The 112,500-nt window shown below is 43.3% G+C and overlaps 9 protein-coding genes across 12 annotated transcripts in view; 5 read left to right on the top strand and 4 right to left on the bottom strand.

The window, feature by feature from the left end:
• Positions 1–6,765: 6,765 nt before the first annotated feature.
• On the bottom strand, positions 6,766–15,217 carry commd8 (COMM domain containing 8). The gene is made up of 5 exons (XM_063184542.1): positions 15,110–15,217; positions 13,387–13,539; positions 12,318–12,464; positions 8,425–8,580; positions 6,766–7,842 (listed from the first exon to the last, which is right to left on the bottom strand). The coding sequence occupies exons 1-5, from the start codon at positions 15,158–15,160 to the stop codon at positions 7,822–7,824; spliced, it is 528 nt and encodes a 175-aa protein (XP_063040612.1). The 5' UTR covers positions 15,161–15,217; the 3' UTR covers positions 6,766–7,821.
• Positions 15,218–15,633: 416 nt separating this feature from the next.
• LOC134435516 (trichohyalin-like) lies at positions 15,634–20,479 on the top strand. Its single transcript, XM_063184540.1, has 3 exons — positions 15,634–15,721; positions 17,799–19,600; positions 20,219–20,479. The coding sequence occupies exons 2-3, from the start codon at positions 17,947–17,949 to the stop codon at positions 20,344–20,346; spliced, it is 1,782 nt and encodes a 593-aa protein (XP_063040610.1). The 5' UTR covers positions 15,634–15,721; positions 17,799–17,946; the 3' UTR covers positions 20,347–20,479.
• A 2,013-nt stretch (positions 20,480–22,492) lies between these two features.
• atp10d (ATPase phospholipid transporting 10D) lies at positions 22,493–70,222 on the top strand. Of its 3 annotated transcripts, none has more exons than XM_063184536.1 (24): positions 22,493–22,815; positions 26,144–26,554; positions 30,433–30,627; positions 37,586–37,790; positions 38,106–38,191; positions 38,654–38,760; positions 39,450–39,581; positions 41,396–41,508; positions 42,543–42,795; positions 44,812–45,056; positions 51,759–51,935; positions 53,491–54,243; positions 55,123–55,264; positions 56,448–56,557; positions 57,174–57,300; positions 59,417–59,601; positions 61,701–62,022; positions 63,120–63,196; positions 63,472–63,597; positions 64,368–64,568; positions 64,948–65,028; positions 65,894–65,998; positions 68,197–68,384; positions 68,698–70,222. In XM_063184536.1, exons 2-24 carry the CDS (start codon positions 26,268–26,270, stop codon positions 68,993–68,995), a joined length of 4,515 nt encoding a protein of 1,504 aa, XP_063040606.1. In that variant the 5' UTR covers positions 22,493–22,815; positions 26,144–26,267; the 3' UTR covers positions 68,996–70,222. The 3 variants fall into 3 exon arrangements, with proteins under 3 accessions (XP_063040606.1, XP_063040609.1, XP_063040608.1); XM_063184539.1 differs by having other exon boundaries at positions 22,493–22,804; XM_063184538.1 differs by lacking the exon at positions 22,493–22,815 and adding an exon at positions 24,914–25,046.
• On the top strand, positions 32,225–33,148 carry LOC134435519 (phospholipid-transporting ATPase VA-like). The gene has a single exon (XM_063184543.1). It carries the CDS (start codon positions 32,668–32,670, stop codon positions 33,061–33,063), a length of 396 nt encoding a protein of 131 aa, XP_063040613.1. The 5' UTR covers positions 32,225–32,667; the 3' UTR covers positions 33,064–33,148.
• On the bottom strand, positions 46,515–48,408 carry LOC134435517 (uncharacterized). Its single transcript, XM_063184541.1, has 3 exons — positions 47,731–48,408; positions 47,433–47,507; positions 46,515–46,737 (listed from the first exon to the last, which is right to left on the bottom strand). The coding sequence occupies exons 1-2, from the start codon at positions 48,287–48,289 to the stop codon at positions 47,440–47,442; spliced, it is 627 nt and encodes a 208-aa protein (XP_063040611.1). The 5' UTR covers positions 48,290–48,408; the 3' UTR covers positions 46,515–46,737; positions 47,433–47,439.
• A 665-nt stretch (positions 70,223–70,887) lies between the features above and the next one.
• dapp1 (dual adaptor of phosphotyrosine and 3-phosphoinositides) lies at positions 70,888–85,202 on the top strand. Its single transcript, XM_063184544.1, has 9 exons — positions 70,888–71,279; positions 73,071–73,193; positions 76,184–76,317; positions 77,468–77,598; positions 78,008–78,055; positions 79,979–80,041; positions 80,529–80,614; positions 81,558–81,645; positions 81,817–85,202. Exons 1-9 carry the CDS (start codon positions 71,179–71,181, stop codon positions 81,838–81,840), a joined length of 798 nt encoding a protein of 265 aa, XP_063040614.1. The 5' UTR covers positions 70,888–71,178; the 3' UTR covers positions 81,841–85,202.
• A 69-nt stretch (positions 85,203–85,271) lies between these two features.
• lamtor3 (late endosomal/lysosomal adaptor, MAPK and MTOR activator 3) lies at positions 85,272–88,308 on the bottom strand. 2 transcript variants are annotated; one of them, XM_063184545.1, is made up of 7 exons: positions 88,193–88,308; positions 87,927–87,974; positions 87,783–87,817; positions 87,534–87,592; positions 87,120–87,253; positions 86,130–86,193; positions 85,272–85,675 (listed from the first exon to the last, which is right to left on the bottom strand). In XM_063184545.1, the coding sequence occupies exons 2-7, from the start codon at positions 87,933–87,935 to the stop codon at positions 85,602–85,604; spliced, it is 375 nt and encodes a 124-aa protein (XP_063040615.1). In that variant the 5' UTR covers positions 87,936–87,974; positions 88,193–88,308; the 3' UTR covers positions 85,272–85,601. The 2 variants fall into 2 exon arrangements, with proteins under 2 accessions (XP_063040615.1, XP_063040616.1); XM_063184546.1 differs by having other exon boundaries at positions 88,089–88,204.
• A 6,959-nt stretch (positions 88,309–95,267) lies between these two features.
• On the top strand, positions 95,268–108,158 carry rrh (retinal pigment epithelium-derived rhodopsin homolog). Its single transcript, XM_063224245.1, has 8 exons — positions 95,268–95,388; positions 96,144–96,249; positions 99,410–99,600; positions 102,114–102,213; positions 102,619–102,772; positions 104,574–104,742; positions 106,369–106,547; positions 107,171–108,158. The coding sequence occupies exons 1-8, from the start codon at positions 95,302–95,304 to the stop codon at positions 107,277–107,279; spliced, it is 1,095 nt and encodes a 364-aa protein (XP_063080315.1). The 5' UTR covers positions 95,268–95,301; the 3' UTR covers positions 107,280–108,158.
• An 882-nt stretch (positions 108,159–109,040) lies between these two features.
• The window catches only part of enpep (glutamyl aminopeptidase), a 22,728-nt gene continuing 19,268 nt past the window's right edge, over positions 109,041–112,500 (bottom strand). The window contains exons 19-20 of the mRNA XM_063184547.1: positions 110,962–111,043; positions 109,041–110,080 (exon numbers count right to left, since the gene is read on the bottom strand). Of these exons, the coding sequence (XP_063040617.1) occupies positions 109,934–110,080; positions 110,962–111,043 (229 nt within the window). The 3' untranslated portion in view covers positions 109,041–109,933. The remainder of the gene's footprint in view (positions 110,081–110,961; positions 111,044–112,500) is intronic.

Here is a 112,500-nt window from a genome sequence, read left to right on the forward strand (position 1 = left end):
CTCAACGGGGGCGTTGAGAAGGATATCGCTGAGAGGGGGCAGTGCTTAATTGGTCCATTGGTCCATTTTATTTTTAATACTAAGGGGGGGGGGGGGGGGGGGGGGGGGGGGGGGGGGGGGGGGGGGGGGGGGGGGGGGTGCGAGGCTTTGGTAGGCTTATGATGAAGTCACGGGGCGTTGGGAAGGCCTATGATGAGATCCAGGGGGCGTTTATTCAAAAAAAGGTTGAGAACCACTGCTGTAGGTAAAGGCCTTGTGTGCCCATGCATGGAGTGAGGTTTGCTTGCTATGACAGGTGGTACTGCTGCTGGGAGAGACACTGTGGGATTATGGGTATTGAGCAACAGCAGCTACGATTTTCGGAAACAAAACATCTACAGTACATGATGACTGAGTTCATCGGTCCCAGGCATACCGTCTGTCAGCGCAATTCGATCAACTTTTACTCCAATTCCAAACCATTTCAAGCATTGTATAATGTTTCAACCAAAGTGCTGCAGAAAGTTTTCGTGTTATTCAATGTGAGAATAGATCATTCGCCTGCTCTGTCTTTTGGGGGGTAGGGGCTGGGGGAGCAGAGAGAGAGAGAGAGAGAGGCTGAGAAAAATCAATAACATTTAGTATCGTCCTACTTTGCAAAGTATTGTATCATATCACAAGTGCATTATCTATTTACTTTTTCTAATCATCAATTTGGTAAATGCACTCTAAACCTACTGGGAGTCTACAGGTATTGTATAACAGCTTTAACAGTCTACTCCCTGGCATTGGAAAGAGACCTGCAAGTTAACAGCATTATACTTTGGAGGAATCCAACAGGCACCTTTACCACCATCCACTACCTTTCCCCCCCCACCATACCACCAATTGGGGGGGAAAGGTAGCCTGTGATGCAACAAAGGGAAGTAAACAAGTAAAGGCCAAAACACCATGCAATATGGGAAGTTTTCAAAGGCTCCCTAACAAAGCTTTAATTACAGAGGTTTTATCATGTTAATAGCTACCTTTTTCCATTGTCCCTAATATACATTCTCCATTGTTTATTTGTAGTCTAAATGCACACATAATTGCCCACCACACATTTTCTGTACATTTGTAGGCCTACTTGCACTATACTGCTCATACAAGCTTAACCCACTCCTAGCTGTGTGGATCTTTCTTGCTCACATTTTCATGCACCTCTGTTTGCACGAGTTGTAAACTCCATTTACTGACCACTTCATATATAAGAAGATTGGTAGGCGGGCGTTTACATTTAAAGCGCCTTCCGGTTGGAATAGTCTAGATACTGTGTATCAGATAATTCGTTTCTTTTCATTCTTTCCAACTTCCACTTCTGAGCTACTTGCAAGAGAACTGTAAGTGCAAATGTTTTCCCCATGTGTCCTCAGACCTGTGACCTATGTACACTGTGTGCCTCTGTCACTGTGTATCTCTGTTTGGGATCCAAACAAGGAACTTTCTAAAAGGCCTTCTTTTGTCCAGTAGGGCAAAGGGCCAGTTGCGTAGCACCACCACATCTCTATCTGTGCATGCCTATGATGGTAAGATCAGGCTATACTGTCCTTCAGCGTGTAACAAAGTTTGGTAAAACTTTACTTGACCCCAACTTCATACGTATGACATAACAGTATCATAACAGGGTCGTACCACAGTCATGTATGTGTCATATACGTTATGTCAATGTCTTGAACATTTTATGACTTTTGTCCTTAAGTGACATTCCGTTATAGTAAAGACAGCCCAAACAATGTCAACTTTTCATGATCATAAAATGTTTATGACATTGACATCATGCTTGACTCATCCATGATTGTGTCATCATGACACTGTTTTTGACACTATTACGACACAGTCATGTCATGCCTATGATGCCGGCGTCAAGTAAAGTGCATAATACTTCACACTAAAGTCAACCTTTAGTGTATTAGTGATTCATGAAAGTGGTTCATTAGTGGTTCAGCCTATTTTATATCCTGAAAATAGAGGGCGATTCACCACACCAATGGGCGGTAATGTGGCCTCTGTATTCAGCATCTGGACATTGGCTGTGCATAGGAGCTTTATACTTTTGAGTACTAGCCTATATTATATCCTCTCATTTCTCAGGGTACATTGTTAGTTACGAGGGCAGCCATGACTGCAATGGTTAGGATGTTGGTCTTCAAACTAGAGGTTTGCAGGTTCAAATCCCACTCTTTCCTGGAGGAGGAGTGTGTGATCTCTTTCCATGCCTGAAGCACCCATGAGCATGAAACCCAATGCCACAGTGCTACAAGCCCCGTAACCAATACCCTTTGATAAAATGATGTTGTTGGATAAAATCGACAGCTAAGCGTAACAAATAGTGTATATAGAGATAACAAGAAAAAGGGGATCAGATCTACAGCAGGAGACCCAAATGCAAAGACACATTAAACACGTTTTCATAGCAGGTCTTTTTTGCATGATGTACGCTTCGCAAAGTGAAACTAGGTCTGTGACCAAGTGTGTTCTACCTGAGGACATGTGTATTGTCTCTGTATGCATGTTTCACCCACATAGCCTACAGTGAGTCAAGAGATCATGCTCAAGTTGCTCTCACCTCAGCTCATATGCAGCGCACCGCGCTAAATGTGCATAACCAGCAGGGCTCTAAATGAACACCATCGGCCAAATGATGTTGAGATTTCAGTTTGGCTGGTAGAACAGACCAACTTACTAGCCACTTTGACCCATTAGTGAGTGTGTGTTGGCTATAAAGATTTTTTTTTTTTAATTAAATTTAGAGCCCAGCGTACCAGACAACACTGCCCATGGGGACCCAAGTTCGAAATGGACCCAGATCACTCATGAACCCTTCCACCATCTCTCCCACTACTTTCATCTTTTGTATGACCACACTTGTTAGACTGGTGGGCTGCTTTGAGGAGTTACGAAACACAGACATTTCACAGAGATGGTAGTGCCTTGCATTTCTAAGGCCTTCGCCACAAGGTCGCCTCAGATGAGAAACAGGATACAAACTCAATCAATGTCAATTTAATGTAGTTATTGCCCATTTTCCTGGATGCAAGACATGAAACCACTAACTGGTTGAGTGTTCCATGGGACATCTTATTACAATGCATTCAAGTTATTTCCTTTCATTCAGTTCTGAAGTGTGAAAATCCTACAGCAGATGTTTTGCCATTGATGCATACTGATCCAATCACAGGACTTCTTCAGTTTCTCTGAGTATAGCGAGGCTTGACATTAACTTTTTGCTCACCGGCCACCACTGTCAAGTAGCCGTCAGTGGTTTTCCAGAGTCATAGCCATTGAGCCTTTCTACTAGCCACAGTTTTGTTGTCAGTATTTTCTTAGAAATATTTTCTTTACCATGATAGGCCTACACATCTAAACTCAGAATCAGAAAATGAAGCGATAAAACAGGATGATCAGTGCTATGTGTGTTTAATGAAACTACCTGTATCAGACAAATAGAATAATGTTTCTTGAACTCATATACAGCTCCAGGCCTTTTTATTAGAATACCATGAAAAAGTTGATTTATTTTCATAATTCCATCAATAATGTTAAACTGTCATGGATTGTAGATTCATGGCCCAGTTTTTTAACTATTCCAATCATTATTTTTTTTCTTTTTATATATGTTGGCCTTCCAGCTCAAAAAACCCATGAATTGGGGAATTCGCATTATTAGAATATTGTTATAAAATCACATTTTTCTTCATCAAAATTTGGGTCACATTAAATCAGTTGAAATTTGATACTTTCTACATAACATGCAATGGTCAATACTTGGTTAGGACATTCTCTGTCTTCATAATGGCCATGATGCGTTTAACATTGAAGTCAATGGCAAAAACAGTGCATGGGAGTTATGGAAGCCCAGATATCCTTGATGCTTTGCTGTCAGCTGTTCTTGTTTGTTGACCTGGTACCCCACACTTCACTCTTCAATATACCCTGTAGATTTCCATGCCACGTTTTGGCGCTAACTCAACAGTTTAATTCTAAATAACCAGAAATGAAACCCCATTGAAAATGAATGGGGTTTAATTTCTGTTGAGTTAGAATTAAACTGGTGAGTTAACACCAAAACGTGGCATGGAAATCTTCGGGTATATTGAAGAGGGAAGTGTGGGGCACCAGGTCAACAAACAAGAACAGCTGACAGCAAAGCATCAAGGATATCTGGGCTTCCATAACTCCCATGCACTGTTTTTGCCATTGACTTCAATGTTAAATGCATCATGGCCATTATGAAGACAGAGAATGTCCTAACCAAGTATTGACCATTGCACGTTATGTAGAAAGTACCAAATTTCAACTGATTTAATGTGACCCGAATTTTGATGAAGAAAAATGTGATTTTATAACAATATTCTAATAATGCGAATTCCCCAATTCATGGGTTTTTTGAGCTGGAAGGCCAACGCATATAAAAAGAAAAAAAATAATGATTGGAATAGTTAAAAAACTGGGCCATGCATCTACAATCCATGACAGATTAACATTATTGATGGAATTATGGAAATAAATCAACTTTTTCATGGTATTCTAATAAAAAGGCCTGGAGCTGTATAACAGGGATAAAAACAAGATACAGGCTACTGAGATATGCCATACCCAAGAATAAGTTACTTGCCAAATTGGCTAGTGAGAAATTATTATAAGCCACTGCCAAGTTTTACCCATTTTTGGCCGGTCTCTTTCGGTTTCAGACTAGGTTAAATGTTAGAGTTGATTAAATTCTGTGAGTCTGTGTTGATAGAAGTTACACAGCAACAGTTACTGTTTGTCTGCTAATTTAAATGTGATGTACTCGTTGTTATGCCTGTGCATTCTGTTTTCTCCCCACATAGTGCATTGTTTTTGATCATGTAGGTCTACTTTGCACTGAGTCACATCGGAGTGAAGTGTCTGCTAAATGCAATGCCAAGTCATGTCTCTAATCTAGACATCAGGCTTATCTTTCTGTTGCAAAACCTATTATTTGCGTAAGCAAACCTACCCATTTGAATAACAGCCAAGTTTTACACATGCTTGTTACAAACTTTTCCTACTATTCCTCCTATCCTGCTCCAACAGCTGATCATCTGCCCAAAGGACTTGCCACAAGCTGATTTCGAACTTCCCTGACCGGTGTCATTATTAAGACATAGTCTGAAAAAACTGTTTTATTTAACTCCTCTGCTCCGTCTACCCAATTATGCAGCATACAATCAAGATTTGACATCGAAAATGTGAGCCCTGATATGATTCATTTTTTTGGCCATCTTAATGTTAATGCTCGTTATAATTTTATAATCAACCTTAGATATCAAGCTCGGATATCACGCATTGGTGTGTGAGACACGTTCCCCTGCACATTTCCTCTCATCAGCTGTTTTAATGACTCCTCTCTTCCCCGTGGGCTTTCCTGACCTCTGTACAATGACGCCCCCCGGTGGCCATGCCCTGTAACTGCATGCCCTTACACACAGTCATATGCGCCGCACAATCACTGTTGTTACAAGATCATTACAGTGACATGGCTGAGTGTGCGACTTGTGTATCATAATTAATTCATTTGTGCATTATGCTCTGCGTCATCCGTTCGGTAATGCCTGAGTCACACAAAAGCATGCAAGATAACAAGGCTCGTGTTAGCCTTAAGGGAAGGCTACATGTTATGGAACCAAAGCCTTCATGAGTAGTTCTTCTAACATCCAACCTCTTATTTATTCATTCATTTAAGTATTTTGTGGCTTTTCAAGCCTTTAATGGTGTTTATAAGACAGGATAGTGAAACAGAGACAGGAAGCGAGTTAGGAGAGAGATATGGGGAAGGACCGGCCGGCAAAGGTCCGAGGCCAGGAATCGAACCCGGGTCAGCCACATAGTACTAGTAGACGAGTGCCCTACCGTTAGCACCACAGTAGGGCCTCTTATTTATTTATTCATCGCGTCCTAAGACAACTGTGAATCATCATCATCTCTTTGTAGTGCATTGCACAGGTAGCATGGTAACATCTTTTTATGTGTCTTTTCATAGGGTGCTATAAGACACCACTGAATAATTATCTCTTCCTAGTTCTAGTTGGGCCGCTACTCTGCACAGGTGGCATGGTTACATCTTGGTGGTGCGGTACGTCTCTGTCTAAGCAGTCTGTTATTTAACTTAATTCTGGTTGCTGTTGTTATGAAGCAGAAAGTGAACCTGGACCAGCTGTATTTTTTTTGTCAACTACCCACCCAGCTGGAGGGTGGCTGTGTGGCCCCAAGCTTCTCTCTCTCCGGCCATCTCTCTTTCTCGATTCGCTTTGGCAAGGACACAGCACCTCACGTAACCAGGAGACCAGAGCCATGCAGTTACCATAGTTACCATGTCCTCGCCGTCTGAGGATGCAGCCCGGCCCGCTGCATTGAGCGACGACGACGCATTGCGAGTGTGTGTGAGTGTGTGTAGCTGTGTGTGTGTGTGTAGCTGTGTGTGTGTGTGTAGCTGTGTGTGTGTGTAATTGTGTGTGTGTAAGTGTGTGTGTGTATGTGTGAGAGTGTGACCATGAGAGGTCCTTGTTGGGAGCCTCTCTCTCTCTCTCTCTCTCTCTCTCTCTCTCTCTCTCTCTCTCTCTCTCTCTCTCTCTCTCTCTCTCTCTCTCTCTCTCTCTCTCTCTCTCTCTCTCTCTCTCTCTCTCTCTCTCCGGTGTGAGAATATTCATCAGCTCTTTTTGAAATGCCAGTCGTGAGCGTTGACAACAACAGCACCAGCAGCAGCAGCAGAGAGAAGATTGGGGATGAGGGCACCTTTTGTTTATTGCAGACTTTACACAAAAACAATTCATACAATAAGTCAGACGTTACACAAGCAATGAAGAGGACGCACTTTGATGTGTCACACATACTTTTGCAAAGACTGCAGACATACCTCTCAATCAAACACTATGGTGTGCAGACAAACACACACACACACACACACACACGCACACAGGCATATGTTAATACCAAATAGGTATTGATTACCAAATATGATAAAACCAATTAGGAACAATTGAAGCAACTGACTGATGTCTGTGTAGATCCAAGGGTCATAGGGAGAACGGTATTAAGATGCTGGTTGCAAGTCAATCATTGTCTTCCTGTCCTCCCATCCTGACCTGTTCTGTGGCCATTGGCTTCTTGCCACAGTGCTGCCCCGCCTCCGCGGAGAAAACAGATGTTTTCCCACGGTCATCCAGTGGCAGAGCGATTTTTGTGGGGCCTTGATTGCAAATGAGAGAGTGAGCTTAAAATTATTTTCTGGCGAGATATTGAATAAAAACTCTGATCGTAAATGTTGTCCAGCCCTTGGGAGGCCACAGGGACGTATGGGAGGACAGAGATTGGCTTGCACCCGCTGGTTGCCTCACGCAGCCTGAAGATACTGAACCCAGGGGTGGATGCCAATTTGTGGACTCCTGTCCTCCCTTGTTCACTTTTCTCCTTGTGTCCTCATGAGGACGTCACCGACAACCGCAGTATACTTCAATATATCACAAAAGCTCAATTCTAATGTCATTTTCTCATTTGCAAACAGGATGGTGAATGAAGAATAGTCCCCCAAAAATTGTTGAGGCTCGGCTGTCACCGGGGAAACTTATTTGTTTTCTACACGGAGGCGGGGCGTCAGCAAGATGTGGGGCCACAAGCACAAGTGGAGGACAGTCCACATATTGGAATGCACGTAGGACTCAGAGCTACCTGCCCGGTGCTGCTAGCTCTCCGCTGGCTAGCGTCCCATGATGATGACGTCATCAGTCTGGCCACCCGTTGGGCTCGATGTCTCAACTGTCACCGTGAATCACTTCACCAAGCCTACTTCAGCTGCAGGACCACCTGTGAGTGTGAGAGAGCGTGAGATGAGATGAGGTGTGTGTGTGAGAGAGACACACAAAGAGAGAGAGACAGAGAGAGAGAGAGAGAGAGAGAGAGAGAGAGAGAGAGAGAGAGAGAGAGAGAGAGAGAGAGAGAGAGAGAGAGAGAGAGAGAGAAGTGTGTGAAGTTGAAGTGCCGCAGAGGGGAGCTGATGACACTTGGGTGCAACAGTAGCGTTTCATCTGTCTGAGGTTTTTTTTTCCACTCACCTGAGTGTGTGTGTGTGTGTGTGTGTGTGTGTGTGTGTGTGTGTGTGTGTGTGTGTGTGTGTGTGTGTGTGTGTGTGTGTGTGTGTGTGTGTGTACACATGGCGTGTTATGAAACCTGTGTGTATGGCCCCAAAAACTGAATAAGCATTTATAATGCATAGCAGCGCTTGTTGGTTTTTCCTCTGCTAAACAAACTTCATTTATTTCCTGACTCAAGTAGAAGCAATTGTAAGAAAAGTGTGTGTGTGTGTGAGTGTGAGTGAGTGAGAGAGAGAGAGAGAGAGAGAGAGAGAGAGAGAGAGAGAGAGAGAGAGAGAGAGAAAGTGTGACTGACCTTGTTAGCAGCCTCCATGGCACTAATGAGAGTTTGTAACTCTTCTCTGTTCATCTCTATGGTAACTGGACGAGGCTTTCCATTCTCCTTCACATCCAGCGTGAGAGAGAGCAGAGGCGTGTGCAGAAGGGACAACTTATCGCTCGACAGGGCCAGCTACACACACACCAGAGAGAGACAGAGAGAGAGACAGAGAGAGAGAGAGGGAGACCAAGAAACCACACCGTTATCAGAAGAACACAAATCACTATTTATCTATTGATGTCACCAACATCAAATCAAAGCCCTTCAAAACAAGTAGCTTCATCTAGCTTTTATATTCCAATCAGTCTCTTCTTGTGCAAGGAAGTAGCTGGTCAGGTACATGGGGTGAGTTCCTATGTGTAGAGGAGTGACTAAATGCAAAAAAAACTGTTGTATTCCTTTATTTTCTGTTGGCCTGTCCTAACTGAACGCGACGAAAACAGCATGACAAATAAGTTACATTCATGACTTTTCAAAAGTTTTTCTGTTGCACCGTCAGTTGCGTCGGGCCGGCATTGTCAGTTGATGGATTTGCCATTAGCATGCCTGACACAGCCGTAGATAGAAAAGAGTTAGAGCATTGCCATAGGATCCTACAGGAATTTCTGCTGACAAAACTGGCGGCGAAACTGATCATATATGGTCAAACCTTGTGAAAGTGAAAAAGTGAAAGCCCATTGGGAAACTCCAACTCCCATTGTCATTGTGACACAGCACTCCACAGCACACAAGTGCACACTGCACACAACGAAATTGCATTTATGCCTCACCCGTGCAAGGGGGCAGCCCTCAGTGGCGCCCCATGGGGAGCAGTGCTGTGGGACGGTACCATGCTCAGGGTACCTCAGTCATGGAGGAGGATGGGGGAGAGCACTGGTTGATTACTCCCCCCACCAACCTGGCGGGTCGGGAGTCGAACCGGCAACCTCTGGGATGCAAGTCTGATGCCCTAACCACTCACCCATGACTGACCTTGCGGTCCCACTCAGTTTTACACAGCCTTCACATTGTTCCAGGTGTAGCATTCGTTTCAGCGCCATTCCACGCTGAAGAAGGGCTCTGTCTGAAACCTTCATAGGCGAATGGGTGGTTGACGTTTAAGGGCGTAACGCAAAAAAAAAAAAAAAAGTTTTTCAAATTCCTAAAAAAAATGATGGATAAAAATTGGAAAAAAATTGAAAAAAATAAAGCACTCAGTGGTCTGTGGAATTTCACCTTATTTTTGCCATTTTTGGGAAAATGTGTCCTGCATCAACACATAGCATAGGCATGTCACACCGCAGGAAAATGGAGTCACACCACAGGGAATTCACTGCATTATGGCCATTTTAATCCTTTTGTATACATGACTGACATCTGAGCTCATGCTAACTTGATAATGATATCATGTTTAATCTTAATATGTGTTTTCATTAATAAAAAAAAAACGTTTTTTCCTCCTATAAGAGCAGTCACACCACAGGACACCATAAAATGAACCTAAGTATTGCGTGACAGAAAGATTGCAATATGAATACATATTAAGAGGTTAAGAGTCACCTTAAACTTCCACAGCACTCTCCAATAACTGAGGTACTGACTGGTTAGGAGCCAGTCTTTAAGACCCTTGTAGTTGGCCTTGCAGCTGCCCATTCACAAACATTGACATACATGTCACCCCACAGGACGCAATTTGTGTTACGAAATTGAACTTGTAGTTAATATTACTGTCTTGAGTTTTTTCCACATTCACATATCTTAATCTAAAGTTAAGATTTATGCAATCATGCCAAATGCTTCATACATTATTCAAAATGTTGTTGGTTAATTTATATATATATTATTATATATTGTTTCATTAATGTTACAGTCACACCGCAGGAAATTTGACATATAAACCTTTACATAAATCTTAACAAAAATGTTTCTTCTCATCTAAGACTAATATGAAACATAATGTACCACATCTTCTTTCATTGACATTTGTTTTTTAAAGGAAAATAACAGTTTTGTAGGTTTTTAACCAATGTTACGAAAAAACAAGGCGTCACGTCTCCCACCCGTATAAAGAAAGAAAAATCTGAAGAGTGCAGTCCTTTGCTTCATTCTCTTCGCACCTGTGCTCCCATGGCAGAGGGGGTTGTTAAGAGGTCGCGAGTGGCAGACTGTACAGGAAGACAGTGCATGTCTCTCTGCCTGTGCACATACTGCATGTATGCATGTCAAGATATTCCGATTATAAAAGTTTAAAGTCTAGGTAGGATTAAAAGTTAAATGAAACACTGTCCCGAGTCACCCGATGCTTATTTGAGACATCAGTAAGTGAACGAGGACTCGCGACATCAGTAAGTGAACGAGGACTCGCGACGACTTCCACGGTCCTCTTTCAGAAAACCCCAAATGCAACTTTTGACAGAGCAGTCTGCTACAATTGTCATGGGAGTCACTTCTCATACAAAAAAAAAAAAAAAATCGCTTTACCTACCGTTTTCAGATTTGTATCAAGTGCTGGCATTCTGTGATGAAAAACATCCCCACAGCGACTTTATTTAACCCATTGGCGCCTGAGCCAGTTTTTAGAAAAGGTCCCCAATGCCTGAGGGTTTTTTGAGATAAGAAAACTTGGTTGAAAACTCCTATGATAAATTCAATATCTCAGCCTCTGGAACACATAGGGACATGGGACAAATTGCATTTAAAAGGTAAAATCCTCTGCTTTCACGGGATTATGCTCATTCAGAATTAACACTAACACATATTCCTTAAAAAAATCATATCTCATAATCAAATGATTGAAAGAAAGTTTCATGTGCTTTCAGAATAGGCCTAATGCTTGATGCTGCTATTTATTATAGGCTATTAGGCTACTATTGCTACTGTTACAATAGCCGACTATAACTAAATCACAATAATCACTATTATTATAATTATTAGGCAGTCATTTCTGCCATAAATGGGGGACATTTGTCTGATACAGCCACTTGCTCTCCCACCGGCGAGTATGGCCGTTTTATTCCTCCAAACGTTATGCAGAGACCGATGAGCAATTTCATAATATCTTATTTTGAGACGGGGCTCCACTTTTAGCCGGATGTGTGGCCGCGCGTCTATAATTCGCATGTCTACCGTTGTCTGCCTCACCAATAGGTTATCACCATACCCGAGAGTTCCTCAGTGAAAATATTCTGCAATATATCTGAAGGACGTGCTTCCTCAGATATTGACGCCTTCGCCAATTGCCCCGAGTGTCGGAGAGAAGTTTTGGTTTTGGCGAAATCTAGCTGACTGTCTATTTGGAAGCCACTCGCCCACCTCTTCATGCGGCCGCGGCAAATCACACTCCTGCTCTCTATCTAAAGGGTCTTCAATCATATTTCCTTTCCTCGATTAAAATGTCTTCATTACCTTTCAACTGAACATCACGTTCGCTGTAACAGCGTGTCTTGCGAACCACAGCCTTCTTCTTCTTTTTTTTTTTTTTTTTACCTGTGTGAAATGGCTAAACAACCCACGTCTACAGAAGCAAGCATGGTTGATTGCGTTTGACATTTTTGTCGACGAATCAAACTTTTTTTTTGCTACATGATCTTTAAAAGAATCGAGAACATCCACCTCTTGTGTATTTGAACAAAACATTGTGCATTGCATCTCTCATGCGTCTTGAAAATATTGACAAATCAATAATGTTGCGTTTTGCAACAACCGGCGCCAGGGCCAATGTTGCGTAACGCAACAACCGGCGTCAATGGGTTAAAGGAGAAGTCCACTTTTTTGAACATTAAGGCCATTTTTTCATGAATGTTTAGATTTTGAGACAGGCATGCCACGGGCACCGTGCAAACATCCCACATTGTTACCCTTTAAAGGCTACGTTTGCATTCACTCCTTACTTTCATTTGCCAGTCAAAGTCCTGGAGCTGGGTGGTGGAGATGGCGTTGGTTCTCTCCACCAGGGCCTGGTGAATCTCCTCCTGCCGGGCCTTAACGCACTGCCACACGGCCGCCGCATGGGGCTCCTCCAGCCCTGTCAACAGCTCCTGAGTGGAGACATGTACACAGGCACACACAGGCGCGCGCGCACACAGGCACACACACACAGTTTAAGTTAGCACTTTGACTCGATGCATCAGTTCAGTACTCCTGTGTACAACAACAGAGACAAAACACACACACACACACACACACACACACACACACACACACACACACACACACACACACACACACACACACACACACACACACACACACACACACACACACAGTTTTCAGACATGTGCGCACACACACACCACACATCCCGTATCTACAAGACACACACACACACATTTCATCACGGATAAGTGGATGAATGCCTGTGCCTACTGCCATATCACATTTTCACATTTGTGCACAGTACTTTGTCTGTTTTAGCATTTACTGTGTGAAAATGGGTACCTTGGGACCATGTGGATTTAGACTTAAGGGGCTCTTTGTCTTGTTGTTCTTTGTGTCCATGTTCTTGGCTCAAATACAAGAGGTTATCGAGTGCAAGTGCAGGTTTTCCCATGGGGCCGTTAAAGTACATACAGCTATTGATCCAAATCTGTCCCCTGTATGACACGTTTCCCCATAGGAGTCATAATTCTATGTAAAAAAAAAAAAAAAACGTCCTCCGGTAGACACTGCCTTCACTCTACACTGCTGCTGGAGTAGGCTACTATACATACAGCACATAGTCGATTCTTGTTACATGGGAGCTATCCTTGTTACTGTCCACATTTTTACCTCCGCCAAGGAGGTTCTGTTTTTTGGGGAAATATTATACTAAGCGAATGGAATGCAGTCTGTTCTCGCTTGTTATTAGAAAATACCCAAGGACACTTTTTATTTACTTAAATGAATAGAAATCAGAACGAATAGGAAGAGCAAATCATGTAAATTACAATATCCCTCACTTAATGTGAGTAGTGTACATACCGTCTCTGTGCATTTCTTCCCAACGATGACCCTGAGGAGTGCAGAGAGGGCCTCCAGCAGCTCTGAGTACTGCGACAGGGTCCAGGTGTCGCCATAGTCCGTCCTCTTAGGGTAGCTCCGGCCACACACCCCGTTCACCACCCCATGCAGAAACTGATGAGGGAGGGGGAAAGGAGGGTTGGTGCATTAATGTTTCAGAGTCAGTTTGAAGGACGGTTATGTTGTATTTTACTGTAGTGTGTATATGTGACGGAGGTGTTCCCGCACGGTTCATCCCCATTGGGGACGCGAACCTGCCACCTCGTCAGCTACATTGATTCAGCAATGGGAGGTACAGTACGAGACCGCTGAGCTAAAGGGCCGGTCCGACAGCCCAACGCTACCGCACTGTATTGAGGCTTCGGGGGGGAACGTTCCATGCCACACTCTGCTAGTGGTCCTCCATTACAGTACTGTAGTGTTTTGTTTGGTGTCAGGGGTGTCTTTTCCAGGTTTCAGAGAGTTAAAGCCCTGCCACAAATTTCATCTAACCAGCACTGAATCTGCTGAGTGTAATGAGTGCTCAAGACAGGTAGAAGACCAGTTCTGCTTCCCTCAAGAAAGGCAGCCAGACCAGGGGCCTATACTAAGAAGGTTCATGAGTAAACCAGGTTATGTCAAGAGGTAAATCGCCTAATGGAAGAGCGCAGGAGTCCACATTTTCTTATTCCGTGTGTTCTAGCCCTCCGGCTAGCCTGGTCTGGCAGCCTTTCTAGAGAGAAACAGAACCAAGCTTACATCCGTAACCCACCGTTACTAAGTGAAGTCACCTGGGATGGAATAAACTGTGGCAGAGTTTTTACTTTTGAACCAAAGTCAAAAGTAAAGGGGATAACAAATAAACATAAATTTAATAAAAGGCTGTTCAGTTACACCGCAAAAAAACAGAGGTAACATATCGGTAGACCAGCTGTTAGCTAAGAATATTTTTCCTGCTTGGACACAGGTTTGAACCCAGAATCCATAACACACACACACACACACACACACACACACACACACACACACACACACACACACACACACACACACACACACACACACACACACACACACACACTTTTCATTAGGTTCAGGTCTGGGGGGTGCAGGGTTTTGTACAGGGGTGTACCCCTAACTACGTACGTTGCTAGTTCACATAGGCTACTGTACAACACATTAGGCCTAGCTGAAGAGTCTTGTGCAAGATCAGATTGGGAGCAGGCAGCATAGTTGCAATTGGCAGCAGTAGCCTATATTTGCAATAGGCCTACTACAACATAGGCTACTGCCACAATCCTACACACTGTAGTCTACCTTGAAAGTAGCCCTGGGTTTTATCCCCTGACACTTCAAGGCAACATGAAGACAGAACAAGACAGGAGAGCTCCTTTGGGGTTACCGAATACAAACATAAAATTCCACACCAACCTCATTAGAAGGTAGGATATTCGGTGCGTAATTTTCATTTACTGAGGCCATTTATTTTCGACTAAAATGTGTCCCTGGTACCGATAGCACAGTTGAGCACAGAGAGCTGCTCAGTTTATGCGTTCATGTTCATTGGCTATGCTGCAGAAGCATAGGATAATTTCGAATGGCTCGGTTGTTGTGATAATTGTCCATTTGCCTGACATTTTGCATGGTTGCATGTACAGTAGACACCGAGTAACATAAGCAGCGCATAAAGCGATTCGTTACTTACTTTCAAGCATTCTGCGGCAGGGATTTTGTTCAGCAACTGTATAGTAGACATCTCATCTCGTTCTCGTTCTGCACTTCCGTGTCAGCTGACCTGTCATATGACGGGAAAACCAAAGCTGTAGCAGCACAGCATTATAATTTCATGAATTAACAACAAACTAATGCTTAATGGTTTGATGAAATAAGTTTTCTTTTTCATAATCATCATCATCATCATCATCATCATCATCATTATTATTATTATTATTATTATTATGCAAGATATTATTATCGCATATTCTCTAGGCTATTTTAGAAATATAATCTGCCTAGGGCCTATAGCCTACAGTATTTCAATTATTGTATTCACATCGAGACTAAATGTAGCCTACATTTAAAAATAAGAAAGAAAATAAATTTAAATAATAAATCATAGATAAATTATTTTAATCATAGAATTGTATGCCACACTGATGTCATAAGTAAGTCAGTGTGACATCATAGATGTTCCAAAGTTGAGCAAGTTTAGCACATTATCACATTTTCATAGGAGCTACAAGTTGTCAAGTTGTATGACCTTTTGAAGAGCACATTTTCATATATCTTCTGAAATGAAGAGCCATTTCTCGGCAAGGTATGTTTTTTGTTTGCTTGTTTGTTGTTTTAAGATGATGATGATGATGATGACTATAGTAGGCCTACAATAGTAGTAGCAGCCTAGGTCTAATTCTAACTTTTAAAACAAATATTATCACTCATAGCTTCACATGAAGAACCCAAAGTGTACACTAGAGGGAGTAGCCTACCTTATCTGTTTTCTGCAGATAGGGACGGGGTGATGGTAGGACCTGCCATTTGCCCTACTGGACAAAAACTGAACTTTTTTTTCACTATAGGGTCCATGTTGGCACGATAATCTACAAATGCTTCACCCACACGATTTCAGCATGTTACAATAATGCCCCGATATAACCTACAGCTCCAGGCCTTTTTATTAGAATACCATGAAAAAGTTGATTTATTTCCATAATTCCATCAATAATGTTAAACTGTCATGGATTGTAGATTCATGGCCCAGTTTTTTAACTATTCCAATCATTAATTTTTTTCTTTTTATATACGTTGGCCTTCCAGCTCAAAAAAACCATGAATTGGGGAATTCGCATTATTAGAATATTGTTATAAAATCAAATTTTTCTTCATCAAAATTCGGGTCACATTAAATCAGTTGAAATTTGGTACTTTCTACATAACATGCAATGGTCAATACTTGGTTAGGACATTCTCTGTCTTCATAATGGCCATGATGCGTTTAACATTGAAGTCAATGGCAAAAACAGTGCATGGGAGTTATGGAAGCCCAGATATCCTTGACGCTTTGCTGTCAGCTGTTCTTGTTTGTTGACCTGGTGCCCCACACTTCACTCTTCAATATACCCTGTAAATTTCCATGCCACGTTTTGGCGCTAACTCACCAGTTTAATTCTAAATAACCAGAAATGAAACCCCATTGAAAATGAATGGGGTTTTATTTCTGTTGAGTTACAATTAAACTGGTGAGTTAACACCAAAACGTGGCATGGAAATCTTCGGGTATATTGAAGAGTGAAGTGTGGGGCACCAGGTCAACAAACAAGAACAGCTGACAACAAAGCATCAAGGATTTCTGGGCTTCCATAACTCCCATGCACTGTTTTTGCCATTGACTTCAATGTTAAACGCATCATGGCCATTATGAAGACAGAGAATGTCCTAACCAAGTATTGACCATTGCATGTTATGTAGAAAGTATCAAATTTCAACTGATTTAATGTGACCCGAATTTTGATGAAGAAAAATTAGATTTTATAACAATATTCTAATAATGCGAATTCCCCAATTCATGGGTTTTTTGAGCTGGAAGGCCAACGTATATAAAAAGACAAAAAATAATGATTGGAATTGTTAAAAAACTGGGCCATGAATCTACAATCCATGACAGTTTAACATTTTTGATGGAATTATGGAAATAAATTAACTTTTTCATGGTATTCTAATAAAAAGGCCTGGAGCTGTATATGCCACAGCCTTGCAGGACAGCACCTGCCACCCAAATTGTCTGTGCACGCCACTGACCAACCCTAATCTCCTGATCATATATTCAGGATACTGAAACGCTCCATGATATTGAGCAGCCTACTTGGACATGGCCAAAGCGTTACATTTTGGCCATATTTGAACACTATAGGCTACCCTGTGTTCAGCCTTTTGGCATGGCCAAACCATGGCTGCTGCCCTCTTGGTCCGGTAGGCTACTTTGATATTTTTTCCACATGTTAACGCCACCTACAGGATAATGCACATATCGCATTGTCACGATTGATGGCACGTTTGATTTTGTTCTTCAAAGGAGTGGTCAACATATAGTGTTCATGCATGCATTTTGGCTACCAGTCTCTGATGTCACAATGTATGTAGGTAGGCCTATTTCATCATAAAGACTGTACAGTTTTCAGACAATGAGATGATACGAGATCATTTTTCATTTACAGGAAGGAGAAAGGTGACATGAATTTTCTCATTATCATTTTATTTCCCCCTTAATCACCCTTAGATTTAAATTGAGAACATGAAGGCCTCTGCATCTTTCTTAAGTTCATTTCCTTTCCAGGTCTTAAAAATGGTTAGTGCAAACAAACTGAAACTTACAAAAACAAATTTCTGTCAAGCAGAGAGAGAAGAGACCTCAGCAGAGAGATGAACAAAGGAATCAGGAACAGGAGGATAGTCTGAGGAGGGGAAGTATGAGGACAAACATAGTGAACTTGAACGCAGCACTATAGAAGCAAAGATGGAGATGATGGGGACATTAAAATAAAAATGAGAAACAAGGTTAAACAAAAGGAGAAGGAATTGGCAACAGAAGCCCAGAAGATGGACGATGAGCAGAAACATGGACAACTGGAGGGAAGAAAAGAGGGAAAGGGAAAGAATAGCAAGGAGGTTGAAGAGGACAGGGAACCGTGTCTGAGGGACAATCAGATTCAATTGAGGAACCAAAAAGAGATCCTGGGTTTCCAAAAATGGCAGATGAAGGGGAACCAAACAGTGATAGAAAAGGGGAGTTTACACATGGAGAAAATGGAGAAAGCAAATAGGCAGATGGAGGTAGAGGAGAGAAAAGAAGTAGGGCAAAGATGGGTGGTGGAAGAAGCAAAGAGAAACGGAGATAAAGCACTACAGGCAGAGAGCGGAAATCATGAAATGCAATGTCAAATTGATGAAAACCAAAGCGGGGGGCAAAAACACATAGAGGCCCACAGAAAGAATAAAGAAAGGCAAAGACAAATGCGTGAAGAAGAGCCAGAGGTTGAAAGACAAGTAGGCCAAGAGAGAAAAGAGAAGGCAGAAAATACAGTGCAACAAGTACACATGGAAGTCGTCCGACATGAGAGAAAGAAAGAAGCAGAGGGATCAAAGGAAAAATGGATACCTATTGAGATAGTTGAAAAAGGAGCTGATCAGATGTATTCACAGAGACAGAAAGAAGTGAAAAAGGTCAGTTGTCCTAACAATATAGAAAGACTTGAGACAGAGATGGATAGAGGAGGTAAACGGCCTGAGAGGCATGGACATAAAGAAAAGATGCCAAAGCCTGATCAGGTCTGCTGCAAGGCACAAGACGCAGGGACTGTTAAGACAAAAGATGAACAAAAACAAGAGCTGGGACATCAGAGCAAAAAGGAAGCAAGGAGACTTGCAGAAATGTACAATGTAGATGGAGGGAAGCTGCCACCAGCTGGGCTAAAGCGCACAGAGAGCCCTCCTGGTGCTGGCCATGCTGGGGAACCTCCAGGATATATCTGCGAATGTTGCAAGCTTAAGGAAGAGCTGCAAATCAAAAGAGCTGTTGAAAGTCAGCAACAACTGGAGAAGAAATGGGAAGAGGCGACCAGGAAGAAGAATGAGGAGAGAGGCCTAGAGCCAGGTGAAGTTGACACACCAGATGAATCGCAAACTCAGGATGGCGATGACGGTGGTCCAGGTGCTGACAATGCTGGGGAACCTCACAAGTCAAAATGGCAAATAAGCTTACTTGTGGAGAAAAGGCAAGATGCTTTGAGAAATACAGAGAGGCAGATAAAAGCACTAGAAGGTTGGAAGGAGGAGCTTAAAAGTACAGAAGAGAAGGAGAAGAATGATGAGGAGGAGAAATACTGGAGTAGACTTCCAGGATATATCTGCAAAGGATGCAAGGAAGAGCTGCAAATCAAAAGAGCAGTCAAAAGACGGCTAGAACTGGAGAAGAAGAAAAGGGAAGAGGCAACCAGGAAGAATGAGGAGAGAGTTGACACATCAGATGAATCGCAATCTCAGGATGGCGATGATGGTGGTCCAGTGGGCAGAGACAGAAGGGGTGTCACAAGGAGATTCCTCACATGGGCCAATCAAACAATGAAAGAGAGACATGTAAGGAAAATGCAACGGTCTTTTGAAAGGGAAGAGATTGAGGTTGATGAACCTTACTGTCATGGTAAGTGACAAGTAGATGTACAGTATGTAGGATATGTCTTAAGCATGAGCCCATACTGATCCAGCACAAAATATTGCCCACAGTCTAGCCAAGTTGGCAATGTAATAATAAATACGGGCAGTCACGAAAGCCACTCTAGTGGGCCTATGTCTTTACGAACTGCTTTTAATTAAGTCCATGGAACAAAATCCGAAAAGACAGAATCATTAATTTATCCCCTTAAGACACGGCTTTATAAATTTGTTGTTACCAGTATGGTAATGACCAAGTCGTGGTGCATCACTAAAGGGCCTGTGTTGTGTCATAGTATTGTAGGACTATGGTAGTTACATTTCAATGACTATTACAGCGTGCCACTGGAGGTACGGCGCGCATTAAGGGGCTACACTAATGGTGACTGGTTAATACCATTACACCATTGTTTTTGAAAGTTGTGTGGACATGATTAGGCTCACTTTTCACATGTATTCTGTGATAGTGTGATAGAGGTTTTTAGTTCAATGGTCAAGAATTAACTAATTGGCTACCTCTGGTTCTAAATTCATCGTGTTTTGATACTACATTGCAATTAATATTACCCATGTGTACATGGCTGTCATATGTTGTTTTTCTCTCTAGTTTGGACGGGAAGGTACATGAGCCGGACCAAGCGAGAGCAGAACAAGCGCAAAGCACTACTAAGAGCAGAGGCGTTGCGCCAAAATCTGGAATCAGCCTTGCTTAAATGGGAAAAAAGGAAAGCATGAGAGAAAAGAAGAAAAGAGACGGACCAAAAGCAAAGCCCAACTCCAGCCCAACTCACAGAAGAATGTGGTAGCAAATACTAATATCCTGGATCGCCATGGTAATCAGATGTATTCCTCCAAGGAGAGATACCTGTTGAGAGAAAAGAAAAGATTGTGTGCAACAGAAATCGGACGAGATAGTCGCAGATGTCTCATCCAAAAAAAAAAAAGAAGGCATAGTCCTATATATTACCCTGTCAATTCTTATGTTTTACCAATAAATGCATTTAAAAGGAATTGTCGTTTCATTTCCTCTTTTATAATGTATTCAAATGACCATTTGTGCATTTTGTAGTTAATAGGTTTGAAGACCTCTGGAAAAAAAAACTCTTCAGTCTATTTGTCCTGGTTCTGGTGGGAAACAGGTTCAGCAGTTCAACGGAAAGTACATTGTTTAAGTGTGCGCATGTGAAAGTCACCCTCACAATTATGCTGTATCATTTAATTGTGTGTGTGACTTACATGCACATGTCTCCCCAAATGGTGTCACCCGTGTTCCCCAAAAAGGGTCAGACCCAAGGAACAGTAGTGACACCCATTGAAGACTTCATCCTTGCCAGTACATTCCCATCTACATTCTCTGGTTCAAAACCAGGGTTGGAGATGTCCCTAGTGATGTTCATGACTCTCCAAAGGTGTAGATGTCCATCAGGGAGGGGAACGTGCAGTTGACGTTCTTCTGTGCGGCCTTGAGCATCCTCTAGAGAATTTAACACAATAAAGTGTTGTTGTTTTTTTGGGGGGGGGGGGGGGGGGGGGGGGTGGGGGGGGGGGGGGGGGGGGGGTTGCTACTCTTCTCTGGGAAAATTGCTACTCTTTTCCATGTCCGCCATTTTGAATTTCCAGAAATTGACATTTTTAGCTGCAAAACTTAGTGTACTTTGATCATAATAATAAACTGGTCCTCCTTGTTGCTGTCACAGACATGGTCACTCTTTGTACTGATTGCCTTGTCGGAAAATCAGGGTTCCTGCACTTCTTTTTGGATGGTATTTTCGGACGATCACGGTTCCTGCACCTCTTTCTTTCCACTTCAAGCACTAATGATAAGTAAATAAAAAAATAAAACAAGAACCACCCTCTCTACAGACAATCGGGCAATTATCTGACGACAATCAGATGTCAGTATTAGCCACTGTTGTCTACGAGAGGGGCAACAAACAGAGTTACATTAAAGTAGAAATATTGTTAATGTAATTATAACACAGTATATTACATAGCTGCAACTATGTAACATCACACTAGTGGTGTAAATGACATCTGTATTATTCTACAACTCTGGCAATGAAAAATAGGCATAAGACAACTCTGCATAAGAACCGGAAATTGGCTTTTGGATCAGAGGGTTGCAGGTTCGAATCCCATCCCGGTGGTAAAACTTACGCCCTGGCGCAATTCTGCTTTCCCTCTCCCATTGAAATTGGTGGGCCTCCATATTTAAAACATAGGCCATGTTTACACAGGCAACACACATTTTGATGAACACTAAGAAGCAGTCAGGCCTCTGGTCATGTAGGCTCAGCCTCTGCTTGCAATGAGGAGTGTCTTGTCTTGCATTAGGCCTAGTTCTAAGTCGTCGTCCCCCAGTCCAGTAAGATAGCCTACCTAAGGCCTATCAGGCCGAGCATAGGCTAGCCTATTATTTTAGACAAGTCATCAGCTGGGAAAATTAGGCCTTTCGTCCTACCGCACTTTTCTCTGTGGATTACTGACCAGAAGGCCTATTGGAAGAAATTAAAACATGGGGCCACGTCAATTTTTGCTCAGAATTCAATATGGCCGCCATTTTCCAAAATGACTTGTTTTCATGCATTATGACATTGTACTATAAGGTGATGTTCATGAAAGACTAACTACTTTCAGCACTATTCTGTCATATTTCCTTATATAGCCTACATGTTTACAAAGGTTGACTAAACTAAAACAAATGAAAATAAAGTTGGCCACCTTGCAATATCCAAAGGAAAGTGCTGAAAATAATGATTGAAATGCACATAGGGATGGGAATGGCTGGGAAATGGCTGGGGAAATCATTAGGCCTCCTGTCAGGGTTTTCAGGATAGGCCTAATTTATATCCAGCCAGCGACTGTCAGCAGAAAACAAAAGAAAAGGCACAGGTGCCTAGGAGGTGTGTCAACTTACATCTCACACTCTAGATAGAGGGCCTTTTGTCTTTCTGCGCTGGCAACTGTCTCATGAGGGTGCTTCTCTGCTGCTGCCTTGATGCTTCCCTCATTGAACAGAAGCCCCGGATACAGCACACTACTAGCTACTGTTGTTAGTGCGAAGGACCGTTCGTTGTGCTGGTGGAACTAACTAACGTTGGCAGTGGCAGTGACCACCGAATCATGATTGTGGAAACGATATCACTTGTTGGACTTCGTTAAAATCGGTTGTGCAGAGCTGCCATCTCATACGGTGCGAAGAATGTAAGTTTGTTTTTTATTGACATTGGCTACTTAGCTCTATCTGGGCTATCTCTTGATGTAATGCTAGATAAGATTCAGGAGTCAGGTAAAGACTTGTACAATTGACAACACATCAGTGCCAAACGGTGCATTCTAGGATATTATTCGTGCTGGTTGTTACCTCATCCTCCTGGGTTTTCATCAGACTTCGACTGAATTCGCTTGGAAATGTCGCTATTACAATGTATTGACGTCGTATGTTAGCCTTGAAATCATGAAGACTACACAAAGCCACAGCTGTGAGTTTTTACCTATTGAGTTGAGTTGAGTTCCCACAATGATTAGCTAACTTGCTAGCCTGTTTGTTTGTTTGTTTGACGTTCGTCTTTTTGACCTAGAAAGGAATACAGCTTTGTTCTCAGCAGTTCGCAGTTGGCATCATGGTAAAGACATTATCAATAATTATTTCGATACATGACAGATGTGACGTCGTCTGGTCTGGTACGCCAAGTTGAGGATACAATGTAATGTTCAAATGAGGTGAAGTATCCAGCTTGTGTTTTTGATTGTCACTATTTAACTGCCTGTGGTTTTGAATAGGGTAGCTCTAGGCAAGTTCCTCGCCTCACATCCTGCGAATTAGTTGGGTCTCGTGATTTCAGTAAGAATCAGTCATCTACTGCATGTCTCAGCCTCTAAAAGGTACCTTTACTTAATCAAAAGAGACTGAGCACTAGCTAGAATGTGATACGCTGTTGTACTTCTGATCAATGACATGGGTCAGTGTCAGGAGTCGCCTGTCCTCAGCTGACATTGTAGCCTAGTTGCCCCTATAAGACATTGGCTGTCAATTGATTAAGGATGAGTAGCCATGTTTCACAGTATGAGGTGTAACTTTCTCAGTGACAGTGTTGGTCCAATTTTACTGTAGGATATCATTCAAAACGTTTCCTCAAGCAGAGTGAGCATTTTCAACCCCCCTTTTGAGATACAATTACCCTTAAACCAGTGCAGGCGTTGTTGACACATGAAACATGTTTCTCAACCTACCCACCAGGCTGTATTTAATGCTCTGGTAAAAATACAATGTGGGTTTCTGTTCTTGTCAATATTGTCCATTCAAAGGTGAGACCTATTGACACGTAAACAAAACTGGCATGCATTAAATGTAATAGAAGCTAGGAAGCCTATTGTACATTCATGCAATTTGGTATCCAAGATAGCCTGCCTTACGGGGGAGAAAGCCCGGGGGTGGTGTTCAGCTCAAGGCATTTCCCGGGTGAGTGTGGCTACGCACACGCACACTGTTGTTTTCTGCTGTGGATTGGGATTACTCTCTGCGATTTGAAAGAGACTATATCAAGTATGTGTCAGGGAGCACCAAGCTTTTTTCACTACAAGAAGAGGCATGCCCCCTGTCCGCTTCCTGCAGAAGTTAGCATTGCAACAGTCAGCACAGGACTTGACATCTATAGTTTGTCACATGAGGAGGTAGTCACATGCACTGGAGAAAGCAGACCAAGGCTAGTGTTTGTGGAAGGTGTGCAATGTGAGTGAGATTGTGTATGAACACATGGACACATGCTCTACTTTTCTTGGCAAAGCCCTGTTCCTCGTGTGGAGTTTCAGTTCCTGTAAAACACACACACACACACACACACACACACACACACACACACACACACACACACACACACACACACACACACACACACACACACACACACACACACACACACACACACACGTGCCTCATGGCTTCACATGAGTCTCTCCAGTGAATGATCAAGCACAAATCACAAGTGTGGTGGCCCTGGGAGGAGTGTGTGTGTGTCTGTGTCTGTGTCTCTGTGTGTGTGTGTGAAGGAGTGAATCCTACCCTAAAGCAGATCTGTCCTAACTAATAATTACAGTAGGCATATAAAACATTATCAAGGTTATGGTACCGTGATCTAAAATCACTTCCCTTGCCTTACATGCACTAGCTTGCATTTTTCACACCAACACGCCCATTCCCTTTTCAAACAGCACCCCCACCAGAGGTTTTATCTTTCAAGAATGCTTTTTAGAGTTGAGGAAACGCAACAGGGCTACCATTATGGTCAAACAGAGCTATTTATGAAAGCTGTTGTTTCGGTCAGTCAAACCTTTAGAGTAATTTTCCAAGATTGCAACATTAAGCTCTTGGAAGTGTATTTGTCGAGTCATGTACTGAAAGTCTGGAGGAAGTTGTCAAATAGCAGTGCAGAACTGTAAGTAAATATTTTCTAGTCCTTTGGTCACAGAGCCATTGCTAAGGAAGTGTATTTTGGTGCACCTTACAGTTTGGTGGCTGATTTTGAGAAGCAAGTTTGATTGATCGTGAGCTCAAAACTTTGATGGTGAGCTCACTAAAATGTTTTGGTTTTTTTTTTTTAAAATGCAGTTCATGATACAGCCTAGCATAGTTATGGTGTATCATTAACAGTTTTTAGTTGCAGACGTCAGAGGGGTGCAGCCACAGCTAATGCCACTACTGTATGAATTATGTTATTTTTTTGTCTATTGCACATCTATTGCACATCTATTATCTAAAAAGCATACTCAATATGTGTACATTAATCACCAATTATTACTTCATTCATTTAATATACAATAGTGGTAAGCTTATTAGCTGTGGTTGTACCACCTGACGCCTGTTGCTAAAAACTTCATTGACCCTGGCCTCTGGGGCAGTGTGTCTGGAATCAAATATGGAAACATGAAAAGCCGTTACACATTTGACATTCAAAACCCTGTGGTGTGACTTTGGCTAAGGGCTAATCGGTTTGTAGACAGGGTGGTGTTGAATGCAACGAGATAACATGACTAAGTAGCTGATAATCGGCTTTGATAAACAAACGCGAGCAATGATCTCTTGTGCAATTGTGCAAATCTGACTATTAGGGCTGTAACGATATTGTATCAAACTGAGAAATCACAATATGCAGAGTCACAATACTGTATCGCGATTGTTACCAATTGATGATTTCTTTTCCCTGTCATATTCTGCAGTCAAATTTAAAACTTAAAACAAGTGACCTCTTAGGCCTCATGTAAAACTGATGTAGATTGCCTACTGAATATTTCCGTATGTGATAATCTGAATATATGAAATATGCACCTAAAATGTAACTTTTATATCAGTCCATGCATAAACAGCTTTTCATTCTGCTTCATCTGGTAAATATCTGATTTCACATGAAATTTAGTACGCATGCACTTTTTCTTGTTAAGTCAGTAACTTACATCTGAATATTTGTGTGAAAAGTTACTTGCTTTATGTGTCTAGTAACCCAGTGTGTCTGTGTATGTGTGTTGTTGCCTGTAGGTGTACCTCAGCTGTATGACCCCCTCAAGACCCGTTTGGCTCTCCTCCCAGTGGCCTGGAGTGAGGGCCCTGCCGCCATCCCGCCACCGCAGCAGGGGCCTCCAGTTCAGCATCCAGCCCGCCGATGGAGCGCTTCCACTGGGTTCGCCACCGATGGCAGCACCTGGTGGGTCTAGACCCTGGGAGGGGCTGGTACGCTCCAGCCGCTCCCCTGTCCACCAAGAGTCCACTGGACACCCAAGACGCTCATCGTCTGACTGGGGGGAAGAGTCGGACTGTGGTGGCTCACTGTGGCCCCCACCTGTCTGTGCATCGCAGCACCTGCAAGGGTTACCATGGAAACCGCATCAGCACCACCAAGTACAGCCTGCTCAGCTTCATCCCCAAGAATTTGTTTGAGCAGTTTCACCGGTAGGTTTCCCACGGCCAGAGTTTAGCAGGCATGGGATGGGTGTTTTGCCTTAACTGTAATATTATCGATGGTCCTGTCATGGACCTGACATACTTTTTACTTCTATCTGCATGTGGGAAGATGGATTTGACCTGCCAGACTGGCTGGTACAAACTGGTGGAATTATTTCCTATAAATAAAATGTCATGATGAGGAAGGTTGTCAGTGGATATACAGTAGACTTGGTGTACTTCACTCTACATCATAATGGCCCATAGAACTCCTGCTCTTGTCTTATCAAAGTTTTGTTTCTTCATAATCATTTACAGTGTAGTCCTGTTGTGGAATCACTGTATATCACTGTGCTACTGTCACCACAGAGAGATAGGAGAGCTTGAGATATCAGCCACACACACACACACACACTTGCACACACACGCACACACATGCACACACACTTGCACAGGCACCAAGTATACTCTTTGCGCTGATGACTACATGCATATGATATTTGCAGACTAACTTCACACACTAACTAATGGATGCTAAGCAATCATAAATAATCTTAGGACACAGGATTACATCAGGATGGTTTATGAGTTGTTTGCCGAAACCAGGAAATAAAGTATATCCTCACAGGGTTAATACCTGAAACGGGGAGAAAGAAAGTCAAGAGCATAGGCTTGGCATGTTTTCTTTTTAAGTGTCAGTCTCTTGTCTCAACAGGTACTGTATAGCATTGTTCAAACCCAAGTTTATTTAAATAACGTGATTTTTCATGACAATATTTACACATGGATTAGAGGTCCATTGGGGTTGGACACATGTCAGAGAAGGAAACTACATGGACAAGACGGGAAAAACCTGTTTGGTATTCTGGTATTCTTGTAACTCGATCAATTAAGGCCATTCAACACCAGACTTCCCCTTTATTGTACTGAAGAGGGATCATTTCTGGGAAAACTGGAATGCACACACCGAGCCCTTTTAGTGTTTCTGAGTTGCTTAGTGTGTGTTCAAGTGACTCAGAACAATGTGCTGTCAGTGTTCTGTCAGTTTTTCCCCTTATCTTGTGGTTCAGCCGTTAAAACTAGGTTGACGGTAAGGTAATGCCATGCTATGTTAAAATTATGACAGAAATAAGCTTGGCCATCGATGGTTGCTACTTGCAAGAAACACAACTGTACTTTTATGTGCAGCATACGTACATACTTCCATGTTAAGTTCTGCTTAGATTATCTGATACATTTATACATTTTTATTGCTGATGTGGGCAAGACATCATGAATCTGTGTAGCCTGATAAACCAGCCTAAATGTGAGACCGGAGTAATTTAGTCTGGCCCCGATGAACGATACCTCCGAAGATTGTTGATGAGAATGACCTGTTGTTTTTTCAAACCGTGCCGGTGTTCTGTAAAATCCTCCTACATGTCATATAATCCTACAAAGCCCCATTGGGCATCCGCAGACCATAACGTCAACACCAGCTGATCCTAAGACTGTGGAATATTAGCGGAGGACAGATAAATAGAGTACTTTAATTTACAATTTACACTACAGGTGTGTGTTTATTATCATTATTTGTGTATGTGTGTCTTAGAAATTGAAGTGTGACCCTGGGAACTTAGCTAATTTACTCGTTATTACATTACATTACATTACATTGCATTTGGCAGACGCTTTATAACCAAAGCGACTTTCAAAAGAGGACATAATCAAGCCAACATCACAAGCAAATACAAAGTGCACAGGAAATATACAGAACAACAAGTGCAGTTGCAAAGAGGGGTTTGTTTTTTTATTTTTTTATAATTAATAAAGAGTACACACACACAAACACATGCACACACGCACACACACACTCAAACTAAACTAAACATCATGTCAAGAGTCTGCCCTGGGGCTAGGCCAGCTCAAGCATTATTTTAGTAGCTCCTCTCGAAAGAGGAAGGTCTGTACTTGTTTCTAGAAGGCTGCAAGAGATGTGCTTAGTCTTGCTGCCTCTGGGAGACCGTTCCACCACTTGGGTACAACAACAGAGAACAGTCTTGACTGGGAGTACCTAGAGCGACTGGATGGCAGAGCCAGACGGCTTGTGCTGGATGAGCGCAGTTCTCTTCCAGTAACATAAGGCGTTAGTAGGTCCTTCAGATAAGCTGGGGCCGTTCCTGTGATGGTTTAGTAGGCAAGGATCAAAGCCTTGTGCTTGATCCGGGCGGCAATCGGTAGCCAGTGCAACTCAATAAACAGAGGAGTAACATGGGTCCTTTTGGGTTGATTGAATATCAAGCGTGCCGCCGCATTCTGGATCATCTGCAGAGGTTTTAGCGCACGAGCAGGTAGACCTGTCATGAGTGAGTTGCAGTAGTCAACGCGGGACAGGATTATGCTAGCGGTTTTGCTAGTGGTTTTGCGTAAGTTTAATAAAATGCCAGGTTTTTGGTAATACTTGTATCCATGCCCATGAGATTTTATTTTCATATCTTTCATCTCGTAAATCTATCACCCTCGAGTTTGGTGTTACTGTTTTGTATTTTACTGTAAACGACATTACGTAGGAAAATATTACAATGTAGGAAAATCTGTCAGAACACCGGCGCTCTGACCAATCGGCAATCTTTGCCGTTGATGTGCTTTCCCAACGGTGTTGCGAGATTCGTCGTCACTCCCTCAAAACCCTGCCCGCTTTGATTCAAAACAAATCTCTGCGTTGTGATTGGGTTTGCCAGACTCAGGGCACAGTGTTCAAAACGTTCTCAGATCCGAGGCCAGACCCTCTCGCAGCTGAAAAAAAATCAGCGTTCAGCTGGGGGCGCTGGTTTACCAGGCTAGAATCTGTGGTAAATTCCAGCAGAAATAGTACGTAGCAGTGGCAGAACAATTGCACAGAGGACCCCTGGGCAAGACAATTATAGGGCCCCTACAGCTTGCCAAGCTCACAATAGGGCCCCCACCACCAATATGGGAGGGCCCTGGGCCCAGGGGCAAGTGCCCTGCTCGCCTTCCCTCTAGCTCCACCCCTGGTACGTAGTCCGGTGATTCCTCCTGCTTATAAAAAGCACAGCTGCACTTTTTAACTTCTGCTTAGAGTATTTGTGATGTTTCCAAGATTGACTATTGTGGGCATTCCTCCCCTTACTGTATCTATCCTTCCTCTTCTTCCTCCTCCTCTCCCACTTTGTCTTCCTCCTACGCTCTACTTCCTCTCTCGTTCTTCCTCCTTTCCCTCTCCTCCTCTCCCTCTTCCTCCTCCTCCTCTCCATCATCTTTGTCTTCCTCCTCTTCCTCTCCCTCCCCTCTTTCTCTTCCTCCTCTCCCTCTTCATCCTCCTCTCTGTCTCACTCTTCCTCCTCTCCACTCTCTCCCCTTTCGCTCTTCCTCATCCTCCTCCTCTGTCTCCCTCTTCCACCTCTACCTCTCCCTCTCTCTGTTCCTCCTCTTCTCTTCAACTCCTTCCTCCTCTCTCTCCTCTTCTCTCTTCCTCCGCCTTGTCGTCCTCTTCCTTGTTCTCCTCCGCTTCCTCTTCCTCGTTGCTCTCTTCCTCTTCCTTCTTCTCCTCTTTCTCCTTCCCCTCCTGTTCCTCCTCCTCTCTGTCTTCCTCCTCCTCCTCCTCCTCTACCTCTCTCTCTTCCTCATCTCCTCTCCTCCCCCTCTTCTTCCTCCTCCTCTCCCTCTCCCTCTCTCTCTTCCTCATCTCCTCTTTCTCTCTTCCTCCTCTTCTTCTTCCTCTCTGCTTCCTCCTCCTCCTCCTCCTCTTCCTCTCTTCCTCTTCCTCCTCCTCTCCTTCTCCCTCTCTCTCTTCCTCATCTCCTCTTTCTCTCTTCCTCCTCTTCCTCTCCGCTTCCTCCTCCTCCACCTCCTCCTCTTCCTCTCCTCCTCCTCCTCCTCCTCCTCAGGGCAGCCAACCTGTACTTCCTCTTCCTGGTGCTGTTGAACTGGGTTCCGGTGGTGGAGGCCTTCCAGAAGGAGATCACCATGATCCCCCTGGCCGTGGTCCTCACCGCCATCGCCATCAAGGACGCGCTGGAGGACTACCGACGCTACCGCTACGACCAGAAGATCAACAACAACGTCACCACCGTCTACTGCGGGTAAGAGACAGAGAGAGGGAGGGAGGGGGAGAGAGAGAGAGAGAGAGAGAGAGAGTGTGTGCGTGTGCGTGGGCGTGTGCGTGTGCGTGCGTGCGTGCGTGCGTGCGTGCGTGCGTGCGTGCGTGCGTGCGTGCGTGCGTGCGTGCGTGCGTGTGTGTGTGTGTGTGTGTGTGTTGAGAGAGAGAGTGTATGCGCATCTCTGTCTGTCAGTAGACAGAGCGTCAGTGTGCATCTGTGTTTGAGTCGTGCGCGCATGCATGGATCTGTGTGTGTTAATTGGGAGGTGAAAGACTGCTGTTGTACCTAAAAACTCTGTGTGTGCCATTTACCAATAGCAATTCGTATTTTAAACTCCTTTCAGTCTAAAAGTATACAATGTATGCATTGGGAGATGCAAAGATTGGTTGGAGGTTAGACAATTCTGAATGAAAATGTAGCATATAAATAAACACTGAATGATTAAACAATATGCAAAGCAGTACATTATATGTGTCTGTAAAGTATATGCTATACATGTACTGTAGCTTACTTCAGGCCTGTTTGTTACAGTTGTGGTGCACACAAACAAATTGAGGAAGTACAGAAGTGCAAGATGTGGTTTAGGTCACTAGAGCGCGATGGCTTATTTTTAGTTGACCCCAAATATGAAAAGAAAAGTGACAGACAGAGTAAGTTATTAGTTATTAAAAGTAGGCTATAAGTTATTATAAGTAGGTTATGAGTTCACGCGAACTGCAGCGTGGTGAACCACTTAAGAGCTCTCACGAGGTGTTTGTGATTTGCACATGAGTGAGCTGTTTTGAGGCTGTTTGAGGGCTTTTTTTAAGGTGGGTCTAGGTATGCACTTTAAACCCTTAGCGCAGAGCCTTTGTTATAACCTTATTGTCACCAAAATGGTAATGACCAAGTCTTAATCGGTTACTTAAGACGCTCTGCATTGTCATAGCAATGTTGTCATGATGTAGTTGAGTGTTTTCAACAAAGAGTGAGTAGGCGTGTCAACGGGCCCATCTGCAGTAAGAGGCTACAGAGACAAGTTTTTTGGCTGCTTTCAAGAAGAAGGATTTATGATGAAACAAGTCATTGCACATATTTTTATTTATAAATACTGTTAATGCTGCAGTCACCAAGGAGGCCTTAATTTGCTGCTACATAATGTATATTTCAGATTGTATAGTTATTGTACTCTAAGCAATCTGAAATTGGTTAATACCGGTACGATTAATTATTTGAAACCGCAACAACTTCTTTATCATCTCAAACTGTAATATCCTCATACTTTTGGTCATAGTATTTTAGTGACTGAACTGGAACTCTGGAAGTCTGAAAAATGTTGTATTTTGGGTAATAAGATGTTTGACTATTCATAATGGTAATCAGTTTGTAGGATATTGAACACTTTGGCTTAATGTTGTCAACTCATAGAGGTGTTTTTTTAATGGTGAAAGCAGGGCAACCTTGGACAATATCTGGGTGAAAACTGTGTGTTTGCACTGATTTGTGCTCAGCTTGGGCAAGAAGTTTTCTTTTTTTCCACCTGACTCATTGATTGAGCTCTTTTGTCCAAGCACCTTTACCCGGATCATATACGCTGTGTTTGAAGGAAGTCATAAAGTTCAACTAGGAGTTTATGACGCAGGCAGGAGCTTTCCTGGATAAAGGAGTGGCGGACTGGGGGCGAGAGATAGCGAGCCTTGGAAACCATTCAGATGCACTCCATGGCAGGGAACCCACACATACACCGTGGCTGCTTCTGTTGGGATCGGAGTTCGGATTTTTGACGGAGAGCCAATGTTTTGCTTTCTTTTTTTCTGGGGGTCGATCCACTATGCCCACTTCTCTCAATGGAATTACTGCTGGACATGACTTGCCTTGACTCGCCTTGACTGATGTGAAGCCCTTACTGAGGACTTTGTGTGCTGACTGCGGACATGCGGAAAAAGGAAAAGTGGATTGATTATTGGAGCCACGGTTACCCGCTGTCACAAGCTTGGGCAGGCACCTTTTGGACAAGGTGAGCCACTGAATCTGTTCCAGACTATGGCTTGGGGTGCCCTGAAACGCATCTGTGGCTCTACAGATGACAGGAACGAAAACAAGCACAGGCTGGTGTGTTCCTTCCCAGAAGATGTGGAGTTTGCGGAGCGGCTGCGGTCCTACAAGGGGAACCAAATACGCACCTCCAAGTACACCTGGCTGTCGTTCCTCCCCAAGAACCTCTTTGAACAGATGCACCGATTCGCCAATATTTACTTCTTGTTCATCTGCGCGCTGAACTTCGTGCCCATCGTCAATGCTTTCCAGCCGGCGATCGCAGTCCTGCCCCTCGCCGTGGTGATGTCCATCACCGCGGTGACAAACCTCTGGGAAGACTATCGGAGACAGAGGTCTGACCGTCGGATCAACAGTCTGCTCTGTGAGGTGTATGATAGGTAAAGTACGGTAAACACACAAACAGACGTCAGTATTGGAGGATGTCAACCCATGTTTGACCAAGTCAAAAATCATGCCTTGTGTGTCTATCTGCCTGTGTACATAGTCGCACAGGGAATTCCTGACAATTTTCCTGTCTGATGCTTTGCTTATCAGCTGCCAAATGCAGGATGTGGCAGGGTTTTTACTCCAACAATGGAAAAAAATCTGATTTGTGATGGGAAATGGATTGGAAGTCTTAAGCAACAACAGTATCAGTAAGCTAGCAAGAGGCCTGTACTCATCAAAACCCGAAATGTTGACATTTGTGTTGCCATGGGTGTTGTCTGTTTTTTTCCAAGACAAATTTAGGTCTATTAAAAGGGATTCTTAGTTCTGTGTTTAGTAGGTATTCGAGTTTTTTGGATTGAAATTAGGTTGTAGTTATCTTGTGTGTTGCTTTAGTACACTTTGTCTGTTGTCCACTGTGACAATGACAAATGTTTGGTAGAGACACTCCAGTGGTGTTCCTTTATGCCGTGTTCACGGTCTACATGAGGTCAATGTTTAACTGACAGGACAATATGCAAGTTACAGAAAGCAAATGTTATGTGTGCGTGTGAGTGTGTGTGTGTGTGTTTTAGGGTTTCTGGGTTAACTTTCTGGACAGGAGTAATTGGATTGGATGTCTTAGAAGATTTTGTACTAGGCCTGCATGATATCAGAAAAAAATCAATGCTTGATAACAGCATGCAATACCTCGATAACAATATTTTAACGATATTTAGAAATAAAGTCAAGAGTTTTTCTTGTCACTAATTTGTCCCTCTGTGTGGGAGGTGTGGCTTTGGTCATGGCGAGCTTCTTGCGCATTTGTTGACATTCAGCAAGTGATTGGACGGCACAGAAATGTTTTACTTGTTGGCAATTATTAAGTCATTTTCGCGATACGCTCATTGTCACTCTTTATCAGTACAGTATTTCAGTACATTTTTGCTATATTGTGCTGCCCTATTTTGTACACACGAGTTGTTTGCACACCCTCACCACAATCACCCACCTTTGTCTTATCCCCAACACCACAAATCACCCTGTTTTTGTCTTATCCCCAGGCCCATAAATGAACTTCACTGTGCACTCTTCTATCTCAATGTTGTGTTTGTCAATGTCATGTCTATCTGTTTTCCTTGCTGCTGTGCCCCATCACCCAGCTATCTTGCGGTGCTGTCCCACCTTAAGTCTTCAGCTCTGTACAAACATGCAAGCTGAACTTTGCCCCCGCTTAAGAAGCACATGTTAAGAAAGGTTAGACTAGAAGTACAGTAAGAGATCAATGTTGTAGGGATTCCCTTCTCGGGAATACGCAATGGCACACATCTTACTTTGCTCTTCGTCTTACTTTGCTTTAAGGTTTTTTTTTCTACAGTTGAATCTGCTTGAGCTATGATGTAATTTATGGTCCTCAGAGATAATTATTTATTGCTATGGATTGGGTTCTGAACAACACACATACCCACCCCTGAAATCGATACTAGGCTGCATAATTTAAAAGCAATAAAAGTCGAAACCACACCTACAGTAAGAGACTCAGTAATAGGTTGAGTTTGAGCTTGAGCTTTTTCTGAATTAACTTTATTTCAAGTCAAGTTAGTCAAGTTGGTTTTATTGTCAATTTCTTTACATGCACTGGTCATACAAAGAATTTGAAATTAAATTTCTTGCTTTCCCATGCAGACATAGACTAATCTAGGTAAGGACATAGACAGTATAGACATAGACAGTACTCATACATGGACATAAGACAGTATGGACATAGACAGTGCTCATACAGACATTTAAAGTGCAAGACTTTCATTTGATGAGTATTTATATCTACAGATATTTCTCAAGAGTTGTCCTTGTTCATTCATCTTTCCATGTGTAGTGCTGAGAAAAGTGTTGCCTTTCTATGTGTGTCTTGGTATACTATTGCAAGTCTTTACACTACAGTCCTTCCTCTGAGTAGTCCCAACTGGCACAAAAATTTGACCTGGAATGAGATGAACTTTAAATTGCCTTTTCATTTTTTTAAATCTAATTGTCACAGAAACCATTCTGTTGTCTTCCACTTAAACCTGCTGTGCACACACAGCTTAGAAAAATATATCTAGTGCAAATGTTTCAAAATGATCTATCGCTTCACCCTAACTCTCAACATCAATGCATCACTACTACCACATTGCTTGAAATACTATGTTTTTAAGACTTTGACCACTTTGCCATTTTTAGACCATCACACAATAGTGGGTAGGAAGTCAATGTTTCATCCTGATTTTTCATAATGTTGATTTTACACATCAGTTCATCTGTGTCGATCTACAGAGATACTTTTGAAAAGGCAAATGCTGAAGTGGCCTGGCCTGCCAGGTATACATTGTCGAGCATAGTCACTGTAATTTCCCTTTCCATATTACATTTCAGTGTGCTGAGGATGCTTTGCCTGTGTGTGTTTGAGGGCAGTGTTAACTGATAGTTTTAAGCATTAGTGTGGCTCCCAAGTTGTAGTCCATGTAATTTGATCTCTTACATGGTTGAGGTTGTTGAATCGGGTTGGGTGTTGGGTGTACATGCTCAAATGATACCAGGGGCCTATACTAAGATTAGCTGGTTCAGGAGTAAACCAGGTTATCTCATAGAACAGCGTTTCTGTACGTGTTCGGTACGTGTACCACAAGGGGTACGCGAGCACACCGCAGGAGCGGAAAAATGTTATTATTGTAACAAATGTATGGAGCAGTCACATCACTACAGAGAAAGCGATATAGAACATGAATTAGGGGGTACTCAGGGCACAACTAAGATGCTTAGGGGGTACGCAAGACAAAAAAGGTTGGGAAACACTGTCATAGAAGAGCCTGGAGTCCTCATCTTCTTTTCTAGGTGATTTACCTCTTAACTTAACCTGGTTTACTTCTGATTGAACCAGCTTCTTAGTATAGACTCCAGGACTGACTGACGGGCGAGTGCCACTAATCGCCAGTTACATTGGCTGGAGAAGAGTGTATAACCATCCAGCTGGTTCAGACTCTGGCTGGGCTGGTTGTGGCATTGGCATGTAAGTGACCCGTTGCTATGTCAGGAAGCAGCTAAATATAAAGGACCACAGCGGTGTGTTCGTTTGGTGGAGAATGTCGAGGTGTGAAAATATTGAGCATCCTGTTGGTACAGTGCTTCTTATTGTCATTTAGAACAATTTTACAGGTTGCTGCAAGGCAGTGTGTCTGCACTTGAAGAGTTCAGATGCAAAACCCCCTAAGTGCCTTTTCAGAAAATAATCTTAATTCATTTTTATTTTATACAAACTATCAAAATTGCATATATTTTTATTTTATTTATGTAATATAACTATTTATATGTATTATCAAGTACATGAATGTAAACCAAACCAACAACGGGGTTCTGTAAAAATATAGAAGTGCAGGTCTTCAGAAATGGAGTTAGGGGGTTTTGCATCTGAACTCTTCACTTGCTGTTTTTGCAATGTAGAGATGTCTGTTGTTTTTGTGTGTCTATCCTTTTCCAAAACAAGGGAACTTGTATGTGTATGCATTTTTTACTTTAGAAAGGGATTTTGTTCTTGTTTTTTTCACATCCTGTACTTGAAATTGTCTGAAGTGAGGTGTGTGTCAGTGTGCGTGCTTCCGTAGGAGTGTGTGTGTGTGTGTGTGTGTGTGTGTGTGTGTGTGTGTGTGTGTGTGTGTGTGTGTGTGTGTGTGTGTGTGTGTGTGTGTGTGTGTGTGTGTGTGTGTTTTATCGCTTGCATGGGGTACGGGTGTATTGCTACAGGGCTGAGTTGTCCTCTCTGGGGTCAGGTTATCATGCAGGGAAGATGTTATCTGTGTGTGTGTGTGTGTGTGTGTGTGTGTGTGTGTGTGTGTGTGTGTGTGTGTGTGTGTGTGTGTGTGTGTGTGTGTGTGTGTGTGTGTGGGGTATGCACGTGCTGCAGAACTGAGCGCAGCAAAAATGCCAAGAATGTAGAATCCTACTGGTTTGAAGTCTGTTAGAATCGAAGCTATTAGTGGTAATGAAGAAACTGTATCATGTGGATGTTTGTGGTGTCTCTGTTCAGATAGCATATGTGAAGTAACCATCTTAAGAATCATATGTTTAGAATCACCTTTGTCTAAATTGTGAAATCTGTCCCATTGTCTGTGTGCAAGAGTGTAAAATTAACAGAAATGACCATAAACTATTGATTTCTATTCATTTCTTTAGGAAGTAGTGGTCCTCCAAAACGTGTGTGCGTGCGTGTGTGTATTGCCAACTTGTTGGAAGCAACACGTGTATATGATTGTGTATTGTCTCCCTACATTTGCATCCATGCATCCGCCTTTGAGCAAGGCACATTTTGGGGCATGGGAAATCGATGGTGAAACTTTCATTTTACGCCGGAGCTATCCTTTAACTCCACTATACCCAAATAATACCTTGAAAGAAGTGTAAATCGTCATGGATAAAAGCGTCAACAAAGTGTAATTGTGTGTGTATGCGCATGTGTGTGTTGTAGGAAGCAGCACAAGTATGTGGACCGGCGCTGGGCCGACGTGTGCGTGGGGGACATGGTGCGACTGTGCTGCAACGAGATCATCCCGGCGGATATGGTGCTGCTGCACTCGTCGGACCCCAAAGGAGTGTGCTTCATCGAGACGGCCAACCTGGACGGGGAAACCAACCTCAAGCAGAGGCAGGTGGTGCGGGACCTGCCCCAGGAGGTGAGCTCTCCAAGTCAGCGGGGTTTCAACTAGGGGTAGAAATCACAGCCTCCATGGCGATATGATTCGATATCAATTTCTTAACCCATTTTAGCCTGATGACTCGTATATGTCGTTTGACCTTTGACTGAGTTTCTCTGGATAATGGCATCCATCGTATTGACATACCCACATCCATATTTGACAAGACATACTTGCCTTTGTTTCTATTCACTTTCTCTAGGTGAGTCGTTTTGTCGGGCGTATATATACACAACAGATATTGCTCTTTGTGTGTCCCCCTTTAATGGTGGCTTTCTTCCATGTGTGCATTAGGGCTCAGAGTTCAACGCGGAAACCTTCAGTAGTCGCCTTGAATGTGAAAATCCCAACAATAACCTCAGACGCTTCCGAGGATACATGTAAGTGTGTGTGTGTCAGTGTGTGCAACTGTGCTGATTTATATGAAGTTAAATGGTGTGTGTGTGTGTGTGTGTGTGTGTGTGTGTGTGTGTGTGTGTGTGTGTGTGTGTGTGTGTGTGTGTGTGTGTGTGTGTGTTTGTGTTTGTGTTTGTGTTTGTGTAAGTGTGTGTGTAAATAAGATTTTATTCCTGTATGTGTGTGCTTCTGTGTGTCTGTGTGCCTGTGCCTGTGTGTATGATGTATGCGGTTTCATGTTTCAATGTTTCATTATGACACACTTATTGTGTGTGTGTGTGTGTGTGTGTGTGTGTGTGTGTGTGTGTGTGTGTGTGTGTGTGTGTGTGTGTGTGTGTGTGTGTGTGTGTGTGTGTGTGTGTGTGTGTGTGTGTGTGTGTCTGTGTGTGTGTGTGTGTGTGTGTGTGTGTGTGTGTGTGTGTGTGTGTGTGTGTGTGTGTCATTAGGGAGCATCCGAACAGGACCCGTGTGGGCCTCCACAGTGATAACCTGCTGCTCAGGAGCTGCACCGTGAGGAACACAGAGACTGTTGTGGGCATCGTGGTCTATGCTGGTACGTAGATTGCTGCATTTCCTGCCTAGTAGTACTGTGTATTATTCTAGGTCGTTGCCCAACCACACCATGTAGAGTAATGGTTGCTTCTGCCAATGCTGGTCATATCATTTGACATTTTTTTTAACCTTTGTTACCTCCAGAATAAAACCTGTGGAAATACGTTGAATTTATTTTTCTGTATGTGATTTCTCTCCTCATGACTTTTAAGGCATGATTGAATCAGTGGATAGTATGCTGTGAAATATGAGTTCAATGATCCTACTCTTTTATGAGTGGAAAGACTTTCATCATTAATGGACTGATTGCTGGGTGGTCCAGAGCAGCGGAGCAGCAGTGTTCGGACTTCTAGTCTTTCTATTGTCCGATACATCCTTGTCCTGCACCTGGCCTCAGTGAGGTGGGATGAGCATACTTTTACTCGTCTGAAGATTTTGTCTGACCCCAGATAAAAAGAAAAAAATTAGCTTCAAACAGGATTTTTTCTGCTCCCACTTTTTAAAATATTTTTCTGTAACTTTTCAAGTGAAAAAACTGGGGGAAAATTGTAAAAATTGGGAGCAGAAAAATCCTACGTAGTTGAAGAGGACTTTTTTTTTTCTCTTTTTACCTGGTGGTTTGGTTGTCCAGCTCCCAGGTCAGACGTTGGAATGTGTGGGCTTTAACTTTTTTCCTTTGTTTGCCGCCAGGCCATGAGACGAAGGCGATGCAGAACAACAGCGGTCCTCGCTACAAGCGCAGCAAGCTGGAGCGCCGGCTGAATGTGGACGTACTGTGGAGCGTGGTCATCCTGCTGCTCATGTGTCTCATCACTGCCATCGGTGAGCATGCCTGGCCAGCATTTGCAAGTTACGCCGGGGACACAAACATGCGAATTTGGCCAAGCGAAGCCAACTTCGCCATTCACTATGAGGGAGGTGAAGGCAAGCAAATAGAAGCGAAGCAAAAAAATATTCGACCTAGTTTGCTATTATACAAACGAGGAGCATTTTTTTTGCCTGCGGTGGCCAATCAAAGCAACAAAATAAATGTTTCATTCTATTTGATTCAGTGCGACAAGCAGGGTTCTAAATTAACACACGCCAACCCGCCAAACACGGGTGAAAATTAATTTTGGCTAGTAGAAAAAAATACCTACCCGCCAATTTGGCCAGTAGCGCCCGAGTACAGTAAATTATGAACGGTAAACCGCTGCTATGACGAACGTGCGCACGGTAAGTATGCAGAGCCCTTAAGGCGAGATTTCCTACATTACCCATGGACACTAGCGTCACGACGTAGCCTCCCACCGTGGGCTTTCCAGTGCAGCAAGCGGCAACTCCATGGTGTTGCGCGCGCCAGCATTGAAAACATTTCAGACGACCAGCCTTCAGTCAGCTACGCTCACACTATTCTGACAGGCAGCTCTCCTCCTATGCTCTCGTCGATTTCGTTACAACCTTTTTAACGCCACTACTGCTATTATTACTAGGCTGAACCTTGCTGTAACAGGCTGCCTTTTTGAAGCAGCGAGGCCCTGACCGTTTCAATAACATGACTAACGCAGATTATGCCTATGTTTTGTGCGAGTGATGAGAATGTGGCGGTGGTTAGAGCAAAGTTCTGTGTGTTGGTGAATGCTAGTAGTAATTGTAACCGTGATAATAGTGACGTTAAAAAAGGAGTGGTTGTGGAACGAAATAGCGACAAGGGCAGAGGAGGAGAGCTGACTGTCAGAGTAGTGTGAGCGTAGCTGTCAGTTCAGTTGTCTTCTGAAATGTTCCGAGTCCTGGCGCAACTTAGTTGGAAAGCCCACGCCATCGGAAAGAAAACAAATAACAAAAAAGCAACCAACGACGAAGCTGTGGAAGTAACAAAGGAATCGAAGATTCCCGTGATATTATTTACTTTTAGTTAAACTAGGCTTCTTGTCATTTTGTTGCGCGTGGTAGATAAGAGAAGAGCTCCTCCTCTCTCCTCTCCTTTTCCTCTCATCACTTCTCCTTCCTTGGGGTGTGCGTATGTGAGGTTTTGGAGAGTTTTGCCGTGTGCTTGCTTACTGTATGTTAAAGGTCTGTTATGTGAGTGGCTTGTGTGATGTGATTCAGCTGTTTTCAGAGGAATTGAACAAAAACTAATCAAATTGATTAGGCCTAAGTAATGAAAGTTAAAAATAAAGCAGAAGTTAAAAAATAATGAAAAAATATATAGCCTAAAATAGGCCTATAGTATGCAGGCCTATATATAGTGTATATAGTGTAATTGTTGAACAAAATTACCATAATTAAAAAAAAAAAACTAGCCTAACACATAGTTTATTTTGGCGAGATTGAAAAAAATGGCTAGTTGAACTTCTGTTTGGCTGGTAAGAAAAAATGTCCACTAGCCAAATTGGCTGGTGGTGGAAAAAGTTAATTTAGAGCCCTGAAAACAACCTATGACCGTAGAATGGAACACTGAATTTCGCCTCTCGTGGCTTCGCTCCGGCGTTAGGTTGCGCACATCCACAAAAGCAGTAATCCGTATGGCTTTGTAGTAGTTCTGTTGATGTATGTGTGTGTCTGACTCATGGATCTGACTAAATCCAATTTCTCTCAGACATGCATTTACCTGTGTGTGTGTACTGTACGCGTGTGCATGCGTGTGTGTGTTGCAGGTCATGGCTTGTGGTTGAGTAGTCTGAAGGATCCGATCTTCCTGATCCCCGGGGACCCTCCTCCTGCTCTGGCTGGCTTCTACATGTTCTGGACAATGATCATTGTCCTGCAGGTAATCAATATGATGCCTTTAAACACACACACACGCGCACACACACACACACACACACACACACACACACACACACACACACACACACACACACACACACACACACACACACACACACACACAGATAAACCTCAAACCTGGTCTGACCTTCCTTTTATGTATACATTACTTACTCAATAAGTCTCCAGGATGCAGAGGTACCACTTGCAGTACTGCACTGAAATGAACTCACACCCACACTTAAGAATGTGTGCAGTGCATGCACCTTATTTTCATGTACACAATGTACATTGCATAATGTCTTATCTTCAAAGATATATTAATAGTGATCAGCTGAACCTGAGCCAAGGCTCTGAAATCTCTTGGATGTTTGTATTGTACTCTATTATATTGACTTTGACTTTATGATCGAGTTGACCAGGATGCAGTTCCACTCCCACTGGAAGTACTCTCCTAATTTGATGTGTAGGGCCCTGTGGATTTACGTAACCGTATTCTGTAAAAGGTGTCATCAGCCTTTAAAAACCTGAATATCGCAGCCTCCAAAGCACATCATAACATGAAATAAATTGCATCCAAAGCTAACTTGTTTATTCAACTCTAACACACCAACATTTCTCAGATATCATGAGTCTGAATGCTGCGTCATGCAGCTCCAGGCCCTAGGCTCAATGTTGTGCTATGCAGCATATGTAATGTGATTTAATAATAATAATAATAATAATTAAAATATTACATTATATTACATTACATTACACTTAGCTGACGCTTTTCATTTTATTCAAAGCTACTTACAGTTATTATTTGCCAGGGTATTAGTTACAGTCCCTGCAGCAATGTGGGGATAGGTGCCTTGCTCAAGGGCACTTCAGCCATGGAGATGAAGGGAGAGGTCAGGGGGGATTCGAACCTGCAACCCCTAGATTAAAAGACCAACTCTCTAACCACTAGGCCATATATATATATACATATATATATATATTATTTTTATTATTATTTATGTATATTGGCTATATTGTTTTTTCCTCTGGCAGGTTCTGATCCCCATCTCCCTGTACGTGTCCATCGAGATCGTGAAGCTGTGCCAGATCTACTTCATCCAGAACGACCTGGAGCTGTACAGCGAGCGGCTGGACACGGCCGTGCAGTGCCGCGCCCTCAACATCACCGAGGACCTGGGCCAGATCCAGTACGTCTTCTCCGACAAGACCGGCACGCTCACCGAGAACCGCATGCTGTTCCGACGCTGCACCATCTCGGGAACTGAATACCCGCATCACGAGAACGGTATGGTACTGACGTTACAGAAAGGGGCCGATGTTAGAAGCTTCAGGGTCAAAAAAGTACCTATTATATCCTGTAGTCCACTTCTTACCTTCTCTCTTAACCTTCTTCGAAAGTGTTTTTAGCTGTAACTTTCATGGAGCAATTATGGTGTAGTCAAGAAAAACTACTATCAACTCAGGGGCTCTCACTTTACACAGTATAACATTACTTGTTTTGCGCAGGACAAGACGTGTTTATTTACTGTTTTGATCTGTTTGTTCTCTACCCATTTGACTAAATGCTTGTTTACGTCTGACTTTTATTGTGCGTTTTGCATTTTTCATTGCTTTTATCTGATGTTGTGTACTTAAGTACTTCCTCATAGCAGTCCTTGCAGTGCGTCCAAAACCTCAGAGGCTCATGTGCAACTATGTTGAGGGTGAATGTGATGTAACCTACACTGAGTAGCTGCAAGCCAGTGTGCAATAAATATAATTGTGTGGCGATTCCTTTTGTGTGTGTTCACCACATACAGAGGGATGGCCAAGTGTTGAGCATCACTGTAGTTTGTTTGACCACTTGAGTACAGAAGTTGATGATTGACCAGCTGGAGACCGAGTGAGTTTAACTTGTCGAGACTTAGAAAAGCAGGAATGTTATGCATGATAGTCCACAGACAATGGTGACTCGATGAGTCGAACATCATCATAGTTTGTCATTAATGGTTCTTCAGATTAACAAAAGCTGTTGAGTGACCTGTGCTTGTCGGAGATGTTGAGGGTTACAGTTAGCACACGGTCAGTTGGCATTTGCACATGTGTTGTGCCGTTTTTGTATCATTTTTACATAGGCTGTGTTGTGTGAAATACTAGTATGCGCGTAAAACAAAACCATTTCTAAAACCTAGCACTAGTCAAGGTGGGAGGTATTTGTTCTCAGGTCTCTCACTATAAACCACTGGATGAAATCGCTATGTAGTCGTACACTTGCATAATTACAGAAGCACTGGAAGACTGCCATATGGAATGCTCCTAGGTGTATATAAGCACAAGGTTATCAGGGCAATGACAACACCTCAGTCTGCTGCCTGGTCTACTCTCTTGTACTGAAGCACACAGCCCTGCCCAGCCCCTATGTCTAGGAGTGTGTATGTCCTCCTCCTGTGTTGAGTACACACTGTGCTGCCTTGGTCACATCACTGCACGCTTGTGTGTGTTTAGGCAAAAGCATGAGGGATGCAGGTCGTTTTGTCAGTTTGAGGTTACAACTTCTCAACTTGCACACGGCCAAGTGCAGGTTACTTCAAAGTACTTTTTAGTACATCTGTCAGTGCAGGAGTGCCAATGGTCATCCCATGGACTTTGTAGAGGTGCATACAGTACATTTTACAGTGTTAATTCAACACTGGGAGGAGTAGGACCAAATGCACCATAGAAAAGTGTTCCGTTCGAAACAAGTGCTGAGTAGTTCTTTGTCAACACTTTGCGCAAAAGTTACTGTGCTCTGCAAATAAAAAATAACTCTGAATAATAGCTGTTGTCAGTGTTAATGTGCTTCCTCTGCATAATTCTCTGGTGTCGTGAATGTAAGGGAAAATGTTTTGTAAGGCCTCAAACAGGCTTTGAGCACCCTTTGAGTATGATTACTGCCATGTGCAAAAATGAATAGCCAGTCCAATATGCTGCTAGCCAATATATCAAGTAGTGCGCCACATAATGTTGATCCTGCCCTTCCCTGTTCTCTTGCTCTTTCTGCCCCTCCCTCCCTCCCTCTCTGTCTCTCCCTTTCTCCCTTTCTCTCTCTCTCTGTCTCACCCCACTCACTTTCTTTTTTCTTTGTCTGCCTGCCTGCTTCCCCTTGTCCCTTTCCTCTCCATTGTTCAGTCTGTCTCGTATCTGTGTGTGCCTGTTTGTGAACTCTCCTTCTCATTCCTTGTGTGTGGATTTCTGCGTGCGTGTGTGTGCCTGTGTGCCTGTGTGTGTGTGCGTGCATGCATGCATGCGTGTGTGTGTGTCTCTTCCATGTTTCCCTCTGCAGCCCAGTCTCAGGAGATGTACGAGGAGCAGGCCGGGGCCGGCGGTGCGGAGGGGGGCGTGGTTAGCGGTTCGCACACGCTCCGTTCCCGCAGCAGTCGTCGCTCTCTCTCCTGCCGCTCCCTCAGCTGCAACCGCTCGCCCTCCGTCTCCCTCAACACGCTGGCCTGCGACGACGAAGACGAGGACAATGACGCCCACGACGACATGCACCCTACGCTGGGCCGAGGGGCCTACAGCAGCGCCATGGTGAGGGAATATATCACATACACACACACCAGGCACACGCACGCACGCACGCACGCACGCACGCACACACGCACACACGCACAAACGACAACATGCACCCTACACTGGGGCGAGGGGCCTACAGCAGCGCCATGGTGAGGGAATATATCACATACGCACGCACGCACGCACACACGCACAAGCGACAACATGCACCCTACACTGGGGCGAGGAGCCTACAGCAGCGCCATGGTGAGGGAATATATATCACATACACACACACCATGCACACGCACGCACACACGCACGCACGTACAAACGACAACATGCACCCTACACTGGGGCGAGGAGCCTACAGCAGCGCCATGGTGAGGGAATATATATCACATACACACACACCATGCGCACGCACGCACACACGCACGCACGTACAAACGATAACATGCACCCTACACTGGGGCGAGGAGCCTACAGCAGCGCCATGGTGAGGGTATGTAACACACGCACATTCAACTGTGCTATGGTGAGAGTCCCTGTTTACACACACACACACCCTCAAGAGCACAAAACACACAGTGCTATGGAGAGGATCCCTACACACAAAAGCACACACAGACACACACACTCCCACTAGGATGCAGACCCCAGACATGAGGCATGGAGCATGTTTCAGCACTATGGTGAGGGCACCCAAGTGTGCCACACATGCAAGGGCAAACACCCCCTCGAGGATGCCAACATCACCCATTGGTGCAGAGACTTCCACAGGAGGTGGAGTGGAGGGCACTGGCACCTTTGCATATACTTCTAAGAGACACACACACCCAAGTACACATACACACACACTTGCGCGCGCACACACACACCATCGCACACACACACACACACACACACACACACACACACACACACACACACACACACACACACACACACACACACACACACACACACACACACACACATTCACACACACACCATTGCACACACACAGACACGACAGTGCTCCATACTCTTAACACTCAAATTCTTTACTCATCCACTCAACTGGTCTTTACTATTCAAAACATAATTGTCTAGTATAAACAACCATGCACTTCCTCCATAGGGGATGTACTGTGTGTTTCCATGTGAATAGCCCTCCTGTGTGAGGGACTGCGAGCATGTGTGCGTTCATGCATGTGTGCTTCTGTTGTGTGTGTGTGTGTGTGTGTGTGTGTGTGTGTGTGTGTGTGTGTGTGTGTGTGTGTGTGTGCGTTCATGCATGTGTGTGTGTGTGTGTGTGTGTGTGTGTGTGTGTGTGTGTGTGTGTGTGTGTGTGTGTGTGTGTGTGTGTGTGTGTGTGCGCCTCACATGAAGGTCAAGGTTATTTTTTTATTTTTTTATAGCACTACATGACTGTGAATGACAAAGTGTTGACAGATGACAAGTTGACAGTTGACAAAGGAAAAGCAGACACAAAATAGAACTATGTATTTTGGCAATGTTTATTCTAAAGTTGTTACAAAAGTTGGATTATTTATTTCTTTCTTGTTGAAAGAGCACATTGTCTTACAGTTCTTAACGCTCTTATCCTTTTTTTTCTTCATTCTTTTTGACTCACTAATAAAAAAGTTCTCCAAGCAGACGTGTGCTTTATCAGGCAAGAGCTTCACACTTTGGTCCTCTGCTTTTATGTTCTGCTGAGCGATGGAAATGGCATCTGTGAAATCCAAAAATGATCAAATCAGTATACAAGCGTACTTAAAGGATAACTTCTGCCAATTTCAATATGCTGTTGAATTGCTCACGCTACCATTGACTTGTCAGGTACCCCAGTGATGCTGCATTTTTCGACTCAGCCCTTTCTGAGATCTGAGCTATTCTAATGGGGGCAGACTTTGTTTACATTAAAAACTTTCTTAACATAGTCCGACTCCAAATATTATCCCAAAAAGTATTGCTGTTTGCTAGTTGTCTGCTGATGTTGCATAACCTTTTGGATGTTATTGGGATTTTTTTTTATTTTTTTTTAATGTAAACAATCGCCTGCCCCCATTACAATGACCAGAATCTCGGAAAAGGCTGAAAAAGAAAAAAAAATCTCAGGTACTGACAAGTCCAGGGTAGTGTGAGCATTACAACTGCATGTCGAAATTAGCAGAAGGTACCCTTTAAAGTTATCTCTGATCATCACCTGAATGAACACAAATGTCACAACAACATTAAAACTGAAAAGATATGATGCCTTGCTCGGTGATGAAGGACTGAGCACCCAGAGTGCCACGCTATTGAGTATTTGGGGACATTAATTCCTCTATCATTTATTTTCACTTTTTGTCTGTTTGGTCCAGCACCTGAACTACTGATGTGTGCGCAATGCATATGCTCTGTCTTCATAGTCAAACGATTACTCACATATCAGTCAGTAGTCCAGGACCAGAGTCTGCCAGTTCTCCTGGTGAGCCTTCTTTCCATGCAGGAGACGGCGAGCTACAGAAATTGAGAAAAAAAACACACACAATCATGTACTTTCAATGTATTTTAAGTACATTTCAGCAGTACAGTTCTACTTTCTCATGACATGTAATTGAAAGTCAAAATGATGGTGTGAAGAGAAACAAATCATTCATTCATTCATTCATTCATTCATTCATTCATTCATTCATTCATTCATTCAACTAAATTAATTCAACTAAACTCCTTTCATATTAACCTGTAATTTCCATGGCCTTAGCCAGGGGGCTGATTTCTTCTTCCCCATGGGGATCTTTGATCTCCTCCACCAGCTCATGCAGGACTCCATCAGCGTTGAGTGTTGTGCTGACTTGGTCAGTGTTGAGGACCTCTATTGTTTCATCGTCCTGTCCTGTTGTGTCCTCTGGGACTTCTTCTGCGAACACAACGGTGGTGATTTTGATTCTCGTGGTGGGCAAACGTGCCTCCATGAATGCCCGATTGGCAGCACGAATCCTGTCCTGGTTGGTGCGCCGCCTCATCTCTGCCAGGGTCTCATGCCCCTTTGGCCTCCATCCCGAGACATAAAGTTGGGCTCTGGAGCAACCTCTGGCCGATGTCTTGAGTGGAGTGTCGGCTGTCTCGTTTGGTTTCTTGTCCTCCTCCTTCTCTATTGTGTCCATAGCCTCCATCGGACTTACTCTGAGGTTTCTTTGCCTCTGCCTCACTCTCCTTTTTCTAACTTGTTTTCTGATTGCAGCAAAGGCAGATCTCAAAGCATTGAGGAAACCACATCCACAGCCACATTGCGACTCCATTTATAATTGTTTTGATGAGCCCTTACAAGGCATTAAAAGTGAATAATTATCATTTGCAAAAGATCCAAAACCCAAGAAGATTATTATCTGATAATGAAGCTCTTTTAGAATGTTGTGTGTTGTTTCAGACTAGAGGGCCCAAAGTAGAACTCTCCACCTATGATGTCATAAAGGATGTCATATAAGTGAATATTGCAGGATCATGATCTGTAATCATCATAATAATGATCTGCAAATTAAATGAATGAATGAAGGCTCAAACTACACGACTAGCGATTGTGTGTCCGATTTTGGCGTCGGGGTGCACCGCACACTAGAAGAGAATCGCAACTGTCAATCTTGTCGCTGCTCGCAGCCACCGAGACAATGCCCGACGTTCTATTTCCAGTCGCAAATATCAAACACTGTTTGATTTCTACGATTTGCGATCGGCGACTCTTTGAGCTGCTAAAGTTCTATCTTAGAACGTCGCTCACGACGAGGAAATCTTTCCCGACAATCGCTTGCGATGGTCCTGGGGGGTAACGTTCCAGCGATTGTCGTAAGGGGGGTTTTCAGCCGAGAATCGGCGCGATAGTCGTGTAGTTTGAGCCAGGCCAGCGAAAATGAATACAAAATGTAAAAATATATAAAATAAATACATAAACAAATGAAAATATTTTATAATCAATCTATTATTTGTATCAGTCAATTCTATTATACTGAAAATTCTCTGTTTTTGTTTTGTTTGTTTTTTTCAAATATCAGCTTGTTTTCTTTGTATTTTTTTTTTTTTTAGGTCTGAAAACAGTGCATCTTTTGCATCGTTTTGACTATTTGCCTTTTTCTGCAAATAAATACTGTGCTCCAGTGAAATGCAGTTCCCAAAACCCTTTTGGATATTTTCATGACCCCCAATCCCCCCACCCTCCATAGTCTTAACCCAGTAATGGATTTCTGGTTATATTATGGACAAACTATTAGTGGAAAGTGTAGTGTTAACATTGACAAAAAAATCCTCTCAATAAATGGCCTAATATTTATAGCAGGGGTACTCAATTTAAAGTCCCAGAGGGCCAGTTTTTCAAAATTCCTCCCAATAAAGAGCCGGGCCGGGCCGACACGACGACACCCCCCCCCCCCAAATAAAATAAATAAAAATAAAATAAAACATGATAAGTCCTTTGTAAGCACAATACACACGCACTCACACCCACAGCAGATATTTAGTTTCTAGTGACAGGATGGGAGAACATTTCTCTCATAAAGGGCCTGCATTGTGGGGTGAGGTGCCTGCCTTGCTCTCATTGCCACCCACCCTTCAGTATTTTTTTTAAATGGCATAAGATTATCTGTTAGCCTATATTTGCAGACTACGTTCATAAAGATTTATTTCTTAGTGAGAAAACCAATAAGCCTGAAGATAACACTTTTCAAACACATGTTGCTTATTATGACTTTGTTTATGCAGCTCTCACATGCATAATGAGAATCAGAGGCAATAATGGACCCAACAAAGAGGACACATAGATAGGAGAACACCAGGTTTTGTCAACAAGAAAATGACACATTTGCAAAAGCCAATAATAAATTGTCAAGTTCCTCATAACTTTGTTTGCAGTCTTATGAGGGTCTTAGCATTCCAAACGAACTATTTGAGAACTGTTGTGTGAAAAAAAGTGTGAAAAGTTTATCAAGCGATTCGTTTTTAAGTAGGCTACCACTAGTTAGCTGCCAGCAGAGCTCAAACACAGTTTGCCTTCATTTGTGTTAGCAACTAGCTACAGCTACTGCTAAACCAATTCGAAGTCCTAACACACTGTTTGCAATCAAATGTGGACCATTACTTTCAAAAACGATGCATAGAGAACTTTGTGAATAATTTATTTACAGGCTCTGATACAGTCCTTCCCTTGTAGTCTACCTCACAACCTCTAATGCCAGCGTCGTAGGTGCTTCTGTCCGGAGCCTGCAGTGACCAAAGAGGCTTGAGATAAGAGGGGTTACTCACGTCATAACAGCGTAGTAGGAAATGATGGCGAGGGGAGTACGGAAATGTTATTCACTGTGGAACAGGTCATAGGACAGCTCGAATGTCTGTCAGCTGTCCTTAATTACCCCCAGCAATTACTGCTGACCAACAGCTGCCGTTACTTGGCCACAAATTATCCATCATGGTGTCGCCCCCACTGACCATGTGCAAGGGAGTACGAAAATGGCATCCATCGCACCCACTGACCAATGACCATGCGCAAGGGAGTTAATTTTCCATCCACTCGTGTCCTCAGGCAACGCCCCCGTACTACACCGTGGCCAATGCATTCCCCGCTAAGAGATTGTTCTTTCTCTTGAGTTTCTTTGGCAGTGACTGACACAAGAGGGAGACACTGCCTGAGGGGGCGGGGCACGGCACGCTTCTTCATTGCGTGTGGCGCGATTTCAAAATAAGAGCCGACAGCGCGATCGGACCAAAAAAAAAAAAGTTTTTTTTTTGGTCCGATCGCGCTGTCGGCTCTTATTTTGATTTTTTTTTTTTTAATTTTTCAAAATTATTCGAGAGCCAAAAATAGATGCCCCGCGAGCCACAAATGGCTCGCGAGCCGCTATTTGAGTATGGGGGATTTATAGGCTTTCCATTTATAGTTTGTCCGCTAATATTGCTAGAAATTCACAGGACGGCAAATACATCACTGTTAGCTGTTAATGTGGATGTCCCGTTATTATGTAGTGTCCCTTATGTCCGTGACCCCCCTTAAGCTCCACAACCTCCCTAGGGGTCCTGAACCCCAGTTTTGGAACCACTGCTGTACACAAATCCCTATAGTTAGTAATATTAGGAAAACTGATCATTTTTAAGTGGCCTCTTTAATTTTTTTTCTGCAGATGTATATGAAGGGTTTATTTGCAAAACGGTGTATCTCCATTTTTTTACTTTTGCATTTTATTATTGGAAATGACTGTTCAGAGGTCATATCACCCATGTGTGAATTCTTACCATTCAAATATTTTGAGAACATACTTTTTTAAGCTATATAAAATGCATTTTGCAATGCATTTCAATGGAATGCCCAATACAAAAATCTCAATTTCCCAACATTCTATAAAATGGAGATACACCGTTTTGCAAATAAAGCCTTCATATTTTGGTCACATGTCAGGCTCATTGAGAGTCATTGAGATTGGCACACGTTCCAGAGTCCAGGGTATGAAAAGAGAATACAAGAAGAGCAATCGTACAACGGAGCAATCTCTTGTGAAGCTGCTCCCTCCACTAAATGTAATGCCCTCTCTCCTCTCCTCTCCTCTCCTCTCCTCTCCTCTCCTCTCCTCTCCTCTCCTCTACTCTTACCCTCTCCCCGCCTCTCCTCTCCTCACCCTCTCCTCGTCTCTCCTCTCCTCTCCTCTCCTCTCCTCTCCTCTCCTCGTCTCCTCTCCTCTCCTCTCCTCTCCTCTCCTCTCCTCTCCTCTCCTCTCCTCTCCTCTCCTGCAGGAGTGTCTGGTGGTACCCGACCCCCTGCTGCAGCTGAAGCTGGGAGGTCTCACCGCCCCCCTGGCGCCCCCCCTTAAGCAGGACGCGGCCGAGCTCTCCACCATCCTGGACTTCTTCCTGGCGCTGGCCGTCTGTAACACTGTGGTAGTGTCCTCCCCCACGCAGCCGCGACACATGGTACGCTCGGCACTCCTCATTTAGTTTTAGCAGAGATTTAGTAGTATTGTGAAGTAACTCAGGGTAGAGTAGACTCTAAGGCATTTTGTTTGTTGGGTATGTGGGCGCGTGTGTGGGTGTCTACTTAACCCTGAATTTATGTGCTTAAAAAATTAACCCCATTTGGCATTTACACCTGTTGTTCTGTATATTTCCTGTGCACTATGTATCTTTGTATCTAAGTGTTGTGTGCTATGATTATATCCTCGATTGTAAGTCGCTTTGGATAAAAGCACCTGCTAAATGTAGTGTAATTTACGTTATGATACGAGTCAGTGGTGTTAAAATCAGTGGTACGCTATGTAGCAAATACTTTAGGTGTGGTGGTGTTCTCCCCCACTCAGCCACAACACGTGGTATGCTCCGCTCCTCCTCGTTTAGTCAATTGTAATGTAGAAATTCAGTAGTGAACTCATTTGGTGCATTCTTGTTATTTAGTTCAGTGGTTTGTAGAGTGGAGGCCGGGGACCCTTGGGGGGCCACAAGCAGGTGCTAGGGGGCTGCGGCTGTTTGGCATTTCAATGAATTATTGTTATCAATTTGCCATTACCAGAATGCCAATGACGAAGGAGTAGGGCATTACTAATGGCCCTGTGTTCTCATAGTAATGTAGTGCAATAGTAGTTAACTTTAAAATGACTATTCCAGCATTCCGCTGGTGGAACAGCGTGCATTATGGGGCTACGAGTAAAGAATTTAATTGTCAGTCATCTCAACCCAACAGCAACTGGTTGTTAGAAGCACCGGGCTGTGCAGAGGGAATTTTGATTTTGATCAGTTGCTCTTTTGCATCAAGAAGTATTATTACGAATGTAAAACAAATGGACTCCCCTGCAACGTTATTTGCCTAGATCTGATATGGTGGCAGTTAAACTCACTTTGACAGTGGCAGTGAATTATGTTTGATGTATTCCAATAGTTGCTTGTATGAGAGAGACTACTGTCTCTGACTTTGATAATGACTTTGATAATGGCACTATATTATTTGTGACTTACCCCCGTGTTTTTGTACGTGCGAGCGTGCATGCGTACATGCGTGCTTGTGTGTGTGTATTTACAGATAGTCTTCCAACACTAGGTCTAGTATCTAATGTATGACGATTATAACTGTGTGCGTGTGTGTGTCTGTGTGTGAGCACCTTCTTACATGAACCCCGGACACTTGGCGCCTTCTTGATAGCCTGCAGAGCTGGTGTGGGGAATGTGTATGTGAATTTGAAATCACTTTGAGTCAACTGTATAGTTGTTATATTGTGCTACATAAATACACTGTACATGCAAAAGTTCAAAGATCTATGCACAGCTTCTAGGTGCTGGTAAACACTGGAGTATTCAATACTTTAAAAGGAAAAAAGTTTAACACACACTTGTTTGACTTTATGCTCTTTTATTCAGAGCGAACAACACGTTTCGCCTCTGTGCGTCATCGGGTTCGCTCAGGCCAGAGTATCAATACATTTTGATTAATTCATTGATTGACTAATTTACTGATTAATTGATTGATTTGTGTGTTTAGGTGCAGCTGCCGGCGGCCCGTACCCCCCTGCGCTCGCTGGAGGAGATGAAGTTGATGCTCCAGAAGCTGAGCCTGCCGCGCTTCACCCTCTCCCCCACCTCCAGCAGCCCCAGCCAGGCAGCCAACGCCACCGCCGCTGCAACAGCCCTGCCCGCCACCCCTCCTCCTCCACAGCAGCAGCCCAGCTTCACCCGCCGCTTCTTCGCCCGGGGCCGCTCGGCCACCTACACCCCCAACACGCCTCCGGACACCCGACGCACCAACACTCCCGAGCCCGGCGGCGGTGGCAGCAGCACCCCGGGAGCCACACCCGGCAACCTCACTCCAGCCCAGACGGGCACCCCGTCCCCCTGCCCCTCGCCCTCACCATCACCATCCCCATCCCCTTCTTACCTCAAGCCCCCCACCACCAACAACAATACAGCACTTGGAGCCTGTGCCATCAATATGTCTGCTAGTTTGGAAAACTTTTTCAATAGTGACAGTGACACTGTGTTTAATGCCATTGGTGCAGTCAGTAATGACAATGATGATGCGGATAAGAAGCAGCGGTATAAGGAGGATGTTGAAGATGAAGAGGAGGAGGAGGAGGAGGATGATGGGAGCAGCGATGAAGGGGAGCAGCTGCTGTACGAGGCGGAGAGTCCAGATGAGGCGGCGCTGGTGCAGGCGGCCAAGGCCTACGGCTTCACCCTGCTGGGACGCTCTCCCGAACAGCTGCTAGTCTCGCTGCCGGGAACCGGGCCCCTCCAGGTGAATATCTACTCCTTGTAAAATGGAGGAGACGCGCTCACACTATCGCCTATTCTACTGATTAATACAGATTTTAACTGGTTGCTGAATCCCACATAAAACATAGATGAATCCCACATAAAACTGAATCCCACATAAAACATAGATGAATGAAGGAAGCGAAGGACGGCATTCTTCACATTTTTCTGTTTATTTGTCGAAATTTTCGGGCAGAGCCGTTACACGCTGAAGATGGGCTCTGCCCATTGAGAGTAAATAGAATGGAGGCCAAAATTCTATTTCATTGTTGAAGCCAAGTTGGAGCCAAGGTTGGACCCAAAAAGACCAAAAAATGGCCAAATCCCATTCATTCCTATGAGAGACATAAAACCCTGTATCTCCCTTAAATGCCACTCAAGGGGGATCATTTTTCGCTCAACTAGTAGGTCCCCTTGCTCTCCAACTTACCAGGGTCGTGATTTTTTGTGGTGATGTTTTATTTTAGAGAGATATTAAAAGTTAAATTGACCAATGAGCATCAGAACATGGTTTGATTGACCGTTAGAAGTCTTGTTGTCGTCCAATCAGCACCTGCGTTTGGCGTTGCTAAGGTGGAATGTAAGTTGGAATGTTCCCAAATCTGGCTTCAAAGCGTTGAATGGCAAATAGCGTTGATTTGGCGTCCATTCTATTTACTGTCAATGGCTCTGCCTGAAACGTTTGTAAAGGCGATAAACAGAAAAATCTGAAGAGGAACATCCATTCCTTTGCATTAGGGCTGCAACGATTAGTCGACTAATTCTGACTAATCGACTATAAAAATAGGTGTATTTGATGGTACTCCTCAAAGGGTTAAAAAAATGACTCAGCTGACCTTTGACCTTGATGGCTTCCCTCCAGGTGCCCCTGCTGCACGTGCTGCCCTTCCACTCGGCTCGTAAGCTGATGTCCGTCATGGTGCGCCACCCCCTCACCGGACACGTGGTGCTCTACACCAAGGGGGCCGACAGCGTCGTCATGGACCTGGCGCACTCAGATGCAGGTGTGCGTGTGTGTGTGTGTGTGCGTGTGCGTGTGTGTGTGTGCGTGTGTGTGTGTGTGTGTGTGTGTGTGTGCGTGTGTGCGTGCGTGTGCGTGTGTGCGTGCGTGCGTGCGTGCGTGCGTGCGTGCGTGCGTGCGTGCGTGCGTGCGTGCGTGCGTGCGTGCGTGCGTGCGTGCGTGCGTGCGTGCGTGTGCAGATGCGTGAGTGTGTGCATTGTGTGTTGTCATTGCATCAGTATGTGGGTGTGTGTTTGTGAATGTGAGTGTGTTTTGCTCTACTACATGTAGGGGGGCACAAATCGTAGCCATGGACCACAGTTAGAGGCAGGTGTATTTGTGTGTGAATGCGAGAGAGTATGTTGCTTTTCAGCAAGGGGTAGATGGATAGTGTTACGGACCTTGCACACTCTGGTATGTGTGTGTGCATGTCTCTATGTGCTACACCATCATGTGTGTGTGTGTGAGCGTGTTCCTCTGTGTCTGTGAATGCATGGAGTGCCTTTGTGTAAGAATAAGAAACATGAGGTGATGGAGGGCACACAGCCCCAAAGGCTGTTGCTGTGAAGCCACTATAGCATTTACATGGATACTGAGCGAGGGCTGGATCAGGTTTCCGCTGCCTCCATTGTGAGTTCATGATTTCAATAAACAACCCAACTACCCAAGCTTCACCTGATGAACCATGCTTGATCATGTGAGCTGGATGAATGGCCTTACCTTTACATGGAAGGCAAAAGACACGCGTATGCAATGCAGAATGTGTATGTACCGGTCTGCGTTTATTATGTTTGTGTCTGTCTAGTGGGAGACTTTTTTTTTTCTCGTTAGGTCTTAACTATTTCTGTGAAATGGTTCCGCCAATAGTATTTGGGTCTGTAATAATTTCCATGTGATGCTACAATACCTGTTTTGCTTACCATTAGGCCTGGCTTATAAGTTTACACTTAACCTCACATGGGGGGGACCACTTTCTCCTCCATGCTGCTAAACGTAATTCATGACATGAAATTAAAAGTACAAATAATGGTGTGATGAAATAAATTCATTCATTCATGCATTCATGCATTTCTTAGGTACATCTTAACTAATTATGTGAAATAATTCCAGCAATATATGGATCTGCAATCATTTCCCTGTGACTACATCTTATAGAAGTATTATTTGTGTGTGTTGTGTTCCGCTAGCTGGTGGAGACAAAGTGAGCCATCAGCAGGCCCCCATCAGGGAGCAGACCCAGCGGCACCTGGATCAGTATGCCAGAGAGGGCCTCCGCACACTCTGTGTGGCCAAGAAGGTGAGACTTGACTAGCCAGGACTTGCTATCCATGAGCTGCTGCAGGAAATTAGCCATTTTCGAGATTTCGAGATTTTCGAGAATGGGTTGCTCCGGCCGGGTTGTTTAGTTTGAACTTACGTACATCGATTCGTACCATGTTCGTAAAATGCTAGCAAACATTATTATTCAGGAAACATACCTGTATTGAAGCTGTATAAACAGCCAATGGGTGCCAGAGAAAACACCTCCTACTCGTAAATGTTTCTTAATGCCACTTCCAAATGTTAGTGAATGGGTTAAATCAGACACACATTTCAAATTTCCAACGGAGTTCACACCCTCCTACCATTACTTGTTTCTCTCCTCGGCCGTTGCAGACCCTCCGTGTGAATGAACTTACGCGAGGGCAAGACCAGGTTACGAGGATAGAAAACGAGAGTCCAAAAACCAGTCTGACAGGTCCACAATGTATACTATACAACTCAGATCATATTATACACCTAGACTAACAAAGAGGGGAATTGTATTTCTCCCTTTGTGGTTCCTCCACGCTTTGCTCTGATTGGTCCATATTAAAACATCATGACTGACAGTGGGATTGTGTTTCCTGTATGGCATCTTCTGATTGGTCCAGGTGCTGGAGGAGGCGGAATATGAGGCGTGGCTAAAGAAGCACGTGCTGGCCGAGACCAGCATTGAGAACCGAGAGGAACTGCTGCTAGAGTCGGCACAGAGGATCGAGAACAACCTGACACTACTGGGTAAAGATGGAGAACTCATCCACATATATCGAGTTGTTCTCAAAGTGTCATTGAGTAGATTCTAATATGCAGACTCCTGTCCTCCCATGTTCACTTACTCCCTGTGGCCTCGTGAGGATGTCACCGACAACAGAATTGTATGTCAATGTCTCGCAAAAGCTCAGTTATAATGTCATTTTCTTATTTACAAACGGGATGGTGAATGAAGTATAGTCCCCCAAAAGTTGTCTTGGCTAGGCTGACAGCAGGAAAACTTTATTGTTTTCTCCACGGACACGTGCGTTATTTAACTGGATAAATTCATCATTGAAAATGAATGTACTGTACTGTATAAGCAATGAATATGCTTCTTAGATAATGCAGTAAAAACAAACATATACTTTTATACAAAAATATACATACGTAAAATAAAAATATATATTTTGTATTCAAAACAACACTTTCTACAATAGTGGTACTAACTGTGGTTGAACCACGATGATGTCTGCTACTGAAAAAGGTCAACGACCCAAATGTCAACAACCTATAGAGTTTCATTACATCAATGGATTGCATGTTTCAAGGAGGCCGCACCTTGCATAGTAGTGTTTTTTATTACACAAACGCGTTTCGGCGCTTCTTCACTGAAGAACGCACACGCCGAGACGCATTTGTGTAATAAAAAACACTACTATGCAAGGGGCGGCCTCCTTCTTGAAACATTGAATTTAACATTTGGGCCAGCACCCTCAGAGGTTTAAATAATTAAGAGTGACGCCTGCTCCAAGAAGAAAATTATCTATGGATTGCACACACATGCTAATCTCCATTCCTTTTAGCTAGGCTAGTCAGTCCCCCTGGTAGCAATGCCATGCACTGCTCACATGCATCTATAATCATGCACTAACAAAGGTCAAGGTGGGTAGATATTAGACACTGAAACACTGTCACTACACCACCACAGGGTAAAGGAGGAAGGAGAAGGATGCATCACTTCCACATAGAGACAGACAACCACACTAACCCCAAGATACAAGTGTCCAAATGCCAGTGGCACACACTGAGAGACAACTCCAATATGTCACTATAGTGAACAACTTGACATTTTGGAGTCGTCCCTCAGTGTGTGCCACTGGCGGGGGGCTAATAAAATAGTCCTCAACTGTACATACATAGTACATCAAGTGTGTACTTACAATATTGTGGTAATAATGTGCACACTTAATAGTGCACAGCAGGGGCGCTGTGGCGCAGCGCGCTAAGCCCCCCACATTTGGGCTTGCATGCCCACGGGGACCCCGGTTCGAGTCCGGCTGGGGTCATTTCCCGATCCTCCCCGTCTCTCTGTCCCACTCGCTTCCTGTCTCCATCTCACACTGTCCTGTCAAATAAAGGCATATAAGCCCCTAAAATACATTTAAAAAAAATAGTGCACAGCAGAGTTGTATTAAGTAGAAATACCTGATTCAGTGCCTGATTTCAGGCTTGATAGAATTTCTCTGTAAGAATGAAATATAATGATTTGGTTTTCCTCATTTCAAACAAGTGTCTCAGGATGTTGTTCTCCTATCAGGCCGGAGTGCTGTGCCATGAATGAGTGATCATTTCAGACACAGTCAGACTCTTACACCACGGTACAGGCACGCACTCCTCCTCACATGTACATCCAAATAAGGAGAGATTATAAGAACTCCACAAAATTGTGCATTCTTGAGCGCATTAGCAAAGGTCAAGGTAGGCATCTTATTTCAGTGAAAGACTATTGGGCTGATGTATCAGTGGCATTTTCTCGCTCTACATCGGACTTTCTACTACAACCTATTACTACTCTTTGTTAAGCCTCATAATAAAGCAGTAGGAAGTGGTATTCAGCCCAGTTGCCTACGCAGAATGCCAAACTTGAAAATTGAAATATAACAGAAACTATAGCTTGAATACATGTGCACCCATACACGCATACCACACACACACACACACGCAGCATTTGTGTTTCTGCCCTGCAGCGCCTCAGCCAAAGCTAAACGCTGTATCTGACTGATAACGAAAGTGTGAAGTGGGCCATTCCATTCCACCATCTTCCTGGTTCCTCTTCTCTGTCGCGGTGTCGTCGTGGGTAACTGTCTGGTTTTGTCTCTAGGGGCGACGGGCATCATGGACCGTCTGCAGGAGGAGGTGCCGGAGACCATCGAGGCGCTGCAGAAGGCGGGCATCAAAGTATGGGTGCTGACGGGGGACAAACAGGAGACAGCCGTCAACATCGCCTGTGCTTGCCGCCTGCTCCGGCCCACCGACCGGCTGTTGACTGCCAACTGTGACAGCAAGGTGAAGCATTGGCATAGGCCCTCATATGATGTACAATATGAATATATTATTTATTTACCTTAACACTCTGCAACAAGGCTCTAAATTGACACCAGCCAACCGGCCAAATGCTGACCGCCAACTGTGACAGCAAGGTGACAAGCATTGACATTGGCATAAATGTTAGAAATACAGTGCCCTCCATAATTATTGGCACCCCTGGTTGAGATGTGTTTTTTAGCTTCCAATTATTTTATTTTTTTTCTAAATAATATGGGACCTTAATGGAAAAAAAGAGAAAAATCCAACCTTCAATACAAGTGCATTTATTCAGTGGGGAAAAAATCCCACATAAAGAAATAATTATTTGACATCAAATAATGTGTGTCACAATTATTAGCACCCCTGGTGTAAATATTTTGTACAACCCCCTTTTGCCAACAAAACAGCACCTAATCTTCTCCTATAATGTTTCACAAGATGGGAAAAGACAGAAAGAGGGATCTTCAGCCATTCCTCTTTGCAGAATCTCTCTAAATCATCCAGAGACCTGGGTCCTCTCCTCTGTACTCTCCTCTTCAGCTCACCCCACAGGTTCTCAATGGGGTTGAGGTCAGGGGACTGAGATGGCCATGGCAGGAGCTTGATTTTGTGTCTGGTGAACCATTTCTGTGTAGATTTGGCCATATGTTTAGGGTCATTGTCTTGCTGAAAGACCCAGTGACGACCCAGCTTCAGCTTTCGGGCAGAGGGCAACAGATTTTGATTTAAAATGTCCTGGTATTTCAAAGCATTCATGATGTCATGCACCCTAACAAGGTTCCCAGGGCCTTTGGAAGCGAAACAGCCCCACAGCATCACTGACCCACCCCCATACTTCACAGTGGGTATGAGGTGCTTTTCAGCATGCGCATCTTTCGTGGTACGCCAGATCCACTTAGAGTGTTTGTTGCCAAAAAGCTCAATCTTGGTCTCATCTGACCAAAGCACACGGTCCCAGTTGAAGCCCCAATACCGCTTGGCGAACTCCAGACGCTTGCGTTTATGTTTGTGAGTGAGGAAAGGTTTTCTCCGTGCATGCCTCCCAAACAGCTTGTTGGCGTGTAGACAGCGCCTGATGGTTGATTTGGAGACTTTGTGACCCCAGGATGCTATCATTTGTTGTAATTCTGTAACAGTGAGCTTTGGAGATCTTTTGATTTCTCTTACCATCCTCCTCACTGTGCGTGGTGGCAAAATAAACTTGGGTCCTCTTCAAGGCTTGTTAACCACTGTTCCAGTTGTTTTGAACTTCTTAATTATTCCTCTCACAGTGGATATGGGTAGCTGCAGTTGAGTGGCAATCTTCTTGTAGCCTCTGCCTGACCTGTGAAGGTCGACGCACATCTGCCTCACTTGTATGCTGTGTTCCTTTGTCTTTCCCATGTTTAAGAGTGGATAAGAGAAATGGCCTTGGTGTCACGTCATATTTATACCCCAGGGAAACAGGAAGTGATGAATTACTAATTAAATGTTCCTACATACTCTGGTAAACTTTGTAAACTACTGTAGAAATGACAGAAATGCTTCAATTATATTTATTTCCTGGGAATTGTTAAGGGTGCCAATAATTGTGGAACAGGTGATTTAATGAAAAATAATTATTTTTCAGTCAGGGATTTTTTTATTTTCTTACAATTCATTTGAGTTGAAGGCTACATTTTCCTACAATTTTCAGTGTGACAGTATTCTTCTGCAATAAACACTGAATTTATTTTAAGGCTTTTAACACATCTCAACCAGGGGTGCCAATAATTATGGAGGGCACTGTATATGGATACAAAAGAGGATATGCTTTGTCCTGTTGATCTGACTGAGTATGGGCCAATGACGTTTTTTTTGGGCTCAGACGTCAGTTGGTACAACCTCAGCTAATGCCCATAAATTAATTAGTAATTGGTAATTGATCATTAATGTGCTATCTTCGGTAATCCACTTAAAAACAAATAAACAAAAAATGAATCCATACAATAGTGCCATAAAATAGCTGTGGTTGCACCACCCTGACGCGTGCTAGTGCTACTGCTAAAACGTTATGTACCCGTATTTGAATTACTGTATGTATGTATGGTCCCTCTCAGGAGGCCTGTGAGATCCTGATGGCAGAGCTGACCGACGAGATCAGCCGCTGTGAGCAGCAGCAGCAGCAGCATCCTACCAAAACAAGCGACTGTGTCAGCGGTGACTACACCAATGGCGTGACGGCGGAGGCGGTGTCGGGCTTCACGCTGGTGATTGACGGGCGGACGCTGGACTGGGCTCTGCAGGCGGAGCTGGAGGAGGCGTTCCTGGCCCTGACGCGCCGCTGCCGCTCCGTCATCTGCTGTCGCTCCACGCCACTGCAGAAGAGCCAGGTGGTGCGGCTCATACGCGACACCCTGGCCGTCATGACCCTCGCCATCGGTGAGGCTAGCCAGAGGAAGAACTTACTGAGCAGATTGTGGAATTGCATGGCAGGAAGGACACTTTCTTAAAGATATTTTATGGGGTTTTTGGCCATCATGACCCTCACCATCTGTGAGACTAGCCCTCCATCCGAAAGTCCCTATTGCCTACCTACGTATGTAGAAGTCAATAAGGAAGCGAATGTAGTTTGTCCAAATACCCTTGTAGGCTTTCAACCAGGAGGAAACCATTACCCGGATGACTTTCTATTTCCAGTTCTGTCAGATCCATTCGTCAAGAAACACAAGAGAAGAATATAAATGAAATTTCTTTTATTGAAATTATGAATTACATTTGGCGGTATAGCTCTGTTCGGAGGAACCCCCCTATTTCCATGAGCAGCATGGAAAAGCATTTAGTCAGGGGCAGCAGCAGTTTAGGGAATTCTCACCCCAGCAGGACAGGGCGAGAGATAACCCCCCATGAACAGAGCCAAGCGACGTGACAAGAGAACATGTCACATCATACACGACAAGGTGGAGCAGGGGAGGTGGTGGGTAGCAAAAACCGAGCAGCATACAGTTGAGAGGAAGTGGATAGAATTTAAAAGGCGTGCCGAAGCCGTGTGGCCAATCGCTAGGGAAGAAAGATTATCAGCTGAGGGAATGCACCTGGATCATTAGATGAAGGGGAGGGCGGCAAGCTTCTTGACTACCATGGCCTGGCCAGAACTGACTTTAGTACTTTAATTTATATTTGCAGTAGGCAAACCAAACATTCTGAAGCGAGTTTTCCACCTCTGTTGTGTATGTTTCCAAGGATGTTTGTGTGTATAGCCAAATGTCCGACACACAAATGGTTCTACCTACAGTATTCACACTGTCATAATAACAATTGTAGTCTGTGTGAGTTTGCATGTACTATGGTGCTATGGTATTGTACTATGTACATAGTACAATTTTGGTAAATATTTTACAGTTTATGTATTTACTGTATGTACATGTATATGTTTGCATGTTTGTGTGTAAGCATCATTTGCATGTATATTGCAATATAGTGAAGTGTCATTGGTACAGTGTGAATGAGCATGTTGTCATGTGATGTGATGTTTGTAGGTGATGGTGCAAATGATGTCAGTATGATCCAGGTGGCCGATGTGGGTATTGGCATCTCGGGACAGGAGGGCATGCAGGTGCAGACACACACCTTCTAACATATTACCCACACACTCAGATACTCACTCATACACTCTTATTAACCGAAAACAAATGCATACACAGTACCAGCAACACATACAAGAACATGCATACATTGGTTTACATTTCTTTTTTGTTTATTTGTTCTCTCTCTCTGTCTCTCTCTCTCTCTCTCTCTCTCTCTCTCTCTCTCTCTCTCTCTCTCTCTCTCTCTCTCTCTCTCTCTCTCTCTCTCTCTCTCTCTCTCTCTCTCTCTCTCTCTCTCTCTCAGGCGGTGATGTCCAGTGATTTCGCCATCTCCAGGTTTAAGCACTTGAGGAAGTTGCTCCTGGTCCATGGACACTGGTGTTACACCAGGCTGGCCAACATGATCCTCTACTTCTTCTACAAGAATGTGGTGAGTATACTATGAGGGTCACAGGGGCTCAATGAGATAAGACATGACACCATTACACTGCCCACCCGAGTTCGATTCCGACCCGAGTCTTTTGACAATCCTTCCTCATCTCTCTCCCCACTCGTTTCCTGACGCTCTATAAAATTGTCCTTATCCGAAATAGAGCCATAAAAGAGACACCAGAGCAGTTGATTACCACCATCTTGTTCTAATTTTGTAGCTGGAGACAGTCGGTTGGTTCTGAACAATATTTTAGTTTAGTTTTGCTAGTGTGCATTATTTTCTGCACTGTAGTTTAATGTGTTACATAGTGCATGTCTATGCACTGCTTAGTTGTGTGTGCATGTGTGAGTGTATGCAGTTTACTATTGCATGTGAAAGCTTTAATTGTATTATAGGCTTCTTGCTAGTATTACATACTGTAGTATTTCAATATATTGTCATCAATATTAGCTTTCCTCCTCTGGTCTCCCAATACTATAAGTCAATAGGGGATCAAGCACCTGATAAACTAAAGAAATGAAAGTGCCCAATATTTGCGGTTTCTCTCTCTCTCTCTCTCTCTCTCTCTCTCTCTCTCTCTCTCTCTCTCTCTCTCTCTCTCTCTCTCTCTCCCTCTCTCTCTCTCTCTCTTTTTATTGAAGCGGTCTCTCTCTCTCTCTCCCTCTGTCTTTCTCGCTCTGTAGATGTATGTGTTATTCTGGTACCAGCTTATCTTTGGGGTCTCTGGCAGTGTGAATTATACCTAAGTTCTGTTTCTCTCTTTACAGATGTACGTGAACCTGTTGTTCTGGTACCAGTTCTTCTGCGGGTTCTCGGGGAGCGTGATGACCAACTCCTGGGTCCTCATCTTCTTCAACCTGCTCTTCACCTCCGCCCCTCCGCTCCTCTACGGCATCCTGGACAAGGATGTCTCCCCGGAAACACTCCTCAGCATTCCGCAGATCTACAAGTCGGGGCAGGATTCCCAGGTTGGACGCTGTTCTCTAATGTTTATTATATAACCAAAAAAATGTGGTAGCTGTGAGCTGATGGTTAGGGGATTGGTCTTTCGGGTGTTTAAGGTTCTAATCCCACCCTGAAGTGGCATTGAGCAAGGCATCTAGGACTACATTACTCCAGGGACTATAGCCAAGACTGTGTACCTAAATAATCTAACCTACATTTAAGCACTAACAAACAATTTAAAGTGTATTATACATGTGAGAAATCAGACTGGGGATAGATATCTTTTTTGTGATCAACTTTTCTGGGGTGGGGTGACTGGGTGTAGATATCTATGGGATCTTCTCTAGATGGTTTGAATTATTTCTCATCATAATTGTTTTTCCTCTTGCGGTTGTTCCACAGGCCTATCTGCCGTCCACCTTCTGGCTCTCCATGTTGGATGCCTTCTACCAGAGCCTGGTCTGCTTCTTCATCCCTTATTTTGTAAGTCAGACTGGTGCCACCCTTACCTCTCCCCACACCTCTGTCCATAGCTGAAGTGCCCTTGAGCAAGGCACCTAACCCCACATTGCTCTCGGGACTGTAACCAATACCCTGTAAATAGCTAAGTCACTTTAGACAAAATCTTCAGCAAAGTCTAATGTCCTAATGTAGTAACGGTTTCCCCATAACTCAGTTTCCCACTCACTCACTTGCTCAGTCACTGACTCTTTGTTTTCTCACACTACCCTAGTTGCTTTGAAATCCTTTGGGTTATCCTTTTGGAATGTGTCTGTCCCAATGAAATGACCCGGAAATATTTAGTGGTAGGGGCCCCACTCACATTCTCCTGATTTCTAGGAATGACGTTGTAGTGCTACTTCCATTTGAAGCTCCCTCAGCAGTGTTTGCCCAACCAATTAACTGGCTGCTAATGTGGGTCTAAGTGGATTTGGGGCCGCTTAAATTCCCTCCTTTCTCTTAAATTCCTTTGTTGCCCGTTCTTACACTTGAACACCTGTGAAAAACTAGTACAGATGAAGAACTTAAAGGAGGTAGGAACTCCTTGAGAACCATTTAGCATTTGTCTAATCTGTATCTGGTATTGTTGTGTGTTTGGTTTCCAGAAGGGTAAGGAAGAACCACACACAGATGAGCTCCTTTTTTAATCCCATTTTATTTTCGTGACATCACGGCACCTGTGTAAGGGGGCAGCCCCCAATGGCGGCCGAAAGGGATTAAAAAAAAAAGGAACTTACCGGTGTGTGGTTCTTCTTTACCCTACATGAATTTTGCACTTTGACCCTGCACCTGACTAAAAGGCAATTGGATGTGTGTGAGGTCTGACTGGGATGTGTTTGGTTTGCAGGCCTACGCGGGCTCTGACATCAGCGTGTTCTCCTTGGGCTCGCCCATCAACAGCGCAGCCCTGCTCATCATCCTGCTGCACCAGGTCATCGAGAGCCGCACACTGGTGAGTCAGCCAATCACAGCGCCCCACGTATGATACACAGCCTACCTGGACATCCGAGCAGTCCCATGCTTTGTGTCCAACCAATCACGATGTCCTTTTGCTTAACCCATTGTGTCCTGGAAACATATATACGCTGCATTCAGGATTTTGAGATTTGAGCCATTTTATTAAAAATGTGTGTAAGTTAGAGCTGAATGAACACATTCTATGGCAAAACGAGGGTCCTTGCTTTTAAATGTAACTCATTTTATGTTTGTATGTGCTTCGGAGGCCGAGATATTTAGGATTTAATAGGCAGAGGACACCCTTTCCCAAAAAGGGCTTAGGACAAAATGGGACTTCATTCTAGGGGCGTAAATAATCGAAATGTATCGATGCGTCGATCCTACGGCTGCCGATTTAATTTAATCGCATCGTATCGTGGGGCATTCTTAAGTATCAAAATTAATCGAATCCCTGACCCCTGTACCTAGCCCTAGCTCCATCACATAATAGAAGTGGAAAAGACTTGGGAAAAATGGAATGAAGTCGAATCGAATCGTAGCGTGGGGAATTCTTAAAGGCCAACTTCCGATAAAACTCAGTTTTACTCACTCCTTTCGAAGATCGGACGGTCACCCCAAGTTAAACTCACTTGCAAGGCTCTCATAGCGGTGCGTCAACTCTCCTGGCTGTGTTTCCCGGTGTTTCCCAATTTACATAAATATGGCAGAGAAACGAGCGAATCACGAAAGCCTTTCTGTGTTTCGTCACGTCGAAAGAAGGCGTTGCCCACAAAGGTTTATATCGACCCATTTATCTAAAAACATGTTGAGTAATTTTTTTCTGCTTGTTTTCAAAACAAGCAACGTCTGGTGGCCCGAAACATAGCTTAGCTTAGCTATCAGCTGGTTGCTACTCTCAGGTACACACACAGCACAAAGCCTCATACATAAAGCCTGCTCACTCTGGTTGCTCCGTGCCTGCAGCTCGCCTAGGGGTCGCTGTCGAAAGAGCACAGCCCTGAATGGAGCCTGCACGCCTCCGTTGGCGCCCCTATAGTGCAGTACCACCCGGGGAAGTGGCGACTCTGTTTCCCATTACATTCTCTCCAAGACCTGGAGGACTGAGCCAATCAGAGACGCGTTTCTTCGAGAGCAGGAGGAGTGAGCCAATCAGAGACGCATTTCCACGAGAAACACGGAACACTCTCTCGTTTCTCCACAAGCCACCTTGCCAGCTTGCAAAAACGTCTTGAAACAAAGCAACCAGAACGTTTTTTTAAAACAGGACCAACGCGTAACACATTCAATAACAATTGGGAACACGGCAATATTAATTAAATGACGTTGAGAGGCCATCTTTAAGTATTGAAAATAATCAAATCCCTGCTTAAAGAAATCAATACCGTATCGTATCTCCATGAAGGCTGTGATTTACACCCCTACTTCATTTACAGCCAATCATGGCATCCCATGACGAAATATGTGGCAGGCCACAAGTTACTGTATGTCAGTGTCACAAGTCATTCTGCCAACTGCCAGCTACACTGCAGCCTTTGAGGGCTTGGCTAACATGCAGGGTAATGTGTAGTACGTGATTGGCCTATGACTGGGGGAGCTCTCAGTCTGGCCTGGTCACATGCTGCAGAGAGAACTAGGGCGACGGTTGTTGCCTTCACTTAAATGTTTAATGGCACTGCAGCAGGGTGGTCTAGGGATATTCTGGAGGTATTTATGGTAATGCACCAACCAATTCATGATGTCCGTGTGTTATGCAATGGTGAACAATGTGAATGTGTGATGGGGCAAAGAAATAATCATATCAGTGGTACTAGATTTTTTTATCATGATTTGGACTGTGCAGTAGAACGTCAAATCACAATTGCCTTCATCATGCCTTCAACATGCCTTTTGGTTGTTTATTATTCAAATTCGACACAGTAGCAGCGCATGAAGTCACAGTGGAATGCACAGAATATATAGAGAGTATATATTAGATGGTACTTACATCCACAATAAGAAAGGAGTTGGGAGTCATGTGCTTGAGCAATGTCCATAAAAGGTTATAACTGTCAGTATAATTAACTTTTTATATTTCTTATTAACAGTCCTAGTAAGGAGTACCTAATGCAACCACAGTTTATTATGTGATGTACACTCTAAAAGGTGGAAGGTGGAATATAATAGTTTTGCGTTTGTATGTTCTGTATGTTGCAGACGTGGCTTCATGGTCTGGTGCTGTTGGGCAGTGCGGTGTTCTACTATGCCTTCGGCCTGGTGTTCAGCGTGGTGTGTGTCACGTGTAACTCCCCCACCAACCCGCTGGGCATCGAGACCCGCTTCATGTCCGAGCCGCTCTACTACTGTGTGTGTGCACTCACAACAGTGCTGGCCCTCTTGCCCAGGTTTGTACACCTACACACACACACACACACATACGCACACACACACACACACACACACACACACACACACACATACACACACACACATTTACTTGTGCATGCAAACACACACACACACACACACACACACACACACACACACACACACACACACACACACACACACACACACACTCACATGCAGACAGACCTAAAACACATTTGCAATAAAAGAAATACACAAAATATATATTCTGGATTTGTACAATGTGTATCCTTGTGATGCATGTTCTGCCATTTTCTCCCCATCCCTCCCTCTTCTACTGTATGTTAGAATGCTGGTGCGTGCCCTCTGCAACACCATCCGTCCGTCGGACACGGTGAGGGCGGGGCTTATGGACCGGCTCCACCCCTTGGAGTACAACGCTGGTGTCAGCCAGTGGCAGGACCGCCTGCGCCATCGCTCGGCCTCCAAGCTTCAAACCAGTCCCACAGTACCATTGCGCCGGCCTCCCAACCTCAGCATCAACGCAGACCCTCCCAGCCCGGGCCCCAGCCTCAGCCCTAAGCTCCACCACCGTCACCCTCACCCCACGCACGACTACCCACAGCCCAGCTCTGTGCTCACTTGATCAGGGGAGTGGTGCTGCTGATGGTGATGGGGCATGATACCAGACACCAACCCCAACATAAACAAGGGGCCGTGACTGTCCAACAAATGGTTCCAAGGGCTCGGAGGTCTCTGAGCCAGAGAAACAGTGCAGCTATTGTCCTGTGAGAAGGAGCCGACAGCACGGGCGGTCTGCCAGATCAGCTGGGTTTCAAGGAGATGGTACTAGGCTGTGATGATGTCAAGGGAGAGAGAGAGAGAGAACATTCTGCACTCATTGACTCTTGCATTGCATGCCTTAGTGTACTTGTAGGCCTTTTGAAGAAGCCTTTGGAGAAGTGCATCCAACGAAGAAGTGAAAAAAGCAAGTGTTCCTTACTACTGTACGTGGGTTTAGAGGGGAGAATGCTGTAAATGATCCCTCTAATGCCTTGTGACCTGACATTTGGAGCCATAGGACTAGGTGGTGGTACGCCTGTGAATTTAAATTATTATTATTATTTTTAAGTTTTATTGGCCTTGATTAAGTTAATTGAAGATGTATGAGTGAGAGTTAGTTGGGGAAATGAAGGAGAATGACCAAACTCTTTACTGAGGGATTGGACAATGTTGGCTTTGAAGTTAACAACTGTTAGACAGTTTAACATCCAAAAAAACAAAAAAATCCAAACCCTACTACGGTCATGCTCTGGTTACATTTGTTGTTGAAGGTGTTTGAGTGTCGTTGTGTTTGTATTTTGTACATCTAGTTTTTTATAATGCTGTGCAATTAATGCCTGTGCAATTAAAATGTTTACAGTGCCACCTAGTGGTATATGTGGTGAAGATGACTCCGAGAGTGGATTCCAATATTCTGACTCCCGTCCTCCCTTGCTCACTTGCCTCCTGACCTTGTGGCCTTGTGATGACTTCACTGACAACATATTTGTATTTCAATATCTTGCAAAAGCTCAATTCTAATGTAATTTGCTCAATTCCAAACAAGATTTTGAATGAAGAGTAGTCCCCCAAAAGTTATTGTGACTAGGCTGACAGCAGGGAAACTTAATTGTTTTCTCCACGGAAGCAAAACGTGAGGCCACAAGCACCAAAATGAGGACGGGAGTCCGCATATTGGAATGCACTCCTTGTATCAACCCAAATGCTGTACTTCCCTTCCACCATCTACTACTGCATGTATGTACCAACCAAGCCAGTCAACCAAAACAAATACAGCTGTCGAATCCAATAAACTTTTAATATCGGTTAAGCTGGTCTAGTACCTTTTAAATGTACTGTCCTGTTATGTTATGTTAAAACTGACTGAGTGAGTGGGAAATTGAGTTATAGGAAAACACTAAAAGTTTTCATATTCCTTTATTTTTAATGGTTTATATGACAACGTACTTTCTGCTTTGACATTTTTAAAATGTCACAATGATAATTGAGCATCATGTATGAATTTTATATCTCAACCATGATATATTGGGGTCGTTCATGTGTCCTCCTTCCAATCTCGCCCAAAATTCTAATCTTTCATGGGGCCCTACATTTCTGGCGGCGCTTGTCTGAAGAGATCCAATTAGGATCAGCAGGCTGGCTTGTATTCCTTGAAGGTTCCCCATTGCCTCAATAGCCATTTAAAATTTGAGTTTCGTTGCAAAATGACTTAAACGGCATTTTCTTTACTTTTTCAATTTTTTTTTATTGGAAATGTCTGTTCAGACGTCAGTGAATTCTTGAGATATTTTGAGAACATCTGCCTAATTTTGAAAACCTAGCCTAACCTAACCTAAAATGCATTTTGGTATAATGGCATAGATAGCCCATACTGGATGCATCCATGGACGCTCCACTTCTTTCCACCTGTAGGCTATCTCTGTCTAGTCAGCTTGATATAAAATTGTTTTTCCGGAGAAATAGCCTACAGTAGTCGGTGAAAGACATCATCCCTTTCTTCGAGCGAGTATGTTATTTTGTGTGTTGAAAGCGCACACCAACTAGGCTGTATGAAGCCAATTGGCTCATCTTTTCAGTATTTACATACTTGGACAAACTTTCGTGGGCGGGTCCTGGAAGTTCCCCATTTTAACACATGGTAACTCGAAAACAGTGCATTAGACGAGTTTACGCTGGCATGGGTGTACGTACTTTCTTTATATAGCCTATTTAAGTCACGGCGACGCACCGTTTTTACCAAGGGGTCTCAGTTTGTGTTTCTGTTCAATGGTGTGCGCGCGTCCTGGGGACACCTGCAGCGCGAGGATGAGTGTGTGCAGCTCCACGCGCTCTGACGGTGAAAATATAGACGAGCTGGACGCTGTCAGGTAAACCTTAATCATAACCTAATTTTGTGCGAAGGAAGCTAATACTAGTATAGTAGTGAGCCTAGTTTACAGTCTACTTGAATTACTTTCTGCTGTCATGATTTTGGACTGTTTCCTCTGGCTCAAGGCCTACTGAGCCCTGACTTGTTTCGTTGGCAGGATGTGGTGTTTTGGAGAAACCGGTTATTGAAACTTGGATCACCATTTCCAGTCAGTGGCGGATTTAGCTGTAGCTTAGGACTTGACATGTGCACAGGGCAAGACTGTTAAGAAAGTGACTGGTCTGTCCGAATGAAAATTAAAATGACAGCCTATTTTAAAATTGAAAAGTAAATGCAAACTTAATTTATTTCTGGCCCCTGATTCTTCGGCCTTGCCTGATGGCCCAATTTGACTACATTCATTAGGCCTATTAAAGGGACAGTTTGGTCAATTTCAACATGCAGTTGTAATGCTCACACTACCCTGGACTTGTCAGTGCCTGAGATTTTTTTTTTCTTCTTCTTCAGCCGTTTCCGAGATCCTGGTCATTGTAATGGGGGCAGCTCTTTGTTTACATTTCAAAAAAACATTTTTATTTATTCCCAAAAACATCCAAAAGGTTATAAAACATCAGCAGACAACTAGCAAACAGCAGTACCTTTTGGGAAAATATTTGGAGTTGGCCTATATTTCATTTTTTAAAAATGTAAACAAACGCTGCCCCCATTAGAATTGCTCATATCTCGGAAAGGGCTGAGCCGAAAAATGTGGCATCACCAGTTACTGACAAGTCAAGGGTAGCGTGAGCAATACAACTGCATGTTGAAATTAACCAAACTGTCCCTTTAAGCCTATGTGAAATGAATAGGCACCGCCTACAGCGCAAGAGTTGTTATCTTCTTGCATTAGTGTGTAGCTAAATAATAACGTTTAATATAGTCAATAAATAATGGAGTGTGGGGAATAAATTCAATATGAAGACTCACTCAAATTCTTGTATGTGAATTTAAAAATATTGAACTTGAACTTAGATGTCATTGAGTCATGATAGACTGGAGTTGATCCAGAGCCCACAGGTATTCCAGAAAGCTAGTTTTGTCACTCTTCATCATCAGGTGGGCGTTTGTATTTGTCTTGTGCAGCCATCTGGTGAAGATAAGGGAAGGAAATTGTGATGCTGAGTTTCATTGGGCATTGTTATCACTCAGATACAAAGGAGAAGTTCTAAACTTGAATTCCATTTACCTTATTAAACTCAAGCTCCAGATTACAGAATAGACAGAGAAGAGTACACACTGAACCCTAGACCTATAATGAATAAGCAATGATTTTTATGCAATACCACAGTCTATGTGATCATACAGTCCACTCAGGCTACCAGCAGGAAATATGAGTAACGACATCCTGATGATATGTGCATGCAATATACTTTTGGAATTCATTTTGAACAGTATTGCCATACTCTGGTCTCACTTGAAATTGTAGCTCTGTGTGAAATTGTAGCTCTGCCTCAGTCTGTGTTATCATACCCGTCTCTGTGTTGTACCATTTTTCTGACGTGTGTGTGTGTGTGTGTGTGTGTGTGTGTGTGTGTGTGTGTGTGTGTGTGTGTGTGTGTGTGTGTGTGTGTGTGTGTGTGTGTGTGTGTGTGTGTCAGCTGGTATCATTTTGACCTGTCTTTTTACTCTGGTATCATTTTGACCCTGACCCATCTCTCTCTCTCTCTCTCTCTCTCTCTCTCTCTCTCTCTCTCTCTCTCTCTCTCTCTCTCTCTCTCTCTCTCTCTCTCTCTCTCTCTCTCTGTTGCAGCTGGTATCATTTTGATCTGTCTCGGCACGCAGCTGAGACTCTGCTCCTGTCTAATGGGGTGGATGGCAGTTTCCTCCTCAGGACGAGTCAGAAGGGGCCTGAGTGCTTTGCCCTCTCTGTCAGGTCTGGCAGCACATTCATGCACTCCATCACATCACATGTTTGTTAACAATAAAAAGAGAAATCCACCTGGCACTCAGGTGTAGCTTAAACAACAACAAAAAATGGTCCAAAGTGATGAACTTGGGGTTGGGAAATCCGCAATCAACAAAGCACCAGGCACTCAGGAAGTGGATAGGCTACTGTGGATATACTGCTGAGTGCATGGGACCTGAGTGCATGGGCTGAGTGTTTGTTGTTTGTTTACAATGTTTGGTGAGCAGCACAGAGAGCACTGATGATGGCAGAAACCTGAAACGTTTGCTCTTCTCTACTCTGACCAAAAAAAACTCCTTGTACTTGACCTTATGTCTCACTCAGTGTTTGAACCTGCTCTCACCCTGCACCTGCTTATTTCTCTAAACATCTAGAGCAGAACAATATTCTCGTTTATTGTTTACAATGTTTACCACAAGTGTTATGTTAGCCAATATAGAGATATTCAAGTCATTACTTGATGATGATGATGATTATCTTGATCACAATTATGAAGTATTTTTTTACTGGTGTGGAGAGTTACAAGATTTTGCATAGAATTGTGTAATGGAAAAAAGCTAGCTTTTGCTGATGGCAGTTTTGGAATTTCAGTATCTCCTGGCTGAGAGGTCAGCATTTTCGTTACAAAAAGTATCTACAAAACGGAACACTTATATCATGTTCATTTGATCAATAAATTAAGAAAATGACTAGGGAAAATAATTGTTTTAGTGCAAAAAGGGAGCATTGGTAGTGAGAGCAAGGGAGTGTTGTAACCAGACTTGGAAAGAGGCAAGCTTGTTTTCCGATGGAGGTGTTTGATGGAGAAGCATAGCCCACTTCTTCTACGTCTTTCGTTTGATATCTTTTGAGCTTCTGCTTTTCGCTTCTCTTTTCTTCTATTTTAGAATAGCAGTCTTTTTGCACGCTTTGCATCATCAAAATGAATAATTACATTTATTTGAATGTAGCGCATTATTATTTGAATGCATTTTCCTCATCCTGTCTCGCATCTGTTCACTAGATTGCATTACATTTGGCTTACAACCGGGGACATAATCATAGCATACAACACCTGTTATACGAAGTGCACAGGAAATATACATCAGGTGCAAATGCTAAGTGGGGTTAGTTTTTAACTATTCCAACTTATGTACCTGTTATTTGTTCTAAACTGGTTATAAGTTTAGATTAAATGTTATAAAAATGTACAGACAGACCCTATCACAGTCCTTCATTTTTCCCTTTAGTATGAGTTCATAATATCTTGGACCAGTACTGTTGGTAACATCCCATTACTGATTTGGTTTCTTGGTTTCTGCATATTTGGTCTTGAACTATATTAAGTATCATAAAAGGCTTATAGGTGGTGGGCCCAGTCTCATATCTTGTCAGTTCGTTGGTGTTAACGAGTGGCAACTTTATTTTTGCTTACATAACCCCCTGACAACCCATTAATCAATATTTTGGCTGTTGCCATCCTCAAAACTTGCACATTGATTTATAAAAATGACAACAAAAACTAGCTGACCGAGTGACATCACGTCAATGCAAAGTCAACGAGGCAGAATACAACTAGCGCGTGCATGCTACCCGGAACCGTCAGATTTCATGGCAAAAAGTTACAAGTTGGGGGGTAAGTGGGCTCACTTGTGGTGTACATGCCAAAAAATATATTTTCCTCAAACTTTCAGAAGTGCTCTTTTTTGCTGTTAGTGTTCGACTGTCTGACCATCATTGGGCAGCGAGAGATACATGTCAAAAAGAGGACAGGTCTGTTCCCTCAAAGCAATAGAGCAATGAGGTGACGGGGGTAGATCAATTCGCAAAAAAAAAAACTACGTGTCAGTAAAGAAATGCAAGCTGTGCTATTTTTTCCAGTAACAGGAACATGGTCAGGAATGAAATGCCTACGTTGTTTCAATGATTAGGTGAATTATCTGCTATGAAAAAAGCCCGATATGCGGATAAATATTCCCTTTTCAACTTTGAGGGGCGGAGACTTCCCATTGACTGTGCATTATGTGACGTCACCCCCAGTCTTTTTTATTTTCGTTATTTTTTTAATATCAACGTGCAACTTTTCAACGTGGCAACAGCCAGAACATTGCTTTACGTATTGTCAGGAGGTCATATTAGAAAAATCAAGTTGCCACTCGAGAGTGAGAACGAAACTCGTTTTCTAAAGGAGCTACGAAATCTAGCCCACCGTCTATTATTAGCCTACACAGGATCAATCGTGTCAATTTTAACATGCAGTTGTATTGCTCACGCTACCCTTGACTGGTCAGTAGCCTACACAATGTTGCAGGTTTTTTTCCCAGTCCTTTCCGAGATCCTGGCCATTCTGAAGGGGACTGGTTTGTTATAAATACATATTGTATTGTATCGTATTGCTTTCAAGTTGGTTCCAAGCAGCACTGTAACAGCAGGTAGAGATAGAATCTCAGATCTGTGTGTACAGTGTAGGAGGGGAGGTGCACAATGGGTCTCTTCCTCTCTCCACATCAGAGAGTTTCTGGTTTGTTTTGTTTTGTCTGAGGCAAAATGTCTCTGTGGTTATAAGGATGTGTTACTATTATGATGGTGATTTTGGGGGTTCTTTGGTTCAGCATGCTAATGGACCTGTTCATAAAAGGCCTGCCCATGGGGGGAACCAGGTTTGAATCTATCCTGGGTAATTTCCCACCCGTACCCCATCTCTCTCTCCCACTTGTTTAAACCTTGGCTGAGGTAATGAATTAATAACATTATGTTGTTGTTTTTGTTTTATGGAGGGATTGGGGATAGGACAGTGAAGAGCTGTAGGAAAGTATTGGGAGAGAGAGAGAGAGAGATGAGATCAGATTGGAATCTGGGTCCCCATGGGTAATTTTGACCCTGTACGTACTACGTATATGGTATGTGCATATTAGCGCGGTTGCACCAGAGCATCCAGTTGTTGTTATTAAACCCTCTGTGTTTCTGTGCTCCCTCAGGGCTAAGGATTCAGTCAAGCATTTCCATGTCCGGCGGATCTGTGGCAGATACTCTTTTGGCTTCAACGAGTTCCCATCCCTACTGGAGTTCACCAGCCACATGGCCAACCAGCCCCTGCTGGGCAGCGAATCAGGTACTGCACTTGGGAAGCACTGTTGGATGAACCTAAAAAAATAGCCTTTCACAAGTCCTCGTCTTCGACCTCAACTTTAAGCTCACAGTACAGTACCGTATGGTAGCTGTTACTTAACACAAATTCTCTTTCAACTTCTTCACCTACGCATATATTTTTAGCCAAATATCCCTTAACTTTTTTGTGAACCATGTACAGGTATATACCAGTTGGAGAGGTGGATGTACTGAACTCCAAGCTAATTATGTCTTTGGGTGCATACAAATGAGAAAATAAGCACTAGGTATTTCTACCTACACGTTCCTGGACAGGAGCAATTTGGCAGTCAGACATGCGTTGTCTTTGAATTTGAGGGTGTGTTACTCTCTCCGCGTTACATGATCTGTGTTTAGAGTAGAGTGTGTACACAGTAAGTTGCCGTGTCAATTCAACACTATTCTGTTCCCACTCGATTTTAGTGTTGAAGTTGAACTCTGTAAGTGTTGAATTAACACTGTGACGCCATCTAGGCTCTAAAATAGTGTCTAACTCAACTCTCTGAGTGTTCAACTCTCTCACCAAGCATTGAGAGAGACAGAGAAGCCTGTGACAAAAAATGTTAGTCATCTAATATGAGCTATTTTGACCGCAACAGATTAACAGACTGCTTAATTTATAACTGACTATCTTGGAGAGGCCTGCTATAACAGCATGAGGACTGATACCACTACATTGAGGGGAGGTCCAGGCCAAAATCATCAACAGTCCACCTGGCAAATGTCCTGTATACCATATGACCAATCCAGCCATGGTTGGGCCATATATGCTCAGATCAGTGCAAAATGTTACTGTATGTTCTCCCCCTCATCCACATACAGTATGAACTTCCTCCCATTCAGACACTGTCACACATTGTGCTGCACGGTCATACTGCACTGTAAAACTTTGCAGCCAGTTAAACGTAAAAAGGTAAGTGCCCTGCTGCCTTAATTTTGTAAGTTAACTCAACTCAAGGATTTCTCAAGTCAAGTTAACTTACAAACTTAAGGCAGCTGGGCGACTTACTTTTTTACATTTGTGTGTCCCACAATACAACTGGTGATGACTGTGTATGTGTACATTGGTGACTTCCTCTCTTTCCTCCAACCTCCTCTTCCTATTGATCACACAGGGAACCTGGTGGTGTTGAAGCACCCATACCCTCGACAGGTGGAGGAACCGTCCATCTACGAGTCGGTGTGTGTGCACACGGCCATGCAGTCAGGACGAAGACACTCTGACCTGGTCCCCACCGCCCAAGCAGTAAGTCAACCCCCCGGGGTCTTTTCTCTGTCTCACTCTTACTATCTAATAATAATAAATGTCCGCAACACTGTTTGGACCTAAACGTTGTGCCATTAAATATTTGGGAGCACAGAAGTGTTGCCGATATTTATTATTTATAAGTATCGTCCAGTATTTGTCCAGCACTGATGTGCGCACATTTTCTGCTTTTTTACTCGCACTATCTCTCTTTTTCTTATTCTCTCACTCTCACTTTCTTTCCCTTGCTTTTTCCCAAACACGTCTGTTTTGTTTCTGTATCAGAGATGATTTTTTTTTTTAAAGTGTCGACAAAGACGTTGTCTGAACTTCACCTTATTGTTGGTGTCGTCTTTGTTCCTATTTCTGCTTGTTTGAGTGATTGATCCCTCCCCCTGGTCTTTTACAGCTGGGCACCAAGGAAGGCTACCTTGTGAAGCAGGGGGCGTTCATAAAGGTAATGATGAAAATGCTTTCATAAGACCCAAACACTCAACTGATTGATGCAGTCTCATTTCTAGCGTGGCATATAGTGTTGATGAGTTTAAATCAGGCAAGAGCTCAACTTCCCTTCCTCACCTCAGCAATAGAGCTAGTCGGAGCCAGGGGCGGTTTTAGCTTTTGATCTTTAGGGGGGCCTGGCCCCTGGTGCTGACAGTGGTACCTGACAGAGGTACCTGACAGAGCATTTCTATTTCTCCATTTCTATTTCAGATTTGAGATTTCGTTTTCAAAAGGCTTTCAATTTTAAATAACAGTTCACTCAATGAAGGACTACCCACAATCATGACATACATTTCCCCCCACAAAATCTAACTTACATTACCTACATAGGTAATCCTTGTGATTGGTAGCCTACTGTGTGTCATATATGCACCCTAATGGTTGTCATAGTTCTTATGTGATTGAGAGCGCGGGCACCAACGTCACTCCTCATTCCGAGCCAGTATGTTCCAATAACAATAACAATACACTTCACACAGTTCCCAATCATTAAAATCAGTAGGCTAAGTGAGAAGTTGGAGAGCCTGCATTCTCACATCACAATTACAGCATCACCAAAACCTCCCCTGCATATGGGCGAACCTTGACTATCAATGTAATGGTGACTCGCCGTAATATAATTTTCAGCCGAGATTTGCCTGCTGTTCGCTATTCCAAGGCTGAAGCATGTTTCATTCCCTCGAGTCACAACTTCTAAACGCTGCCAGGCAGAATTTTGACTGTCCCGATGGTAGCGTAGTAGGCTATTAGTAGTAACAACCCCAATTTAGCACTATGTCCTCATCATTTGTACTCTGATTTTTTTTCTGATACATTTGTAAAGAAACGGCATGGTTTCCACAGCAGGCCTAGTATAGGTTGATTACGCATTGTATTCAATCTGTATTTGACTCCCCTTTCCGTTATCTTGCTACCTCAAGCTTTTGTGATTCTGACTGACTCACCTTGCATGAAGTGGTCAACAGAGAGCCCCATAACACTGGCGAAAGTGAAAGTAGGCTATTGTGCGTCGCAAGGCACCACCTGACAAAATCTTAGCCACCGCTACCTATGTTAAGCATGTTTCACGGATATCCACAACCTAATAATGGACGATTTTAATGGTCTTTCATCGCAACACTTTTTTACCAGCTTACAAAATTATGTCAGTTATGATGACAATCAATGCTATCATAGTCTGCACATAGCACTACAGTAGCCTACACCACTTTATTGTGTGTAGTGTGCATCATACCTTCTCATCACAAGAATATGCGCGGATTTGGGTTCTGCCTCGGCTGCATGATAAATCCAGAAACTACTTTCGCAAAAATCATAACTGAACACAACTCTGGCGGCAAACAGTTGCATGAAGATGCAAACCAATCAGAAGAGGTGTAGCAGACTCGTCACAAGACCTTTCTTGAAGTTCATACACAGGGTTGCCAGACGGGGCAGTCGCAGCAGAATATTGCGCAGGGGCAAAGCGACTGCGCAATTGCATTAATTTCCAATACAATTCACAAATAATATTTTAAAAGGCTCCTGAGCTAGTGGGGCCGAGCCAAGTCACGGTGGGGCCGTGGCCCCACTAAAAATAGCCTAAACTCGCCCCTGGTCGGAGCTAAGCCTCTGCTGCAGTATTTCTAATATAGTTATACTCACAACACTGAGAAATGAAGGCCTCTGCCTCCTTCAAGTCAACTTAAATACCAGTTTTAGGTTATGTGTATGTGGTGTGTGAACTATCATGTCAACAGCAATGGTCTGCACAGACCTGGATTCTTTCTATTGTTTAGTGTCAACAAACTTGTTTGTGTACTGTAATCATGGAGCATATAAATGGCTCACCCTTTGAAGATGTCTGATAAGTTATAACCATGTTCTTCCCTCACAGACCTGGAAACAGCGCTGGTTCACACTAAACAGATATGAACTGAAGTACTTCAAGGACAAAATGGTACATTTCATTCATTGTCTGTTTTCTGGTTCAGTTGTTTTTCTTTCTGCGTAGACATGGGCCCTGTTGTAAATTACGATTTGTACCCAGAATGACAAGGACCAAGTCATAATGTATCATCTGTGTAATGTTGTAATAGTATAGTACTATGATAGTGAAGACATTTCAATGACTATTGCAGCATTCCACTGGCGGAACAGCACACTTTGTTCATGACTGTGTACAATGTGTAGTTTGTATGTAACTATGAGGGTTCTTTTTACTTATCATTTTTATTTTTTTCCCAGTTACTTTTTATCCAAAGGAAATCCCTGATAGCTGTGTTCCATTTGTACACAGTATGTAAATTGTGCGTTAACTCAAGACTTAAAGTCTAATAACACCCATAGTGTTCATCCTACTTTCTAAGTGTTGTAAACACTGAAAATGTATTGTATACATGTACAGTGCAGTACAATCGTCCTCTTGATTTCATGCACTATTTCAGTTTGCAGAGCCCATAAGGACACTGGACCTAACGGCCTGCTCTGCGGTGCAGTTTGACTACAGTCGAGAGAGAGTTAACTGTTTTTGGTGAGCTTTCATTAAATTCTGCTGAATCGTGGGGAAGAGAGAGCACATCGTACAGATGTGGGTAATGGGTCAGTGTGAGTCAGGCGTACGTACGTGCGTGCGTGCGTGCGTGTGTGCCTGGGTGCGTGTATGTTCTGAGGATGTGAATCTACTATATGTAATATGAACTATATGTAATCACAGTCTGGCATCTGCCTGCTGTCGTATCGTGAATCTGACGTGTGTGTGTGTGTGTGTGTGTGTGTGTGTGTGTGTGTGTGTGTGTGTGTGTGTGTGTGTGTGTGTGTGTGTGTGTGTGTGTGTGTGTGTGAGAGAGAGGGGGGGGGCGTAATGTGACGTGTAATTCAGTGTGATTTTGGGTGGATGCTGATTTCCTGTTGTGAGAATGTGAATGTACGTACGTATGTAAAATGAGGAAGTTAGAGAGGAGACGGACTGAAACAGAAACGCCATCAGTGGAACATTTGAAAGGCTGAAACCTCAACCTCCCCATCCAACTGTAACACCCCAACTGCACTCATCTCACTACAGGGCAGCTGCTAAGGGTGGAGGCCCTAAGCATTAATGGTCAGGAGGCCCCACTCATAATTAAATAATAATGACAATAATAATAAAACATTTTTACTCAATCTCAATTTAGGAGGCCCCAATTTTGGGGGCAAAGTGGTTGAGGCCCTAAGCGCTCTGCTTACTCTGCTAGCGGCGGCCCTGGCTGAATATTACACTCACTCCCCTCTCACCCTCCCAGCTGTCGTCTTTTTTGACACCCCAAACCCCCCAAAATATCCTTTCATTAGCATTAGTTTGTTCTGACCACGATTTTTCTTTTTTTCTCTCTCACTTCCCTCTCCACCTTTTCTGAACTCTCTCTCTCTCTCTCTCTCTCTCTCTCTCTCTCTCTCTCTCTCTCTCTCTCTCTCTCTCTCTCTCTCTCTCTCCTCAGTCTGGTGTTCCCTGAGCGTACCTTTTACCTGTGTGCACGGACAGGCGTGGAGGCTGATGAGTGGATCAAGATCTTGCGCTGGAAGCTTGTAAGTCTTAAAGCTTTCTTTGTACACTGGCACAAACATTAGACAAACATTAGTTTAAGTAAATATTTACTGTCAAGGATATATATAATTTTATCCTTGTGTAATTATAGTGTTCCTCATGATCTAATATTTATTTTATAATATATGTATGCTCTTCTTCCTCCTCTACAGTCCCAGATAAGGAAAGGCAGATGATGAAGGGAAGAATGGAAAGAAACGGAAGAACAATCGGACTGCTGCTGCTCCTCCTCAAGCAAACAGTTAAACGACATAAGGCTGTGAAAACTGTGTCACATGCATTTAGGAATGTGTACTGAGCCCGTGTTTGTTTGCGACCTACAGAAGGGAGGGGAGAGTGAGATGGAGGGACGGGTGCATTCCATTAGGTCACTGTTTACAGTATTTTGTCTCCCAGCTACTTCCTTGTGCATGTCACAGAAAAATGTCACACAACCTATTATTGGAGGACTGGGACAAAATGGAAAAAAATATACCTGTACCTGATGACATTTTATCATTTGTTTTCCAGTACAGTAGAAGTGACTTATTTTTCCCCATTCCAAACGCATATCGTGCAATATGTGCCATAACTCTTAAAAGGTGTTTTGATCTGGACCTTGGAAGAAGCAATTATGGTTTAGTCACAGCACAGACCACAGATAAGTGTCAAGTGTTCATCAGTAGGCCGTCAAAGCGTAAATAAAGTGACGGCTGGATGTTACGTAGACTTTATGGCACCTATGTTGTCCTGAGACTAAAATGTCTTGCCTCATAATAAAAGCACATAAAGCATTAGTACTATTAGAAATGTATAGTGTATGTATGCCAATGCTAATTGCTTCCATGTATTTTTATGTTCATGTGTTACAGCACCTTTGGCTGTGTAGTCATGGCTGGACTAGCAACTGGGCATAGCCCGGTGGGCCGCTGAGGTTTCTGGGCTGTCCCTCCGACAGCCACGGTGGATGACATGGCTATACACAAGTATAATATTAGCCATATTGAGGGGTACATGTTTTTGATGGCCTTTGATCTTATATTTACCTAAATATTGGGTGAGGGGCCAGTCTAAATGGAAAATGAACACACTGTTTTTTTGGCCGCAGTCCTGCCCTGTGTGTAGGGATGGGGCTGGGTGGGATGGACCTGCTCTTGACCTGACTGTCACCCACCGTGTAGTCCTTTTAATTAGCAATAAGAGTATTTGTACAGAAAGTTCAGACACTAGTCTTTGTAACATAGGTGAAGGTGGCCTGTGTGGTGGTGTGAACTAAGACCATGTTTTGTCGCTCGGAAGAGACGCATATTAATTTATGTAATGATACAGATTTGACCTACAGTTTGTTCTTTTTAACAGACCGTACTTGTATGACATGAAAAGCCATGACCGCTGTGTCATTGCTGTTTTCATCGAATGTCTGGCTCTGAACAGCACCAACTGGTTGAGCGAGATGTCTGTGTTGCAGAGCTATCCCAGTGACATCTTTGCACTGATAATACGGAGCAACATGAGATATAGCCTACACTGTATCTGATGAGGAACATGATGTATATCTGAATGCTCAAATGTGACAAAGAAAACAAAACACACTGTCCAAGATCACCCCAGGGACTTGCTACAAGTTGTTACCATGAGGAGATATGTAGGCACTAGTAGCTAATTTAGCAGAACTGTGTCTGTACTAGTACATTTGCTGCGACGTGGAATTTTGTAGTACCGGTAGTACTTTTCTCTTGTGGATATGAGGAAAAAACACACAGCTGTAGTTTTAAGCCTCATTACACCATCATCAAATCAAACTCTGAAGGTTTGGTTTGAGGAAATTGAGATCACCGTTTAACTTCAAAGGTCCCCATGGTCTAGGCATGCCTAATGCACTGTAACTGTAGATTGCCACGGCTCACATGCACAGCTCAGCTGACTTCATGTTTATTTGTAACTGCATAAGGTACAATAATTGCTTTTTGTTGGATTGTATATACTGTATGCTGCTGCTGTGACTGTCACAGTTGACATGGAACACCCATAGTTCTTTTTCCATCCAATTCTGAAGCGACTTAATATTTGATGGAAAAGGGCTATAGTGGAATATATAATAGGGATATTGACTGCTGAATGTATATGGTGTGCTGCTACGCTTTTGGAATGAAATTGTAATATTCTTTTTCCAGTTGTGCTAGTAATGTTATTGAAGTGTTCACAAGCTAATCTGGTTGTGCAAGAGACAGCACTTACGTAATGCAGCTACAGCAGACCCAATTCCATGCTTATTAAGACTGACTAGAACAAGTGCCATTTCTAGCCCCAGTGATGGGGGGAATGGAAACATGTGACGACTTTAGATGGGCCTGCTGCTGTGGTAGTGCAGCTACATGGGGTGATCTCTACAGCTGTACACTTTGTGATGACATACAGGGCAGACGACAGGGGAGGACGGACGGGTGTGTTGTCCCGGGCCCAGGGTGAGGATTGGGTTTACATTTACATTTTATGTATTGCGTGGGAGGCTCTTTCAGATGACTTTGTCCCAGGCCTGACCAATGCTGTCAGTCGCTCTGATGACATACTGTATAGACCAAATACTGCTGTATTCCATGTGAACCAATGATATTGACAACTAGGTCTCCCAGTTTCTTTTTATTGCCATTTGGTGGCTTGTGTGAAAGCCATGTCTGTGGGTTTGTATGACGCATGACCAAATGTGCCCTATGAGCAGCCTAGATTTACAGATGTGTTTGCACTGCAGTAAACATTATACTGTAAGATTGAAATAAAGTGTGAAGAGACAACAGATCAGAGTAAGTGGCTTCTGCTTTGTGCTCCCATGTATAGATTAAGAGAGGCTGGATTGGCCTTTGAAAGCACTTTGGTCACAAATAAATATCTCACTCATACGTACATGTATTACTATAAATCAGGGATGTCAAACTCAGGCCCGGGGGCCAAATTTGGCCCGCGGAGCCATTTTATTTGGCCCGCGAGATCATTTCAAATGTCTATTTCAGTTGGCCCACATACACCATCAATTTATAGCATAATATGACTTGAACACGAAATATGCTATGTCACAGGATGTGTAGACACATTTGAACTAACAAATATGATGAGAAAGAGTGTATGTAGAATTTAACTATGAGTATGAAGTGCATGCATGCACAATTTTTGTCAATTTTTAAAAATAATTGTGGAGTTCGGCCCGCGGCTTTGTTCCAGATTTAGATTTTGGCCCTCAGTCAATTTGAGTTTGACACCCCTGCTGTAAATACTGCACCAGGGAGTTTTAGTTCTGGTGGCCACATGAAAATGTATTTCCAAAATGATAAAGAGCGTTCTGGAGTGCTGATAGCCAACCCAGTTTAAACTCTGCATGTGTATGTTCATTATGTCAGAAATGATCAAATCTGCAAGGTGGACTGAAAGATTACAATTAATTCTGGTTAGAAATGTGTCATGTGCAAAAGCACGCTGCATCAATGCTCAGTTTTGATCATTTCTGTGGCATCATGAACGCAGGGAATAACAAATCTGTACACATTTTTAACTAAATCTGAACGATTTAAGGGGTGAGTGCACCTATGTTTGTGGAATGTCCTTGGTCAGGGAGCAAAAGCACGTGTACAGAATATACGCCAAAAGAAGATCTTTTTATTATTAGAAGAACACAAAACACAAGCAGAGCAGGTTACATTCAAAAGGAAAAAGACATACAGCATCAAAGACTTTCAGACAGACACTAGAGGCCATAGCCCACATGTTTGTGTGTGTGTGTATATGATTATGTTGGGGTGTGTGTGTGTGCATGTTGGTGTTGGGGTGTGTGCATGTGTGTATGTACGCAGGAGAAAGAGAACTCCATTGATGTCCTCCACAGTTTCATTTGTGCGTACTGTCCATAAACCAATGCAGATGTGCAGATGCATTGGGAATAATGGGGCTGCTTTTGTGGGGATCCATCTTACGCAACCTCCACAACTTGCCTCAGATCTTCAATCAGGGGACCAAGCTCCTTTTCCAGACTGATGATCAGCCCTGCACACAAGGTACAAAACACTGACATTTACACAACAGAAAAACAGGATTTCCATGTTGTGGTAACTGCCTTCACTACACTGTGTCACTAGTGTATCACCACATACCTGGGATACACTAGCATTCATATTCAATTTTGGGAATGAGCTAAATGCGTAAGTGCACCAAATGTAATGTAAGGTACATTTCCTAAAATGTGTGTGGCATCTGATGAAAGTACAGCTTTTTAAAAATGCCTTTGTTGATATGATAGTGTGAGTCTGAGACAAGAAAGTAGGTAGAGAGAGAGACGGTGAAGGATTAATTTGAGAAACGAGCTCTGGTCAGATTTGAGCCCAGTGGAAAGAGTAGAAGTCTGCACACTCAGGGTCTTCATCAGGACCTCTACTCTTTCCGCCTTAGCCCATTGGGCCACGGCACCCTTGAAAGTTACAGCTTTTAAAGATGGCATTACCTGTGTTGGCATTGCTGCTTGCGATGAAGCTGATGACCAGGGGCAAACGATTAAACTGCACAATCTGGAACAAAGAGAATGAATAGGTGGTCAGGTCACTGTCGCAAAACTCTAGTTTTACAAAATGTTACTAAATCAAATTATATTATGAATGTCCCTAGACTGTCTACCAAAGGTAACAACTTTTGAGTGAACCTTTTTATTATTACTGTATTATTGAATATATTTTTGGCTTTTTATACTATTATTTGAGACCGTTTTGAGAGTGTGGCAGGAAACTAATGGAAAGAGACATATGGTGAGGGATTGGCAAAGGTCCCGGGCCGGAATCAAACCGTTTTACCTCATTGAATCACCGGTCCTGCTGATGAATGAACTTGAAGTAAGTGACGAGTAATATTATCATCACAGCATTAGGATGATTCCTACTCTAGGTTCGGAATCAACTTACAAGTGTACAAGCCTATAAGTGCATCAATTCTTCTCACGAAACACCACTATGCTGTGTGTATGTGTTTGGGTTGGTAGCTAGTTGCTTTGTACAGTATGGTTCGTATATGTAAAAGTGCTCTACCATTGCTGTTGTTTGTGTAAAACTTGCTGAGATCACATGCAAACATCTGTGCCTATGGCTCTGATCTGTGCAGTGCATATAGGCCCCCTGGTGGTGAAGTAGGGAGATGTATTTGGAAAAGGCAGCAAGTGAGAGTGCCAGTCTTACAGATCACACATAACAGCACAAACAAAACAAACAAACTCCTACCTGCCATTAACATTGTGGTACAACCAAGTAGATGTCTACAGGTTGTACCATACATGTTATTTACTGCATCATGTGTGTTCATCCTCTGAACAGCAGAAGAGCCATATGTCTTGCAGTAGTTATTTTGAGGGGTGGATGTGTGTGTGTGTGTGTGTGTGTGTGTGTGTGTGTGTGTGTGTGTGTGTGTGTGTGTGTGTGTGTGTGTAAAAGAGGGTGTGATGTCCCACCTGATAGGTGTTGTAGTAGCATATGATGCTCTTGTTTTTGGACAGGCCCAGTTTGCTGCCCTGGTCGGTGGCCAGGGCAAACGTGGACAGGAAGCCCGGCCGCAGGGCGTACTCTGGAGCGTTGTCATTGGCAACTAGAGGAGATGAACAAACAAGGAGTCTGGATTCATATGGCCATTACATCCTAATAGGTGTGTAGTCTGTAAAGAAAGTACCTTAGGGCCTATGAGATCTCGAAATCCCACCCCCCATGTCGCTCGAGCACACAACCGAATTGGCACCAAAGTGATACCATGGAGCACATGTCCTTGACGTCATCTTCACAATACTGTTGTTTAGTCAGAACAACCCACCTCAGCTCCCTCTTTAAAAATAATGTATGGAATGAATACTGCAGTTAAGTTAAATCATTACCTTTGATTACCGGAACACCATCTCTGTCAGTGACCACAATGGCATGGAGACCCTCCACACTACAGCAAGGACAGAAGATTACAGCAAATTAAGTATATCAGAATCTTAACTCCAAACACCACAACTTATCATGCATTTTAATTAAAAATACATCACATGCAGAGAGAAGCCGACAAAATTCAGAACACAAATTGTATTGAGGACACAAACTACACTATGAACAATCCTAAGAACAGTAGTTCACTATACCTGGGGAGTTGTTTATACAGGTATCTCTTCAAGTCCTGCAACAGTAAAATAAATGTGTCAGGCAAAGTATGAGGACGAGTGTAAACAATCACTGCGAATCTCTAAGCACCAGACAACACAACAAGCCATAAAACTAATGCTTACGTCTGCCATGTTCAATTGAACGGCACGCTGTCCCGTTCCGCCCGCCACCTGAAAAATACCATTTTAAAACTGCGTTTTCAGAGGTATCACGAAAAACATGTAGCCTATACAAAGTTAGCTAGCAGGGCAGCAGCCAGTTACACCAAACACGACAACGCTCACCTCTTATAAAGATATGTCATTAACTACACACACTAGTTAAGTATTCCTGTCCCTACATCCTAAACTCAAACCACTCGTGAAATCAGCAACTAATAAAAGTGTACCTTTGATTATCTGTGTTAGCCTGACGAGTTGACAATACTTGTGTAGGAACGTCACATGACAGATTGTTAGCGCTGCTGTAGCAACCCAATGTAAGTAGGCTGCCGGATGTGAGTGCCCGGATATCCGCCCGAGTATTTACGTCTATTTTACCTCAGCTACTCGATTTCGGTCGTGTATTTACGACAGTTTAACCTCAGCTACTTGATTTCGGGCGGATATCCGGGCACTCACATCCGGCAGCCTACTTACATTGGGTTGCTACAAGCGCTTGTGTTTCCGTATGCGTCACTTCCGTGATGAAATCATATTTCTTTAGGTAGGTCAAAAATGGAGAAGGGTCCGGCTGCGTCCTGGAGCACAGGGGGCGTGTATTTAGAGGGGCGTGTATTTAGAGGGGCGTGTATTTAGGGCAGCCCTGATTGGTCCGATTCACGACGACGTCTGACGTCACGTGAAGAATGAAATATATATTGCCTACCGGCCAATGATACAGTAAGTTATGTAGACCTCCTTGCTACCGGCGGTAGACGTTAACTTTAGCAGTTGGTGGCTAATGTTAGCTTAGCCTACTTAGTCAAACCGGGCTTTATGTTCCTCTCGTTGCAACTTATAATGTTAGGGCTTACAATAGAGTTTTGGTACCGTTTTCTCTGCTCTTATCGGTATCCAGATACATTCAATACATTTAACTGCTCCTTTGGGAATTTCGCGGCATTTTTTTAAATTATGCTCTGAGGGCAGCTTTACCGCATATCGGTAACGATATGACACATTAACTCGCTGCTCTGAGGGCGTCTTTATTGTCTACATGGTAATGCTTAGCAGCGCATGTAACCCTGCTCTTAGGGCACCTTTTCTGCAGGTTCAGGGCATATTTGATGCACACATGTACCGGTAATTCTGCTCTTAGAGCACATTACAGAGCGACCATGTAACAAACACTCTGTTCTGAGAGCAGCTTCGCAGCACATAGATAGCGTTTTGTTTCCTTGGAAACGGACGCGGTTTATGTGTTACGCATACGCTATTTGACTCGGTTTTGCACTATTATGGATGTATTTCTAATCTTGACATGTTAATGGACAATCTATGCGAATTTCATAATGTGTTTTGGGAGCGAATTTCATAATGTGATATGTGAGTGAATGTGTTTACATCCCGTCTGGGATTTGTTAAACTAGCTGGCCCGCTAGTTAGCTGGCAAGTGCTAGGTCTCTACACTACATCATGTGTCAAAAGTGGAAAGATTTGCCGACACTCTAGGCTGTGGATATAAAACTGGTCTGTGAATGTTTTCAAAATGTTTTGCTTTGACAAATTGCTGATATTAAACATCCAAATCCTGGTGTTTCTTTGTTTATGATTGGGCCATTGAGACAGATCGATTCTAATATCTATTACTTACTTGCTAGCTAACTAGCGGACTAGCTAACAAATCCCAGACGGGCGTACTGTTAACACATTTTACTCCCATGTTACATAAAAACGCATTTTGAAACTCGCACAGATTGTCCATTAGAATGTCAAGATTAGAAATGCATCCATAATAATGCAAAACCGAGTCAAATGACATACATTTATCGCTTCGTCAGTCTGTCTGGCTTCATCTCCGTTCCGTTTCCAAGGAAACAAAACGCTATCTTTAGAAAAGTAACCCCGCACTTAAAGTAGGCTACCTTCGGATTGGTAGATGCTAGGGAAATACCGTTTTCAGTTTTGGAGAGCTGAGGTTCTCAGCTTTTAAACAAGACCCATTGTGTGTCTTTAGGTCTAATTAAAAAATATTCTGTGTCAGATCGAAAAAATGAAGTTTTGAATGGGTTTCAATGGCTCCAAGTCAGGGGTAGTCCACCAGCAGCGGTCGTCGTGAATCGGACCAATCAGGGCTGCCTTAAATACACGCCCCTCTAAATACACGCCCCTCTAAATACACGCCCCCTGTGCTCCAGGACGCAGTCGGACTCTATTGGAAAAATGCAACAACCCAGATAGCAGATATTTTGGCTTTGTTTTGGCAGATATCTGCAATTTATGGCTTCCTTTTGGCAAGCCACAAGCTTTTGGCAAAAATTTGGCATGGTTATGGTTGACCTGGGCGCCAGTGAATTGGGGCGTTCCTCTGGAAAGCAAAAAAAAACAAAGATTTGGCTAAAATATGGGTTGTTTATGGCTTCCCACAACACATTAAAACGCGCGGACTGTGAATGAATGAGTTATGGCCAGGTTATGGCATGTGTCAGGTTAATCTGAACCTCGGGTGGAGAGCGGGACAGCAACGTTCTACATTGGTGCGCTTACGGCAATCCAAAAGACTGCCAAAATCAACTGTCAAGAGAAACTCGTGCTTGTCTCACTTCAGTTTCCCCAGCGCCAGTGTGTGTCAGACTTCAGTTTATGCAGGTAAGTGCAGTTGACACGTTTTTATATTAAATACAACCGCCGGTGACTTAAGAGATGAGGCATTTTGTGTTATCGGTTTTCATGTTGATTTCATAGGTCTGTGACCGTCGGTTTCCGTGTTATGCGCTGAAACTTCGATACCCTTTTAACAGGAGCTAAAACACAAACGTCTGTGACACACAACTGTGACATTTAATCTTAGTTGCTACCCTCATACTCAGTAACGGTTGATTAAGTGTTGTTCTGTGGTTGAAATTCACTTTCAGAGATCAATGCCAAGGGAATTTCAATCAAAGAACAACAACACTAGCAATCCCAGCTAACTGCCCAACGACAGCTAGCAAAAGCCGGGAGCTAGCTAACTCAGGCATGGAGCATCTTCTACCTATTGGCACAAAGCAGAGCACTATCTAGCAATATCTGTCTGTCACGGAAAGTGTTGGACTCACTGTAATTCTAGCCCACTACTGAAGCAATCGAGTGAATCTGCTTTTTTCTACATTGTCTTTTCAGATGTGCTGCTGCTGAAGGCAGTCACCCGGTGGAGGAACTTGTTTTTTGACAGGCATACGACAGGTTGGTTCCACAATTTATTAACCTCTCTCTCTGGTCTAATCTTCGTTCGTTGTGAAAGTCCTTGCTTTTAATGTAACTGCTTTTAAGTATACGTCTGTATTGGGTAATGCAATGGTCGGTTTGTGTTTAAGCGCTGGCTATTTAACATGATCAGCTGTTAAGGCAGTGTGTATTGTTCAGCTATCAACAACAGGGGGTAAACCGTATACAGAAATGTGGCCCATATAGGCCTACGTAATCTTGCTCTAACATTTGTAATACCTCAACACAGAGAGTAGCTTATTACTATAGGTGTCAAAGGTAAAAGTAGAAGTGAATTCATGGTGAAATGTAAACAAACGCCTGCCCCCAGACCAGGATCTCGGAAAAGACTGAATAAGGGGGAAAAAACACCTCAGATATGACTACTGACAAGTCCAGGGTAGTGGGAGCATTACTAATTGGCAATAAGCTTTAACAATGGCACATGATATAACATATTGACTAGTCTGTTTCACCAGTTATTCTACTGTAGGCACACCCAATGAGATAGATAGCCTACTGCTTTGTTGTTATTGAAAAACCTAAAAGCTAGGTTAAAAAAACCTCCAATTTGACCAGTACTCTGATCTTAGAATCAGTGGGCTACTATATACTCAAGTGCAAGTTATATGTTTTGGCAGGGTTTTGTTTGATTGAGTATTGTTTTTTTTCCTATTATTCTTCTCCCTTTTACTTTTGACAATTCCGTAGATGGTTGTACAATCTACTGTAGCCTACTACTCATGTCATTTAAAATGTATAAAATATGAAATAACATCTACATTCTCTTTTCAGATGCTGTGCTGCGAACGAACACTGCAGTCACCTGTGGGAGGGGTCAATCAAATCGGATCTCAAAAACAGGTACCAAATTTTAATAACACCCCTCCACCCTCTCCCGTCTATTACTCTTATTAATCAAGTGCATTTGTGCCGCCACTTGGCCAGGACACCCTTGTTAAAAGAGATTTTTAATCTCAACAGGTTTATTTTCCTGGTTCAATAAAGGTTAAATAAAAGAAGAAAAAAAATGTAATGCCACTGTATTTTAAAGTTACTTTTGCATGTAGTAATTCAATTTGGTTTATCTTTTTATTCTTTCCTAGATGTCGCAAATCTGATCTGATCTACCTACCTCTATGTGGCAATAGAGTACCTGCTTTTACTGGCCAGGGGACCAAGATGAAAACAAGAGGCCTGTACCCAGACATCCAAGCACCCATCAAGTCACCCAGTCCTCCTCCACCTGCCGTGCAGCTATACCCATCCATCAAATCCAGCCACTTGCCCACCCTAACCAGTCACAGCATTTGGAGGCAATAAAGTATAATGAAATGTATTTAATTGTCTTGGTTTTTTTTTCTAGATGCATAAATATTCCAGTTTCATTGTTGAAAATCACGCATTTATTAAATGTGCGATTTTCAACAATAAAACAGGAATATTTAGTGATCCCAAATGTAGCCATAATGGGGCCAAATGTCACTTATTTGTCTTATAAGTTTCTCTGTATACCGGTACTTACATTTTAAGTATACAGGGAAACTTATAAGACAAATAAGTGACATTTGGCCCCATTATGGCTACATTTGGGATCAATTATGGGTACATTATGGCAGTATTTAGGGTCATTTATGGCTGTTCTGGGAGAGTTATGGGTACATTATGGCTGAATTATGGGTACATTATGGCAGTATTTAGGCTCATTTATGGCAGTTCTGGGACAGTTATGGGTACTTTATGGCTGCATTTTGGCTGAAGGGTGGGGTCTGGAATTCCTTTTGGGGCCTTTAAGGCTGTACGTGGAAATCCCAAATAGGTTTTGGGTGAACTTTAGTCAATTTATGGCTGGGTTTGGTTGGTTTTGGCATGCCAAAATTGGGCCACTTTTGGCCCGGGGACTCAAACCGAAGCCAGCCAAAAGGCCAAGACACGATTTGGCCCAAAACTCTGCCAAAAACATTTTGCTATCTGGGAACTGTACGCAGGCCACATAGTAGGCTAATAAAAGAAGGAGAGGGAGCTGGTGGCCTAGAAATAAAATGGGAAATCCTGAAATAGGGTGAATGCAGGCTTCTAGGCAGTCCTGAAGACATTGGCATGTGCAGTGCAACTGAAGTCCATCATAAATCTAGGGTTGGCAGGGGTGTCTTTCAGGGGGGTAAAGTGTGACTGTAGGCCTACCCAGGGCCCTATAGGCCTAGAGGGCCCACACACAGTCCGATTTATGTAGGCCTACCTGAATGGGGTGTGGTTGGGCTGGATGACTCTGATGATTTCCAGCCCAAAAAATGCACCGTCTGGAAACACTTAATCAGACCAAATTGAACAAAATTCCATTAATTCCCATGGCCATAAATCTGCAGGAAAAACCCATCCAAATGTCCTTTTCACCCTACTTTACCTGCAGACTGCCATCCTAAGCAGCCCAGTTGGGCGGTAAACAGCCCAATCTGGCAACTCTGAGGTTGGGGTGGGGGTGGACGGCAGAGATAGGGGCGTATCCCAATATGCCTCCATCCTTGCTCAAATGCCTGCTTGTGACCTCATGATGACGTCACTGACGACAGAAAATTAATACAATATCTTGCAAAAGCACAATTCATTTCCTCATTTGCAATCAAGATGGTGAATGAAGAACATTTCCCTAAAAATTGTTGTGGTTAGGCTGACAGCTGGAAAACTCCGGGGCGTCAGCAAAACGCGAGGCCACAAAGACAAGTGGAGGACGGGAGTCTGCAGTCTGCACATTGGAATGCACCCTAGGGTGGAGATCTAGGATATGGGGCGAGGGCATGGGCTGCATGACAGATCAGGAAAGGTCGTCTGGATGGAGTGGGGGGAAGGATGGGATCACCTTACTTGAATTTTTATGGATTTGACTCAAACACCTGTCCATTCCACAACAGATATAGATCTAAAGTAGCCATTTTGGCTGTGTATGTTTATTGATATGCACTGTCCATGTCACTATATAGTATAGTTGTAGTAAAATTGTAGAGTTAATCCCAAAGGAATGTGGTGGAGGTGGAAGGAGGTGTCTGTCAGCTTACAAAAATACACACAGACACAAATAGGGCCTATAAGACCTAATACAGTTTATTGCACATTGCAGTAAACATATAGCACGCAGTAGTTTAATTAACAGTTATTTCATATTTGGCTGTCTACTTGTACATCTTGTACAACTGGCAGAATTAGCCTATGAGATTGGCCTGACGAACCTCCAATGAGCTTTGTTTTTGCAATATGCAGGCTGCGCAAAAACAATTAGTGCTATTCAGGCACAAATGGCTAACAGTTTACAGTCAGTGTGTCCTATCGTGCCATGAATGTGAGGAGTGCATTGGGCTATATGAAATCTTTCTTTCTTTCTTTCTTTCTTTCTTTCTTTCTTTCTTTCTTTCTTTCTTTCTTTCTTTCTTTCTTTCTTTCTGTCTTTCTTTCTGTCTGTCTGTCTGTCTGTCTGCCTGTCTTTCCGTGTGTCTTTCTGTCCATTCTGCTGTGCTATTTTTATTTTGAGCCCTGTATCCGTCCATGAGACGTAGAGATTAGCTTTATAAAACTAACTCACCAGACCCCCTTTCACCTTTCTGATCCTCTTTAGCGCGTGTGTAAACTGTGTGTAAACACATTAACACATTCCTTCTCTTGTAGTAGTTGACAATTCAGGTTTATAAAAGTGCATGAAATGAGACATGGTTATTTTCCAAATTCTGTATGTATAGTTTATACTCTTGTGCAAGTCTCAGCAACCAGGTGTAGGCCTATTTACAGTCCAAGGGATAGTGTGTGTGTGCGTGTGCGTGTGCGTGTGTGTGTGTGTGTGTGTGTGTGTGTGTGTGTGTGTGTGCGCGCGTGTGTGTGTGTGCGCGTGTGTGTGTGCGCGTGCGTGCATGCGTGCACGTATGTGTGTGCGTGTATGTGTGTGTGTGTGTCCCCGCATGTGAGCGCATGTGTGTGCTTGCATACAACATGTGCATATTAATCCTGAAACAAAAGCCCTTCTTAGGGGAAAAGAGTTGAAAGACAAACATTTTAATCCCCCCTCCTTTGGACCACTCCGCTAGACCCTACAACCCCACACCCCCTTCAGGCCAGTCCCCCACCCATGAAGTCCCCCGGTGGGGCAGACAGACGAACTGTGAACCAAGAGGAGAGAGAGAGGGGTGTGAGGAGAAGGAGAGTGCTAGACAAGGTAAGAAGAACTGTTTTTTAATTATAATATTCACATTGGAGTTCAGTAAAACATTTAATTTTATCATTTTCTGAAAATTGAAAATATGTCAAAATTTGCAATTGAGCACCACTAAAAGGGAATTTACTGACAGAGAAAAGATGACATTTTAATTTAATCTGGCAGTGTGCCTTTGGAAGTCCTTGGCCTGATGTACACAGCTGTACACACTGTAAGTTAAATTTGACCATATTTGTAGCCTCTTACTATTTCTGAAAATACTCTACTACATCATAACAACATTGCTATGACAATGCGGAGAGTCTTAAAGGCCAACTTCCAATAAAACACAGTTTTACTCACTCCTTTTGAAAATCGGATGGTCACCCCAAGTTAAACTCACTTGCAAGGCTCTAATAGCGGTGCGTCACCTCGCCTGGCTGTGTTTCCTGGTGTTTCCCAATTGACATAAATAATGCAGAGAAACAAGTGAATCACGAAAGCCTTTCTGTGTTGCGTCAACCCATTTTCTAAAAACATGTCGAGTAATTTTTTTCTCAGATTAAGACATAGACACATAGACACAGATTAAGACATAGACATTATAATTTTGGTGACAGCAAGGTTAGGCTATAACATAGGTGCTGCGCTAAGGGGTTAAGTGACTAATTTCCTTGACCCAAAGAACACCTGCTTTAGAGAAAAAAAAGGTGACGTGGTACTCCTGTGTTCTCACCATGCAATTTATTGGTGTTTTTTTCTCGTTACATGAGAAGATGGCATTGGAAACGTTGCAGACGAATGAGTCCGTTACTTATGGCGGGATGAGCGCATTCACACAGACGGAACACAACATTGTCGCTGCATACCTCCTCACAGCATGTAACGTATTGGATGTAAAATGTGTATGTGTGTTTGATGTGGAATGTGTCTTTGTGTGTTTGATGTGAAATGCTGTGTGTGTGTGTGTGTGTGTGTGTGTGTGTGTGTGTGTGTGTGTGTGTGTGTGTGTGTGTGTGTGTGTGTGTGTGTGTTGTGTAAAGACAAGGGGTTATTCTTCAATCTAAGTTGAGATGACAACTCCAGCTCTACTTCGAAATTGAGACAATCAACATGGGAAGGTCTGATTGATAGCAGAAGACGCTCATTTACAAGCAGGGCTTTGAACCGTTATTTTTTCCAAACGTTCCGTTCCGAACAGAAACGGAATTATAATGTTTCCGGTTATGAGTTCCACCAATAAATTGACGTTCCCGAACCGGTTAGAACAAACAAATATTGTTCCCGGAACGGTTAATTTCGTTCCTGTCAGCTGATTTCTCCCCATAGGCCTAGGGACGCCCAGGGACGACCTAAACGGAGAAGCGGAGAATAAACCTCAATGATGAAAATGCGCGCTACACGCTGATTTGGGTCACAGGGAGCACTATGATAGACATTGTGAGTTTGTGCATATTTGAAGCGGACATGGATGCTCAGTAACGTAGAGCATTCTCAGTGCGCTTTACACACGCTTCTCTGCAATGTCTTACAATGATGCAATGGAAACTCTGCCCTTTTGTATGACAGTGGTTTCTCTTATTTAAGATGTGGAGTGAAGACTTTGTATTCCACAGCTCTCTCTCCATTCAGTCAGAGAATGTCACACAGGACGTGAACCTCAGACGTCATGGTAAAGTGCACAGGAAAATAATTACTTTTTTTTTTTTTTGGAGGAACGGTATTAACCAGTATTAACCGGTTATCATTATTTTTAAATAAGTGTTCCCGTTCCAGAACATAAAAAATAATAAAGTTTCCGGTTTCGTTTCTGTTCCCTGTAAAATACAATAAGTTCCCTGTTTTCGTTTTCGTTCCTTGAACCGGTTCAAAGCCCTGTTTACAAGGCTACAGGCATATTTTTTTGTGCCTGATGATATTGGTCAACATAAGACATGTAATGAAATGAGGGTGTGTAACATTGGTGAAGTTGACTTATGTAACTCGTGCAGATTGTCCAAATTCCTTGGTCTTTTCTCGTGCATTTGCCATGGTGGCTTACTGAATTGGCTTTGCATGCTGCTAGGATCAGGGTTACTTGAAAGTAGATGTTGTTGTAGATGTTGTCTTTGTTGATCTGAAATGAGGCTTTTGGTTCATCTTCCAGTCAGTGACTTGAACAAAATCCAGTCAGTGTCTTGAATAAGTTTCGATTTGCCAACAATCCGAATAGTTAGATTACTGAGTTCACAACACCATAAACTCTTAATAGGCTCCCAAGGCCTGTGAAATTAAACCGGTCGCACAATATGAAATATTGTTCAGCAGCAGACTCATTGGCATGGCATCAGCTCCTTTTGGTGTAAGCATCTGAACGACTAATTAGATTGGAAACTAATAATGGCATTTCATAGAATCAACTAATGAAATGTTAGTGCAGCAGAGTCAATTTTGTCTTTAGGCCTATGGTTCCATGGGCTTCATACATTTTACAGTACATACTGTACTCATATGGAAAGGATGTTGTGAAATCATACACAAGTTTTACAAGTTTTTTATGAGATGACATTCTTAGAGAATTTTATAGGACCGTGAAAACAGACATACTTTTGGTAAATTTACTCCTGAAAGTGACACCTTTTGATGTTTTCTCACATAGAATTATTAGGTGAAGTACAAATTGTTGTACATAGCATTTACTAGGGCTGTAAAGATGCACTCAACTCACGATTTGGTTTGTATCACGATTCATAACCTACGGCTCGATACAGCTCACGATTTCACATTTGCCAATATTATAAACTTTATGAATAAAAACTATGATAGTTTATAGGTGGAATAGGTTACAAGAGGGTACTTATAATTTTAAAAAGTTTCTATATAATAATAATGATGCTTGGAAGCACTATCACTTCATATCATGTGGTTGTTTTCTGGGCTGATGGGTATCAAAAAGTTAAAATGGCGTATCACGATACTGCTTCCTTGTACAGTATTTTTCACTCTTTTGACCCCCCCTCATAACTGAACGGAATACGGTATGACCACCAAACTTTGGGGAGATGATCTACATATGGACATCTATGACTTACATCATTTTTGTGTCATTATCTGGTCATTATGACATCAACTGATTATAATGCCCAAAATTTCGCCATAATGTATTTTCCATCAAATTTAGGTAATGCACTTAAATTTTAATGATTATATGCTTCAGACCACTTTAATGCTCACACAGCTGTCTGATGCTAATGGAAACATAATCTTTTGGTACTAAACTGTAGGCAACTAAATTTTAGGAAAAGTCACCAAGTTTCGTAGTCATAGCTTAAGTCGTTAAGGAATTATACAACATCAAAGTTGGTGTGGCACTTTTAGAGTTTCGAGTTACGGGCAGATTCGTCAAAATTTTTTGGAGAAGTAGCATTTTTATTGATTTTCATGAAATTGAAAATGGTGGGAAAACTATCCTGGCGGAAAATGACTTCATAGGATTCGTCTTGGATTCGTCTTGGCCCAAGGATTCCAGGGATACCAAGTTTTTGAAAATTGGCCCAGGGGTTCAAAAGTTACAAGCAGAAATGTACCTGCTACTTTGACCTGCTGGTGGCGCTAGAGCGTTGGGAGAGTGGACCTATAAATTGCTGTGGGTAATGCTGAGACTGCCCCAAATATGTGTGCCAATTTGCAGCACTTTCCTACCTACGGTTCTATGGGCTGCCATAGACTTACTAAGGAGAGGAAAGATGTCTACGTAATAATAAGAATACCAGCTAATACATTAGGGGCCACATTAGGGGCCTTCGCCAGCTTCGCTGCTTGGCCCCTAATAAGTTCTTTACCCATTCTTAAGTTATAAGTAACATTCCAGTATGTGCAATGGGGTTGGACTGTTGTGCGTGTACCTTTTCATTGTGGAACTAAAATTACATTTTCTCTCATTTCGATTTTGTTGAAGAGGGGAAGCAATTGAGGGCATTGGATGTGTTTGTGCTTGTGTCTGCATCTAGAAATTAACCCATGCAAATTATTATGTTCCCCATGTCCATTCCCATCTCTATAGGTGTGATCAGTTTGGCCAGTAACTTTATAGTTCTGGGGATGTTTGCGAAGTTCCAGGACCTGCGGACAGCCACCAATGCCATCATCATCAACCTGGCGTTGACAGACATTGGCGTAGCGGGCATCGGGTACCCCTTGTCTGCTGCCTCCGACCTGCATGGCAGCTGGAAGTTTGGCTACATTGGCTGTCAGGTGGGTCTACTCAACACACACACACACACACACACACACACACACACACACACACACACACACACACACACACACACACACACACACACACACACACACACACACACACACACACACACACACACAGGTGGGTGGTGGGAAATTGCTTACTTTACAATGCACAGAGTATGTTCTGTGTGACATAATGAGAATTTATCAAATCTTCTCAAATGCTGAGGTGCTGACCTCGTGAAAGGTTCACATTCTAATGGATTCAAATTCCTAAATGAAGCTCTGTGTGTATGTGTGTCTGCAGGTGTGTGTATCTGCAGAGGTGTCTGTGTGTGTGTGTGCGTGTGCGTGTGCGTGTGCGTGTGTGTGTGTGTGTGTGAGAGAGAGAGTGTGTGTTGACTAGAGTCATGTGGATGTAAGCTGGACTTGAGGAGTAAGAAAGTTGTATAACTTCTCAGAAGCCGTAACCTCAGCTTGCCTTCCAGATTGAAGGGCAGAGTTCCAGAATGGGTGTTTCATTTCCCTCTGCTCTGCTATTGATTTTGGCTCATGATGATTGTGTGTGTGTGTGTGTGTGTCTGTGTGTGTGTGTGTGTGTGTGTGTGTGTGTGTGTGTGTGTGTGTGTGTGTGTGTGTGTGTGTGTGTGTGTGTGTGTGCGCGCGCATGTGTTTCTCTGTGTGTGTGTGTGTGTGTGTGTGTGTGTGTGTGTGTGTGTGTGTGTGTGTGTGTGTGTGTGTGTGTGTGTGTGTGTGTGACTTGTGTGTGACTTGTGTGTGCGATGTACATGTGCGAGCACGCGTGTGTGTGTGTGTGTGTTTGTGTGTGTGCATATGTGTGTATCAGTTTAGTTTAGTTTAGTTTAATTTAGTTCAGTTTAGTTTAGTTTATTTTAGTTTATTTGATAGGGCAGATACACAGCATAAAGCCACAACACACAGCCCAACAGCAAGCATCATAGCCTTTATTTCCAAGGCTAATTTCTAATGCCCATTCCTAGAATGCTTTCACATATTTGCTGTATTTCCATGGATTACACATGCATTCGCATATTATTTTCTTCTCATTATGTTCAGTAGGCCCTACTTGGATTTCTTAGTAACGACTCATTAGCATAACTTAGCATAATCACTGGAAGTAAATATGGTACCATTAGCATCAAGCCACAAGTGATCACTGGACGGAAGTAAACAGCCGTTTGGCATTCTAAATTGGTTTATAAGTACATTATTGTATATAATAAGTACAGTACCATAGACTTCCATTGCTATGCTTAGTATAGCTATACTGTTAAACTAGGCATCGCAAATCCTCATATTTCACCAGGACTTAACTGAGCAATGTCCTGAAATGAGATGGAGTGTTCCTTTAAAACAATACAGTGAGGGCAATAATAAATCATGTTATCATTAAAACAGCCTATCCATTCATTCAGTCCAGTCACTCATACTTATAATCTGCCAGTCATATACACAACGTACATTCATCCATCTAGGGAAGCCGATTGGGAGGGATAATGGGGTCAGTCATCCCGGGCCCAGGGAAAAAGGGGCCCAGAACTGTGTTCTCATGACATTGCACATATTGGAAGGGGGGACCCTTTAAGATTACTTTGTTCTGGTCTCAGCCAAAGCTGTCAACTGCCTTGCATCCATCCCTACATTCATTCATCCAGTCCTCTGTTCATATTTGTCACAGATGTCCTCCATAGAACACCAAGGGATTTGGAGGGTAAACACTGCAGTCTTCACAGTGCCAATCATCTTTATTGTTATTAAGTATAATACAATGTTTATTGTTATTAAGTATAATACAATGTTTATTGTTATTTTATTTGTATGATTAGTTTTTTTCCGGTTATTTTGTAGCTAATGGCAAAGCTCGAAATGGCAAAACATGACTTTACCGACAGGTTACAGTTAGGGTTAGGTTTTGGTTTGGGCACGGTTTAGCATTCTTTGGTTGTTTTATAGCCTCTGCAATGAGGTTGTGGTAGTGCCCCACGACAATAGAAGCAAAGAATAAGAATGAAAGAGTGTAAGTGTCTGTGCATGCGCTGCGCATGTGTGTATGTGCGTGTGCGTGTGCGTGTGCGTGTGCGCGTGCCTGTGCATGCGTATGCATGAGTGTGTGCCTTTGTGCGTGTGTGTGTGTGTGTGTGTGTGTGTGTGTGTGTGTGTGTGTGTGTGTGTGTGTGTGTGTGTGTGTGTGTGTGCGTGTGTGTGTGAGTTGTTATTTCTTATTGTCAGATGGTGTTAGTGGTGGGCCATGTGCCACTAGAGGGCAATAATGTTTAATTCAAGTCAGACGACTCAGGGTGGCGTACACTTCTTTGTGTGTGTGTGTATGTGTGTGTGTGTATGTGTGTGTGTGTGTGTGAGAGAGAGAGAGACAGAGAGACAGCTTCTTACACAATGGGCCTTCATAAGGCCTTTGAGTCCTCGGTGTGTCTGTGTAAAATGTGTTTTTATTTACAACTGTGATGGCAATAAATAGATGTAAAAGTTTTATTTTGTCTGGACAGATCTATGCAGCTCTGAATATCTTCTTTGGGATGGCCAGCATCGGACTGCTGACAGTGATTGCCATTGACCGTTACATCACTATCTGCAAGCCTGAAATAAGTATGTTCTTCATTTCTGCATTTCAGTATATTTTCATATTCTTTATTTTCATATACAGTATGATTCAAATGTATGGTAGGCCTACTGGCTGTGCATTTTTTTTTGCAAATGTATTGCCTGCTTATCATAGTAAATAGTACAAATTACCATTTTGCTCCTGGTAGACAACTACGGTACGTCCACTGACTAATTGTGTGTGTGTGTGTGTGTGTGTGTGTGTGTGTGTGTGTGTGTGTGTGTGTGTGTGTGTGTGTGTGTGTGTGTGTGTGTGTGTGTGTGTATGTGTGTGTGTGTGTGTTTGTGTCTGTGTCTGTGTCTGTGTCTGTCTCTGTCTCTGTGTGCGTGTGCGTGTGCGTGTGTGTGTGTGTGTGCCTGTGACGTGTACATATGTTTGTGTCTTCTCAGGTCACACACTGACAAAACGCTGGTACACGATGATGATTCTGGCTGCATGGATAAACGCGTTGTTCTGGTCAGGTATGCCGGTGGTGGGCTGGGCTGGGTACGCCCCCGACCCTACTGGGGCCACGTGCACCGTCAACTGGAGGAACAATGATGCGTACGTTTTGTCAGTGTGTGGGAATGTTTTAGTATTGCATCTATGGAAGTGTGTGTGTGTGTGTGTGTGTGTGTGTGTGTGTGTGTGTGTGTGTGTGTGTGTGTGTGTGTGTGTGTGTGTGTGTGTGTACATGTGCGTGCGTGTGTGTGTGTGTGTGTGTGTGTGTGTGTGTGTGTGTGTGTGTGTGTGTATGGAGAATCCTTTAAGGCTTACAATCTGGAAAGAAGAGTTAAGTACTTTGAGGTAAAATTGTGTACCACATGTTACTTAAAAACAAAACCACATGTATTTTGAGGTGTGTGTGTGTGTGTGTGTGTGTGTGTGTGTGTGTGTGTGTGTGTGTGTGTGTGTGTGTGTGTGTGTGTGTGTGTGTGTGTGTGTGTGTGAGAGAGAGATTGTGTGTTTTTGTGAAAGAGCGCTGTTGCATTGCTCAATGCCAAATAGAAGAAGCCAACCGTACCACAAGGAAACAAAAGAAAAACATAAACATCCTAACCTCAAGCCCTACGGGTCGCGCCACACACCTCTCTCTTATGAACACACAAAAATACCAGTCCCAATTTACCTGTAATGGAAGATTTCACATATAAATAAACTATTCTAAAACTGTTTATTGAACATAAGGACTCAACTTCTCAAAATTCACAGTTCTGAGCGAAAATCTATACAATGTAGTGAAAGAAAGGCATAACAAAGGAAATCCATTGTGAGACCGTCAGGAATGCAATGGGTTTGGCCAACATCAGACTTTCTTGAACATCAACAGAGATAAACATTTTACCTAGGACGAGAACACAATGTCTAGCAGATGTTCTTACAGCTGATTATTCACTACAGAAAAATATCAGCATTATGACGAATACGGCCATACTTATTCCCCCCGGACCTGTTTTTAGGGCTTTTGTTTTGCATTCCACATCGCATTTAGAGGAATAGGTGAACTTTTCCACGGTATTGCGATTCCGTAGCAGACGATCAAATCTTATGGTGCAAGTAAGAACACCTGACCTGACTTGCACCCAAAGTGAAACACAATGTTCAGCAGATGTTCCCACACTTCTCTGATAGGGTGCAGTCGGTACTGTAAGGCCCAACACATCAGAGCAGGCTTATTGTACTTACCCTAGGCCCCCAATTACCCTTGCCAACAAGGATGGCCAGTGTGTCTGTGTGTGTGTGTTTGGTTCTGCGGGGCCAGACTTAGGCTGGGCCAGGACAAAGTCATCTGAAAGGGCCCCCCTCCCCAAAACTCTGACTTAGGCTGGGCCAGGACAAAGTCATCTGAAAGGGCCCCCCTCCCCAAAACTCTGACTTAGGCTGGGCCAGGACAAAGTCATCTGAAAGGGCCCCACTCCTCAAAACTCTGACTTTGGCTGGGTCCAGGACAAAGTCATCTGAAAGGGCCCCCTCCCCAATACATACAATGTAATGAGAACTCAAGTCTTGGGCCCCTCTCTCTGGGACTTTGTCCCCCTGTCGACTTCCCTGTGTGCCTGTGTTTTATCTCAAGTGAAGCGAGAGGTGGGAATGTCTGTAATAGTTTCCAGCAAGTTTCCAGCCTTCAAATGATTTGACAGATTGAGAAGATTTATAGCATTTGAACTGCAACTGCAACTGGCACTGGCACTGGGACTGTGTGTGTGTGTGTGTGTGTGCATCCGTGAGAGTGTGTGTGTGTGCATGCGTGAGAGTGTATGTAATGTGTATGCATGATGGTACAGTGCAATGCATGCATGTGTTTATGTGCTATTGTGAATAATGAATTGGAATAACATATGGGTCTACTACCATTTGTTCTCAGCTACTTCGTATCCTACACCATCTGTGTAATCCTGGTCAACTTCCTGGTTCCGCTCGGCATCATGTTCTACTGCTACTACAACGTCACCGCCACCGTCAAGAGGTACAAGAGCGGTAACGGCATGGACAACGCCAACATCGACTGGTCCGATCAGATTGACGTCACCAAGGCAAGACTGCAGCCAAAACCTCTTTTTTAAACGTTTGGTTTCTTTTCATTCTTTTTTATAAAAAGGTCTGTGTGCCTGTATTGCTGATGGGACAGTAAATAATAATAACTGTATTTGTATTACACAATTTCATACAGGACATGCAGCTCAATGTGCTTAACAGAGAGATTAACAACAATGTTTAAAAACAAAAAATAATGAAATGAGGTAGAAGAGATAAAAAAATAAGAAAAAATAGAAATAAAGAGAAGAGTTGAAATAGAGGAGATAAGCAGAAATAAAATACAGAAGAGGCATAAAGTCCACAAGAATCAGAAGGCCATTAAAACAAGTGGCACATAGTCACAAGGAACAGGACACTTCGATGAAATCTCCCTTTTCACTTGATTAAAGGAAGAAAATGGGAGAGGGATACAGGGCAGCGACATGAAGAAGGCTGGACTCAACGCGCTAAGCCCCCCACATTTGGGCTTGCATACCCAAGGGTTGCACCCAGGGTTCGAATCTGACTCATTTGCCATCCCTACCTCGTCTCTCTCTCCACATTCGCTTCCTGTCGCTCTTCACTGTCCTATTTGAAAAAATAAAGGCGAAAAAAGCCCATAAAAATACATTTTTAAAAAAGAACAAGGCTGGACTCGAACCTGGGTCCCCATGGGCATGCAGGCCCATACATGGGGGGCTTAGAGGGTTGCACACAGTGCCCCCCTGTAACCCAAGCTCCTCTCAGAAATACTTCAATACTTACGACAGTCTCACACAAAAAGAAATCTGACTCAAGATCTGTTTCTCTCAATATCACATCTCCTAAAAAGGAAAAAGGCCACTGTAATGTTGTAAGCTGAACTTTACTCTACTGAATGTCAACATTCATTGGTGATTTGTTTAAGAAGAATGAGGTATACGTGGATATTATCACACACACACACACACACACACACACACACACACACACACACACACACACACACACACACACACACACACACACACACACACAAACACACACACACACACATGAATGTTGTAAAACCTCAATGAGCCAAAAAAAAATCAATCAATCAGATCAATTGTGAGCAATGATCTGTGCAGAATTTTGCCATGATTAGAATGTGTTCATTTTTTAAGCCGTTTAAGAACAGTGTACTGTATGGATATTTTTGAAAATGGCTTTGGCCTCTTGTTAACTCCTACAATATCCATTTTAAGAGGCTGAAACGCACCTGAAAATTGATTGTTTATTTTCATCCACATGTTCATATTTACCAGTAGGTGCTGTTTCCATGTAGCTGGATATTTTTAAATGTGGATAAATGTGGATTGTCTCATGAAACTGTTCAAGTCCGGCCGGGGTCATTTCCCAGCCCTGCCCCATCTTTCTCTCTCAATCATTTCCTGTCTACTCTCACACTGTACTGTAATGATAAAGGCCAAAAAAAACCCAAAGAAACTGATAGCCTTCACCTGTGTTCAGACTTGTACACCTGTTGCTATGTCTACATTTTTTGTCGCAGATGTCCATTATCATGATGGTGATGTTCCTGTTGGCCCGGAAACGTACTTCCATCTTCTGTGTTTAAATGTGCTTGTCTGTTACTTTGTCTTCGTGTGTTCCTTCCCTCCCAGATGTCCGTTGTGATGATTGCGATGTTCCTGGTGGCCTGGTCTCCATACTCCATCGTGTGTCTGTGGGCATCCTTCAGCGACCCCAGCACCATTCCGGCACCCATGGCAATCATCGCCCCACTCTTCGCCAAATCCTCCACCTTCTACAATCCCTGCATTTACGTCATCGCTAACAAGAAGTAAGGCTCTCTAGCTCGCCCTGTCCCATTATTTTTTTCTTCATTCTGTGTTTTTCCAAAGGGAATCAATGAAATCCTTGAAATAAGTATATTAGTCAGTAGATCTTATAATACAACATGTTTGTTTTGCATAGCCAGATGAAAATGTTGCTTCTTGGCATTGTCTTAATTATGTCTTTTGGAAGTAAAACTGATCTCAATCTCTTGTCTGGAGCAACTGAGCTGTAACAAATGCTGTCTTGTGTTTCCTTGCCAAACTGTGTGAGCTGAATGTGAATTGTTTAATTATTGTGATATTATCATGCTCTGCCAAAGAGGTAATGTGTTTGCCAGGGTTTATGTGGGTTTATTTATTTATTTATTTGTTTGTTTAGTTGCAAAATAACTCTATGTTAGTGAAAATCTGGGGCGCATTTCTCGAAACCATAGTTTCTAACTATGTTAGTTATTTTGTTGTTTGCAATACAATTTGCCATTTGCAACTACCCAAGTTGCTAACTTGCTAACAACTATGTTTAGAGAAACGCACCCTTGTCATAGTAGAGGTGATGCTCTACAAGTGCTCTATTGTATTATTGTATTATATAGAGTGTATGAACCTCTAGTTGCGCTTGTGTTTGTAGGTTCAGAAGAGCCATCTCTGGAATGCTGCAGTGCCAGTCTCGACAGCGCATCACCATCAACGACACCCCGGTTGCCATGACAATCTCGCAGCTGCCTCTCAACAAATGAATGACCAGCATCTTCCTGATGCATGACGACACCCAGCCCGTAATATCCCCTGTGGAGCGCTGGCCGTTCCAACAAAATGGGGATGATCTCTATCGCAAAGGTGGACCTCTTGGCTTCAGAATGTTGGTCTGAATTTGAAAAGTCCACCTGTTCATCATACTGCTGTGGTAATTGGGAATTTTACCAATTCATACCATCTGTAATACTGTTAAAACATCTGTGAAATTATATTATGATATTATGATATTACAGAAAATTCCTTCATGAAAACATTTTCCATTGTATTGTCTACTTACAATCAATTGTACAATTTACCATCTGCCCTACAGTGTGGTGAAATGTACAGTGAGTCTTGCCTTCTATCCACCACATTTATCTTACAAGCTGATTCTACAGTGATTGGCTCCACTTGATTTGTACAGGATTGGTACATTATGAAGCCAAGATTTAAACCTCTGCTCTTCTGTCTGCATGCCATCTTCATTGTCCACTTGTATTATTGAATTGGACTGAAAAGATATTGTCAGTTTCTTGTTTGTAAAATGTTGTGTTTTGTTTATCATCTGAAAGTGAATATTTTGAGCCTCTTTTACTGTGTTGATTTAAAAAAAATGCTACTTGTGGAATTAAAAAAAACAGACTAGATTATCACGTATAACTGTGAGGATTGCAATGCTGCTCGATTATTTCTACTATATTGTGTCTGTGAAGATTTTATGTCAAGGAATTGTGTATTGTGAATGTGAACTCATGCTTCATCAACCTCCTGAAAGTATTCCTATTAATGAATTTCACCCCTCTTGTAAGTACATTTTTAGTAGCCACTTATAATTGTTATTGTTTATATTTCTCAATGTGTCTCATGAATCGGAGTGAGATATCCCGAAGACCTATATAAAGGATTTTCTCTATATTGTATTTGTATGGCATTTATAATCTTTCATAAGGCCCTGTGCCTCTGTGTGTAGGGTAACAGCTTGCTTTCTCGTCACTTTTATTTAATTAGTTCAGTCTCTGAAATTTGGATTAAGCATGTATGCATACATCTTCGTTCTCATTGGAGAACGGACTTCTCGTGATCGTACTGTTCTCGCAGGAGAGTGGCTGTCCACGCGGGGTCTGCAGGGACCACCGCACTCAAGAAGCTGAGATTGCGTGGCGTATTGGGCAAGATTGCTGGGGGTAGTGGTGAAGTACTGCCACGGCTGAGAAATGTCTATACAGCAAACATTCTCGAGCCTGGGAGTACGGGGCACCACTGAGAGCTCGGGCGCCCGTAGATATGTGTGAACTCCGGAGCGGACTCCCCCCGGCAGATGATGGTTGGAGAGCAATGGAGCGAGGTGAACTGAAAGGAAGCTAGGGCAAGACACCTGACGAATCGATCGAACAGCAGTGGAAGGGAGGCGAAAGGGGAGGTGGTGGGTGCAAGCAAGAAAGAACATTTCTGATTGGAGACAGGTGAGCGAAAATAAATGCTGTGTAGTTATTAAGGGCGTTCCAAATTCCGGTGCGCTGAAATTCCACCAAATGACGGCAAAGCGAAGAATGAGATGCAGCTGCTTAAATAGGCGTGCGTATCTTTTCGCGCTGAATTCAGGTGAATGACAGTTGAATGGAGAACAGAATGCAGGTGGTAAATTTGGCATGCCAAATTTCATTACACTTCCCTCGAACTTCCGTTTTTAACAAAACGTGCATTACGTACATATTAGACATTTTTATGTCACCAGAAAGGAGGTAAAACAATATAAGGCCAAAAACAAATGGATCAAATATTTAATTTTTATCTGTACATCTTACAAGTCATTTCAGTGCATATTTCACAACATAGTTCAAATAGAAACAGAGGTCACTTAAAGTTCATTATATGATTGCCTTGCATTCCACTCATTCAGAACATCCTCCCATTGAAGGTACTGTCTACCAAATAAGGCCCTCTGAAACAATCTAACCAACTGCCTGTAGGTCTCTATTACCATAAGGGGGAAAGAGCAAGTCTTACACTGCCTTAGTCTTGTTGCTGCAGGCAAAATGTTCCTAAAAACCAGGGCCGGATTATCCATAAGGGCCAGTGGCACAGTGCCCGGGGGCCCCAACCATTTACAGCCAGTTAGGGGGCACCACATGACACATACTTCATAAATATTAATCATAAACGGGGGACCTGCGAGTTGTAGTGCCCGGGGGCACCACAGTGTCCTACGGTCCTGCTAAATACAATGCATGTTGAGTACCTTTCATGGATCAGCTTGTATATTTCATGATAACTATAATCTGTACATTCGAAATGATATAAAACAACTAAGCGCAGTGCTTCATCCCCAATAACTCCAGGTGCCTACATCCTTCAACACAGAGAAGGGTAGTGTTCTGATCTGAATTAGCTTAGCCCATCTCAATCCACTCTAAATCCTCAAGTTTATAAACATTAACCTTCATAGATAATTTACAGAATGAAACAAACAAAAAAACAACAGATAAACCAATACAAGAGCAACATTTGACGTGAACTGTTTTCGTTTAGTTTTGACGTGAGCCAGTTGCACTGCAGCTACATCCCACGTCTCTCTTCTCCCTTCTTTTCTTTCTCTTCCCCTTTTCTTTACCTTCCTCCATTCTTCTCTTCTGTGGCTCTATGCAGGCCGTTATCACTATGGCACATTGTTGTTGAGCCACGTTCGGATCTCGTTCAGGTTTTGGTTCATCCACTCAATGTTGTTGCCCACCGTCTCCAAGGCCTGTTTCCGTGGCATAGTCCCTGCCCCTGCGTTCGGCGTCAGCCCAAAGAAGTGCTTCATCTAGGTATATAAAACACACACACACACACACACACACACACACACACACACACACACACACACACACACACACACACAGCGAGCAATGAGCGACACTAAATGTTACTGTGCTATACACAGTCATAGCCAGAAATGTCGCCTCCCTTGAAGAATAAAAGACTTTTGGGCTCTGCAATTACTCATAAAAAATGATGAGTGATATGTTATTACTAATAAAAACACGAGCGACATGTTATTCATTTTGCAGATAAAAACTATAAATGAGTAATGTGTTGTTAGGATTAAAAGGCTCTGCAAGGCTGCCAACGCTGGCCCCACCAGTGTTACTAATAAAAATGTGAATGACTAATATTTTATTGCTAATAATAAAAACATTGCAGTGTCCTCAAAGGGACCAATGCTGAGACCATACAGTCCCCACAGGCAGGGAAGCTGACAGAAGTGGACAAAGGGGTGGGTTGTCCTGACCAGAGGGACAAAGGGGCCCCAGAATAGGGTCCTCATTATATTGCAAGTATTGGGTTTGGTGGGGGGAGGGGTGGTCCTTTAAGATGACCCTGTCCCGGGCCGACCACAGCTATCAATTGCCCTGCCCTCAGAAGTATGAGTATGTTGGTTTTTGTGTGTGTGTGTGTGTGTGTGTGTGTGTGTGTGTGTGTGTGTGTGTGTGTGTGTGTGTGTGTGTGTGTGTGTGTGTGTGTGTGTGTGTGTGTGCCCGTGTGCACGGGCGCGTGCGCATGTGTGTGTGATTATTGTCAATGTCTTAGTTGAACTGCACATTTGAGATAGGTCAAAAGCAATTTTAAACTTCTGTGTTAACCCTATTACATATTTTTGAAAATTAAGTACACTTTACTTGACCCGAGGAGAGACTTCCATACCTTCCAGAGCTGCACTTCTGTGTTGTAGGATGTGCTGATGCTGCTGAGAAGACGACCCAGGCTACGGTCATTTATGGTGTACCTGAGGAAGAGAACCAGATCAAGAAGCTTCACATCATTTCTCTCAGGGGCTTCATGACAAAACTAACTCCATTTCTCACTGCTTTCACAACACTTTCTAGAACCCTGACTGGAATAACATTGCGTCTTGTATACCCTTCCGCACAATTTTGAAGCTCATTTCTGTCCTTTTTTGTTATCGCCTTGGATGAAAGTGATATGTACTGCACTATAACGTGTGCACAATACTTTGTCTCATGTACAGAGCGGAGGCATTGTTTGCTGAGATTTCTTGCCAACCTTTAAGGAATACTCAGGGCATCTTTTTGACTAATGTTGCCGGGCAACATCATGATTGGCTATTCATTTTCAGATGGAATGGTAGAAAAGAAAAGTTTTGTGCTGCTTATCAAAGTCTTGATGAAAAATGTGAATGCGAACAGTCTAATGCCTCTTTTCCACTGCCGGTTTTCTGGTAGGCCTACAGCTCCACGCAGCGCGACTCAGCCGCTTCTTTTTGCTTTTCGAATAGGCACGACACAGTGTCGAGCTACAGTACAATAATAATAATAATAATACTTTCGTTTTATATAGTGCCTTTCAAAACACCCAAGGACGCTTCACAGAGTGTTGTGTTGGAAAGTGTGAGTGTGTGTGCGCGTCAGTGTGTGAGCGTGTGTGTGAATGCATGTAAGTGAAAGTGCTTGTGGAACTAGCAGCCATAAGCCTCCAGGAAGAGATGTGTCTTAAGGTTTTGCTTAAACATGGCCAGTGAATGGGCATTCTGGATGTGGTCGGGCAGATTGTTCCAAAGAATGGGAGCAGCAATATGGAAGGCTCTGTCACTGGTGGCCTTGAGCCTGGTACGAGGGACGATCAGCTGGCCCTTGGAAGAGGACCGCAGGGATCTTGAGGGGTCATAGGGGTAAAGGAGGTCTGTGAGGTAGTGGGGTGCCAGACCATGGAGGGACTTGAAGGTTAGGAGGAGGACTTTGTAGGTAATGCGTGACTTGATGGGGAGCCAATGAAGCTGCTTGAGTATGGGGGTGATGTACTGCCAGGGTCTAGTGCCTGTTATGATCCTGGCAGCAGAGTTCTGGACATATTGCAGTCTGTCTAGGGCCTTGTTGGGTAGACCAAGCAGGATGGCATTGCAGTAGTCCAGACGGGAGGAGATGAAGGAGTGAGTGAGCGTCTCCGTAACTGTCTTAGAGAGTGAAGGCCTGAGTCTGGAGATGTTTCGGAGATGATAGAATGCCGATTTGGTGACTTTTTTGATGTGGGAATGAAGTGATGAATCCAAGATGACGCAGTGGAAAAGAGGCATTAATGTCATGTTTTTAGTATTGTTGCCCAGACACTTTGCTCAAAAATGTACCCTGTGGGGGACACGGTGGCTCAATGAGCTAAGACGCCTTATGTACCATTACATTGCACTGGGGACTCGGGTTCGATTTCGACTCGAGCTCATTTCCCAAC

The sequence above is a fragment of the Engraulis encrasicolus genome, chromosome 19, assembly GCF_034702125.1.
Source record: "Engraulis encrasicolus isolate BLACKSEA-1 chromosome 19, IST_EnEncr_1.0, whole genome shotgun sequence".
NCBI classification, from domain to species: domain Eukaryota; kingdom Metazoa; phylum Chordata; class Actinopteri; order Clupeiformes; family Engraulidae; genus Engraulis; species Engraulis encrasicolus.

What these genes read in the sequence shown, in the direction of transcription:
- atp10d (XM_063184536.1), top strand. Translation starts at nt 26,268, where the DNA reads ATGGAGCGCTTCCACTGGGTTCGCCACCGATGGCAGCACCTGGTGGGT. An exon ending in TTGTTTGAGCAGTTTCACCG is followed by an intron (nt 26,555 to 30,432) that starts GTAGGTTTCCCA and finishes CCTCCTCCTCAG; the next exon opens with GGCAGCCAACCTGTACTTCC. An exon ending in GGGCCTACAGCAGCGCCATG is followed by an intron (nt 45,057 to 51,758) that starts GTGAGGGAATAT and finishes CCTCTCCTGCAG; the next exon opens with GAGTGTCTGGTGGTACCCGA.
- LOC134435517 (XM_063184541.1), bottom strand. Translation starts at nt 48,289, where the DNA reads ATGGAGTCGCAATGTGGCTGTGGATGTGGTTTCCTCAATGCTTTGAGA. An exon ending in TAAGGCCATGGAAATTACAG is followed by an intron (nt 47,508 to 47,730) that starts GTTAATATGAAA and finishes CAATTTCTGTAG; the next exon opens with CTCGCCGTCTCCTGCATGGA.
- LOC134435516 (XM_063184540.1), top strand. Translation starts at nt 17,947, where the DNA reads ATGAGAAACAAGGTTAAACAAAAGGAGAAGGAATTGGCAACAGAAGCC. An exon ending in TGATGAACCTTACTGTCATG is followed by an intron (nt 19,601 to 20,218) that starts GTAAGTGACAAG and finishes TTTTCTCTCTAG; the next exon opens with TTTGGACGGGAAGGTACATG.
- rrh (XM_063224245.1), top strand. Translation starts at nt 95,302, where the DNA reads ATGAAGTCCCCCGGTGGGGCAGACAGACGAACTGTGAACCAAGAGGAG. An exon ending in TGCATACCTCCTCACAGCAT is followed by an intron (nt 96,250 to 99,409) that starts GTAACGTATTGG and finishes CCATCTCTATAG; the next exon opens with GTGTGATCAGTTTGGCCAGT. An exon ending in AACTGGAGGAACAATGATGC is followed by an intron (nt 102,773 to 104,573) that starts GTACGTTTTGTC and finishes ATTTGTTCTCAG; the next exon opens with CTACTTCGTATCCTACACCA.
- lamtor3 (XM_063184545.1), bottom strand. An exon ending in CTGTATAAACAACTCCCCAG is followed by an intron (nt 87,593 to 87,782) that starts GTATAGTGAACT and finishes TCCTTGCTGTAG; the next exon opens with TGTGGAGGGTCTCCATGCCA. An exon ending in AAGCAGCAATGCCAACACAG is followed by an intron (nt 85,676 to 86,129) that starts GTAATGCCATCT and finishes CCTTGTGTGCAG; the next exon opens with GGCTGATCATCAGTCTGGAA.
- commd8 (XM_063184542.1), bottom strand. Translation starts at nt 15,160, where the DNA reads ATGTCTACTATACAGTTGCTGAACAAAATCCCTGCCGCAGAATGCTTG. An exon ending in CTGCCGCAGAATGCTTGAAA is followed by an intron (nt 13,540 to 15,109) that starts GTAAGTAACGAA and finishes CTCCCTCATCAG; the next exon opens with TTTCTGCATGGGGTGGTGAA. An exon ending in CCATGGAGGCTGCTAACAAG is followed by an intron (nt 7,843 to 8,424) that starts GTCAGTCACACT and finishes TCACACTCACAG; the next exon opens with GTGGTCCTGCAGCTGAAGTA.
- LOC134435519 (XM_063184543.1), top strand. Translation starts at nt 32,668, where the DNA reads ATGGCTTGGGGTGCCCTGAAACGCATCTGTGGCTCTACAGATGACAGG.
- dapp1 (XM_063184544.1), top strand. Translation starts at nt 71,179, where the DNA reads ATGGTGTGCGCGCGTCCTGGGGACACCTGCAGCGCGAGGATGAGTGTG. An exon ending in CCTGCTGGGCAGCGAATCAG is followed by an intron (nt 76,318 to 77,467) that starts GTACTGCACTTG and finishes TTGATCACACAG; the next exon opens with GGAACCTGGTGGTGTTGAAG. An exon ending in GAGAGAGTTAACTGTTTTTG is followed by an intron (nt 80,615 to 81,557) that starts GTGAGCTTTCAT and finishes CTCTCTCCTCAG; the next exon opens with TCTGGTGTTCCCTGAGCGTA.